Source organism: Trichoplusia ni, chromosome 2 (genome assembly GCF_003590095.1).
Source record: "Trichoplusia ni isolate ovarian cell line Hi5 chromosome 2, tn1, whole genome shotgun sequence".
Classification (NCBI taxonomy): domain Eukaryota; kingdom Metazoa; phylum Arthropoda; class Insecta; order Lepidoptera; family Noctuidae; genus Trichoplusia; species Trichoplusia ni.
The window spans coordinates 20,617,049-20,761,227 of record NC_039479.1 but is presented as its reverse complement, the minus strand read 5'-3'; the positions used below and the strand labels follow the sequence as shown (position 1 = coordinate 20,761,227).

The 144,179-nt window shown below is 34.7% G+C and overlaps 1 protein-coding gene across 1 annotated transcript; it reads left to right on the top strand.

Moving 5' to 3' along the window:
* The first annotated feature begins 41,110 nt into the window (after positions 1-41,110).
* Positions 41,111-102,497, top strand: LOC113508594. Its single transcript, XM_026891717.1, has 6 exons — positions 41,111-41,369; positions 81,506-81,868; positions 85,206-85,323; positions 98,311-98,480; positions 100,175-100,246; positions 100,630-102,497. The coding sequence occupies exons 1-6, from the start codon at positions 41,288-41,290 to the stop codon at positions 100,695-100,697; spliced, it is 873 nt and encodes a 290-aa protein (XP_026747518.1). The 5' UTR covers positions 41,111-41,287; the 3' UTR covers positions 100,698-102,497.
* The last annotated feature ends 41,682 nt before the right edge of the window (positions 102,498-144,179 follow it).

Here is a 144,179-nt window from a genome sequence, read left to right as displayed (position 1 = left end):
AAGGTATTACGGAACTAATATTTCATAGCCAGTCCATAGTCCATAGTCAGTAGCTGATAGTTCATTACCCTTTCAGTAAAATATGTATGGTAAAATCACAGCAAGCGTCAAATCCAGCTACCTCAATCAGAAACCTGTAACCGCCACGCAAGCATGACGCGGTACAAAAAGCTATCAGAACTAATTGTGTGCCAACGAAAAGAAAATTTCGATGGAAAGAACTGATTGCCCCATCGATAAGGAGCCATTATAGTAAACTTGGAGTGTTCCAAAAGAAACTTGGTGCATACGCCCATATATTTAACAAGTCTTAACGAGTTCGTTTTTTGTTATTTTATTTTCGCGTGATTGTATTTAGGAGCGTTTGTTTCGACAACTTTACACCAATTTCGTTGGAGTAATAACCGTAATTTTTGAAAGAACAACGGTTCTGGACTGTTAAATTAGTTTTATTAGGTTATACTTTGACTCGTCAGAAAATAAGTTCAGATTAGACGTAGTTGAGGCCCCTTTTATGATAATGTCTTATTTGTTGAGGAAAATGTTTTGGCTGAGAGTTTTAATGAAGGTCAAGGGGTGACCTTAAAAATGAAGTAGGTAATTGAATGTTTCAATACTTTGGTAATAAGTTTTGATTACATTAAGAGGCGGCACGTGGCGCCGGTGATCCGGTTCACTGGTTTATTTTATGTGCTAATTACGGACATCTTTGTGGTGTAAAGGCATATACAATTATAGAAGGCTAGGCTATAAAAATCTTAAGACGACATTTTAAAGTAAGTAAGTGGAATGCAATCTTCTTTAGACAGAGCTTTCAAGAATCAACTTAAAAAAAATAGTTACAGAACACTCAATCGAAAGCATTCCAAAAATACCAATATTTTTTGAGCTAAAAATAAATATATCGATAAACGGAATCAGTAATGATTGACATTTTAATAATTAAACGTATGTAATTATCTCAAAACGGTGGCGTGTCAAAGTGATGGATGACTCACTATCTGTTGTCATCGCTCCGATATTATTTTGAGTATACTCAACTTAGTTGGAGTGTCGTCATCGGGGTATTATTAGTTTCAAAACGTCGGGATTAATGTTGGCATTGCGTGATTGTTGAACCATTTATGTATTTCTGATTTTGTAAATTGGGATGGAATATAAATAAATTAGATGGGCATTGCCTTTAAAATGTCAAGTTGGTAAGTACTTTTGTGTTTTTTTTGAAGAAACTGAGTTCTAACTGGTTTCTCCAACAATCAAATCACATAAACAGAATCTTACACTCAGTACAAGATTCGTGGATCATACAAAACATTCTCTTACGCGAGGATCGAACCCGCAATGTCACGCCTCATAGTGGGTTCTGCGTGGTGACCCACTCGGCTACCCCAGCTTTCAGCTTTGACTGGTTATAACGATCTACTCCGTTTCACAGACCAGCATTTTATAGCCTTTTAATCTCAACGAGGTTCAACGAGTTGACAGTTTTACCTTTGGAAATTGGAAACATCTGTTCTGTCTTTTCAACCGAAAGGGAGTACCTAAAAGTTATTATCCATGCACCATCAAGGTACAGCAATACTGCAAAGATCTATAAAATCACTAAATTCTTAATGATATGAATTAAATCGTGTTCTTTTCATGTGTAACTTAGAAAAAAAAGCAATTGTAACAATAGCTAGTTCCTTATTAATGTTCAGTCACAAACAGTTATTCGGTTAGGAAAGCATCTAATATTGATCCAAAATGTTGATGACGTTAAAATGGTACCTCCACTTACCACTTACTCTATTCCTTGGCTGTCGTAGAAGGAGACTAATGGAAATACTATTATCATAATGGCACCTCACGAACTGAGCTCCATGGCGTCGACAAACTGACCCAGTCACGTGCATACTTCTTAATGCCCATTTGGTTACATTTGGGAATTCTCGCTTCGAGTATGAGAATGTATAACGATAGACCATCAAACTAACTTAAGTAAGAATTTGATGCATAATACAAAATAGAAAACTTTTTGGTCAGCTTGATGGTCTGTTGATCTACAGAAGGAGATGGCTCGGACTGGATGTGAAAGGCGGAGGACAAGACGTTATGGTGCAACTTGCAGAAGGCCTATGTTTAGCAGTGGAACGTGAACGTGGAACGTGGAATATAAGAAGCATACAAAAATATTCGTGTGGTTTAAAGTAACTACCCAAAAAGGGATAATACGGCAGTTCAAATGGTCCGAAATAATGAGTTTTCATTTAAAATGGTATTTTGATCGAAACTTGATAGTGCTGATATTTATCATATTATCAACTCCAACTTAACAGCTGCACGATTTCAGCAAACAGATCTCTGTGTTCCAGTAAATATTTCGTCTCCACTCCAAACAAGATTTGCGCGAATTCATGAAGCCCCCTACAAATGGAAGAAAGCAAACAACAATAACAAACGATATTTCCTCTGTAGTCGCGTGCAATGGCGGCGCGAATCTGTTTTCTCTCAATGATTTGTCTCCAAAACGTACCGAATCTCTGCTGGGCGCCAGCCAAATGTGCAATTTATACAAACGTACCCTCACAGTTAATTACAGCCTTATTACTAAAGCGGAGAGGTCGAAATTTGAATGTTTTAACTGCATTTATAAGTTTGTAAGTATGTAGCTTGAATTCCGTTGGGCTCCTAGTCTAGTGCCAGACGGGCCACTCGACTCTCGTGATCCTTCCATGAAAATAATATTTTATTATTGTCATAATATCCGGTTTGATAGTGTTTGTTGATGTTTACTTGTTTTTGAGTATGTGGAATTGATTGTGATATTGTTTTAGCACTCACATAGGTTTGACAATAACGAGATCGACCATTAATGAGAAATCTATATTAATGACTAATTAGCGTATATGTTTGAACTTAAAATAAAAAAAAAAATTTTAAACCATGTTATACACAAATAACTGCGGTCACTGCATCTGATTTCTGTTAATTAACCTTTGCATCGTCGGCAAGCATTAGCAGCTATGAATTCATTTCCATTTCCTCTCGCAAAATGAAATCCATAACGATCCTTTCATTAAAACAGATAATAAGATTATCTTCATTCATTTGTACTTAATCATGTCTTTTTGTGCACTCAGGCTTTCATAGCATTGGAAGTTCTAATTTAGAAAGCGGAACTCTTGAGTGGGGATGTCCGCATAAAATTAAACTTGTGACCCGTCCACCGCAGCGGCTTTTTGCTCTTCGATCCCTCTGTTGGACGATACAAATGAATTAAAGAAAGTTTACCCATCTTTCACAACTTTGAATAAAAACCGATCAATTGCGAGTCAGATTTGCTACAAAATTTGACAAAATTGTTCTTCTGTCAAATTTATGACGCCACCAACCGTGTTAGCTGTTGCAGTGCTTGTTTCAACTATCCTACTATCACGGTTTTTAATACAGCCTGGTAAGAGACGGTCACACTTTTAGAGAGCGGTACTTTCAGTTATTAGTCTATGGGTAGGAAACTCTAAAAATCATAAATTGTTACTCTTTTCATGCCGAATGGGAAAATCACAATAAACCTGTCATGCGACGTGCCTGGCATGCCTGAAGGTTTGTAAGTTATTTTCAGTAAGCCCAATTGGTTGGATGTAGTATTTAAATGGTATTTCACCAAATATAGAAGTTTGTATACAGGCTGTTTTACATTCCTACAGATAGTATAATATTGGTATTTTTATATTAGTTGAATAATCTGGGAAAACGCTACGCTGTCTTTGTCATGATGCGGATTTATCCGTTTAGCAACACAAATTGTGCAAAAATTATAAGTCTTAACAATATGAGCTAGCTATTTTTTTTGGTAGGTATCCTTCTGGACACTAGCCCCCTCGGGACGGGAACGGATAGTATCAGACTCTTACTGACTAAAACTGCATCACCGTGATACGTTATCCAGACACACAGACACAACACGCGGGTGGTTTTGTGACACAAAACCACCCGCGTGTTGTGTCTGTGTAAGGCAGAGTGCGTTGCAATCCCTCATAAAAGTAACGATGAAACAGTTGGTACACCATTATATAAAATGAAAGCTTAAGGGGAACAGAATGTTAGTATCCATTATTATTACAACTTCATCAACAACTCGGTCTATTCCAAACAGAACATAAACCACCACAGACTGTATTTCACACGTCATTAACAAAGTTGTTGTTTCTAAAGTTATTTACCGTGTTCGACATGCAACTCGAAAAAAAACTAATGAGCCCATTCGAATTCTTTCGTCGCATTACGTGGAAAAATGAAGTCATTTCATAAGGAGGCGAAGGGGGAAACCGAACCACCCTGCATTTTTGCACGACCACAAAACGCCTAATATTTCAGAACACCAGGTCTAATATAAAGTTGGGCATCATTTGACTGTACGAAGTTGCCTCTAAATGTTTGAAAGGGGAACCCATTTCAGTCGAAATGCAGCTTAATTAAAGTTTAGCCGTGCTGTTGAGAGGGAATGGCCCGCCTTCATAATTTATTCCTGCGGGATATAATTCGGCCGGATTTAGTAACAAACGTGCCAACAAAAACGTTTAGAGTTTATCCTGATTTCTATATAAACATGTTTTGATGGCCGCCTTTCAATTGTAGGCAATTGAAATTAACCCCAATGTTCGAGGCCTAGAGTTTAAATTTCAATTCCCTTACTGAGGCAGCCTTTATTTTTGCTTAGAAAGGATCCACATTTTTCACAATTACTTGGACGTTTTCACGTAAATCTATCTTCTTTGTCTCGCGGTTGGATTTCATTTAAGGAACAAATCGCGGCATTGACTCCTTTTGTATTAAATTAAGAGGTATAGCTGACGATTCTTCCTGAATCATTACACCTTTTTAATTCTATTTAGTTAAAGATGATCATGTAAACCAAATTATGTTGTGTCTTTTGTAAATAAAAAGTCATTTTCATTACTATAAATATAATGATACTTTTTAGATCGATGTCTCGAATAATTATTTACATAACTACAATAAATAGGACGGATTTCTAGAAATATTATAGCTACGTACATAAAAATAGGATAAAAAAACAAACGAAGCGTGAAAGCAACTGATTTGGAACAACATAAATATTTATTTACTTATGTTTATGTAATAACCATTGTATTGTTCCATAGAACAATAATCGTCAAGATTTAATAAGGGGAAATGGTGACTTCTTTTATAATAATCAGACAATTTGGAGCCAAATTGTCTTTTGTCTTAGAACTCAGGATCCAGAATCAGTAAAATGGACTATCTAATTTTATATAATACGACAAAAGTTTTCAAATAACGATTAAGATAGAGAGAACTATCGCTGGGACCAACAAAGATAATGGAGATCTTGTTAAAACTTTCTGAAAATGTAATTTGTTCACTCATGAATGAATATTTTACTGTCTGATATAAGAATGATCAGATGAATTGCTCAAGACATTGATGTTAAATTTGGGATCAGAGAAAAATAAAATGACCTTATTTACTTATGAGGCAGAATCACGAATCGACTGACTCGCGACACCGCCCCCAACATGAAACTAGTGGGGCGACCCCAACAAATATGTATGCGTGAGTAAACCTTCTTAAGCATTTATGTTTTTAATTTAACATTAAACAATCCTGCACATTTAAAATTTCTTAAAGTTCAGTGAATAATAGTTGTCTGGGTCACTCAGATTCCGAAGGGAAGGCTTTTAAAAGCTTCAGATTTGGTTTAAGCCGATATAAAATACATCTAACCACTGATAATGTAAATAACTAAACGGGGCGCGTAATACTCAAATTTTACTGAGGAAAACTGAGTGATAGTCACTAAGGTTTGCTTTATAAAAGAAGAAATTATGTATTATGCACTTAACTTTCGAACACTAGATACCACTACTAAAATTCTTAAATAAATTAACTACCAAATATCATAAGCGATCACACCCAAGAGCTTAAACACGTTAAATTATGATACGGAACTCAAAAAAACTATCGTCGACAAGGGACCGCACTAAATTTGGCGAGTGAAATTAAATTAGCCGCATATGTTGTTTATCATATTAGGGGCCCGTCCGGAGCGCCCCTAATTTAACTGTTTATATTCATAGCACCAACTCCATGTTGTATCGCTGTTGGCTTTGTTTATCTCGCGAACGACAAATTTGCGGGTGAAAAGTTGGACCGACATGGGACTTTCATAGACATTGCTTTCGGCCTCCAGTGTGTTTATTTTTTTTTTTGTTTTCAGTGACTGTTTTATTTCTGTTTCGGTGTATTTACTGGAATTCGTATGGAAAGTTTATGTGAGGTAAGTTTGGGGCTGTTAGTTCATGAGGTACGAACTACGTTGATAGGTTATATGGCTGTTATTCTGAAAAGTAATTAACGCAATATGTCAGTTACTTTCGTATTTATTTGTGTAGTTCCTGATGTTGGTCGATTTAATATAATTTTAAGTTAATTTTGACTGTCATAACTCGCCTTCAATATTTATAAGTAAAAAGTCAAAGCTCTTTCATTGTTACTCGTAACGCTTTTGTAAAAAAATATCTACAGAAATAAATAAAAGCATTTAAATGGTAAACTGAATAAGACTATTTGTTACCTAATATCGTCACAATTACAGCACTGAATCACCGATTTCCTTGAACGTCTACGAGTGTAAATTGAAACCAGTCCAAAAGACGAATGGTCCTTTTCATTATAGAAAATAAATGTTTTACGCAGCTGTAGGCACATCCAGTCGAGAATGAAATAATTTAAGTTCGTTCCTCAGATTGACTACTTAACGCTTTGCACTTTGTTAAAACACAATTTTGACTTAAATTAAACAACTTTCTCATGAATTGACGGTGTAAATCCTTTCATTAAAATTGTTCGGCCACAACGTTTTATAAGATCCGAAAGTCGGATTCGCGAAATAAAACTAATTAAAACAGAGGGAAACCGAAATCCTTTTGCGAATTTGCTCGAATTTTCGAAGTAGGACAGGATATTGTTGACGTCATGTTATGGTGAAAGGAAAAGTAGGTTATTCATAAAGTACTGAGTTCTATTTCAGAAGCCTTCCCGAATGCCTTTATTATGGAGATGGATTAAGACGGTACTTGTCAGGAAGCTGACAGAATAATAACCTCAAACGTGAGAAATAAATCTAAGTGTTACGACAACACTTAGACAAGACAACCGATATTTAAATTAAATCAGACTAATATTACAAAATAAGAACACCTTCGATTATGTTTGTATATAATAATATATATGTTTGTTACCTCTTCACATAAGAACCGCTAGATCGATTTTGCAACACATAAGCTTCATTTATCCGATTTTGTAATAGTCGGACCATTTTTTTTATAGTACTTTTTTACGAATAATATTGGACAGCTAAGTATTTTTTACTTTATCACCGCTAACATAAATTTAACAAAGTATAGTAAATGGAACTAACACTTCAGGCTTCCTCCTTATCCAACATTCTTCTCGCTTGTATTATCCGAATGCAACAGGATATGTGTAATTTTTATCGTATCTTTCTCACGGACTTATTTATACTTTTAATACCCAGTCGCCTGACCCTATTGTCTACAAATTTGCATTGACTCTCTGGCTAAAAAAGTATCCAATGTGCGACGGATTTTTACAGCTGCTGCTCAAGGTATGATCGAAAATAACGTCTTACTTAAAACCTCTGTTAAAAAAGTTTTAATTAAATTAACATTGTATCGCAAAACTTTCGACTTCGAACGTGTATATTTGGTACTTTAATTAAAATATAATTGTAAAGTTTTAAACGTTATTATTCAAAAACTATGGAAACCACTTCACAGCATTCCTACGTAAAGTTTCCGTGGTTACAGTGTGGATTAAGGGAAACCATTTTAGCGGAAAAGTGATTTCAGTTCTATATAACTTGTTGAAAATAAAGCTTAAATATATGTTAATAAAAAAGGGATACTACAGTGTTGAAGAATTTTTAGATGATGTGGATATATAACCATCTTAATTATGTTTGTTTAAGTGCCTACTTTATTACTATATTATCAATTAGTGTAAAATTCAATTTTCAGTGTTAAACTTAAAATATTCGTATGGCCGGTCCCGGCTAGACATAGCGGTCATTCCATTGATGTAACACCTATGTTCTACCAATGAAGACTTTGTATTTGTATTTAGAAATGAGACATTGAAAGTCTTTCAATTAAAAATACTATTAACGTTTGTGTGTATTTTAAGTGAAGTTTCTAGTCATTGAGATAGTGTTTCTTTTTGTTACTATCATTTGTGTATTCAATAGATTACACCATATTACGTCTTAGACCGACGATTTTTAGTTACCATTTTTAGTTTTCCGTACCTACCGAAGAATGAAAATGGAACCCTATTGCGAAAACTGATAGCTGGAGACTATTGAAATATCCACAGATGATGTATTTCTGTTTCTGATAACAGAAGTAATTAAAAATATCATCGAAATTAAGCAACGGTTGTTAAGGTTATAATTGGCAACCAATTTTTGCTGTTTTCTTAAGCATATTTGCACATACCACTCAGATCAGTTTTTACATAATCTAATTCTACATTTGGGTTATGCAAATATCTTTGGCCTATGAAACTAAACATAAATGTACCTGTAACCTATTTCACTTGTACTCCACAACGTAAAACGTTCAGAACCGGTTCAAACCGGCTTTCAACTATTTGGGAAGCCACCCCTTTGATCGGGTTTTCGACTGCAGCATTCCATTGGCTATAACTGTTAGCGATTCCGTGATAATAAGAAGAACTTCTATTATAAGCTTCGACAACAGTTGCTCGGAATTTTGTTATCCTATTTATTTGTTCGATGAAAATTTTGCTATTGTTTATTAAGAGCTGACTGGAAGTATGGATATTTAGTAGCTATTTTCAGTATTTTTCTTTTTTGTCCAATCGCTTTATGATAAACCGCAATGTTACTTTTTATTTTAAATTTACTGAAATAAACATATTTCATTTTATATGACGTTTATAAAAATAAATATTTTTATATTACGTTACGTTGTATATACCTTATTATATTGTAAATACATAACACTAAAAGAACATTTACAAGAAAAACATTACAGTACAGGTTATACCTAACACTTAAAGACAATAACAAACAACAACGGATCGATTACAATAACACGTAAAAGTAATTATTTAGTCCTAGTAAAAATACCAACAATTATTGGTTTAATTGAACCATCACGCTGGCAACACGTCAACCTCTACGATAATTGGCTAAGTGGGCCAGTGTATTAGTGTAGACTAAATAGGGAACAGAGGCAAATATTCGTACATCGGTGAAAACACCGAAACTAAAAGTAGACACGCACACATGTAATAGTGCGTGACGCGACGTACGTTATAGAAACAAATAAGAATCTCCAAATATGAACACCTACTTGCTCATCAACTATAAATACATGATATTGACGCAAAGATAATAAATAGCTATCTCGGCAACCATTGAGTGGAATGTGTTTTGTGGTTTGAGAAAAAATATTCGGTGTGCTGCTTCATGTAAAAGTAGGTACTCAGCTAAAGCTGATTTATTTTAGCTTCTTAATATATGGGACCTAATGACAGCTATTGAATGTTAAATGATAAGATAATCAACAAAATGAAGTAGCAACAAATGTAGTGGTATCAACACAATGTTCCCCGTTCGTAGTTCTGAGAAAAACGACGACTTCAAAAAGTGGGAAGTCCTTTTTGAAGTCGTTTTAATAACCAACTCTGTTACTTAACAACTTACTGCGAGATATCATACTTATGTACATTTACAACGGTGTACCTACCTATTATTCCTCAGTTATGTGTAGTGCCTCTGTGACGTGTTTACTCTATGACACAAGATCCCAGGTCTGTGGTCACGCGATCGTGCCCTCATGCCTCCTGTCAATGCGGTTTGCTGACTTATGAGCTTTGTTTGGGGAGAGCTTGGATTATTTAGAAGTTATTAACTATTTTAAGGTGTTATATGACCCGATTAGTAACAGTTCTGCGGTGAAAGGTGAAGTCTAGAGGTGATTATAATTTGGATGGTGTGAATGATTTATTTTTGACACCCTTTTGTGTTCGATATAAGTAATAAGTAGATAATTTAAATTTTGAAAAGCTAAAAACAAAGAAATCATATTTGTAAAGGAAGTTCTATTGTAGAGCTTTGCGAATCAAACTGCAAGTATGTGAGTTAAAGCATAAAATCTCATATTGTGTCCATTATTAATATCGCTTGAAACCTCACCTATCATTTTTTTTAACCTTTAGGCTAAAAAGCAAACTAAAAAAGTTTCATAAACATTCAAAACATTCAGTCATAATCATAAACCTATTTATCTGCTTGTATTCCAATCACTACTTCGCTTCTCGCACAATGAAACCAAATCAACTAGTTCAACCGAAACAAAAATGTATAAAAAGAGAAATTGATGTTGTTCATTCGCGTGCTATGGTCCTATGAATAAATTGTAAGTTCAATGTTTGAAGAAATTTCTTACATAAAGCGTGTATTATGTAAGAGTAATAAAGTATTTAGGGTTAAAGCTTTGGAGACCTTCATGTTCAAGTTTTGTAAGGTTGACATGTATCGCAATGGACTGAACTGATTTATGTTTTAATAATAGTGGCTGGAGATCTGCGATTCATGATAAGTTGTAATATACCTATATTATTGTACATTATTGTATGGCTGTTATTCCTACATCTTTGATAGTCGTTACAGGTAGTCAGAAGCTTGAAAAAGTCTGACAACCAGTCTAACCAAGGGGTATCGTGTTGCCCAGGTAACTGGGTTGAGGAGGTCAGATAGGCAGTCGCTCCTTGTAAAACACTGGTACTTAGCTGAAAACGGTTAGACTGGTAGCCGACCCCAACATAGTTGGGAAAAGGCTAGGCCAATGATATTGTACATTTGCATAAAGGGAGAGAGGCTTCAATCTTGGATCAAGAAAAGCCGTTAGCTTCAAATGCAAGCACACATGGAGGAAGAGCTTGGGGGTGGACCATTCTATATTGTGGTAAAACTGACAATAGAGAGGAAGAATTTTTTTTGGAAAAGGGTCATAAATTTTTGAAACAGATAAGACTTTCTTTGGCCTACTTACAAGGAATCTTAGCTTCGAGTCGCGAGTCAGACTTGTCGGGTTCTTGTCGGATGATGAAAATAAATTTACTGTCTTAATTACTTGATTTTTTTCAGGTTTAGACTAAATTATAAAAATGAGTTTAATTAAATTCTACTAAAACGTTAAAATTTATGAAAAGCTGATTGTAATTTGTATCTTATTCTTAATATTTAATATTTAATTAAGTTATATTGTGATCTTTGTTAATAATAATATCTACATTTTGTGAGGCGGATAACATAATATTTACTTATTGTATAATATTTACAATTGTTTACTCACGTGTATTTATCGGCATGGCCCGACTAGATTCGGACCGAAACTGAATTCTTTAATTATGAACTCATCGAGGTCGCGAACACAAAAATGTTTGTTCTGAGTCTACCTGTTTTAAGCATGTGACTTGACAAGGATTAAAATAATTAATGAGGGAGTCGTTTTAAAAATAAAATAAATCTACAATATTTTTCAGCACTTATTACTACCTACATACACAATTAATTTGAAGGCTATATTTACCTAACTTTATATTACAAAAGCTTACATATTTAACAACGACGACATGTTTACTAGGTATTACTTCAAATAAAATAAATATCAAAAGTCCTTGAAATACAAAAATATTTTTCCACGAACAGTCACGAACCCAGGACTGCGTCAATACACCTTACCACTCAATTATAACCAAGTGAGAAGGTAACGAAACGTAATTTATTTAGTACTCAACGGTTGGCGATTCTGAATATGTAAATTTATTGTGGCACGAATAATTTATTGTGAAATAATCGTTGAGCCGAAGAAGCGGTTGCTTGCGTGACGGTTGAAACGTGGGTAGTTTGTTATAAGCTTAGGCGGTAGTGGGAGGGTGTAACAACATACATAGAGAGTGTCACTGTGAGTATGGACCCAACATTTATTTTAATTTTATTTCCTTGATAGATATATTATCACCTCTTTACCCCTTTTTTATGTCGCTGGGAAAAAATGCTGTTACGCATCCCCTTCCCGCCGGGGACCGAGAGAGGGGTATGTGGGACTCCCCGGTGAACGGCGTTCCCGGTATACCCACTAAAAAGACCCAGCGGCACTCCGACCTCGCCTGAGTGGAGGGGGCCTGGGAGTCTATGTCGTCCAGTCTCCCACTGGCGACTGCCTGCCTTGCGGCAAGCCCCTCACTCTCCCCCCTAGAGGGGGCTCCCTTTACCCCTGACGCAATCTCTGTAGCGTCTGTAAGCAGAAATCGTACCTAAAATAATGTTTCGTCTCCACAGAGAGCCTCCAAGCTTAAGAGTGCTGGCGCTAAAGAAAGCGTTCACGAAAGAAGAATATTCTAACCGGAGCTTCACGCACTCAAGTGGTATCGTTTGACAAATTTAAAAAATATCTATAACAACTAAGTAAATAATCAAAATACTATACTATATAATATAAGTGCTTTGACAGTTTAATATTAAAAGACAGGTGCAAAAAGTCTACACTCAGTAAGTCTTTTTAATTAATAAATTGTTTTAAATTCAGTGTGTAAATTCAAGTGACCGCTCACAATCCATCACTTAGTCCAATCATTGGCCATTGTAACCTTAAATGTACGCCAATTAACAAATAATTACTGCTGTAGATAACAAACTGTAACTTTTATGGCTTGCTTCCCGAAATATGCCTTTTAAATTACGTTTATATATTAAATCGCTTCGTTATTGGCATGTTTTAATAAATAGCTATTTATTATCTTAAATAAACTTAATGAAAACACTCTCTTTTATGGATTTTGAAACAGTTTTAGCCTAAGTATAAAATATCACGTTGTTGTTGTTTAATGTTATTTTGATCTGAAGTAAACCATATTTCTGCAATTTTGTTCAATTATGACAATGCCTTCAGTATTTTCCAGCTGTCTTTTTAAAAAATACATTATAATGTCATAAATAATTTATATTTCTAAAATTACCTTAAACAGTACACACAAAATAATCCTAACAGAATTTAAAATTCTACTTCGTAATCCTAATGGCTGAAAACTGACCTCCAACGAAATCTAAAGCCTTAAAGCTCTAACCCGAATATAAAAACAAAATATTCACCCACACATTAAATCAAAAGCATAATTAGTACAAAACAGGCTCTCGTAAAAATAATAGCACCCTTATAAATTTCAAACGCTCATACTGGTTAATATAGGATTAGGTAACGAGGTAACAAGTTAATGGTGAACTTCCACCGCAAATAAAACTATTACTCGCTTAGCTTCGTTCTGCGTTAAAGCTGTTAAAAGTGGGTTTAATGCAGACTGATAAATATTGATATTTTATTAGTTAGAGGAGCATGTGGCTAAGGTAATAACTTCATAAGTTGGTTGGTCACAGGTTAAGCTAATCTTGATCTGGTTGGCCCGTAGATGGTGAGCATCTACATACATTTTGGATCCTGGCTGTTACTTATACGTCTCTGACAGATCCTTTGGACAGGAGCTTGAGAGTGAGATATCTGATAACCAGTCTTTTTTAGGGCTGGGGTATGGTGTTGCCACGGTAAGTAGAATGAGGAGGTCAGGCATTCGCTCTTTGTAACACTGGTACACAGCTGCATTCGGTAAGACTGGAAGAAGACCCTTACATAATTCCAAAAAGGCTAGGCAAAAAATATAAGAGGTGAATATTATTTCACCTTCTAAAGTACCTAAACTTTCTGGCCGTCTAATCCACCGTAGTCGCCAAATTGAAGGGGCGCGCGCCCCTTTGTGTAACAAACACTTGTTTTTATTATAACTCGGCCGCCATTTAATTTTCTCCAGCCGTGTTCAGATGTTTTAAGTGTCATACGACTCGATTTTTTCGCACGGAATAAAGCGGACATCAGCGTTAACCTCTATTCCAGGGGTTTGTTTTGGTGATTCTGTTGGACTTTTGCTTTCAGCTACTTTTTTTGTGGTACCAATTATCCACTTTTTTATTTTGTGTTTTAATAAAACAGTGTGATTAAAATTCGGAACTTGATGCTTTAGGCGGATTTTAATTAAACTTGATATTCGTTTACGTTTACTGTATGTAATATTTGAAATTTGTTTTAATTTTGCTGTATTTTCCTTTTTTCATAATTGTTTATGGGTACTCTTTAAATAGTCAAGGTTTCAGAATTTATAAAGAGGGTTTTTTTTAACAAACTTTGCTTACCACAAAAGACCCTTATCATTAAGCCTTAAAGACATGAAAACGTTGGCATCAAAGCATTACTTAATAGATTTTCGAGCCTTATTCAAACCCCAATCCCACAACAAATAAAATGTATTATGATCCCCAATCAGTTCGGTATAAGATTCTCCAGATTAATCGAAGCCAGTGCTCAAGAGGCCGTCAAACTGAGTGCACTAAGTGTCTCGGACATTCGGACGTGGAGCACAAACGACGGACAGTTGGGTAAGTAGGGCGGCACCACAATAGACCCACACGATGACGTCACAGACAATGAACGAGACGCGTTTGACCCTGTTGATCCTCCTCGAAAAATGAGGAAGGCAATAAATTCGAAATACAATAGACGCTTTTACTATGTAGGGAATTATTTCCTAAGTATTATTGCGTTAAATGTTGAAAATTGAGAAGTTAAGGCGATTTGTGTTTGTATAGAAGGAAAAATGGATACGGCTTCCTTGGACAATGATACGATTTTTGTTTCTGTTACTAGAAATGTTTTAAGCTGGCACACGGAGCTGTAGTGTCGACGACATGCCAACTCACGGAGAGGCACCACTAGTCGAAATAAATTTTATTTTTCTAGCGAAACAGTCAGACAATTAATGTACCAACCAACATCTATACACTATGTGTGTCACATACAATATATCAACAAAATGTCGATAGATTTTGAACATAAAATTTTGGTAAATATTTCAACTTATATCTCAAATCTCATCAAAAACAAAACATAAAAAGCGGAATAGAAGCCATCCATAAATTTTGATACCAAACCACATATTTCTGCGTCCAACACTATCACCTAGTGATTCCACGAATTCATTGTACGCTCCAGAAACTTTGTTTCCAAGCACATTTTCGCTGATGTAACACAAACCCTATTACCCTAATGTATCACCCATATGTAATCCTCGGATAGGACCAGAAGACATTACATGACCAAAGAAAACAGACTAATAAACATAATATTTTATTAGAAGGTCTGTCAGCTGTCTTTCCCTAACATTCTTTATTGCATAAAGGATATTCCCTTCATTTATTTCCTCTTTTTTGAAAGCATCAGCAGACGCAATATCAATGAGAAGTTACGTTATCATAGTGACCGGTTTTTCATAGAATTTTGATTTCTTACAAAAGTTGGGCATGCGCCAGGATACTTCTAGAGACATTGTTATGAATATTATCCATATTTCATTGGTTATACTGATTCTTTACCAGTTTTCTGATAGTCCCACTCCGAAGTATTATTTTTCCTGTTTTTTAGGCCACTTACTTTTTTTTGTTAGTATTTTCATTTATTTTTGCAGTTTATTAAAAAAATACGTAAACAAAACACGAATGATGGAAAACTAACAATCCCACGTCCAAAAATTGACCCATTTCACTTTCCCACGCATTACCCATACAGAACGAAAACTATTCGAAAATAGCTAAAATTACCGTATAAAAATATTCATTTCACCCAACTGTCCTCAAGCCCTAATCCCCAATATTCGTGTGAAAGCAGAGGTTAGCGAAGGTGTCATCGTAACGGGATAATCCTATTGATTCACACCGGCCCCTTCCACTCTAAGGTTTCCGTATCAATTTCTATACAACCTAATCTATCCTCTAGTATTTTCGGTATTATGTTGATTAATTCGTTTTATTGTTTAGTAGTCTAGGATCGGACAGACAGAGTGTTTGTTGGATTCGAAGAAGGACGTAAGGGATTAATGATAAAAGGTAGAATTGTGGGTAGATGAGTCTTAATTGAATCGGTTTTAGGATTGCGCGCTCAAAGGGTAAAACGAAACTTAAGGCTCCGTCTGTCAATCGTTCGTCCATCAAAGGCTTGTAACTCAAGAACCGTGATAGCTAAACAGTTGATTTTTTACAGATGATGTTGTTCTCTTGCCGTGATAATAAAAAATGAAAACTGAAGCTAATAATGGGTGATTGTTACGGTCATAAAATTGTTGTTATTATTTGACGGTTTCTACAAATTAACCGATTTGTTTATCTTTAGCCTGTTTGTATGGAACCTCAGTGTCGCGAATCCTATTCACACTCGACCGGTTTATTTATAAGGTATAATAGACTACAGTCACTCTATTAAATACCTAAACTCTGTTAATAAATCACATATTTGGTTTGATTAACTTTGCTGTAGATTGTAGAATTTATTTCACATAAAATAATTTACCCATTTAACTCTAATTACAGCTGTATTCCGATTTTTTTTTCCCTTTTAAAATCTATTCAACAAAAAAATCGAAAAAACAAAATCATTCAAACAAAAACAACACAAACACATTAATAAACATTTAGTCCCAACAAATTTACTATTGTACGGAGCCACGAAGGCGGCTGTCATGAGAAAGTTCATTAAAGTTGGATGTGCGAGAAGCAACGTCTCTGCAATTCCACTTGAACCACTGTAACCAGGATATTTTCTTTGACTTTGAGAAGTTGTTTCAAAGATTTGACTTACAATATGTGAGTAACGAAACTGCTTGAAAGTGGATAAGAATAAAACTTGAAGAAAGGTATTATACGTGGGTATAGGATTCTAAGAGTGCCGGAGTCATTGATAAACTTGGCTTTTAGATGAATGAGTTCTACGGTTTTATTCTTGTTTTATGCTGAATTGGTGTTCTTTGTTTGATTTAGTAAAAACATATATTTATCTTTTGTAAAACAAAAGTTGGGCGTCGTCTCTTTGCCTAATTTACTTCTTCTTCTACAACTAAGCGCAATTATGTTAGGAATGTAATGTTTACTCGTGGTTAAATATTCGTGAGTTTGTAACGTGATGATAAAGCAGGACTGTCGCAATTGTTGAAGTGAGACAGCGCTATACACAGCCCATATCTGCATCCCGCATTGGCGGCAACAGTAGAGAAAACTGCTTTATAGACACTTAGTGCAAGAACATGTATCATTAATTGACCAAAAAGTTCAAACACAATAATTTTTGACGCTACATACATACCTACACATGTCCAAATTATATTATGACATTATCACGAACTTCAAAGCATTCAAATCCTACGCCCAAAAGTCATTTGAAATTTCCCGTTCAGTACTTCGCTTTTCTCATGGCCGCACGTGTTCAAGTTATAAATGATCACCGGTTGTCCAAACATTATGCGACGTCACGCTCCGGTCAAGCCGTGTAATTAATGCTTACGTAGACGCCCAGCCTCCGCAAAAATCGACTTTCGCGCTCACGACTGTTTGATATCATATTTTTTTCTATATTATTTTGTTTTTAGAAGTGTTTTAGCGTATAGAATTTTATTAGTACTCTTCTTTCGCGATTGTATTCCTTAGGTCAATTCCAACTGTTTTAATTTAATATATTCAAATCAAAATTTGTTCACGATGTCTTGAGCACATTGCCAGAAATTGTAAAAAATAGAGGTTTGGAGAGAGTAAGGCATTTGTCCTAATGTGGAGTTTTACACAAAATTGCTGACGGTATTATTCTATGGGTTAAGTCATATAGCAAAGCAAATACAAACATGATAAGTAAGGAAACAGCAATCCAAGCTAGGAATATGATATTCGTAAATCTAAATCTTAGTGAAGTTCCGTAGTGCGTTACCATTGTTTGACCGTACCTCAGTACGGTCGTTACACCAAAATGTGAGGTTGAACTTGCAGTGAACATTTACTAGCCCATAACCATGGCTTTACGTTTAGAGTTATCGTTTCAAACTTGGGTACTCTCTATGTTCCTCCAAAGCAAACAAATTAATGTGGTTTAGTACCACAATAGGTTGTAAGGAAACTTGCGTTAAGATTCTGTGTTATGCATATTCGACTTTATGTGGAGTTTGGAGTATCGAGGCATGAATTTAATGTTTTACATGATGGGAATCTATAGAGGTATATAGGTAGGAACAAAAATATTTTGAAAATCGGTATTAGCGTAAAACTTATCGACTAATCTAAAAAATATAAATTTGGCTAAACAAGATTCTTACTAATGGAAGACTAACGACTAGAATATGGAACAGGAAGCCATAAATATAATTGAGAGTGAAAAGAGTGAAGGGAGAGATGGAAAGCTAATTTCACACTAACACGCGTATCATTACAGTAACTTAAAACAGATTAACTTAATATTTTCCAGCTGATATGATAGGCATATGATGACAACTGAACTCACAAAATGACATTTCGGTCATCGACTTACAGCCATACGATAAAAATAAAACAATTAATATTCATTGTTCAAATTTGTATACAAAGGAGCATGACGATACCTTTCTTCCAAATTCTGACGCAATAGAAAAGTAACTAAAAACTATAAATAAAAACATAACTAAATCACTGACCTATCATGCAAATGCCACAGACCAAGTTTGTTAGGAGTAACAAAATACTTTGACACACTCGAAAATAGCGGTACTTGATAAATAATTCAAGTATCAACATACATTAACAGAACGTGTGAACAGTGTTAGTTATTCAAAAGCACATTTATAATTCGAGGATATAACAATACCCCTTAATTGGTTGTCTGTCCGTTGTCGAAACTGTCTTCAATATTACATATTAATCGTCGTTAATACTAACGACTTAAATCTATTGTTTTTAATATGGACTAGTGAATAAATTAAAGGTTAATTAGAGTGCTAATTTAGGATTAAATAAAATAGGACCGTTCAGGATATCAACGTGACATGGCGGCCCGAGTGTCCGACGGTTGAATCCAATTTAGAGCACACGAAAATAGAATAACTATAGTCGAATCAAAATAGACTGATATTTGAATTCAATATATTTTGCATAGAACTTAACAAAAATAAAAGAATATATTCATACATTAGTATGTACACACCTACATTTATAGACATGTTTATATTGTAATAGAATATTGTACCCGACGCAGCTAAGTACCAGTGCTTTACAAGAAGCGACTGCCTATCTGACCGCCTGAACCCAGTTACCAGAGCAACAGATTTTCTGACTACCCGTAACGACTGTCAGAGATGTCTAAATAACAGCCAGGTCCCAAAATTTTTCTTGTCTTCCGAAATCGGAAAAACTCGTTATGACATAAATGATCACCGATCCACGGACCGAGTGTATTAAGTACGAACTCCTCTTCTATAAACTCTGAATCTTCAAAAACAACAGGCAACAATGATAACTGCTTAGCAAATTTGGCCCCATAAAGATACTCAAATAGTTAGCTACATTGGTAATAATCCATAGCAATGAAATATCATCTTGTATCCGTTTCGACAATCAGGCTAAAATGTGCGGGCCAATTACGAGCTCAGGTGTTGGCTGTTGTGCGTTGGCTCAACGCCAGAATTTGGCATCGGATAAACAATTCTGTTTTCCAAAATGTACTATTACAGTTAGTGACGTTAACTAAGCAGGAATACTTATGTAATGTTCGAATGAAGATTTACTTTGACATGCATTGCGTGTTTTGTGCAGTGATTTAGTTTTGGACGCTTGTATTGTATCAGCATTGGAACAACACATTCTTGGTAGAGCCACTTTAGGTTGTGTTGCTACTGCTATACATTTTAGAGCCGTTAGTGTTTCACTGCATGGTGAAGGCTATTTGGGGCCACTTCAGTGCAAATGAGTAGAGGTCGTCTCGACGTCGCCTGTCTGCTTCGTTGTTTACGTCTCATTACACACAGCTTGAAGATAGGCATTGTGATGAGCAGGGATCGTTCGTTCCTTATAATATACATTCAGTTTCTCAACTCAGAACAAGCATACCTGGAACACAAAAATGCTTGTTTACGCGGGGATCGAACCCGCTGAATGACGCGCACAGTGCACCTCTTGGCGTGGTGACCTACACTACACTAGTCTAAAACCAAAGTAGCTAATACACGCACAGCACAGCGAATACAAATTCATAGCGAGTTTTTCTAATTAGTTCAAGGGCTCTTACTGTAGGCTTAGTTTGTTGAACTAATGTGAAAAGTAAATCAATCATGGTAAACAGCTGGACTGGAGTTAACTTTTCAAGGGTTTTTATTATGAATCTTGATAATATGTAAGTTTAAATGAAATATTGTTTACGATATTGACTGTAAAGAAAGGGGTTGGTTCAAACATACACAGCCATGTTTCTAGTTAGTTAACCACTAATAAACAGAGATATCAGAATGTCCCAAGTTCTCTTATCCCCACATTACGTAGAACAAGGACGTTATTATAACATCGAGTCCTAAACATCGTAATCAGAGCTTGTCTTTATACAGTTGTTAACCATTAAGTCGAACGGTCAAGATAACCAAACGCAAACAATTTTCAATAATCACCAACATCAAGATCCTAATGGCAAGAGCAATGAGATTATGTTTTTGTAAACATACTATTGGAAAGTATTGGGCGGGCACTCGATGTCTTTTTTGATCGTTTTTAAAGTTTTTTTTTAAATATGAAGTTTCGCTTAGGGTTACGTATGAGCTTTGATATTACTTGTCTGATATTATGTAGAACAATACTATGATTATATCGGTGTTACCTACGTAGTTAGTAAATGGTAAATTATTTTGGTTTGACGGCAAATATAGCTTTGATAAAACTTTTAAATTATTTATTGTATTCAATTTAATTTTGTATAATGCACAGTCGACAATTTCAAACATATAATCGGTCCTTAAAATTCATTTTAAGTACCGAAACTTACACGTATGCAGGTAGAATATCTTAAAACCAGGTGACTACTATTACCTGTTTAAGACATGTAGAAGAGCGAAAATAAATATGATATCTTTTTTAGGATCGCTGGAGTCAAACTTCTTGACTACCCTGAGAAGAAATGGCGAAACAAAGCCAGGGGTTGAGAATGAGACAGCAGTTAGTCTTTTTCCCAAGTAGTAAACTACACGTCGCTTAACAGTCCAGAGCATGTGGTAGGCCCCTAGTCTTTATAATAGGTGTCTACATTTTAAGTGTACCTGTAACATCGTAATGACGTCACCCGACCTACATTTGAACGTGTCGCGGCGTGTTTGTTCACAAAACGGAAACGTACGTATCCTACGAAGGTGCGGATGTTTGGCGTAGCGCCAGCCGCTCCGATTCCGGACCGTCAGATTATTGCGTTTTAAATGCTCCGTTTTGTATTAGGTCTGCACTTGTCTCAGATTTTTGGGAATGGATAAATGATTTTTTAGGGCTGCGTTTTGATGTTGATGGCTAAAATTTAATGTCTAAGTTACTGGGTACATATTTATAGTACTAAATCTAAATAAACCAAAAACTAAAAACGTGAAAAAAGTCTAAAAACCCAAATTAAAGCGTCCTTATTTAAATAAATACCCAAATAAACGTTAGGTGCTCAAATGTTTAAATTAACACACATACTGAATAATGAATTGAAAATAATGTAATTTTAATAGGCATAAAAAATATTAGGGTTGTTAATAATATACGTATTTATCTCAACCTTCTTCCCTATGATTATTTTATTGTCATACTACCCTTTTAACGTAACCCGTAATTACCTCCCAAAAATCAACATCTTTATAACAAAAAAAATTTTTTTTCCTAATAAATGGTTTTAAATTTAACCCCACTACAACATCCAGGTAACAAAGAAGTATTTTACGTTCAACTAGCAATATTTCTGTCAGCCAAACTTAAACTGCCGGCTAAAATCGTACCGTTGTTAGCGCCTGCAACTACAAATTAATTGCCTATAACGGAGAAAATATAGTTATTGTTGACACTACTTTCTATACAACAAAATACCGGTAAAGTACGAATCGGAGTCGTGACACTAAGAGTTCCGTACAAATAAGATAAAGAAACACAAATTTTATAAAAATGACATCTATGAAATTAATCTATCAACCGATGTTCAAACTCAATTTTAATTTTACGCTATGCTTTCAAATAAAAACAAATGTTCCTCATTTGTTGAAACTATCTTTTTTGCTACAGCGGTTTATGAGTCAGGTGACAGACGAACGATTAGACGACCAAAATTAAAAACAAATAGCGAAGTATAAATAGAAGTGGAGGGTTCCCATTATTACAATTCAGATTTTTCGGTACGCAACCCTAAAAAAATCTAAATTACCTCTAACAGAACAACAAAAAGCCCAAATTGGGGTGCAATGCGGCGTTTGGTTTCATATATTTTGGGTGTCATTATTTTTTGTGGGGTTAAGAACCAAAGCCTTGGTATAAAGGGTGAAGTATTGTTAAAGCCAGTTGTTACATTCAGGAAATGGGAAGCAGTTACCGTTCTATGGATACGGTACTAATTGCGCATTATTTGCTTGTTTATTTGTTTGTTCTGTGTATTGTTAGTGTACTTGTAGTGTAACAATGGGATTGTCTTTATTGTAACAATAATTGGTTTGATTATATGAAATGATAGAGGGCGAAAAAAAATCTTTCATATCCCCTTCTTTTTGAAAATCTTTAAATGTAAACACTCGTACTTGCTAAGTCTATTTTCCAAATGAGTGGTTATTTGGAAAGTTGTCATTGATTAAAAATGGTGTAAGCAGTAGATATGCGTGCTAAATGGGTGCTAATAAAAAGAAATAATACCACTCTGGTTTGATGCGACTCTAGTTTAATCCAAAACTAGTCGGAAAATCTATAAATACGCGTATGTAAACCGTTTTTAGACTTTTGATAACCCGACTGTCGCAAGTTATTAAACTAAAACTGTATAAATAGCCGATTTTTGAGATTACCACGCCAAACCCACGGATCGTGACGTGTCGCGAATTCGATCCCGCATAGGGCAAACATTTGTATGATTCACGAATGCTAGTACTTCATTGTTTGTGAAACCCCCACGACACAAGGACTAAATTCTGAATGCGAGGGACAAAAATAAAACACATAGTGGTTACAAAAATATAATGAATCTTTTATTCTCCATAGTATCTTATCTAACAACACTTAAAATTGAAGTTGAAACATTGAATAACTTCACGAAGTTTTAGTAGCAACAAGTTCTACGAGCTCCATAATAATTCAGTTCCTTTGGCTATCTTTTACATCAACTTGTTAACTTCTTGGTACTGCTGAGTATGATATATTTTTTTCCTTTTTTGTACCTAATGAGTAAAAATAGAACTAATACAGAGGTATTGCGGTCTGTTTGAAATTTTCACAGATGATGTGTGCCTGTTGCTATCACAAAAAGCACTTAAAATTAAGATCGAGGTTAAACAACGGTTTATGGATTCAATTTTTGTTGGTATATCTACAATCTGAAAATGATGTCTTCAAAGGATTTTCTTCGTTTTAGGCTGTTTAAATGTATACTCAAGAGTACTTGCATTAACCTACGTAGCCGATAGTAACCATCATTCCCAAAATGAACTCTTTTAATAGGACACCCTGTACGTTTACTAATAATTTAATTTATATTGAAGTCTCTTAATAATGACAGACACATAATCAAACTAAACAAATACCTATTGTCATGTTGCCTCTCTATAAGCACTTAAATTCTATGCGTAGGAATAAACATTCAATATTAATACACGAACAGTCTAATTATCTCGATATCGTAATAGTTTTATAACTTTAATTATTGACGCGACATGTCACAATATTATCATATAGAACAAATAATATATAGATGCAGATTGAACTAAATTGCGTATTGGTTTTGTAATATTTGATTTTGACTAATTCAAAGACAAATTATGCGTAATTAAAATAGTCATGGCTTATTTATAAATTTTAATTTTCCAAAACTTAGGTAAAGATTTTTCCTATACGTACAGATGATATTACAATTTTGTTCGATTCCAGTTTTATAAAAAGTAGTCATAATTGGTGAATCGTCTAAACAATTCGTGCGTATCTAAGCATACATGGAGTATAATTATGTGAAATATTCTCGTAGTAGTATTGTTTCTTAAGAAATTATTTTAGTTATTTTATATAATTAGGTACGCGTTACTTATTACAATTTCGTTATAATAATTTACAATTAAGTTTCTCTCTTTGTATGTCTGACGTTTAATTGAAACGATAATATTATTACGACCCTTTAATGTTTATTCTTGTTACATCTGCATCACTCTAGGGGAACTTAATACATCCGGTCCGCCAGTATACTTTGTTAATATATAAAAGTATAGTAAAAAAAGGGATCTGTGAGACACAATTCACCTAAACATTACACATAAGGCTACACACAAGAGCATGTACCAAACTCGTCAAAACATCACAAAATCCCATCTTCAATCTCCAAACATAATTTTCTCCGCTAAAACCTTGGCCTAACTTCAAGCGCTTAAAATTTAACTTGTCTCTCACGATTAAGGCCACCGAGTCTCTTAGTTTGAGATGTCGAATACGTTAAGGTGCTAAGTATTCTTAAGATGTAGAGCAGGTGATTCGCGAAATTCCGCTACTAATAATGAACTTTGGAAAACGGCCAAGTTATCGCCTTGAGGTTCAGATAAGTTTGACAAAGGAATTGGGGATTTTTAAAATAAAAGAGACCACGACCTTTAGGCAAAAACACCCGGCTATATTTTTCTATTTACATCCATAGTTAACAATAATTTGACTGAATAATGTTGATGAAATCTCAAAAACAGGTAGTCACTGTCTTTATTTCAGTTAACCTCCCGAAATCCCTGAAACTTAAAAAAAGATTTCAGTTTGTTGCTCTAAACGGAAACACAATATTAAAACAATTTGGCGCTAGTTTTGAAATTGCATGACTCTAAGGAGGCTTACCTCCAACTGGGATACAACTACCCAGCATAAGATCATTTAAAAACTAAGCCATTTTTCATCACTCTATTCGAGTACGAGTACACTTCATTACAAACTCTGCATAATCTGCACCAATAACCAAACTAACTCCCAGTATTCCGAAATACATATATTGCGTGGCTCATTAAAACTTTAATTAAGTTTCGCGCGCGGGATTCGAACGTATAATCCTCGGTAGCGAACGGCTCAAGATATAACTGAGGGTGCCAAATATGGCACTCCATTAAGCGCGTGTAACCCTTAGTAGCCATTAAAAGTTACGTTAATGGTCTATTTGTATGAGATTTTTCCAAGTTCTCTTAGTGTTTTGCCGTTTAATGAGTTTTTCGACACATAGTGTTTGCGAATGTCGTACTTACTGATAAATATGTGTTTATTAAGGTTGTGTGGACTTTGGGATGGCAGGGTACAGTTTGGGGTTTTAATGGGTTAATATCAGATTGAGTTGTTTTTTTAATGTTTTTTTTTTCGTTCGGTTGGATTTTATTCGTAGTTGTGGCTGAATTAAAAGTACGTTTTTGACAGTTTGTTAATTTTAAAAACTTACATAAATGCATCCAAAAACGTGACTAAAGTAACTTTTAGCTCAATCTGGAGAGATCTAAATCATTAGATTCAACCAATTAAACTTAAATAAATATTTTTATGTCAATTAGCCTTTCAGTACCAGAAATCGGCAAACAAGCATGACGTATCACAAACGTTGTAACTAAAAATGAAATCAAAGAAGTCTCAAAACTATAAAAAGCAAAAATCTAAGATTTACACTGACAGAAAGAACACACCAATTACGTTACGTCCCTGATTGCCCCCACCCAACACCTCATCATTAAGACAACCGGCCTGACGTTAATAAGCCCACATTTTCGCAAGCCTCACACCTGAATACTTGGATATTATCAACCTATGTGTTGTACAGTAGATTGAAAACACAAATACAAACAAACGCACCACTGTTGAGCAAACTGTGTTACTTTGAATTAGGGGCTGGACAAACAGTCGACCGAGGCAAATTGCCGGTGGCCTTATTTATTACGGAACCCTAAAATAATACGGTGCGAATGCCTTCTATTGTCTTGTTCCCTAAGATGGCAGTGAATTTTAATTTGGGTTCCCTTTAATGTCAATAGTGTTTATGTTTAATTGTTTATGTGAATACAAGTCGCCAGAATTGACGGCCTGATGTAAATAATTCGATTTTATATTACTGTCTCCTGATGGTTTCGTAGAACTGTGTCGGTAGAGGAATTTTAACTGCCGCAGAGGTTTTTTCAGAATTGAATTTTATCCAAAATCGAATGGTCATTTTGTAATTATTCGTATTTAAATAAAATATCATGACTCGTCAATATCGATACCTTTCATCTGTTTTTTTAATCATGCTGTTATGTAAATACAAACTATATTTAAGTATCACCCTAGTAAAGAAAGAAAATATCAAATTATCCTATCGAGGATGCTGCATTATGTCTCGTGACGATCAAATTTCTTATACCGTAATTTTACATGGACATTACAACACAGGTACATCGATTCTGAAAATAAAGATTATACTCTCAAAGTACAAAATTGCCGTTCTCTAATTACAATTTGTAAAGACCCAATAACTCTACCAAAAAAATACGTTAAAGCACAAAGCCTAAGAAAGAGATCATATATGTAAGACTTACCATTCAATCGCCTCACACAAGTAATAAGAAGTGTTATGCTACTCACTCAATCATCCTTACCATTATGGTTCATATCATCTTTTGTTGTACCATATATGTCCCCATAACTATACCTCAAAATACTTGGCAAAACAAGAAAAAAAAATATAAGATATTATTTTTTTATTATACAAAAGCTACTGTTATTCTATTCCGCTGTCGTCGACTTCGTTTATGCTTCATAAAAATTTAGTAGAGCACTTATATTTGTGCTTACTTGTTATAACAGAATTGTATTACTGATTATGTAACTTTATTTTTGTGGACAAACCTTTTCTATTGCTTGACAACGGGTTTTATAGAAGTTATTAATAGAATTAGTGGTATCAACTGCCTAGTGTGTGTTTTCTTTAGTATTTGAAAGGGAAATGGGAAAATAACTCGCTATTTTCTGTGGATGTAAGATTGCTTCAAGACATTGCTTTCATCGAAACTTGAAATATTATTATTAACTGCTCTCCTTTTCTTGGCAACTAGTAGATCTCATCAAAACAATAAGACTATAAGTAGTTGCAATAACGATTTTAATATATTTACAGTTATTCTAAATTTTTGTCTTACACTCAAAATATGTGATCATACTCTGACACCAGATTGTTCATCATCCTCACAAAGCGACAAAAGAATAATCCCGGCTTCGCTTTCTTTTAAGTCCATTTTGGGCAACATCATGAAGGGTAAGTAAACAAGTAGCATATTTGAACGTCGCTCCCGATTTTTCTTCTTGCCAATAATTTGTGTATTTTACCCTCAGTTGTGTTGACCCAACTCACCCCATTTCATCACCATCAATCAGCTTCGTTGAAAAACCTATTGTTGGTTCAAACAAAATGAAGCATTCCTAGCGGTGGCGAGTTAAAAGCAACATTATATTGTAACATTTTATGCAAATGAATGTTCGCTTAGCTTTCAGCCTTTCTAGCCACTTTGCAGGGAAATGTACAATAAAATGGAGCTGCCACAGCTTTGCAAGGATTATAGAGCCGGCCTACTACAGGGTGTTTTTATCCGTCGCGTCGCTTTTATGCACTGCGTCCGAGTCGTTAGCGGGTTAATGGCTCTGAGGGTATTGTAATGGCTTATTAATAATCCGAATGACTTCCGCGCCACGATCTTAAATTGAATGTCAAAGAAATGGTGAAAGGAAGTTTGTGTTTCTTGAGTAATTGGTAGTCATTGATACGATTCTCGTCAATTTGATAGGAATCCTCGTAAAATGATTAACGTAACGTAATTATTCCTAACAATACATTATATAAGCACGTCTTCAAAAGTTTTGTATCTCACGTAAACATTATTTGATAATCCCAACATTACATTCAATATGATTATCCTTCCCCCACAATTAATTAATCCAAAAATATATACGCATAAACTCAATTCAGCTTCTGAATCCAAATTTCGCCGCAGCCTAAGTAAGCACGCACTTCACATTCATATCGTGTGCGAACATCAAGTAATCTTAATATAGAATGTTTGTTACGATGTTCACGTCGAACCGGGAATATAATAGAGAACCGCATACTACAGTTGCGGATGTTTCTGGCAATTTCGAGGGATGCGCCCTTAATACGCCGGAACACATCAGCGCTATACCACAAGTCTCGACGCTTGCAACGCGGAAGCACCCAAGGATCCGGGTTTCAGCGCCTCACGAACACTCCACGCAAATAAAACTCGAACTTTTCGAAACAGATTCTCTTTGTCCTAAAAACAAAGTATTCGCACTCAAAGTCATTCGTATTATGATATCAAAATACACTAGCGAACTGAAATAAAAACATCCGCAATCGGAAACTTCAACTCTTCAAACTCGACGAAAAGAACAAAAGATATCCAGTAATTGACACCCGTCATAAAATAAAAAGGCGTAGGACGGAAAAGTTTGGTTCCGAATCACGCAAAGTCCAAGTCGAATCGTTTCAAGTGGAGGGGAACTTTTGACTCGGAGTGACAAACTGGCCCGCAAACTTGGAGTGTTCCGAACACCCGTTAGGTAGACGGCCAGCGTGATTGTGTTGTGGACTTTGTTCTCAGTGTAGAAAACCTACAACATTATGTTTTAGAAACTAATACTGAATCATTGGGGGCAAAATAAATCAATAGAATTATGTCCATATTAATCATTCCTGGAAAGTGTGATCAGGTGAGCTACTAAACCAATTTGACAAAGCATTTGGCAATGCTGGTTATTTGTTACACTGATACGCATTGTATGTGTAAGAATTTGCACAGGGTTAAAACAAATAACGCGTAATTTAATTACAAGCATCAATATTATTCGACACAAGCTAACATTATTGACAAAATATAGGGTGCATACATCTGGTTAACCCTTTGGGAATCGAGTGATCCCATGTCCAATATGTTATGTAAATTATGAAACTCAAACAAGCATAGCGACTGTTTCAATAATGTAATTGGTTTAAATTTTAGGTCGGTATCACTGTGTGTCGCAGGACCAACACCTAGGAATCATTCTTGACGTTTGATACTATTAAATAATAAAGGTTATTTCCTCCAATTGATTCGTAAGGAGTGCAGGATGGTAGCCATTACTTTATTTATGTCAAACATTTTTCACATTACGTTTCACGCATAGCATCAATCTTGATTACATTTATATCTGGTCTGCTTTGTAGTAGCACATCTAAGCAAGATCAATTCAGAAGTGAGGTTGATAAGTTTGTAAGTAGAACATAAAAAAATGAGCCCGAAATTGGAACACAAAAACCATCCTGATACTCTGCTTTCATTGACCAACATAATAAGTGATATTGCCAACATCTGCGAAAGGAAAAGGGCCTTTTATAAGCAAACAGTAAAAAAACCCAAAAGCACACGCATCAGATACTCGTACCCCAAACTATTTGATTCGATTAGACCAACATACGGACATCAACGGGTTGGATTCCACAAAATGGCATCAGACCTCAAAGTTTGAATCCTCCGCATTTCATTTGATCAGATTTCACTACCGTCCGTGGCCTCTGCATACATCCGCGGGATTTACTAAGGCCGTGACCCCACATACGACATTCGAGTTTGTGGTCGCTTTGTCAGTACGAAAAAACTGTTTGGTCGTGAATTGAGGTCGCGAACTAACTCGTGAATATGTTCCGTAATGTCTTTTCATCTGGAATTGAGGACATTTGGCATCGTTCGGCGTTGAGTTTTCAATTTGTATAACAGCTACAACACTTTGTGCATTATGTCAAGCATTGGTACTAAAATATGCATATCACTTCGTTTCATCGCCTTACGTAACCTACATTAACGTCGCATAAACCTTAATTTGAAATGTAGTAAGAATTACGAAATAGAATGTACGTAGGTAATTTTGTGAAGTTCTAACAGAATTATATGCATACTTGAGTCGTTACTGGATCTAGGTACTTTTATGTAACGATTATTCTCGGGAAACTGTTACTCGCCTGCAGTATTTGCTTTAACACGCATATAACAATGTACATTCCTAGCACAGTTGCTAGTACAGTTGCATAGTTTCAGTGAATTCTATTAATCTAGAACTTCTCAGACCGCTTGAAAATACGGTTTACGAGAAACAAAATAGAGAAAATAATGTAAGCCGTGATTTTAATCTGTCGAGACATCGCCAGCACAGCAAATATTCAAAAACGAAAAACGAACAGCATTTTATCGTCTGATTTTTTAATAAATTCACAAAATTTTAGTTGGAGCGTGACTTGGCATGCAAAATTTTTTGTACAGCTAAATATATTATTTTACCGCTGAACACTCAAGTTTTAACAGACCTAAGAGTTATAGAAAATGATCGTTATGGCATATTTTTACATAACTTTTTCGGTCAAAATGGAAAACTATAAAAGGCTTTTAACAAACACGATTTGGTTCGGCCAACTTCATTAGTTACGTCAGAAAAAAGGGCTTAACGAATTTCAGCATTCAACAGTTTTGTTCACTTATAAAAGTACACTTAAAAGCATTTATACTCATGCAACTTCCCTTTTGAGAAGCAATTTCAAATAAAACTTCTAAAATATTCCAACAACTCTTTTAAAGTCATCACGGAACCATTAACTTATTTTACTGTAACTACCGTTAAAGTAACTTTAATACCACTGTCTTCACCCCGCGACTGACAGCTCTAAATACCGCTTAAGTCGCACTCTAGAAAAAATATTATGTTATCGATCGATTGCTGGTATTGTAGAGTCATGTCAGCTTATGTTTGTGTTGAAGCAGCCTTGTATACCGTTATTGTAGACGGAGCATAATATTATTAATTTACTGGAGCGGTTGTATTACAGGGTGAGCAATGGTCTGATATTCGTCGGTATGTTGGTACAACTTAACACGTATGTACGTGAAGCTTAAAGTTTGTTATGCGGAACTATCTTGGCCGTCCGGTGGCAAATTATGTGGACAAATAGCAAGCGGGCCTTCGGCGCCGTTAAGGCTTATCCAAAATGCTACTAACCTGGCCCGTTTCCAATGGTTTTTTGGTAATGTCGCCGGCCCGAGATAAATTTGTATATATTTTCGAGAGCTTCGCAACGCGTAAATTCTACTATAGGTAATTTGCTCCCGGAATTTCTGGGGTAAAGTTTCGAAAACCCTTGAAAGCTATTACGTTTATTAAAATATTTCGACGGACATTGAATTTGAGGCTCTCGATTATTCTGGTAATAAAGCGCTCTCGTAAATCAGGCGCTTTCGCGATGCATAAAGCGGTCCCATATTCTCTTGCGTTTTCTCAGTTAATATTTCTTTTAAACGACTTTCTTTGCTGGCCGACGCGGCGTGGGTATAAATCGCATACTACTTTTTACATCGTCCCGGCGCTAGATTTAAAAGACTCTATTAACAGTAAAAGGGTCTTAAAATATTACATATTTTTTTACGACAACGTAATTTTTAAGATGGGATGTGTATTTGCCTTATTTTAAAGTAACGCGGTAATGTTAAACAATTTATCATCTCCAGGATACGTTGTGGTCTGACGGTAAGTACGTAATTATGATAACTGTGAAATATGGAAGGCTTTTTGCTATTTAGTGTTCCTAATTCTATACAGCTGAAAAATCGTAAAGTTTACAAGACAAATCAAAATTATTGAAAATGTATTTCTACCGTGCAATTATAAAACAAATATCACAATAATCAAATTCAAGTTCATTTTTTGAAATGTCAAAAACATTCCATTGATTGCCCTTTAGACTTTATACCCTAGACCCTATTCTTGTAAAAATAATGATCCCAAGTACTTAATATTAAGTAAAATTCATGCAATATAATTTTATGTTACACTTTAATAACCACCTTTGCTGAAGCCCATTTATTCACATGACTAGCGAAATGTGTCAACGTGCCTGCTATAATTTTCATGATATTGATTTTCTTTTCTTTTCTGTATTTTTTAACTGAAATGTCAAAGTGGGTGTAAATTGGATCATAATAGAGTACAAATAGGTTGTTATCTAGTTTATTATTGGTTTATAGAAACTACTTCTTGGAAAGAAACCTTTGTGTAAATTGGGCTACAATTGAAGAAATTTTGATTTATGATGTTAAAGAAGTGAGCGACTTTATTGTGTTGGTAGATTATTGTGTAAATGACCGAACAGGTTTTAGATTTTATAGGGAGTTGGGATCGTTTATTTTGGTTTCATATAAAATAACTTGTTGTATTTTAAGTATTACAAGTGAGCTTTTTCTTCCTATGTATATCTCATTAAAAACAATCTTAAATAAAAAATCAGGACTTTGGTATCAGGAATCGGTTGCATAGACAAGCTAGGTACTCACCGCTTTCCATCGATTACATCAAAAACATACATTCAACTTGAAAAAATAAATGAAAAAATACTAAACTAACATTGATGAAATTGAAATTGTTATGAGTCCAAATCAGCTATCTTAAGTAAAATACGTTCAACGAAAAAAAAAACAAAATTTAAAAATAATTATGTCAAATTGAGAATAACCCCTGTGTTTGAAGTTGGTTAAAAAATAATCAGAAACGGGTCGGTAGCATCATAAAAAGACACGAAAAACATAAAAACTATCAAAATGACATACGACTGGAAGTAGGTCAGTGATGAAATAAAAAAAATATGTATCCGTGGTCACTTTCAGTGGATAGTGGTTTTGATTCCTCTGTGTATCAAATATTTCAATGACCTGAGGCCAACCGCCATTTTTGTGATCGTTAACGTTGGCAGCAGGATAGTTAAAAAAAAATAACTAGAGTAAAAAGTAATTTGTGCAGGTACAGGGATACAATTTTTGGAGTCACAGTAGTTGCAGCCTAAATTTGTTTCAGTTTTTCGGTTTAAAAAAGTTTTAATTTTAACATTAAAAAAAGGTTTTCGTGAAGTAAAACATTAGTACCTAAGTACGTTACTTACATTTAAACGACAAAAAGGTATGTATTTACATAATATATAATGTAAGTCTTCTTGAATCGCCTCCTAAAAGAAGAGGTTACTCATTTCGAGCGTATATTATTTAAAGCCTTTCCTTTTCAATCATCTATTTTCTGAATCGACCGATAGACTGTTGTCGATGAATGATAATTCTTTCTATCAAAGAGGAAGATTAAAAAAAAACACTACGTTTTAAATGGGTTTTAAACATTATGCCCTTCCTCTCACCCAAAGGCAAAAAAATATACGACAAACAGACGCGACTCTATAAAAGCTAACGTAAGCTAAGCAAACAAATATTACCAAAATATCATGAATACAAATCGACTCACTTGTAATCAAATTGTTTATATTCTCAATCGAGATTAATCAACGTTTGTTTTAAATTAAATACACCCAGTTAATGATGTCAGATTTAATTACCGTTTACTAAACGTTAGTCGTGAACAAAGCAATATCGTTTACTGATGTATAAACATTGATTACAATTGGGGCTCGTACAATGGATGCGGACCGTTAGGGAAAATAATCAGTTTATTTCACAATGAGTGTATTTTCCTGCATGAAACCCACTTTGGGGTAACATTGGTTAATGTCAGACGGTTAGAAAGCTAGGCTAGTTATGTAGTAATGGAGGAAATTGGAAAAAAAAAACGTTTTTAAAGTAGAACCTTTTTTGGAAGTATGTTTTTGAATGAGTCCCACAAGAAAACCTTAATTTTAAAAAGAAACCTAAATATGCGATCAAAACTAGCAATAATTGTGGATCGTATTAGGGTTATATCGTACATAATACTCGGTTTACGTGCAGATCAATTAATGTTTATTAAATTAGTTACAGAGAGAGTAAACGCAATGTATGATTCTTTACAGAGATCTAGCGTTACGATCAATAACCAGACCTTCTTTATATGAAAAGAGGCCTAAGCCCAGCCACGGCTTAGGGAATATAAAATTGGCTGGTATTATTATTGTTATATTATTGAACAGCGTCGTATTTTCAACTGCAACAGTTCTTGTACCACGGTCAAAGTCGTACATATAAAATAAAACAAAAGTGTCCATATCGGTCGTGTGCCCACAATTTTCTTGGACATTACGAATAGTCTATTAAGGTCGAGACATTATCCTAGTAAATCTCTGGACTGCTCTGGACCAATATCATCAAATTGGTCATAAAAATGAGTAGGTATGTTACACTATCTACTCTCTTGATAACTGATATTTATAGAAGCGATGTCACAGCAAATTTAAAAAAAATATACACACTAACTATGTTTTTTTTTGGAATTTTACACGTAACACTTTTTGAACGTCGCAAAAAAAATAACAAGGGAAATTGACTTATGTGTAATATTATCACATTACTGTTAAATTATGAACCGGTTGCGCTGGAGAACATATGGAGAGGCTTATGCCCAGCAGTGGACAGCTATAGGCTGAGATGATGATGATGACTTAAAGAGGTGATAGTTTGTGAGTGCACTTGACCAGTTTTGACTGTGTCACCAGTGTGACCAGTTTTGAGTGATTATCCAGGATAATCGCTTAGTTAGCTTTTGGGACAGAAGGATTGTGATTTGGAACTAAAACAAATATAACAAAATTCCTAAATATTCACCACATAAATGAATGATCAATTTATGTTCTGTTTAATTACATAACAAACCATTTGGCGGTTATTTTTTATTACTAAACATTAAATATTTATTTAAAACATTTTGCATATCACGTTGCGGTAGAAATGTTAGTTTTGACAAAACCACTAAAATAGCGTAACTAAATTTATTGCGGTTTTAGATGGACCATCATCAGTTGTGACAAAATAACTGAAATTCTGTAATCATTGTTATAAATTTATTCATATGTAAATGGAAACATACAATAATATAATGACATAGTCAGTGCAAAAGTAATCTATTATCAGCTTTTCCCGTTGCTGAACAAAACCCTCTTTTCTCATACATTGCATACATATCTGTTTGATTTTCAATTCTGCTTGATTGCCTTGGCTTGGATTGTGCATTTGTGCATAGTTATAAAATGTTTTATCTTGACTGCAGGCGTAGCTGAGTGGTTTAGGCTACCACGCCAAAATCACGGAGCATGATGTGTCGCGGGTCCAATCCCCGTATAGGAAAAACTTCTGTACTATTCTCGAATGCTTGTTGTTATTCAAAGTCTTGTGCATAGGACTTGAATGTTTGCTACACCACCGCGGCACAAGGATGAAAAAGATACGCACGATAGAAAAGAAGTAAGAAGGAGATTCTCAAAATTATATGTTTATATACATATTTTAATCAATGAATAACAGTTTCGTGTCATATTTTTAATATTTACAAAAAAAAATATCGACGAAGACATAACTTTCAACAAAAAATATTGGTTGCTATGTAGTAGTAGTGGTGTTTCATAAATCAATAATGAAACTAATTAAATAAAATATAATAGAGGTTTACAGACTTTTGCTTTTGTAATCCAATATATTCATATTAAATTTATATGAAAGCATTGAACCATTATGATTACAAAAAATATATGTTACAGTATTTTAATATTTATTACATAAAATACTTATATTATCGGTACATTAAATTTTAATGAACAAAGCAAAAACGACATTATCGACTTGGGATGAAATAAAAATCGTTAAATAATTTCTCGATAAAATGGTGTTTGGTACCACATCATTTTATTTAGACCCTCCCATAAACTGCTAGATAAAAATCCAAACATTAAGATAACTAATCTTCATAAAAGCTTAGTAATAGCTTGTTAATGTTTGGTGTTAACAGCCATAATACGTTAGGCCAAGAAATATCGCCTATTTTTGGAAGAGAATTGCCTCTGGTCGCAGATGGCATTTACAACGTCCCCGGGTCTGTGCCTGTACTATGAGATCTTAACACATTACTGTTGCCATTGTGGAGGGGAGAGAGCGCAATGCATTGCACGTAGTGGCATCTCCTTTCAAACATTGGTAAGTTTTTTGAAGGGCTCTTAGTAAGCGCGTTTTCTTACGTTTTTTAGCTAAGTCATGCTGCAGTTATACGAGTTCCTATTTATGTGAGAGAAATATTGTTATAGTTATCACCTTGCTATTGAAAGTCATTGGCTTCTATAGTTTTAGGTGTGTGAAAAAGATTAAGCTTTGGACGACTGACAGGTGCAATACGTTGAAGGTATTGACATTTTATGTATGCTATTATGAAATATTTTTCCTAACTTTCTGAGTGACAGAACTTTGTGTTTTAATATTGTTTTTTTTAGTTCAAATTTGTCATGTTGTACCTTCACAAAATGCTCTATCACATACAATATATAAGAATGAATTTCAAAATAATCTGCTTAGTTGAATTGGCGACTTCACATTCCAAATTTTCATAATCCATTATTAAAATAACAATCCAAGCAAAAATACACCATTACACAGCTCTCTCCAACCTGTTATTCAAAGAGTCGGTCTTTATAAGAATTCTATTTGTTATTGACAGGGCACATGTGACATTATTGAACTCCCTTCAATAAGGGTGGATGCTAGCCAAGCGGAATGCAAGACGAGTGCTGCAGATATAAGTGGACTCTGTATTTAGATGGGTGCACACATCATACGAGTATGTGCAGTTGACATTTGGGAGTCTGATAGTATTTGTAGATGCAGGGGTCATTGTACTGAAATTGCGATAGTGCAAAAAGGTACGAATAAAAGGAACTCTATTTTATTGTTATCTATTTTATGCAAGGCTGTGTGCCTGTCTGTATCTCATAAATTCAGCTGTACAGTTGAAACTCTAGCAGGCAATATACAAAAATAAATAGCACGGTTAAGCAACGACACGGTTATAAATTTGATGCGGTTTTATCCTCTTTGTATGCAACTTTCAAAGTCGCGAGTCCAGTTAGGACTTGACAAGCTTTTTTCAAGTTGTAGTAGGTAAATAGCGATCATTTTGCAAAAATAGATCTCAGATAAAAAGACGTAGGGGCGCAGGCTGTCACAAAGCGCGATTAAATAAGGAGGTTTAGAAAAACGGGAAACAAACCTTTGATCATTCAATAACGAATATAATGCACAAAAAAAAAAAAATAAGCAAAAAATTACTCATTCCTACTCACCAATGTAGACCTAAATACTTTATTGAGCTTCAGCTATTACGAATATAATTGTTGCGATACAGAAACAACCACTTAAACGCATGAAATAACATTTCGAGAAAATTCAATTTAAAGCATTGCATGTCAATATTATTCACATGCAAACCTTTTAATTCAGCTTCTGTTTTTCATGTAAGCGTTGATAAAGTCGTTGTTATTAATTTTACTGTTTTTGGGTTCCGTGGCCAAAATTTAAAAATGGAGCCTTTGTAAAAGTCTGTCACCATTGTGTTTCATGAACAGTAGCAACTGTTGACAACAAAATCTGTTTTCGCATTAACACCGAAAATAAAAATCTAGGATAAGCAACGGTTGGCACGATCATTAATTTGAAGGTAAGCTATTTTATTTTGCATTTGTTTCTCTCAAGCGTATTTAGGTATACGGATCCCTGAATGTCGTGATTCTGACTAGCACTTAACCGACTTTTTCACAATCAACTTCATTTCTCTTTTGATAATCTCCAAATATAACAAAAACATTTAATGCTGCAACGTCGACCGCAAACATGTAAACACTTGAACAACCAAAAAGCGCGTTCAGGTTATTTACAAACAAACAGTACTCGTTTTTACAGCACTATTCGAAATATATCTTTTCGGATAATATATCAGTGATATTACGCGGAAACATTTTATGGAGGCATTACGTAATGGGGTCCGGCGATATTTTATTCTAATACATTAATGTCGAGCTGCCCTGTGCCCAGTTAGTAATGGTTGCGGTGGTGTTCATATTTTGAGGTGACGAGGTGACGTCACTCTAGTCAGGTTTTATGACGTCACTAAATTTTCGACACCTCGAAATAAAGACGAATGGCAGACGTGTCAACGAGAATGACAACATAAAGTTTATGGTGCGAAAAATCTAGGAGAAAATATATTGAGATTGAGCATCGGCTAACGTGACAGGAGGTATGATAGAGCCTGTTAATCGTTAGCTGGCAACGATAGAATATTTATTGTTACAAAAATTTGGAGCAGAAGTGGCCAATTTTTAAGTTAAAATCTAAAGATTAACTTATAAAGAAAAAGGACAGGTACTGAAACATAATATATATTATAAACAAAGAAAAAAAAATATCCTGTCTGAATTCTAATATTAACGTCTTCAATTCATCAGCAAACAGATCCAAACATTGTTTGATCTCCACGAGCGCGTTGAGCATCTTCAACATACGCCGCATGAGAGAAGTGGATCTCGCTGATATTGCGTACAGTTATATTACAGAGATTATTTTAAAGCCTGAAAGTATCGATGAGTAAACGGCAGATGTCATCGACACTGCCAAGAATTGTCGAACAGCTAGATAGAAATGGCATGATTCCCCTCGGGACATAACTCACCGAAATACAGAAGGGGCACGGTGCAAGGTCTCAAAGCCCTTTGGTACGTGCTCTTACCACCTGTACGTAACATCAATTACGAGGCCAATACCTTTTCGGATCCAAGGACCACACACCAAAAGCTTTCACCAAAATACTCTAAAGACCAAACGAATTTTGGTCCTGTAAAACTTTCATCGTTTGTAAACAACAAAGTACATTCAGTATTGCTGTTCATACTTTTAGGCGCACTTAATCACTTGGAGTTTTTCTCTCTACTGATTGCGTTTTGAAGTGATCTCGTGCGTAAACGCGCTTGACGATCAATCGGCACTTTATTCCGTTTTAGCGCATAAAACGTTTTTTATCTTTGAAATGTTCGTAACCTATGTATGGCGGTTTGCACGCGCGAATGCATTTTATAAATTTTTCGCACATTGAAGTAAAACATGGGCTGCTGATCCTGTTTTTTAGATACAATCTATCATTTTTTAACAAACGTTTCTTTTTTCATTGTGAAGTAACGTCTCTTGGTATACACTAGAAGTTCTAATATAACGTTTAAAATGTGCATAAAAACGGTCTACTTGAATTAAAATTTTATTTTGATTTAGGAAGTAAAATAAAGTAAAAAAACATTCGAATTACTAAACCAAAAAGTTAATTATTGCTTATTAACTAGAATATTGTATATAACAAATGTATATTTGCTTATCGCGTGCCGGAATCAACTCTATTTAGAAACCTTTACATTTATCATCCAATTCAAATCATACGATATAACGAACGAGTGTATAAAGAAGTTGAAAAACACAAAAAATACCGGACGGAGTGACGACCCAATAATACTCGATATCCATATAAAAACAAATGTCAGCCATCAGGAAAAATGCGATGAGCTCATAAAACGATGCGTCGATAACACAAATGACAGGTTACACGACATGTAATACCAGACACACGTACAGAGGCAAGGCATTAGTAGAGGAAGTAAGGGCTTTTATACATGAACGGGGAAATGTCAAAACACTAATAAACAACAGCCACATTGAAAAAAAAAACCTTACGGAACAAAGTCGGTTAGAAGAACGACAAGCTTCTGAATTTAAAAATGACTTTTTTAGTCAAGTAAACGAACGTGTGGAAAAGGCTTTATTTATACAGTACATACAGTAACAAGGTACAAGCATGCATTTGAATTCGGAACGAGGTCTGCGATTGCACGACGCTATACTTATAGATCGTTCGTTGAAATCGAGAAAATTGAACGGGACCGTAAGGTGTGAATTGGTGACATTTTTATTTTAATTTTGCGGAAGGAGTGCAGAAATTTACAAGTCACACGAGAAGTAAAATACATTCAAATGGGTCGAACAATTTAGTTATGGCTTCCCAATCTTGGCATGGAGCCCAAAAGCTGAAAGGATTCAAATTAAAAAGCTTGATCAATGCAGTTACTTGTATTAAAGGTTGCAAACAATCAAAAAACTGTTTGTCTATTAGAATAAGGTACGTTTTTGCTTATTCGAGATCAAACGCCGCTGAGACCAATTTTCTTAGAAAGGTTTGTTCGATTCTTAGTGATGCAGATGGATAAGGGTTAAGTATTATTAGTCTAGACAACTGTCTGGTGATGCACTTTCAATAGCAGGTGATCTTTATTTGACAAGTTTTAACATTACCAATAGCTATAAAGAATTCAAGAGTTCTTTTTTAACTCCTATTTTATTTTACTCTGAATATCTTTCATTTTTAACCTAAAGTTCTAAACGTACCAAATAAAAGACAGTAATAGTTTTGAACCCGAACAATTATTCAGTTAACTTCCAAACAAATATCTTCACACTTATACGCTGTTCATAAAAGTTCTCGAATCGAGTATCAACCCCCGAAGTCGTGTATAAGTCTTCACCCGGCTTGAAGTTAAAACTCCTTGTATCAAGACGGCCTAGCATGAAACCGACGAAACTTTGCCCATCGCCGGCGACTTTAATACGAGTTTCGTATTTCGGACGTTATCATTATAAAATCGAAGACGTGTTCTCTTTTCCTATCCCCTTTCGTAGATGTACACGGAAATAGAACCCACCTATCCAGCTATCTACTCGTCTCATGACTGTCACAAAAAAAAAGTGCACCGATACCATTTTTATCCCAAAAAAAAAAGTCAGCAATCTATAATTAACAAGCACAAAACTGTTCAATTAAACTCGTTTGAACAGTGGCAGCCAATCAAAAAATACGAGCTACACTAATTATGTTACATTTAATGACAACAATAAAAATACAAATAGCCCTTGGGTCATTCAGACGAAAATTGTCTAAACACGGCACGTGGTGCCCGCTCTTGGAGGGAAATAGCTGTGAGGATACAAAACATTTGATATCGTCCCTCCCCTCACCCTCGGAGCTTTAACGGCGGGTACGGTTCAGTCGAACGGGACGCTCCGACGAGAGCGGTCGCCTCGTCCGAACATAGGGACGTCACGAACTTTCTATTACGTCACACGTACAGCTCGAGGGTGAAATTCTGATCGTAGATAATAGTGTCCCGCTAAGGGTGGTATATGAAGAATTGGTTCTGTGGGATGGTGATTCGATAAAAGTGCGATGGTGCGTTGTCGAGGTGTAAAACGAGTGACCATCATGCATGCCTGCACCACACTGCTGTGGTTAGTCACCTGTTTCAACGGTAAGTTTTGGTACTCAGGGTCAAACTGTACAAAAAGGGGTTGTGGGGTAATTCGATGCGGTTCGGTGGTTTCGACCGTTACAAAGTTTTAACCTTATTATTCCATTTTAGAACAAAGTTTTTGAAGTCCGCATTCGTATTATCGTTTAAAACGTATGTTTGTAATTTAATTATTTTTTCTGTATTTCGCTGGGAGTTTGAAAGTCGGTCAGTGGTTAACTCGATAAATAACGTTGGGCCTTCTGAACAATCGTTGAATCGGTTGTTTTCAGAGTAACGCGAATGCGATGATCGTCCAAAGCATGGAAAATTAAATTCTGTTTGCAGTGAACCGTTTAAATAAAAGGTTTATGTTCGTTTATTTTGTAATTGAAAACTTGTTTATTGAGCATTTAATTTTATGTCTTTTATCGGTCGTGTCGTTCAGAATACTGTCATTTTATGTACGTTGGCACTAATTATATGTTAATAATGAGACAGTTAGTTATTGTAGCAGCTGTAACTGAATGGTATTATCCGACACTCGTAATTAAAACCTCTTTAAAGCTCGCTGCACTATTGATATTTTTAATCATAAATTAAAGGCGCTTTTTTGCTATACAATGGCCGTTTTAAAACAATTGAACGGTTTGTAAACAAGACTATATCAACAAATTAGAAAAAAGACATTGTTTATTATGAGAGTCACTACACCTGTAACAGTTTTAATTACGCCAGTGCCTTGGAAGTATCTGTTGATGGTTACATGAATAATGAAGATGGTTTGGCCTTTATTACCTGACACTTGAATTAAGAATTTATAGTTGTAGTATAGGAAAATAGTGTTAATTAGTGTCTTAACGGTGACTAGAAACAAATTTTATATTGAATAAGGCGTTAAGCTTTAACTGTTAGTAGTTAAATAAACAGAATAGATGTTTGTTTGTTAATTAAACGAGAAAATGTTTGATACTAAAAATGGTTTTAAGAGAGCTAGCATTCGCAGAATTTTGTGCTAGGATTTTGATACATTTTTCTAATAAAAGAAATGTTGATTTAGTTATTTTTGAAGTATTTTTTAGAAGGATTATTGAAAGCTTTCGTTATAATGTAACGTCTACTGAATAGATTTTTTTTAATTATAATAAATGTTGGCTTTCAGAATTGTGTATATTCTAAGAAACGTTGTGTTTTTAACTGAAATGACATGGGGCCTTGACAATTTTTTTTGTTTTACTGGCTTAATATGATCTTGTCGTGTAGGTAATAAATATTTTTTGGTTTTCTGCTCCATTTAATTATTAGTCTCAAAATAAAACGTATTTAACGTATAATGGGTTTTAATAAACATAGTTTTCCATCCTAAGTACAAAATACTAATACTTTAATTGTGTAAAAGTATGTATTTAAGTGATTAATAAATCAATGTAATCTAGTCGCCGTAGTCTAAAATAGAAAAAGCACTTTCATGAAATTGGTCAAGTAAATTAAATAAAAATATGATTGTGATGGATCCCGGTACGTAATTAAATTACGCTTTAGTAAAATGGGCTTGTGTGATACACGCTGTATACTCTATAGTTGTAATTAAATACATGCTGTAGTAACGATGTTTTGAGGTTCAATTCATTGTTTTTTTTTCTTGTCATATTTTTTGCACCTCGGCACCTATTAGTAAGCACTATACTGTAAAGTATCTGTAAATTACCGAAGCAATAAATATGTAAACGGGTGCTGCTTATTTCATAAGAAATTTGTATTATCAAATCGATATTCTAGACCTATCAGTCATCATCATCTAGTCCATTTAAATAACATACTTAAACCAAACTTCAAAGACGAAGTCCATACATAGTCATTTTAATATAAAAGTATTCAGACAAACTTTTCTATGTTCCAAATACTTATTAACTAAAACTACACCGACACAATAACCTAAAACTTTAATAAAGAACAAAACTAACAAAGATATTTAAATCAAACGAATAATAAAGGAACTATATTAAACATTGTCAAAGTTAGCAGGCTTTCATTTAATATCAAATTCATGTTTTCGACAGTAAATATTCTTGATATTGAAATTGAGAGCTCCGAAACTCTAAGGAGCTTGCCCATTACCTTTCTCCCGTTGTTCTCTTTGAAATTAGTTGCCAAGTTTTTTCTGCAAAATTGATACGATCTTAAGGAAAAAAATTCAATATGAATTTCTAAAAGAACAGTATTATATTTTTAATATTGATAAAGATGCCCAGGTATTGTGTTGCCATCAATTTTATTGACACCTTTTTGTACTTTTCTCAAATATTTTATTTTTTTCTTCGGTATTGTTGCCAGTCTGTTCGTAATTGATTTTAGTGGAACCTCAATGTTATTTACGAATTTCGTTTATCGTGACAACTGGTGAGTGACCTTTGTCAGTACATTGTGTGTACTGGCAAACCTTCTTCAATACATCTTTGATCATGTCAGGCTCGAAGCCTTACTTTTGATCCATTATAGAATATAGTAGCTGATGCGCGCGACTTTGTCCGAATGGTTATGAATATAAGTAAGGCATTTTTCAAATAGTTTTTATTTGAAAAGATTTTACTAACGGTTAATCATAACTTGATAATCTCCCTAATCTCCCTCCATTAATCTAGCACTATAATAATTTTCTAAATCAGACCAGCAATTCCTTCAGCATTATAATATAAGTATAGATGAACATTCCAACAAACGAGATAAATTAAATTTAAAACTTTATAACGTTATCAGGGTTCATAATTCCCACCCTATCAGGGAAACGTAACATACCCGCAAAACAAAAGGTACAATAAATCCTTAAATTTTAACTTCGCCGTTTAGCAAGTGATTTATAGGATCGCGTAGCGGACGTTCTTCCGTTGCCGTCCCTAACCCAAAAACATGCATATCAGCTTCATTTAATACTTGGTTTATGCGAAGACGATCAGCTGGTCCCTCAAGCCATAAAGATTAGGCGACCCCGGATTAAGTCCGTTTCATTGACTTCTTACTTAATTGATACAAGTGTCGCCTTTATTCTTTTCTGGTCCATCAGAACTTTCGAAGTATTTGCTATCTGGTTTTACTAGCACGTTACGTGTTTTTATAGGTTTGAATTTTCTATTTCTATAACTGCTGCTCGTACTTTTGTTTGAAGTTTTTGAGATTTTTTTTGTTATTTCAGATTATTTATTTTAGGTAATTGGCCTGTGTCTCTTAGTTGTCCCTTTTCGTTAATAAATTAGCTGTTTCACGAAGCCAGAAATTGTTGTATTTATAAGTAAAAAGATAATAGAGGGAACTTATACACAATTAATGTTTCACCAAAGCATATCATACCTCAAATTAATCCTGCTTGCTTCATATAGCCTTCATCCCAAGCTTACTTGATCGAGATGAAAACTACTGTAACAACTTCATTAAAATGTATAATTAAGCGAATTAATTCTAAAATATTTTCTTGTCTAATTCAGTTCAAGAAAAACTTAATCAAAATAATTTTCAGCTAATCGTAATTTAACAATTTAAACAAATTGAGAACCAACCAAATGTCTAGTACACAAATCATAAATTACCATACTAAATTCTCCTAATTTGGAAAAACTTAAATTACTCAACATCATTTTCTGGAAAATTTATTAAGAGAATTTAATTTCCAGATTCTTGAGATCGTTTTATCAACCGGCACCGTTTCAGATTAAGATAAATCAAACGACATCTTGTTGGCCTGAAGTAATTTAGTATTTATATTTAATTAGCAAGAATAATTGAAAACACTTAATTCGCTTTTATACTTATTGTAATAGAGGTTAATTTGGAATGTACAGAAAACCTCATTCTAGAATTAGATACCTACTTAATTGTTTGCTGTATATTTTTGTTATTTCTGGAACTATTAAAACTTTTGACCTTTTACTGGTCAAAAGTTTAATAAAAAGGGATCTAGGTATGTGTGCAATAAATGGATCTTTAGTATACTATGAACCTTGGCTTGTGTGTTGGTAGAACTTAATAAAAATATCCAATAATTCGTCTTCTACGTATCTGATCTCGTAAATCACTTCGGTGGGGTTGTAAAAAGAATCTACACTTAATTCCTTACGTACCCACAACGTATCTGCCTCAGAGATTTACGGCTAATAAAATAACTTCGCTACTCCTTGATATAACTTTTTATTATATTAATGTTTGAAGTTTTATTTGCTATCGGCACTCTTTTCCTTGAAATATCTCAGCCTCGTAATCGGAAAAATCTTTGTGAAATTGATTTCATGATTGAATTCTTTCAAATTCATGATTTTGGTTGGCAGTCATTATTTTCTGTATCTTGTCAGTTTCTGTAAAGGTTTGATTGAAAATCCATCATAAGAGTGGGATTTTAAAAGCTACTTCCCTAGTAGACACATATTCCAAACTCTTGTAATGAAAATTATAAACAGTTTTCTCCTATGGTGATGACGGAAAAATAATTTTGAAATATTTGCAACTAAGATCAAAATTAATGCCATACTGATAATCACAACCTATAAACTATCAAATTACATGTTCGTAATTGAGTCCATACAGAATTAATAATTGAAAATATATTTACATGTTACGAGAATATTCATATCTTAAATGTTTCAAAAGATTAGAGACCCCACGTGTATACGATATTAAGTATGGCAAACACATTATTAACTTCAATTTGAAACTGTATACCTTAGGTAGGTATACAGTAATTTCCTTCAATGAATTTTGTTATCTCCAAAACTGTAGGTAAACGGATGAAGTGAATAATATTATGTAGTGTGTGGGACGATGGGTTCAGGAACACCCACATGCTAATATGAGGGTTGATTAAAAACCTTACTAATAATAGTTCGATGGATATTTAGTCAAGTGGTTTCCAATTTCGATCTTTGGAATAGAAAATTTTCAAAGGTCAGTTTAGTAGGTAATTGGATTAGATATTAAACGTAATATATTGCTGGAATTTGTTACATGAGGAATTAAGATCAAAGGCTCGAAATTTGACCTTACCTTGAGGTTAAATTTCTTATATTTTGTGAAACTATGTATATGTCATCTGTCTGTTTTACCGAGTCATTTTGAATACCGCTTTTTAAGAATAGGTATTTTATCTACATGCAATTTAGCTGTACTTCATGCCTCTAATGTTAACCCTTTACATAATATGCAAGTCTTTACATAATTAATCAAAATTATATTGCATGAGTGCATGCAGAAACTTTATTAATTACCACAGCACATTCATAACCATCGTTAGTGAAAAGTATATCAGATAAACTAAGTAATAATTAGAATTACCTATTTATAACTAAACGAAGAAAAAGTATGTGAAATAATTGTTGGAGACGGTTTCCCTTGTAGTGTTGTAGTGACTTATTTATGACCTATTTATTGCCAAAGTTAAAAGAAAAAAAACATAAATGTATGGACATCAAAAGAGGGAGAAGACAGATCAAAATCGCGTAACTTGTGAAAAAAAGTAATTTCAATACATTCGATCAAGAAAATTTTGATCCAAAAAAGCACAGTAGCAGAAATAATACTATTTCACCTAGCGTAGAAATTACGCATTTAATAAACCATGCCATCACTATATTTTGATAGTAAGCAGTTCGACTCGCGATCCCGCCGTGTCTGCTCATGATTAAGGACTCCGGTTGGGTCCGAAACTAGTCGGGTTACCCCGATAAATACGCGAGAGTAAACCGTTACAACATTTAATAACATTTAGTAACCCATGCCATCACTGCATAGAAGAGTATTTCCCTTAAGAATTCCGACTCGCATTCATGCTTTTTTTTGCATATAAAATAACTCATTGACATCATTATGGGTGAATTTCCCGGACCCAAAAATTGCGTGGCATCGATGAAATCGGTACTAAAAAGCATTGTTATAATGTTCAAACATTTTTTTTTAGGTAGATGACATAAAAATCTATCTGTAGCACTAAATATTTTATTAATGGAATTAACAGGTTTTCCAAAAAAAAAAGTTAAACCACATAATCTTTCATCGCCGTGTTTGTCCACACGTCACCTTGATGTATTAAATACATCATTGATCAGAAATGTATCGTTATTTGTATTAAAACTTAGTTTTATTTGATTCGTGAATAGTTAAAGTATTGTCTCGGAATGCATTTATTCAAATATTTAAACAATACAACTTATGGTTAATAAAAAACCGTTTGTCCCAGAACTACCTTTCATCGCCATGTCCTAAACATATTTGAGAATATTGCATATTCTAACGTTTTGCGTCCCTCCCGTTGTGGGTTAAACGTTGCATATAAGTAACGTCGAAAGGCTCGACAAAGAACGACGTGTGTACGTGCCTGCGTTTTCGAGCTATAATTAAAAGTATTCGATTTTTTTGGTACTGGACATTTTTTCTTTCATCGCCGTGGATAGGTCTAACTTCTATTTCAATAAGTTTTTAATCTCGATTGAGCATTCAATACAATGCCATTTATATTTAGTTTATTTGTAAAGTGTTCATAACTGTGAATTATTACCAGTTTTTTAGTAAATTGAATTATATCCCTTGATTTTCATCGCCGTGCTCTCATTACCGTGGTTTCCGTGGACAAAATTTGCTATGGTAATGAAAAAAAATACACGGGAATGAAAAAAACATCATCGCCGTGCCCTGTAAAACAGTTTCCTTTCATTGCCGTGGCCACGTGTTTCATTTCCATGACTTATGTTATCATCGCCAATGGACAGGGATGTATCTATTTATAGTTATATTATAAAAATAATATCATGTGTTACTGGATTTTTACATATTATATTACATTATTATTGCGTATAAATTAATAGTATTTATTTTTGTTTCAATTATTAACTTTATCATTTAAATATTCTTGTACACTATAATAACATTTCATTGCCATGGACGCCTGTTTCATTGCCGTGCATGCATGTTTCATCGCCGTGGCACGTAATTTTCAATCTTGTATATCTCGTTAGTTTTTTAAGCTATCTGCTAGATATTAAGCGAAACTGCATATCTGATCAAAAACTTGAGAAAACACTATTTTTTCTTGTTCTAAAGTTGAAGAATAAAAAATCCACGGAAATAAAGATTTTATTGGACCTGTTGAAATTCACCCTTATATCTCTTTAATAAGCCTTTTAAGCTAATACAATGTGCACAAAGCTTTCATCTATAAAGAATATAAACAATTTTTCACTATAACCACTACTGCATATCTATACTCTATACTAATATATAAAGCTGAAGAGTTTGTTTGTTTGTTTGTTTGTTTGTTTGAACGCGCTAATCTCAGGAACTACTGGTCCAAATTGAAAAATTCTTTTTGTGTTGGATAGACCATTCATCGAGGAAGGCTTTAAGCTATAAACCATCACGCTGCGACTAACAGGAGCGAAGATACAATGAAAAATGTGAAAAAAACAATGCAGGTATAAATCATAACTTATATCTTCTACCCACGCGGACGAAGTCGCGGGCAACAGCTAGTTTGCTATACAATCTTTAAGAGTTTATTAGATTGAAAAGAATAATAGAGCCATAATGTTCATAAAACTCGCGATTCATTTCCTTTAGTTTGCTGAACTGAATAAAAAGGATGTTAGTTTTTGAATTACGACCTTAAGTTTATGGAATTGTGGTACATATTAAATTAACTGGTTCCTTAATGCTTTTTATAGTATCTAGTGATTTTTTTTTCGCCGAACTTTTTATGTAATTTTTTTTTACTTAAACGTTCTAATGGTAAATTAAACTAAATTTATGACTGAACTGACTGAATACCTAAACTTTTGGATGCGACAGGAAAATTAGTTTTTATAGCAAATTGGGTTATGACCTAAATTACTATAAAATATACTATTTATATTATATAACAATAGCGTAAGCTCTGAGCTGTTTTACTTCCAACAGTTTTATCCAGCATGTCAATAACTAATACAACTATTTAAAAAATTAGTGGCATTTTTACGTAGATCCTACCTACCTCACCAAGAAGACGAATAAGTCAACTTTGATAATCCATCTCATCTCAAACAAAACCTATAAATGAATAATACGAAATCCTATAAAATTTGAAGGTTAAGCACCTATCTGTCTGTAGTATACGACGCCATTTTGCGAATAAAATATTATTCGGGCAGGATCCTAAACGAGCGTAGTCCAAATCGGGTCCCATCGATCAAAGAAATCACATCTCATCTATAATGTACCGCAGACTACCGCGTAACAGTTAAATCATTGTGGAAACATACAGAACGGTGCGGTTTGTACCGTAACGTCGGTATTTTCTTGTCAGATTAATAAAGCAAGCAGTGTAAGGTGGAGGGTTGAAAGAATAATAAGAAGAAATGTGAAATTTTTTGAGGTACATCGATGCCGTATTGTTATGGTTAAACAAAGAGAATTTTAAGCTAATATCTAGCTAGCAGTTATAAACTAATTTTGCTTGCAAAACAAAACTGTTAATCAGAGTAAGAAATTTAAAAAATATACAAGCAATGTACTCTATGAAATCAATACTCGCGGACTCTAAGATCAAACATGTTTAATGGTTTTTCTTAATTTAATGTGAATTTGTTGAAAGTTGTTAAAGTTCGATCCCCGCGTAGGTAAAGAGATTGTGTAATCCACTACGAATGTTTGTCCTGAGTTTTTGTGTTTTTGTGCATGTGACTTGAATGTCTGCGAATCCCTCGCGACTCAGGAATTAAATTAATCTACGGGAGTCGCTTAAAAAACCTGTGCTACATTTCGTTTCCATATGACGGTACGATATCAACAAATAAATTATACATATACAAACACAAAAAAAATATTTTTTAACCCAAAGTTAGCCTTTTCAAAAAACATACGGAATATAACATCTGGTACTTGATGAACATTAAATTGATGTTACATCTACAACCAGAAACTCATAAAAGTGCAACAAAAAAGTCCAACAGATGCAAAACGCGTACGTTTCCCTCTTCCCTGATCTGTCGCCATCCTTACACATAATGATACGTTGTTTATAATAATAAATTCAATACCACAATACATTATAATTTTATGTGTACTACACACGCTATGAAGCAGTCTCGTCACGAATGTTACAACTTCATAATCAGTTTAATGGCTGCGTTAAATAGCCATGTAAGTAGATTTACATAATCATGTAATTTGCACATTAAGAGTGCTTTTTGATAAGTCGTAATCTCGTGGCCTGTTATATTTAGTTAATATATGTTACATATTCTTGTTTAGGCTTTTTATTGTTGCTAATGCAGAATAAAATGTAGTCATTTTGTTACGCCGAACAATGAATGTTATTTGAAAGTCCCCGATGTTATTTATTAGGTTAAGTGTTATATTTTGACGTCCTTCATAAACTTGAATCCTTCTATTTACGTAGTTAATTAAGCTGCTACTCCTCCTGTTTTTCTACATCTAATGTTATCATACTGATATTATAATCTAGAGAGTATGTCCGTATGTTTGTTGTCTTAACGCTCAAGCTGGACCGGTTTTGATGGAATTTGATATGGAAGCATCTGGCACCTTGGACTACATGGACACGTTGCCAACATTTTATGCGACTGCGTAAAGGGAGCCTAATATTTTCGCGTTTTTAACCGACGTTCAAGTTTGCAAAGCTCTGAGCTACATTCTTTGTAACTATAATTTCAATAACTACCCACTATAATTATAGGCATAATTTAAATTCACACTTAATCCATCATTGCCCTCGAACAAACTTTCAACTTTTCATTCTCAGTATACTTCATTTCATATATTAACAGAACGTTTCTCGAATCTATCCTTTTCTACAATGACTAGTCTAGATTTTCCACATTATTGAGCCAAAGCTTTGATGCCAAACCTTTCCACTTTACCGGTATTGACCAGACGCAATTACTTCGATAGAAGGAATGCCATGACGTAGCAATAGCGAGTAACTGATGTTCTTTGATTATGGAGAGAGGGTTAACAAGAAAACCGAATAGTTTCTGATGAAATTTGGTTTCTTTTATCGAACGTTACTGTTGTGTACTATTTTCAGTATAGCTTAACATCGTGATTTTTTTTTCTAAACCCAAAACGCCAAACTCATTAGTGAATTTAATCCTTTTGTCACGTGGTTTTTATAAACATTCGAGTCATATCTACAAAAACACCCAGACTACGCGAGGTTCGAACCCGCAACACAGAACGCTTAGTGGGTTTGGCGCGATGACCTCAACCACTCGGTCATGTATTATGTAATGTGCAGACAGTATTTAGAATATTTAAAATGTTGTCAAATGTAGAGTTATATCTATGGAGACTGTTAACCAAATTCGGGATCCAGCCTTTGATTTAGTTCTTTTTTTTTTCATTAACAACCTAGCATTTTTTACATCAAGAAATAAAACTTCAAGTCCTCATTCTAACAAAGGAAGCTCTACTACCAAAAAAATATTTCTCAAAACGAGTCAAGTAACTACATATTTATCGCGTCAATCACATACGTAAACCCATCAATTTATGTGGGAACCCATTCATTTTCAACGATACAGCTTCTGATAACTGTTATTTTACTCGTTAAAGTTTATTATTAGATATATTTTGCGGTAAAATACGAAAACCCGTTCCTCTTACCCCATTGCCTTTAGCCCGTACCCCTTACCCCCTTTCCCTTTATACCTTACCCCATACGCCACGTATAAATAACCGTAGCGACTAACTAGCTCTATATTTCATTTTACCTATTATATTATAATGCTGAATAAATGAAACCCTAATTGTAGGTTTCATAGTTCCAGTAAGGGTTGGACTCTCCTTGAGTTAAGTATATTTAATTATCAAATAATAGATGTGTTATTGTAAAATTATTTTATGTCGACGTATTTGTAATAGAAATAGTATACAACATTGTGTCTGTTGTACGATTATATTTTGCATGTACTTTTCATACATCAATTAATCAGCTTAGCATATAGTTACTGATAGACCTTGGTCGCTTTACAATAGATGCCCAACCTATTTTATACCTAGACTATTATGAATAAATATTTTTCCTTAGCTTGAGTAGAAGGTAAAGTGCACAACTATAAGAAACAATGTTCATAAAAAGATATTACCTCAGCAATTACAACTTTTATCAAATGTAACTGCACATAATGAACTGTTATAACTTACCCCGTGAATTGAAACAGCTGCCTAGTTTAGGTTTATTTCATTTTCAGGCCATTAAAAAGAAAAACACACCGGCAATAAATTGCCCTAATCCATTTTTAATTTAAGCCAATTTCTAGCTCGTCTAGACAAAAGCAATTATGGAAGAAATGTTATAATAATATTACGTGTTTGAGTTGAGTAATAAATAGGTAATTGTTTTTAAATTTGGGTTTAAGTATCTTTGGTGTTAAAGGTGGGGTAGGTCTTTTATACAGTTAGTGAGCATATCATCTTCTTTCCATATCTAAAAATAATGGGGCAAGGTTAGGTTAGGAGGTATCAAGGATTTTTTATCTAGACTAATATATAAAGCTGAATAGTTTGTTTGTTTGTTTGAACGCGCTAATCTCAGGAACTACTGGTCCAAATTGAAAAAATCTTTTTGTGTTGAATAGACCATTCATCGAGGAAGGCTTTAGGCTATAAACCATCACGCCGCGACTAATAGGAGCGGAGATACAATGGAAAATGTAAAAAAAAACAGGGCAGGTATAAATCATAACTTATATCTACTACCCACGGGGACGAAGTCGCGGGCAACAGCTAGTGTCATATATACGACCTCTTTAAAACTACGGGCACTGGTTAGTGTGCTTATATCCACAGGGTTAACGTAAGCATTCTAACCCCTACGTACCCGCAAGGTCGTTTGAAATTTACACAATTTATTAACAAGGCATTCTATACCCTTAAAAGGGTTTCATGTTTTCGATTTTTTTTCAAAATTGTCTTAACTAATAATCTAATAATCCTACTTATCTAGATACAAATTTAATAAAGCTGAAGAGTTTGCTTTTTTAAACAAGCTCATTTCAGGAATTATTGGATCGACAAAATAGGGGCAGAACAGCAAAAACGTTTAGAAGTTGCGTTAAAGATAATCACGCGGACGAAGACGCGGGCAACAGCTGGTACCTTATATTACATAACGTACCATTGTCAACTCCTAGAAAATACCAGGTAAAACGATTCGAACCAATTGTGTTCGCTTAAATGGAAATTCTGTGTGAAGCTTTTCAGCTGCAAATGATATTAGAGGAAAGTTCTGTTAGTTTGCGAAAACGGCTGTGTATTTATTAAATTCTCCCCTTTGTCGCATTTGGCCGTGAACTTGGTTACGTCCCGACGCAAATGACCTTGGATATCCGTACAATGGAAAATAACGTGTATAAATGATTTTTGTAACTCTTATTTTTAGACAATTCTTTGATGGTTTAGGTTGGTTCGGATTGAGTTGTATAAGTGAAAATTATTTTTGTTGTTACGTACCTGAAAGAAAGAAACAAAATGAACGAAGAATAGCAGCTAGACAATTTTGGTTAGAAAGGTAATCACTTTTGATAGATATCTATTTAGATTATAATATTCTGCTGCTGGGGAGCTTGTTGCACCGTTTCTTCTCTCACAGCAAAAGCACTTAGGAAGCGGAGATGGGTGGGCGAAACTGGGTGTTGTCCAATGTAACCTGACCTTCAAAAAGTGCTACATAGTAGCCTAATTTGAATAAATTAATTTTGATTTTAATTCAACAACAGCTTTATCTAAACTTAACGTTTATTTCATTTTACTACGACCTTACAACTATTATCTTGAACTTAATCCTACAAATGTTAAAACCTCGTAAAGATTGTGACAACATGCAAACTAATGTCAATTATACCCGAGCTAAAGGTTTAAAGCCAGCTTATCTTATAATTTGGCATCCACATCAACTAATTTGCATGCAATCTCTTTAAAATATTGCACTCTAAATTACCCGTCCAAAAATTCTGTGTCAGAATTGAAAAGCCTCATATTTTAAGGGAACAGTCATTAACGTCAGTGGCAAGATGGCCGCTTCATAAAATATGTTATTATAATGCCGTACAGGGCCTACTTATTCAGAGTACGGTCACTTTACATATCGCTGGGTATTTTAACTTCAGTTCCAGCAAATGAGACGGTAATGTTTTAGGTATTATGTGGATGGTAAGCCATTACCTTTTTATATTTAAGATCTTGTTATAGACGAGCAAAAAGTAGAAGTAAAAGATCGATTCTGGAAGCTTGGTAGCAAAATTCTTGAAGTTTTTCTCAGGTATGTACAGTTACAAGTAAGTCAAGTACCCAAACGAAGATATCTTTCTTCGGGTGAATGTTTTGGAAATTTTAACAAGCATCGAAAAACTAGTTCAATTTGTTTGTCCAATACCCATGAATAAATAAAAACAAGCGCAGGATAGAGAATTGGTTTGACTTTGTCCAGCAGTGGGATAGAAAAGGCTAGATAAACAGGATAATATATATGGCAAAGAAACTTCTGGTTATTTAGTTCAGTAGTTTGTTAATGTAATGTTAAGTAACAATGATAGTGAAAAGATCCAAACATTCAAAAAAGCAGGTCAGGTTAGTTGTAAAGCTGTCTATGAAACTGAACTTCATTTTGTAAATAAAAGTACAGTGCAGGAGTAGTTAGACAAAGGCAGGCAGCAGTATGAACTTTATTTTGAAAATTAAATCATGTGAAATTAAAAACTACGAGTTTTTCAAAAGTTAATGAAACATTAAACATACTAAATGAAAATCTCCCATTTACATTGTGTATTAATAAATACAGCATTGTTTTAATACGTGTGTTGGTAAAAATCATAAAAATGCCTTCGTTTTTATGTATATTCAACCAGAATTCAGCTCCAATGCATTAGAATAGATATTCGGTCAATACCAACATAATGGACACTCCAATAAGGTCCATCCAGTCAATTGGCTAGACTGCATTCACGAAAGACATTCCAAAAAACCTATAAAGTTCGTTTCGGAATAACGAATCAGAGGTTTCCGTACAAAAAAGTAAATAATCATCATTAAACTTATTTGTCACATGCCATCAAATGTATGATTGTAACTAGAGTTGCTTAACTTCTAATTATCTTCATTTGTAGTATTCGTTCTTATAGTGGAAAAATAAAATAATCTGCGAAAATTTCAACAGTCTAGTAATAACGGTTCACGAGTTATGGTCTGGTGACTAATGGAAAGACGAACGGACAGCTTAGCTTCAGAAATAGAGTTCAGTTTTAACACTTTACTTACGGAACCCAAAAAACCTATTCACAAATACCAGTACCAAATAACTCCGAGTGTCCAGTTGCATTCTTTACTTAGAATAACGATCGCGAGAGATGTCGTATTCGAATTCAGCACATGCTGCAATGATATGCGAATTTTTATGTGTCGGCCCCATCTGTGACGTGCTACCTCCGTTGAATAATAAAACATTCTTCTGATATACGATGGGCCATATGTTGATGATGCAATGATATTCATTTATGACTTTATTCTATTGTTTTAGTTAAGATATTATAAGACCTTTGGGTTACTTCATCAGATATCGTGCTTGTACTTTGAACCTACTCCCTGTCACCTTTTCAACAGGCACCAGTGACCTCTATTCATGCTTGATAGAAAATAAAAGAAAACAAAGCCGCCATTATACATTGTCCATGTATAAGGAGAGTAAAAACTAAGGATGAAAGTAGTTCCATCTTTTTTGATAAATACACTGCCCCTTTTTAAGGCTCTTAGACCGTTCTGGGCTGGGCTGGAGTGGCACTATAACATGGTAACAAACAAATAATATTGTTTTTAGAAGCAATAATGTGTCTAAAAACTGCCTTAATGATATAGAAAGGCATTCCTGCTTTACAGCCAGGCGAGTTTGCAATCGTAAGGAACCTCTTGGCATTCAACACGTTCTATTGGGGTTTGCCAATGTAAAGCATTCGGCCATACATTTCACACTCGCATTCGATTGCATAGCCACAAGCCAAAATTGTCTGCTTGAGATGCGAGGTCTCGGTCTAAACATACACGAGTTATATCCATATATTACTAACGATAAGTAGTTTTGGTTTTGAAGTTCAAAACGAAGGTTAATAACTGAATTTTAGCTACCGATTAAAAGAAAAAAAATGATATCAACGGTAAGCAACGATAGGCACTGTCATAAATGTTACGGAAGCAAAATTGTATTTTCATCCTTTTTGTATAGAATACTCAGTGTCCTGAACCTGAACCGTGCTTGACCGGTTTCTTTGAGTAATATATTTAAACAATTAGATAGTTGCTATGGAAATTATAAGGCTGTCTAGATAATTTGGCGCGTTTCCAAGAAAAGTCTTCTGTTTGGATGCTTAAGTTTAGGAATTCTGTGAAGCTTTGAGGTAAGGATTCTCGTAATAATATATTGTAAAGATGTTATATAAAAATAGATACATGTAAACGGATATTATTTTAATTTGAATGTTGTTCAATATAATACCTATTCATATGAAACAAAAATTACAACACCTGCCATAGTAAGAGCTTGCAACCGTAAAAAATAGAATGAGCAACGAAAGCCTTTGCTACACAGTGAAACGATCACGACACAAAAATATTCGCCGAAATTCATAAGACAAGTCAACCATAGAAAGAACCGAACTAAAATATAACACATGTCGTAAAGCCAACTCAACCCTTTAAAACAGAAACCGATAACAAACGTAAAAAGGGGTAACTGTATCTGTCCAAAAAAATCGTTAGAGATAACGTGACCGCCGTTTTTAATGTCGTACCGGACGCCGGGCATCCGGCATGTTGTGCCGGCGTTAACGCCTCGATGAACCCGGACCGACTCTGTTCCGGCCGTTGCCCGGTAAAAGTTTTATGTGCTCGCTTTGTTTCTTTTTTCATTTTATTCCGCGCCAAAAGTACTTTTTTATTATAGAGTGGTTTCGATTGTGTGATCGGATGTCTGTGAGAGCTTCGTTCAAATTTGAGTTCTCTTACCGAATGAGTTTTATATTACGACGATTTGTTCTGCTGTTGTATTGGAAAGTGCACTTTGATTTTATTAAGATTGCATGCTTTTAACTTCTTAACGTAACCGGAATAACGTTGAAAGTACTCAGCTTATTTATCTGAAAATCTTAAGTAATTAGTAAGTTCGGTACTACCTACTGAAAATTTCCAATTGATATTAAAAATCCAGACTAAAAAAAAGTATTTTTTTCGGTACTTTAAAGGGTATGAACCTATTTCGAAAGTCTATCATTAACCTGAAAACAAGAAAAATGATGTTGGCCTAACTGCTTTTTAATTTCGTTTTACGTTACACGAGTTTCAAATAAATAAATAATTAAATCACATAGTTCACTGAACACGGTACAAGCGCGTGTAACGTAAGCTTCTCATAATAACATTACTGAGTAAATATTATTTTTATGTTCATTCGTATATTATTCACTGCAGTGTGTAAAAAAAACGTCTTTCAACAAATTGTCTGATGTCAGTTTTAAAGGAGCATCGGAGCCTAAAAATGGCGTTGTAAACGTCTAAAAATGTAGGGTGAAAAATGAGTCAAGTGAAAGACAGTCTTGCGACTCTTGACTTTCATTTTGAAAAAATTGGTCACTTACCAAACTTAAAACCCTAGCAATTATAGCTTATTTTGATATATTATTATGTATGTTTAAATTCGTTGTATAAGAACATCTTTATATATTTTCTAACATTTTAACATTCTAGCTATCACGGTTCATGCGATACGGCCTGAGAGAGACACAAACGCTTTTCTCAGCAGAGGCTTAGATCCATTTTTACCCTTTCGACAAAACCCTAAAACCAGTATTACAAAAGCCCATCATTTATCTACAACAAACCTAAGACAAATTACAAATGTACCACAAATTGACAGCCCTGATAACATAGAACAATGACTATAAAAAAGTACACATCAATGAACAATAAAGTACACACACATATTTTGTGCCATTAGGGGTGCTAATCACCAAACAGGCTCAACACGTCACCGTATGATAAATTACACAAAATGTTACTGCTATTTATCGATTATCGATTAGAAAGTGACACGTTTATTGCGACTGTCGCTTTGTCAATGTATTTAAATGTTTATTGAAACGATGAGTTATTATGTTTAGTCGATTTTCGATAAATACTTCTTATTTGTAAATATTTTGTGTGTTAGATTAGGAGTTTATTCGGAAAGAGTTTCTGTGCTCTTTTTGTACAGTTTCAAAAAATATATTGATGTATTCAGATTGTAAAAATGCAAGGATAGCCAAGTGTCATAGATGACCCAGCCGAACCCTCGTCTCCTACATGGCGTGGGGTTGATCCCAGCGCTGGACAAATATTTCTTGTGACCCATGAAGGCTTGTTCTCAGTCTGGGTGTCGTGTGTATGTGACGAAACCCCTTGCAGCTCAATAATTAAGGTCCTTAAAGCAGGAGTCGTGTTTAAATAAAACATAAAACGAAATATAACTCGGGTATAGTGTTATGGAAACAGAAACACCCTCTAATAATATTCATATAACAAAATTTGCTAAGTGTAGTCGAAACTACATGCTATAAAGTTTAACAGGAAATTTTCAAACAAGTTACATATTAATAGTTCGATTTATCATAAAATGCTTTCATAGATAGTTCCCGTGCGAAAATCTAACTCGCAACCGCTCACCGCAAGCGGACGCGTACAGTCAGTTACAGAAGTCGGTCAACACAATACGATTTTTTGTCGAAACATTTAGTTTTATCTTCCACGCCCCAGTAGGAAGTTTTTGTTTCATCATCATCATCATCATGAGGCTTGAATTACCCGCTGCTGGACTTAGGCCATTTTCCTTTGTCTCTATCCTCTCCACATTCATCCTATTCCTGATTTTTTTGCATATGGCCTGCTCATCTCATCCTCTTGGCTCTTGGCCACCATTCAGTAACACATACCATCACGCCTAGAAAAGATTCCTGTCTATATCCAGTTAACGTTTGAGCCCTGGTTTTAAGTATGTTACAACCACACTAGGTATCGAGATTATTTTGTTACTTAATAACACAAAAGCAATTCATTAAATACTATGTACAATTATTTTAAACTAGCTGTTGCCCGCGACTTCGTCCGCGTGGTTAGAAGATATAAGTTATAATTTATACCTGCCTTCTATCTATCTATCTGCCTTCTATCTATCTTGTAGGATTCAGTCAGCGTTTGCAATGTAAGCGCAAAAAATGTGTTTTTTTACGACCTCACATTAGAAACCTCACAAATTGTAGCCTATGTGTTATTCTGATGTATAAGCTATATTCTGGTAAAGTTTCATTCAAATCCATTCAGTAGATTTTACGTGAAAGAGTAACAAACATCCATACTTACAAACTTTCGCCTTTATAATAGTAATAGGATATCTCTCTCTCTCTATTATGTTGACTGACTTTTGTTACTGACGGTACTACAACGCCATTATTACGTCAAGACATTCGACTCAAATATTAAATTGGTTCAAATAGTGACAAATTGCTGAGACACATTTCTCACAGTTGCCTCCGACGTTGTGTGGGATTTTAAACATCCGTTCCATGACACATTTAATATTTATACCATTAAATGAGGCTGTAAATAATATTAAGCGACACCTACGTAGACTTAATCGAATAAGTGCTTTGTCAGAAGAATTGTGATAAATAGATATTTATATTTTTTCCTTTTTTGCACAGTTGTTATTAGGCACAGAGGTTTCGTACAGCTTGTTATAGCGGCACTATAAACAGCAAATGTACCTATATTACCTGTGAGAATTTCCACTGCCTAGCTATCATCATCAGCGACGGACAGACGGATATACAAAAGTTCAATTTTTACCCTTTGGTCAACGCGATAATAATCGACGGTAAAAAAAAAAGTTCGCTGCGGTTTTTACAAATGAGTCCTATATATAGGTACTTAAAAAAAACTGAATTTTATTATTAGAAGTCAATAATGTTTATATAACTATTATTCTTCTACATCGTAGTTATTCATGTCTTGTATTCATATTACGTTATTTTTTTGTTCTAACTGAAATATATTATTTACCTAGTGATCTATCAAAAAATAAAGTATGTGTGAGTGACGATGTTGGGTACCCGATTACCCTAGAGATATCAGTCAGAACCTTATTCGCCTTTTTGCTGAAGTAAAAACCTAGTCGCAGACAGCACGTCTGCCAATATACTTTTATAGAAAAATAACTCTTATGGCTTTGACTTACATGTGAAAATTGCTTTCAGCAAACTATCTTTCAAAATAATTGCATTGTTTTAAAGATATACCGCGCGATAAAATAAAACCATTCTCGTAAACCTAAGAAACCACGATAGATATATTATTATGTCGATTATAAATTTACAAAAATCGGCAGTTAAACAAACAGAAACATTTATAAAAAAAGTTATGTTAAACGAACATTTATTTAATAAATAACGGAAACAATCATCGCTTAAAACAATCACGCCATTAAATATGAAAGAAACAATGAAAAAAAAAGTGTTACGAAACTCGAAAACGTGGCTCCGGAAAATGTCAGCAGCACAAAATACGATTCGTTTGTCATTTACTGGGCCAACACTACAACGTTTTGCCCTGGCACCTGTGTCTGTATGTGCTATAACTATATGACACAGTTACAGGTAGCTTTGCAGTTTTTCACAGCTGACGATGACAGTTGCTTTATAAAAATACTACAATTGTGAATATACTTTGAGTAGGTATTTTGGTAGGTGTTATTTGGTTTTGCCTTTATTGTAGGGAGGCAGTTTTCAGGGGACTTGTAATGAAGTGACGCTAGATTTTGATTTGTTTTCAGTATTGGTTTTGATGTCTAACACCTGGCCAAGTAATACGTTTATAAGCACCGATGGAATTGCTGCAATTGATTTGAAAATTATAATAAATTCGAGCGATTCAATTGCTTTGATGGTTGGAAAACTAAGCATCCATGGAATGCAGTCCATGGATGCTTAGTTTTCCAACCATCAAAGCAATTGAATCGCTCGAATTTATTATAAGCATTATACCATAAGTATTATATTTGGATAATGATATGGCAATGATAAACTACAAAGACCCTGTAGTCAATTTTCCACGTAATTCATATGTCCTCAAACTGGAAAAAAACTTCAATTTCATCCCCGAGCATTTCACACACAAATAAGCCTCAAATTGAGTATCAACAGCCATTAGAGTTAATACACAGTGGTCCGAAGTTATTGATGTTTGTTTTCCATTGTTTTGTGTTATCATTTGTTTTTTTAGCCCAGTTTGCGGGTAGACGTGAATGAATGACGTCACACGGTACAATGATTTGTAACTCCTGTTCGCCCCAATTTGTTAAAATTTTTGCAATAGTACGGAGATGGATTGGGTTTCGTTGTGAGTTAGGTAATTTTGTTGTTGAAGGACAATTTTTTTATACTAAATCTTGATTTCGAGAGTTCTGGATTGATATTATATTTTATTTAGATTTTTGTAAATTTCCTATATTATAATTTTTGAATTTTATTCTCAGTAATTGAATATTAATGTAACAGTTTTTTTGCGTTACAGACTTTGTCATTACCATAAACCATCAACATCGTCTATTTCATCACAGTCATCCTTGAAAATCACCTCAAACAATAAAATAGTCGAAAATTCATATCTAATACACTATAATGTCTGCCAAACGCTTAAATACAATAGATTTCAAATATTCGACCGAACAAAACAGTTGAAACACAATAGCTCACTAAAGATTTAGAATCCCGAATACCGCTTCAAATTTTGGGATAGTAGAATTCTCGTGGTCTGCCAATTTGCTCGACAAACGTTTAGTTTTAGAAAGGCTGATATTAATAATGTATCAGTTTGCCAGTATGAAAGGAGTCTTTTCCCCAGTGAAAACAGTGCCGTATGAACAGTGGTTTCGAGAATGTAGAGCTAAATAGATCTTGTTAGTTCACAAGATTGTTGCAGGTTTGTGATTTATTCTTCGGTTTATTTTATCAATAACCTGGATTTGTTGGTTTTCTTTTGGAATGTTGTGTTTTGGTCTTTCTTTTCTTCTAGGATTTGTTGTAGTAGTTTAGTTTCCATTAATAGTTTTTAGGTCAATCGATCAAATCATGGATGCATATGCTATCTTATCTCTGTTTCTAGAATTTCTCAAACAGTTTTTTTTTGCTCACATTGGTTTTGGCGTCATTTTTTATGGTCACATTTTGATTTTCCCTTATTTAATCAAATAACTTCACTTCGCTAATAGCTTTCAAATCGACATTTCGAATCTAACTTACTAATGAGGTTATAATATAATTCGTATTGTTAAATAGTCTATCCAGTACCAAGCACACCTTAGGTAACCGTTTATATTTGCCTTGTTAATACAAATTTACACTCGCGGTACTGAATGTCAAACACTCTACTTTGTTTTGCAAATAAGAACTGGTTCACGTCGCTTTTACATTGTGCAGTTTAAGTCGACACGATGTTTTCCCGGCCTACCATCCAACATAAAGTAAATAAGTTGCAGTTGTCAGAGCGAGATGGCGCTCTACGTCGTGTAGCGCGTTGTCTCTTTTCCACCTTTACAACTGTCTTAGTTTTGAAAATGGTAGGTCCCGTAAAAGACACGAAGCTAAGGAGTTCGTTCATTCCTTTACATGCTTCCTTCTGTCGCTAAGACGTATCTACATAATTCAAACGACAACAAAGAAAGTTCGCATTTGTTTTTCTATTTTTTTATTTCAATGGCAGAATAGAGAGTCGTGGAAGGATTTGGGGGAGGCCTTTACCCAGCAGTGGGACACAGTGAGCTAGAGAAAAAAAAGTGGCTTTAACTGTGTCTCTTTTTGTATTGCAACTCATTTAGTGTGGTAATATTCGGTAATGGTATATCCATTTGACTTGGGAGTTCTAAAGCCGTTTTTTCATTATAATTATAAATGTCAAACTCGAACAAATAAAAATAATAAGTGAAAATTATTTTCAATTTTAAGGCTATTAGCTGGCCTATTAGGTTTGCATGAACTACTAGATGAATATTTAAACTTTTAGTCTACAAAGTCAATTACGAATAACAAACGGCTATTCCCATAAGGTTATCTTATATAAACTGTTTTAAATGCACGACTTCTGTCTAACATCGTTATGTAAGAACCCAAAGAGGTAGTATTCTACGAACGAAGTCGGATTCATTTGGAAATTTGCAACTTGCCTGAAATAAATTACACACCAAGGAATTGGAAAAATGCAGTGGATTTTTTGTACGGACAGCTGAAGTTACGTTGGAAATATTTTAATTAAAATGTAACACTTACTTTTAGTGAAAATATTTTTAATGTTTTTCCACTGTTATAATTTATTTATAAGGCATTTGCTTGAATTAGGTCATAATTGGGAAAATGTAAAAAAAAAGTATCAGGTCAGGTAGATTTCTAAAAATATTGGATTTTTTGTATAAGTTTATACTTGTGTATATATTTGACGGACCAATTATATATTTCCTATTTAAGAACCTAAATATAGCATTCCCGTCGATATGATCATCAACATTAATTGATTGCTTCGTTTTAATATAATACTTAATTGCTTTAACCATTTTGTCAACATAGCCCACCATAAAACCATAACCTTATATCCATACTTCATAAATAAAATAACTCATCACCTTAATACACAAAGTTCGCGTATAACTTTATTTAGGCAAAGCAGAAAATTGTGTAAAAATTCGCGACTCAGTAGAATCAAATTACTTGATTATTTAATATGGTTGTTACGAAGTGAACGCTTTTCATTACATAATTTATTTACGAGTCAGCATCTTGCTTTCACAAGCTATGAATAATGTGTAAAATGAAACGGGTGACCATGAGTTAGGAAAACGGGGAATAACAAATTTCTGTCACATGTAAATAATGTATTATTTCTTGCATTTCTCATCGACTTAATTTTTCTATACCTTATCTTCTTCTTAGTCGTTGCACTCTTGGCAGAGTGGTCGTGGTCGTCATTTCAGCTGTTAGTGGCTCGCCTAACTATACGCCGCCATTCCTGTCTGATGGCCGCCTTTCTGATACCTTATACAGAACACATTTTATAATAGCTTATCAATCAAATAACGTAAATAGGTCGGGGTAATTATGTGACCGATTGCAATAAGTTCTAATGGGACATATAAAAAAAGATTTCAGGGAAAATGATTTGAATCATATCCCTTTAAGACTAATTTATTATATTTATATAGTCACAAATACAGAAAAAAATGACCAAAAATATACCCCCGCTTGGAATGTCGCTTTCCCCAAATGTCAATAATCATCAAAATCGGTATCGCATTTTACCGTCTTACGTACAAAATCGGTTACTGAAACAGTTACACATTCATATTCTAAGTTAGAAATTTTCAGAATCACAAAACACTTAATCGTAGCTACTCTACCGAAACTCTGAATATGTTCAGCCGTAATGTATGACGTGTATGTAATTACTTAGTGAGTGGAGAGTCATGCCTTGTCATTTTAGCTCGGCCCGCTTCACCGGGTAAAAGTGGAGTTTGTGCCATGAGTGTTGAATACTGATATGCTAAAGTGGTTTTTGTGCTATTTAATTGTGTGTCCTTAAATATGAGAAATTGTTGTCACAGTAATGTGTGGGTGAAGGATTTTTAATGTCTCTCAGTTTCTCGGTATTCAATGAGTGTGGTGTTATTTTGTTTGACGTGAATTGTTTAGAATAACATTTCTCATGAAAAAATTTATTCGTGTTTCGTGTTTTTTCTGTACGTTGTAATCTCTCGTTGTTTTCCGTGTCCTTAGAAGCAAATAAAAATTGATACAACACAGCTGCGAACTTTTACTTCAGTGCAAATTCCATTTACCCTGGCAAACACTAAAAGTTAAAAATGTTAACTAGAGTATTATAAATGCATCGTGTTCAGACTGTTTTTGGAAAAACTCAATTTCATTTTGTACTTAATTTAAAAGTCATTTCATTTATGGCGTACTCCCTTGCTTATTAATAAAATATGGAAGTAAATATTCCTGTTTCACACAAAAGTCATAAGTTCTATTTGAATTAAAAACAGTTTTGTGTTTAGTTTTCCATGATACAAATTTTAATTTTATTTCTGACTGCCCATAGATTTATGTGACATATCTTTTAGGATTCTGACGTAAACGTGTGACAAACACAGAGTTTTTACTATGCTCTTATCCACCCTGAGTGATCAAAATTATGAAATAGTCGGACATATAAGTATTTCTTACATATAAAAGCCACTTATGAAAACTGTAGAAACCATAGTTGGTACTATTTGTTACCAGAGGGGTAACAAATTAATTTGCGGTAAATTTTCGTAGGCGTTGCTCCCCATAAATCTTCTTATCCCAATAACTATAAAATTAAATAAAAAACAGTCTACAAAAATAGAACGTTCCCCAAAGCTCCTAAGAAAAATCTACTCCAAACTCAATATCATAACAAAACACCGACTAAAGGAAACGAACACAGCCATTCCATTTACTTAAAAACATAAACCATGTTGTATGACAAAAATCTAAAACAAAATCCACACACTGGTATACGGGTATGTTTTCATAAATTTTACCTTTGAGAGGTTTACCAGCAACCGGTACAAGCCCCGGTCATCCGATAGTATAAAACGCTCAGCTTTTTAGCCTTTGAGCAAGGAATGGCTCAGCTTAAGTTAAACTGGCCGGAGGCAAGCTAGCAAGACGTCTTTTATACCAGTTGACGGGACTATTGCTGGGTTGTGCTCTATCGGACGTCTGACATCGCTTAAATATTAATTCTGAAGCTCTCGTGGGATTGTTATAGGTGTGTTGAAAATAGTGTGCTGTTTTTAAAGATGATGTATGATTGTAACTATTTCCACGAGATTTTTCTCTTGCATCTGATTTGGTACTTAACTAATTTAGACAAAAGCAAAATGAATAATGTTGTCATGATCACAATGTGTGGTTTTGTGCCTATTCTATGAAAAAAGTGAAACTACTCGAAGGAGTTTCTAATTAAAAAAAAAGACTTTTTGACGTCATGTTGTCTGATAGTGTGAATACGTCCATGTTCTTTTCATTTGCCGATGTTTTTTGCCAACTCTCTTTTGTTATGGACGATACAAAAACGACCAAACGAAACCTATACATGCTTTATCTACAAAAAAAATAAAAAGGGGTTTCCAGTACTCAATTCTTATCAAACGATCCTTTATTCTATTTTCGTATTCGATTCGTATACAGAGAATATAAAAAGGAAAGAGGTCAATCAAAGAGCTAAATCTAAAATTGAAACAAGTTACATTTTATTTCGACTCGCCTTTTATAATTTGAATTTCGAAGAATCAAAACAAAAGACTTAATTACAAGAGTTTCGGTCACTTCGTCGCATTTTAACGTCCGAAGCCAAAAAAATGAAAATCGTTTTAATTGAGTACAATTTAAACCCCGTCATTTGATTTACCTTTGAAAAGTTTTTAAGGATCTCAAAGTATAAATGATGTAAATTTGAAGATACTTTTTTAAGCTTCACTCGCCAGTCACAGACAGTTTCTACCGTTTTTGTTGAAAAAAAAACCGATTCTAAGAAATCTTAACCGTATACAAAATATAGACTGTCTGCTAGTCTACTAGTACTATTAGTCTGCTGCGCCACTTCACCCACCAGGTCCAAACACCAGGTTGTTTAATTGTGGCTACTCTACAATTCTATTCGCCCCAGTATATTTCTCTGTGATACCAAAAAATGGATTAATATCGATAAAGGGGATAGCCTTGCCACCTAATTCGAAGAAAAAAAAACAAGCCATTAACAAAACCATCACTTTATTAAACAATATGTCAATACTAGAGACAGATCTGGTACAAGATGCCTAACTAAAAACTTTCATCTTCAATGAAAAACAAAGGGCTGCCAACGTTTAACCACCGAGGTGGAATGACACGCTGTGGCAAGCTGTCAGAAGGCTCCCACGACGGAGACTTCTAGGACATAAACTCGAAAAAATATGGAAAGAACATTCTGGAAAATGCGCTGTCTATTTGCAGTTTTATGAACACCGTTTTGCGGAACTTTAGTGGAAGCAAAATAAGCAAGTTGTATTCGTATTTTAAGCTTTTGCAAACGTTTCTAGGAGCCTTTTATTTACATGGCTGATGTAAGAGACATGTAGAAGTATACTGCTGTTTCTAAGTTTTCAGACATTTTGAGCTCCAATAATCAATTACAATTTATCTTTATAACCGGCCTTATCCCTAGTTATGTCAAGATCGACTTCCAGTATTATTAAATTAAGCTAAATTTTTCACCTTATGATTTTGGTTCATCGTCTAAATGTTATCGAAACTATACCATCGCCCTAAAAGAAACGAGGTCAGTAGTAAACGTAAACTTAAAATCTAATAACACTCAAAAGTACTTGTGTTCAAAAACAATCTAGATACGTCCAGCGTTTACGTCGCAAAACCCATTAAAACTTTGAAATAGAGACATGAAAAATGAATTTACTCCTCATTTCCTGTGGGATCCTTAGTTTCCTAATGTTGGCTATCTGATGTTAATAATTTAGCCACTACTCGCCTCGGTAAGGGATTGAGGTCGCTTCTAACTGAGATTCCCCGCAGTTATTTTCGTTAATCCCAGCGAGTGTATACATTATTTGCTTCCTTACTATGCATGAAGAAGCTAACTTTAGCATACTTGAATAAATGGATTCTTATAAAGTACGAGGAAATTACGTCATGTTTTGTCATTTTTAGATAACGATGATAAAAATACTCTTGGTTATATATAAAAAAAAAGATTTTTATGAGTGAATAACACACACACTAAAATTTTTACAAAGTCCCTATAAATATTCTCTGTTGTGTTGACCTTTTTAACTAAGTTGACTTATCTTTTTTCTTTGATCCTAGTTTAGATACATTTCGTGAATAAAATATAATAAGAGCTTAACGCTATTTCAGTCTTATAACCATACATTTAAAATGTCAGAGAGCCACATAATTTACAGTTAAAATATTGCTTTTTGCCTTATCAGTAATATACAGTTACCGCATACCCAAAAAGGTCTCCGGATCGATTGTCGGACTGGTCCATCAACCAGTCGGGCAATTCAAAACCTGCACGTGAGTTCCAGCGGCATTTTCATTCCCCTTTGTTATTAAAGAAATAAAGACTTCATTATAATTATTTCCTTTAAAGGAAGGTAGAATTCCGAGCACGTCATTTCCCAACGTGGCCACTTCAGCACCGAGTCTGCGACTTAAAATCGATTTTCAACTTCATGCACTATAATGACCCATTTCGCTAAGTTCAATCTTAAAGAAGAGTCAACGACCGGGTAGTGTTTGATTGCGTTAATTATGTAAGCTTCTTTGCAGAATTTAAATTATTATTTTCGAAGTTTTATAAATGACGTATGTTTTTAAAAACCCTGTCTCGTAAGTCATTGAACATGGCTATTGTTAAATGAACTTAACTATTGTCTCTATAGGCGGGACAGCGGAGTATTCTAGGACTACACTTTTTTTGTGGTTTTCGGATTAATGGTTTAGCTTACACTCTTATCTTCAATGAGTTCAAATATCTAAGTGTCAAGTCGAGACATCCGTGAGACGTTCCTGCTGATAACTTTTGTGACTGTCTGTCATTCTATGTACAAACAATTGTTTATAATGAAGTAACTGATACTATAAAAGTAATTGAATGTAAAGTTATCAATGAAGATTATCTGTGTTCGGTTTAAGTGTATGATTTGACGAACCTATTTTCTTTTTTATTTAATGTAAAATGTATGGTAAATGTGTAGGTATGTAATATACTAGGTCCCAAAAACAATTAATCAAGTTTGTCGCAGCAGATGTCCATTTGAATTATAACTTGATTCAATAGATTTCCTGTATCCATATAATACATTTTGATCACATAACCCTAAAAGAACAAAACAACTATTAAACCAGATCGATACACATCAAAGTGTAGTGATGTGACCCCGTTCGTATCGAATGTCAAGCGAGATACGTCGTGCTTTCAAGAAAATTGGCGGCCATACGTTTGCTTGGACGATAAAGCTATTTTTATATGGCTGACTCGAATGTAATGCGAATGATGTGTGTTTTGTTGATAACCGATACAATATGTATGGAGTGTCAGGGTCTGTTGATGTTTGGTTACGTAATATTGATGTGGTGTACTTGGAGTAATAATATTCTTTAGTTTGAGGTTGCAAACATTGTAAGGGTGATGTTAGTAAAGGTATGTATGTAGGCGGAGAAAGCGCTTATCTCATTAGATACGCACATTATATTACGCGCTGTATAGGAAAGAAGAATAATAAAAATATCGACATCTACAGCCATAATTCATTCAGAAATATTAAAACTGGGATAAGAAATTACTTATTAAAAATGATACCAAGCACCATGAGTATCAAACGAACAAAAATCGATCAGTATAATAAATTACTTGAAAATGATAAGAAACAACTTATTGAAAAACTGGTCAAGTGCGAGTTGGACTACCGACTCAGGGGGTTCTGTATATAATTTGCGGTAAACCTGAACCCACTCTGGGATACATCAACCGTGAAAATTTCATCTGTAAAGCTACCATAGTTCATAAGGTATAGGCTGGTGACGGACGAACAGGCAGTGGAGCCTCACTAATAGGCTTCCGTTTTTACAGAATGGCTACTGAACCCTAAAAACACAAAACGTACTATCAGTATCATATTAAATAACTTAAGTCACCAAAACATTGATAAGAAATCATTATTTGATAACTTTCATGAACTTTCTATTATCAAATACTTTGTTACTTCCTTGCTGTTATCGATTCGTTTCTAAATATAATGAATGTCAATCAAATATTTTTGTCGAGAACGTCTCTCAGATATCTCGAGTTGAGTTTTTGATCTGTGACCTTATCGATAAATGTCATTCTCAGTTGCAATGTTTATGATGACAGATGTCGCCTAACGTATGAATGGTGATGACATCTTTGAGATAAAATGTTTAATCAGGCCTCAAACATTAAACACTACATCCTGTAAGATAATGGCTGTCTCTTAGACTGTAATAGTTAACTTGGTCCTTTTTAATCAGATGATGACTGTCAATACGTGGCAGCCGAGTGGTTTAAACGTAGGAGTGCTAAGTCATAAGGTCGCATGTTCGAATCTCGGCCCGCATACATTTTCTTTATAAATTCATAATGTGTACTACAATTTTCACTTGCTGAACACTGTGAAGAAATACACATGAGAAACCTGAGGATTGTCTAATACTATGAAAGTCACGTCTGAAATCAAGTCAGCTTGAAATGTGACACTTGGTTCTAAGTCAACCCAATAATGATAAGTGTTTAAATAGGTAATAATCACTTTTTGTTCATCTGTTGCCTGTCTTTTTTTAATTGATATTTATTACGCCATACGAATTCGATAAAAGGTCGTTCATCTCAAGACGCCATCTTTTTAAAGTAATAAAAGATAAACGTTAAGAAAACTATCATGTTTACACAGACGGAAAGTTTTGAACGCGAGTTTAAAACTACGGACACCTGAGAAAATTTAAAATTCCATTAAACCTTCTAAATTAAGTTTTCTACAAGTTTTTGTACTTATAAATATTATGACGTAAAAGTGGGAGTTGATTAATATTGGCCACACTTTAAAAGCTGTTGAGTAGATTTGGATAATATTTGACACACACATAGGAAAAATTATTTAATATAACTCATTTGTGCATTGAAATCAGTGAATTTCGTGACGAAGGCAATAGTCTATCCATAATAATATAAATAATTTCGATCCTCCGTTACTTATTTGAGCTAGACGTTGACAAATGTATGGAATGTCTAATTCTAATTTTAGGAATTGCCTTTTTTCTTCTAACAAAATATAATTAACTTTAGGTGTATTTATGATTACACTAGCTGTTGCCGCGTGGTTAAAAGATATAAGTTATAATTTATACCTGCCTTCTATCTATCTATCTGCCCTCTATCTATCTTGTAGGATTCAGTCAGCGTTTGCAATGTAAGCGCAAAAAATGTGTTTTTTTACGACCTCAGATTAGAAACCTCAAAAATTGTAGCCTATGTGTTATTCTGATGTATAAGCTATATTGTGCAAAAGTTTCATTCAAATCTATTCAGTAGTTTTTACGTGAAAGAGTAACAAACATCCACACATCCATACTTACAAACTTTCGCCTTTATAATAGTAGTAGGATAATCAGTTTTTATTTACGAGTATATATGTACGTAAAGCAGATAAAGCTTTGATCTTGATAAATCAACAAAAACGAGACCTCCATAAAAAACAAACTGCTATGCTTGCCAATGTCAAAATAAGTTCATATACAATATTTTATCTTTATCATGTATTTTAACACCTTTATAAGTACTAACGAACTATAAAACATTTGATGTCACCTCTAAAGTGAAGCTATAAACGTTCTATAAAAACTCACCTTTGACATGTAGGAGACACGTAAACAGGGTCATAAAGGTGAGTATTTTGACCCCGTGGTTAGACCTCGCTTGATACTCGCTTTAGAAAACCTCTTTATAGAAGTACAAAATTGAATTTTATTCGATAGGAAGCTTCTAGAAAGTTCTAGATATAAATACAAAGAGATCGTGATGCGGCAAATTTTGTTCTATATTTTAGCTGGTTTTAATGTGTGTGAGCTTTAGAGTTCCGTATCCAAAGAGATAATTATAATATATGGTTCCTGGTATAAACTTGTTTACTTATGAAACTAATTAATTCTAGGTACTCTTGTCCTGTGAGAACTATACAGCATGTTTAGAACTTAAGATCATTCAACAGAACGTAATGTGATTGGTTTCAGTCGTAATAGACACGATCAATACAGTCCATGGATCCCATATACACTGAACAGTTTACTAAAATAACGTGATGCTATAAGTATGTTATATCTAGCTCTTGCTTGCGGCTCCGCCCGTTTGGACGTAGGTACTAGGTGCAGAAAAGTTACCTTCCTGTAAAGAAATCTGATTAAGGAAGCCTGTTTGTTAACACAAAGTGCCAGCTGTCACCACACCAAAATCTCATCGAAATCGGTTGAGCCATTTACGCGTGCAACGGTAACAAATATACATATACTGACATACTTTAACAATCATTTTATTCATGTGACTATCATTATGAGAAATTACCCTAAATCATAAGTTTTTATGAAATCTGTCATTAAGTCTTTTCACTAACTCCAATAAAGAAAGAACGATGTCTTCTCTTTTATTAAAGAAGAGGGATGTAAATTTGCAACATGCATTGTTAGTAATTTTCTTTTCAAGAATGAGTCATGAAAATGTTCACATTTCCCCTTCGGTCTCGTATGCATGAACAGCGTAAACACACAATATTAACAAAATAGGAGACAAACGGAATGGCGCGCGGACCGCCCCACGTTTTGAGATCACGAGAAATTACGCGCCTTGCAGCTTTTAAAATATGGCGCAAGTGGGGTGAAAAATCATAAAAAAATCTTTTTAACATTTTTTTTTACCAATTTGTAGGTTAACAGCTTTCGGTTCACTATTTTTTAGTTTAATGATGGTAGATTTCAAAAATAGTTCTTTAAAAAAAACACATTTTACACATTTTAGTCCTTGAAAGCAGCAAGCGTGGTAAGTTGTTACTTTCATACATCTCGTACATACGAAAAATATGAAAGCACTTTTCAACACTTTTATAATTATTAAGCGCTGAGCTACCTTGTAAAACTCTACACATTATTGCATAGCAACGAAACGTGTGAAAACTCCGCCGCTTACAACTTAGAGCACAGTTTTTACATCTTTGTAAGTAACTTCACGACGGTCCGACCTACATTTTGTGCTCGTTTCCATCTCGCAGAAACAACGATATTTTTGTGTGGCAAAAGCTACTTTGTTCTGCATCCGCCGTTTGGGCTTTAATTAATTAAAACCGTAGCCTTCCATCTTTCTGTGTACAATTTTAGAGGCGGTGATGTTAGATGATATTTTTTTCTTTTTTTTGGAAATAAAGCATAAATTGAGCCGGTTTTCTTTCAAGTGGGAACAATGACAAAACAGATTTTCTTTCGTATTTTCGGGAAATGTTTCAATTTTAAATATAAACTTTATCTATCTCTAGATCTAATTCTTTTATACGAATAGTTTTTTTTTCACACGTTAACCAAATAACTAAGCGCGTTTTCCCTGGTATTTGTCACCACCGTGGAAAACAGTGACAACGTCAAATCCTGTACATGATAATAGGGACTGTTCTGTTTGTTTCATCTGCTTGTTCACTTTATTTTACTGAAGTTAGTTCTTACCAATTTTTACTATATTATTCTGATATTATGAAAAATATATTTCTTTTCGTTTGTTTCGGTATATTTATATTTTACTTCAACTTTTATGACTTTTATCCTATAATATCAACTATCACCTCCAAAACTGGGTCAAGAATTTACAAATCTAAGACAAACACAAACGCATACACACGAACAGTCATAGAATACCATCTCCATTCTACTCTAACAGCATGACTCACTTCAACAATAATCGAAGCTGAATGGCTGAGCGTATTGTAGTTAATGGCGTTTGAAAGAGACCCATTCATGTAATATATTTGATTACCCAATGTGCTCATGGCTTCTGTACTTGATGTTCAGTTCTGGCCGTACTGGAGTTATGAACTTGGCGTTTTGTTCATTTCTGCTGAGTTTTTGAATAAATACTTAGAATGTTGTTGGTCATTCGTTTTTGTTCAATGCATGTGTTTTTTGTGTTATTTTGTTTTGTCAGTTTGGGTAATTTATTAAAGAAGAAAATTCTGATAGAACAATACACAATTAGGTCTCAAAACTGCACTGTCTTAGGCGAGTGTATCATTGATTGATTTCTTTCTGTACGGTTTATCGAGTGGCAAAGTTCACCATGCCAAATCCGCTTTTTTTGTGACACTCGAATATTGGTTCCGAGTTCGGGTGTCTTTGTGTTTATTTTAATAAGAATATAGTTCAATCCTTCGTTATATGCACAAAGGTACTTGCCTAGGAATAGTGTATTTGCTTAATAAGGCTGTTATTAATTTTAACTAACAACTTTATAATGAACAAGAGTCAATTTAAATTTCTTCAAACAACAAGACTGCTCAGAACCCAGTTAACTATCTTCTGATTAGCATTTACATCTCTAAAGGCTAGCCATTAACATGCAAATGATCGACTCAATATCGACAAGACTATTACACTACACTATATCTATAGATGTAAATCTTAGTTATACATTTAACAGGGCTATTCTGAAAAGAAAAGTCTTTTAAAATACACGTATTAATCGATTTTGGTTTGAATAAAAATGATCTAAAAGTTTAGAGTTAAAGTATGTTGGTTCTCCTTTACAATTTTAGTAAGGTAGTTAAACTTCTTTCTGGGATTCCGTACCCTAGTAAAAACGTAACCCGTCTGCTGTAAGTCGGTCTGTCTGTTTTTCTCATGAACCGTAATAGCAAGACGATTTCAATTTTTCATCTAGGTTAAGCTACCGGTGACCATTTTGTGTTGCAAACAATGTTTTTTTGTAACCTTTTTACAATTTATACAGCGCCCAAGTGTTGCGAGTCCAACTTGGCCGGCACTTTTAGATGTGTAGTTTACTTTGTGATAAAACTATTTTCCGTTCTCTTAAAAACTGATTTTTTTTTATATGAACAGGAAACAATAAAGCTACATTCTATATTCTTACAAGTAGGCTAAACGTTTAACCTAGATTGAGCTTTTAGTTACATAAGTGCCAGTATCAATTAGGTGCATTTACTACGATATCGCTTCGATAAAACACTCTTAATGGAGAAATAATGAAATAGTAGACTTAATAAAGTAGAGCAAAACGTAAATACGTTTCACACCTTTTAAGAGACATGCAATAAGAAATTAGTATCGTTTTGTAAAACTGATCGTTTTGTTGCTCTCCTTTACGCTGATTACACTTGTAAAACGTTACCCTGCTTAAACGAAGTCGGATAAAACGAGCTAATAATAATATGTCAATCCAATGTATCGCCTACCTTCACACTAAAATTGGTCTAGATGTTTAGGCGTGAGGGGGTAACAGACTCACATACTGACAATCATATAAGCGTGATATATAAATGCTGTTATGTATGAAAAATTATTTTTTTAGAGATCTTAATTACTCAGTATTTAGATTTCTTGCTTAAGTCTCTTTTAGGCGTTGGTTAAGGAAATGATAACCAAACATATTCTTTTTTGAAACGTGCAAACTAATTCTAACTTATTGCAATACAAAAATTCAACATTGGATACTATCAATGGGTTACCTGCATGCTATATCTAGGGTAGAAATTTCATTTACTTATTTTCTAATACGCCTATTAGATCTTATAACGAATTATTCTAAACAATCAAGTTTGAAGCTTAATGCTCTCGTAAGTATAAACTTTGTTTACAAAACAATAAAAGGCAAAGTGCCCATTACAAACAGGAAAAAAAGAAAAAGAATTTAAATAAAGAACTCAACACGATAAATGACCAGTAAAAGCATTGTCGTTAATGTCACACACATGTACGGTAGGCAAAGGAAACCCATTATTAATAGCGACGAAGGTACGGACTAGGCGACGGTATTATGTATCATGTAAATGCGAAGATGTAGCAATTCGATAGCAAAAATTGTGCAACCGAGTTCAAATATTTATTTTGTAAAACATTATACATAATAATATATTTGGTTGAATAGTTAATGTTGTTCTGATAATAAGGGACTGCCAATATTGGTATTAGTATTTTTGATGTACCTTCCACAAGCAAAGCATCAATAGTTTTCGCAATGATTTCAGACCAATAGCATAAATAATATCCATAGTTAGATTTAGTACTTTAATTGTTTCGTATTGTACTGTTTAACCTGTACCACCAGCTTCTCCTTTTGACCCAAATCTTGACTGGTAGATAACGGCGGCATTAAGTCTGCCTTATATACCACGAAGTTTAAATGAATAAATAAATTAATCAATTTGACGATGAGAAATCATGTACAAACTATTGTCTATAAACTGCTGCCAAATTGCTTTTGCGCGACGAGTAATAAGTCCACTGAGTTTGCTATAAAGGCATTGGCTAGCTCGGGGCTGCCACTGGGATATAATATATTATCGCGACCTTCTGATGTCGGTTGGGACTCGAAAATATTGTCCTAATGTTGCTCTGTTTCGCTCATTTTGCTTCTAAATGTATTAAGGACACATTACGGTGTATTACTTGTAATTTTGGTTAGTTTCTGTTTCGTCGTCGTTCCATTTTAGGTTAGACAAATGGCTTTAAGTGTATACATTTTCGTACTATGTTTTGTAGAGATGTTGTGTTTACATTTTATTTTTAAATAGAACGAATATAGATGTTTACATGTAATAAGTAGAGTATAATTAATGAGTAGATAAAAAAATATATGATAACGAAAATTAAAACACAAAATATTAATGAAATAACACTGCAACACTGAATATCACTTATTTCCCAAGTTACGTCACAATCCGATCAAAAATACAAATAATACCAAAACGGATTATTGAAATCCAATCCAAATTGTGCTACAAACGACCAATACTAAATATATCTACAGCCAACAGCCGAGTAATAAACGTCTTAAAATGTAAATTAAAAGGTGAATCTTATTGAACCGTCAGCAAATTGAATTCCAATTAATTTTGGGCTATAGTGTTGGAAATTGATAAAGTTCAGCGTTCTTAACGCCATTCGAAGCTTCAATTCGATTTCTGGGTGCTTACTATGAGCTTTCATATTAGAACCATTCCCAATGACAGAGTGAGACAACACTACGGATTGTAGAGCGCTGTCTCGTTTCCGCAATAGCCCTAGCCCTTTTTTATAGGCTCATGGTACACGCACTGTTACAAATACGATGAATACTGTGTACATCGGACGAAATTAAATATAAATAAGATCAGAGGGTCGGCTAGGGATTCGGAATCGAATTAAAAAATAATAACGCCCTTACTACAAATGTTATTGTACCGGTATTACTTACTTAGAAAGCTGTAAAGGAAATATTTGATGTATCTCAGTCCATTCCAATTAATTACAGAAGCTATTATAACATTACATCGGCCTTATGTACCACAATTGTACATTAAAGTTTACATAAATAAATAAATAACAAATTATTCCTGAGTTTGTAAGATGGTGTAATGATTTCATCATATGTATATTATAGGTACGAACTTTTTCAATTTAATTTTTTTTTTTTTCAAACAAGAAACCAAAGAATTCAAATAGTATAAAACCACATAAAGACATACCACTCTCACAATGAACATGACATGTGTTGTTAAATTCGATGAATAAAAATAGCCGTTTGAAGTGTCTATAATGGTTCTAAAACTTTGAAGAAGTTGTGAATTCATAATAATAAAAATATACGAGCATGTTTTCAAATGTACGTTAAAACTTATGACTATAAAACTATGGAGCTTTGAACTAATAAAATTAAATGCTTCAGTTGAACTGAAAACTGTTCACATTGTCTACGAATATTAAAAACCAAAGTATGACTTCAGATTATGATGTTCTCTTTTAAAATAAAACGAGAAAATATTCAACTGATAGTCATTATAATAATTCTGAACAAAACTTCATCTATTATTACAAATTATAATTAAAACATATAAATTCCATTATTCATCAATATCAAAATTCAAATTATATAATTTACATGAGTTTATATTGTTCAAAGTTTTCCAATATTAATTAAAGTCATCTTCAACAGTAAACATGAAATTTGCGAATGTGTTTTGCTTGAACAAAACATTGGCAAATGAGTTAGCAAAGTTTAATTAGACAATCTATGTTACGAGGTACAAGTAAGCTAGTTCCGCGTTGTCCCAGTTGTTGAAGATTTCTAGTTGTGTGCCTCAAGTTTTGTTTGAAGTTGTACTTACCAATAAATAGCAATGAAAACGCTTGGTTGTATAGTGTTGTGAAGATTTTAGACTCGTCGTTAAATTGGTTCCAGAATTCTGTAAAAGTTTACATTCAAGTCATATGGTTAGAACCAGATCAAAGTTTCAATCAAAATTACCGCTACGTCTTAAAATAATAAATATCCACCATGTTTAGATGCCGCTCTTTGCCATATATTGCTCTGTCACCCTTCTAAAACCATAATTATAATATTCCTTTAAGACGTGTTCTTAGAACCTCTGAAAATCTGAAAAACGAGAATGCAAGCACAAACACAAACAAAGCTCACACAAAAACGCCGTCAACCAAGCAAATAGAAATAAAACAAAAGAAACAACAATTTCTAGAATGAAACACATTTTTTATCTTGTAACGTAGTTGGCTGAATAAAATACAACTTTATATTATTCTTATACACTTATTATGTTTTATGAATACAAGGAAAAACCTGCCGGCTGTTGTCACAAGATAGCGTTCGGGCTTCACGTCGTGACCGCGGGAAGTTTCACACAAAAACGTTAAAAGTTGAAGACAGGACTAGCCGTATAATAAGGTTGACCCGAACTTGTTTCCGGCAGTTCTTAAATCAAGCGAAAAAATAAAACGTGTACTTTGATAAGAATAAAAACAGATGGATGTTTTAAATAGATGATGTTAAATTTTAACTTCGTTTAAATGGATTTTTCAGTATGGAAGGTTAATATGACTGCAAGGATAGCTGATTGGTTGAGGTCACCACGCCTACTCACTGAGCGCGAAATTTCTTTTGTCGATTCCCGCGTAGGACAAGCATTTGTGTGATTCTCGAATGCTTGTCTGTATGCTTGTCTTTAATGCTTATCCGTAATGCTTGTCAGTTGTCAAATGTAGTTTTGATGTCTTTGTGCATGTGACTTACATGTTAGTGAAACCCTCGCGACGCAAGGATTAAGCTTTTCCAGCTTTTTTCTACCTTTTCTTTTTTGAACCGAAATAAAGGCCTTCGATATTAAATTTTCAATTACCACTACATCAAGATAACAAACCGAACATTTTTATAATGAAACCAAAATGGCCGAAAAATATTTATTCTATATTTGTTTCGTTAAATCGTGTGGCTTTCGTGCCGAGTTGCTGACGTTATCGTTCGCAACAATGGTCACCGGGAGTTGACCGCAATGCCGCTACCCAAACTACGTCCAACCTCACGTCGCCTTCATTCAAATGTGACAACTAGATAGTCACCTCGTTAGTGCAAATTTTGAAGTTCTGAGACCGCAAGTGCTCTTGGACAAGACGGAAGCGTAACGACGACACATTTTTGAAGACCCGTGTTTTGAATTTTTCCAGGAAAGAATTTTCATATATTTTAATGAGCTTCTAAGTTCCAGCTGTTGTGGATAAGTGAGATTTATATAACAATTGACGTACAAGCATTGAAGGTAATAAAACCACCAATGACGTGTCATTTCCTACACTTAAGAATTGAATCAACTCTTTCGTTACGCCAAAGTACAAGTAACCGATATAAATTGGACTAAAAATCTCATTTTAGTTCAACAAATAGAAATCACAGAAGCATGCCGCGTCAAAGTCAATTTATTTAAATTTCCACTCTAATATTAATGTTTGTCCCTTATAAATATCCTACTAAAACATAAATAGTGTTCAAAGGAACTGTGGTTTAATTAGAAGGCCGAGATATTACCCACCTTTAGAGACAGATTCAGAAATAACAGGCCTATTTTGTGCGAGATACGATACTGTTGACAGTTAACTTGTCGGCAGTCAAGTGCCCGTTTTGTTATCCTACCCGTCACCCCCTTACACAAACTTGTAGACTTGACTTCGCACTTCACTGACCTATATGGCATTACAAATATTAAACTTCCTCTTGATTAAAATAGCTAGTTTTTGGATGACTACTAAAATGTCAATCAGTTTGCAAGATTCCGTTCTCGAAGGGTAAAAATGGAAATCTGTTCCATTTCTATCCGTCCGTCTGTCTCCGTCAACCATAGAAGCTAAAAAGAAGAAATTTCCACCGATGTTTTTTTTTCGCCGGTATAACAACAATACATAGTTAAGTAACGTTTAAATCATAAATGTGATAGATAACCCTTATTTTTTATCTTGTTCAGCAAGTTCGTTTTTGTCTGGTATATTTTTACGGAACTCTCAGCATCGCGAGTCTGACTCGGTTTTCTTTTTCTTTCAGGTCTTATACCGTCCCTAGCACTAAGGTAAAAAGCAGTGACAGCTAGACTTTTAAGAACGTCTCTAAGCTAAGTTCCGATTTCGTATTCGGGGTTTATGAATTAGTTATCATTCTCAACATTATTTACTTCGAAAGCATCCACTAATAAAATTTTAAGTGCTACCGAATCAAATTTTTAGGTCGTGCCTACTCTCGCTTTTAAGTAGGACCAAGGATGAATTTAAATGAGCTTTCAACAGCGTTGACTTGGGAGTTGCATAAATATTAATGGTCCGCGGACTACAAGACTGATGGATATGGATTAGCTAGAGGGAGTTTTCTTCAAGCAACTTGAGGGGACAACGTGTCTTCAGCAAATTGTTTGTTGCTGTCCAATGAATATTAATCATTTACATTACCAAGAAAACGCCTCAATGCCTTCTTTCCGTCAATATTGCGTACCGATTTGTTATTGTTCCTGTCTGCTAAAGTGACGTTGTCAATCACTGAATTTACTGTTTAACTTAAGTTTATTATCTTTTCGGGAGCCTTCGCTTTGACTGTTTTACTAATAAATCGGTGAACGTTATTTCTAATGCCAAATCTATTATTTATGTGGAGTTGTTTGTGTTTGGCTTTATTTACATAAAATGTGGGATTAGCGTGAGAATGGTGTCAGTTGTAACAGATTTTTAAACCTTAAAAATTTGCGAATTATTTTTAATGAAGCTTGCTAACGTAACTTAAGACGCGTTCTATGTATTTAGGTGATTCATGACTAGATTTTAAGGGTTTGTTATGCCTGTTTATATTGTAAGAAGTCAAAGATTTTTAATGTATTAAATTTGAAAACGAGTTATGTATATTAATTGCCTTTTGAATAAAATATCTAACAATTTTCTCTTTTGTTTCAGGTCTACATGCAATAAAAATAGTGAAGTTCGTAGTGCCAGAAATAATACAATATGGTGTTCAAGACTCGGTAATATTAGACTGTGATTACACATACGGGAACCGAACTCCTGGCCTTATGGTAAAATGGTTCTTCAGGAGCAAAACAAAACCAGTGTATCAGTGGATAGTGACACAAAAACCTCAGGACATTGGTATTTTGAGGGGTCGGGTAGACTTAAATTATAGGGCATCGGACGATCCCTTGAAAATGTATAGAGCTCTGCGTATAGTGAAATTAGATACAGACATTTCTGGTGAATATATTTGTGTAGTATCGACGTTCCTTGATGAAGATGTCAAGAGCAAACACATGACTGTTTTTGGTGAGTATTTATTTTAAATCGATACTAAATGAGGAACCGCTTTATGATACTTTGTTTAATAGTTTATTCATACACAACAGAAAACAATACAGTATACATATAAGACACATACACTTACATACGTTTCCTTACGTTACTTAGTTTATGCTTGTTGCCTCTTTACCCGCTGTACCGATTTCGATAAATTTAGTATGGAGATAGTAGGACATCTTTGATTAACCTAAGGAGGGTAATATTTTTGAAGCTATAATCGACATCGAAAATAAGTCTCGCACTAGAATTGTTGCAGTTCTTTCTTTTTTCAAATATTAAATATGTTTTATTCGAATTTTATCATGAATTAAATAGTAATTCAAGAATTATAAAGTCTAATTCTGCTCAGCAACTAAACCTCTAAACATTATACCGTTGGAATGCTACTAACTACACATTATACATGAAAGTCTATTGATGTTATCTTAACCTCGTGGCCTCTGTTCAACCATTTGTTTTCATTCCCATACATTCAACTCTATTCTAACATACACACGTGCCCCGACTGTATACTCGGAAATTCGTGTTAAAGTTACATAAAGCTTGAACGCAAGACGTCCAATCCATACTAAGAAAACATTGAATTTCATATTTCTGTGTCCTCGTAAACCGTTTAGTTTCTCGCATAATACATAGCGCGGTCCTGACACAGTTTTAAGTCGTGGTACAAGGTGAAAAATGTTTGACAGCTCAATTACTGGGTCAGATTTAATGGGATGTTTATGTTAACGGTTGACGGAAGTTTTTGAGGTGAAGTTTCGTGTGATGCAGATGTTTTGGGTTATATAATGCCTTGTAAAATTTAGTTTTCTTGAAAGTTTAAAAAATACTATTAATACTTGGGAGTATTTCAATCATTTGTCTTTAAAAGGAATAAAAATAATAGTATTGTCAATTATAAAGTAAATATTATTTGGGTTTCATATTCAAAAGATAAAAACAAAATCCTAGTTCTAAGTGTTCATTGTCTGTCCTTCTGCCAACGGCTGTATCTTATAAAGCGTTAAAGCAAGACAATTGAAATCGAAATTTATTTAATCGATGTCAATCTATTGGTATTGAACCATTTTTTTAAATTGATTTAAACATCAATCTCCGATGTTTTACATTATTCTAACAGTTCTATGCAAAAAAAGTACCCAATATTAAATATATTTGTATTTACAAAATGTACGAATTAAAAATAAGCTCTCTATAAAATAACCACCCAAATACCAGGCGTCAATCCAACTATTAATACTAATAATAAAAAGTATTCAAACCAATTTACCGACAATAGTAAAACATATAAAGCAATGACTTGCGATCGGATCGTTCATTATCCACCCTTACCCCATTGTGGCGAGCCCAAGTATGTGTATTAGCTTCGTTTGACAAAGATAAGTTGATTAACCTTACAAAAGGGGTGTGAAAGGTTATAAATCACGTGTCTTGAGGTCAGTTTCAAGAATAATGATTGTTATTTATTTGGATTTTATTTTAAAGCTGTTGAATAGGAACCGCTTTCTTAAAGAGCAAGTTAAAGTAGTAGAGGCAGTATACTCTAAAATTATCTAATTGTTGGGCAAAGTTGTCATCATTATTTCAATTTTGATTAAATCTGTTGATATTGAAGTTATGCATTTTAGGAATATGCAAATAATAAGAAATGTATTTACTTTAAAGGATGAATAGGACGCCAAATATTCATCAAAGAATTGATTGACAAAAACAGTTTCTTCACATAAATTCTATAAAAAAAAATTAAGTCACAATATTTTTGTTTATTTTAGTAACATTTACCTAATATAGTCTTCCGTCTCCCTCTATTTGTGTCTTTGATCATTCAATATATTTAACCAAACCAGGCGCTTATGGTACCCACAAAGATTCTCGAAAAAAAAAAACATCGCTGACTCTACAACAATGTAAGAGTACATTTAAGTAGGCTGTGCGTATATCCTTTCTGATTCGCTACCGCCTCTTCCTTGCATCGGATATCCTTTTTGTTCGACTAAGCTAGTTTTGTACGTTCAACATCTGCTGTGCGCACCCCTTTTTATATCGATGACACTTGTAAGCCCTCTGGCAAAATAAGACTATACTGAATTGCTTTACACCATTCCTATTTTATGCGTTTTATTCGAGTATTTACTTCTGTGGTTTGAGACATTAGGGTGTGTAGTAATAAGTCGGTAAAAGATTTCAATGTTTTGAAGTTCAGTTTTCTAAATAAACTTTTTTTATAATTAGTATTGACACAAGGCACTAGTCGAAACAAATTGTGCAATAAACACCAAAAGGAAACTTTGTTTTTGTTAGGTATTTGTTTCGAACTTGTCTCGATCCAGACAAAACACTTTTTTTAACCGTAATGGTTTGTTAGTTTACAATTTTATCTGAAAAAAAAATGTTTTAATGAAAATTGTTTTATTGAAGTTCTTTAAATTAAAAATGTAGTTACAATTACAAACTCATTGAATATTCCAATTCAGGTTTCAAGCACAAGGAAAAAATACAAACTGAGGACATACACTTAAATGGATCTTTATCATTAACTGCAATTATAATTGTATTGTAAGTGGCAACATACTCGACCCCCATTACTCGGGGCTTACTCTGTCATTCAGGAAACGAGGGTGAGTTACTTCAGGGAATACAGACAGAATGATACATGTATCCAGAATCGTTTGTAATTAACGTCAACTTGTCCAGGAAATATACGAACACGTTAAGGCTAATTTTATCCTTGAACATATATTATAGTGGAGCGTTGATCCAGGGTGTTTGGTTCTGTCCTGTTCTTGATAGTTCCATTCAAATATGGATTAGCAAGTTTATTTTTGGGGATGACTTTCATTCAATCGATTTGTTCTCTACGCATTATACCTGTTTTTAATAAATTTCCATGAATTCTGACAGCTATCTTGTTTCAAGATATTAAGATTTTCAGAGCTTGTTCAAATCCTCTAAGCAAAAAATTATTTAGTGGGTGTTATAGATATTAGTCTACTATATCTTGCTACAGCAAAAATCTCACTCTATTCGTTTCTAAGCATGCCACGCCTGGAGTCTTTTGTCGAAACTGGTATTGTTTCATATAAAAGTAGCCAATAATAACGTGATACAAATTTAACGAAACAAACCACATTAAAAAAGCATAAACTTTTTCCTAATATACCAGATCTGACAGCCATCACAATGTCCATAGCTGACACAAAGACTAATCCAAAGACAAACACCAAACACACAAACACACCACCCATTTGTTCCTTTACAGAGTCACACAAACAAAGGTATATTCTACAAAGCTATCAAATTTCAGTGCCGGAGACGAGTTTCCGACTGATTCAGAACAAGACGGATGACGACACGGTGAACGTCATCTGCGCTGCGGATGGGGCATTCCCGTCGCCGAACCTCACGATAGCTACGCCCGAGAAGTAAGTATTTATTGTTGTTTAAATTGTAAGTTGATTTCAGCCAATCTTTTTAATGTTATAGTCCGCATAAATATAATGTATGTGTACTGTAAAATTCATGACAGCCAAAGAACATCTCGAACATCTAGGATAAATAGTAAAGGTTGTTAATTGCTTGCTCATCAGTATAAGTTAAGATTTTTTGAGAATTCTAAATACACATGGTATTTGCAGTAGAAGTTGTACGTCGATAGTGAAAGATATCGGATTAAAATGACATAAGTAACTTCATGGGAAAAAGGTACAAATTATTAATAAAGGAAAAAAAAACTAGAAGTGCTGATCTTTCAAATCATTTGAGATCATGGCAATACGTGTAAAATAAACCCAAATGCGATGGCATTTCGTTTCAAAATCCTATGACTATTTTCTCGCTGACCATGGATCCCGCGTTCTTATCGCTATTCTATGCATTACCAACAAACTTACGAGGTTCGCTTGTTATGTCTTCTGCGCTAATGTACTGTGGGTCATGAATTTTTCCAGGGCTATAATTGGCCATCTAGACAGATGTTCCGTTTTATATTACAGCCAGTCGTAAACATAAATGTACTTTTTGTGGTCTGATTCGTGTGGGGAATCTAAAAATAGGTTTTATTGGTGAAACCTTACTGTTCGGCATTTTTTATATATAGTGCCTTAGTTTTTATTGTGTGTACCTACAAATTAAATAGAGGGCACACATTTAATTTAATTTTATGAAATAATGTGGCTTTATAAAATAGCAAACTGTTTCTGTTTTGTTTTAATATGATATTCCTTTTCGTTATAATTTATGTTTGTAGGAAATCATAAAGCCGTTTGAGGTAATTGTGCTTGTAGTAATATATATAGAACCTCTAATTATATGTTCTCCGCTGACCACAACTCGAGGTGGACGTGTGCGGCCTAGTTAGCACAAAGCGTACTAATAATTCAAGTGTTTTTAATTGTAATTGGTTGTTTCTGTTAGTTTTGAATTCCTTGTTGCTCTTGTGGTGTATATATGGCCTGGACCCTCCCAGTGGGCGCGGCTAGAGTGAGATAGTTGACGTCCCAGTGTTCATAGTTTGAAAAAGTGAAATAATTGGTGGTCCCCACACCCGGGCTCGAACTGGCGCCGCGCTGATTGGAGGTCCGGTGGCGCGCGCACTGAGCCACAGCAGCGTGTACTACGCGCGACGAAATTGAGCAGTGTGTTTCACTGCGTGACGTCATCGAGAAGCTGCGCCTGCGACTTGCTTTTGGGCAACATATCACTACGTGCCTACACAAAACACAGGCGTATAAAAATAAAAAATAATAAAACTGCAACTTTGCTAAGTTAAAAATTAAAGGAGGCGATAACAAGCATTGCAAGATGCCTAATGTCAGACGCTCGCCCCCACAGGCTGTGAAAGGTAAACTTAAGCCTGCTCAGTCAAAGTCGGATCCAGATTTACCAACCACTGTAGAGGAAGACACTAGGGTAATACATAACGTCACGTCTCGGCATAAACGCCCCCGCATATTCGGTTCTCCATCAGATGAGCAGGACCCTTCGAAGGCTTTCCTAACTAAATTTAAAAATGAGCTGCTAGAAATGCTTGAAGACTGGAAACTGGAGCAAAAACAAACACTCTCTCAACTAGTTACTGATGTTGCCCAACTGAAAACACAATGCCTAAAAATACAACAGACAAACTGTGATATTGAAAAGTCTATGGGGTCATTAAACCAAGACTACGAAGACATCACAACTAAGGTCTCAGAATTAGAAAGTGCCCAAGGTGATAACCAAAAAATTATCAACCAGTTAGAAAAACAGGTCCAAGAACTACAACTAAAGTGCCGTCCTTCGGCAATAGAAATTAGAAATTTACCAGCTATGCCAAATGAGAAAGTAACCGATCTTCTGCAGATTCTTACGCGCTTGGGACGAATAACTCAAATGGATATCTGTAACTCCAATATCAGGGATATTTACCGACTGCCTGGAAAACCGGGGGTCACGAGATCGATTTTTGTTGAGTTTACTAGTGTTTATCTCAAAAATAATTTCTTGGCGGCGGTGCGGAACTACAACAAAGAACGTCAAATAGAACAGAAGTTAAATACAGAAAGTATTGGTATCACAGGAAATCGCCAGGCGATCTATGTCGACGAATATCTTCCTCCAACATCAAAAAGGCTTTACTATCTTGCCAGGGATTTCGCTAAACGCAACAACTACAACTTCTGCTGGATATCAAATGGGAAGATACTTCTACGTAAGGACACTAATACTAAGGTATCCCATTTCATAAAAACAGAACAATGCCTACTAGACTTGGAATCCAAAAAGTGACTACTTTATTTTGATCGCAGACAGTGCTTTTTCATATACTCAAAATTATTTCTTTTCTTTTTGTATAATTCATTACCTTTTCTTAGTTTATTACTGATGTATCGGGAAATCTACCTTATCTTTTTATGTAAACTCTATTGTTATAAAACGGAATCATTTATATCCAAACAGCAAATAGACTTTGACCAACTAAGCTTGAAAGTTGATGTTGCAATAATTATAGTGAGATTGATATTGATGTTGAGACTGGCGTTTCGCTGTTGGGGCGTCACTGTGTTAGCGGTCGTTAATAAATATTTATATATTAATATAAGTAAAAATGATTGATAACATAAGTAACATTTCTGATGAAATTGACAACCTTACATTAGCAAGCTCCCATGTCTGCACACCAGATCAGTGTACTGAGATCGTTAACAATTCAGGTAGCAATTTTAAAGTAATACACGTAAATATTAGAAGTATTAATAAAAATCTTGACCAGTTTATATCCATGCTTTCTATGACAAAACTAGAGTATGATATAATCATTCTTTCAGAATGCTGGCTAAAAAGGCTAGGCCCACCACCTTCTCTTAGCAACTACTCTTCTCATGCTACGATAAAGAATCATACACAAAATGAAGGAGTTGTGATGTATATTAGATATGGACTTGGATGTACTATAAATGAACCACCATTTGTAGATGCGAATTGTTTAGTAGCTACTGTGGGGAACACGGCTGTTGTAGGACTTTACCGACCTCCGTCCCATCTCGACCCAACGCAATTTTATTCCAGTCTAGATACGCTAATGACTACTTTAAAATCTTACAAAAACATAGTTATGATGGGTGATCTTAATATTGATATAAAATCGAACAATACGGATCGAAATGCTAGTGACTACCTGCTATGTACGGCCTCCTTGGGATTACTACCGGCACATATTTACCCTACTAGACTTGGTAACTGCCTTGATCATATTTTTCTTAAAACCCGATTAACGGCAACAGCAATAATATTAGACACACATATCACGGACCATTTACCCATAATATTATGTCTAAAACTAAATGAAAAGCTGTACGTAAATAAAAATAAAAAAGTTATAACTCAATTAGACTTTGGTTCTATAAAAAAGGATATAGACAAACTTAATTTTAGCTCGGTAACGGAAGAAACAGATGCAAATATTGCCGCGGATAACCTGATCGCGATTATTAGAGATGTGGTTATAAAACACACCACCAAAAAAAAGGTTACCAGACGAACACGCATTTTAAAACCGTGGATCAGTGCCGGGCTGCTCCGTTGTATTCAAAACCGAGATAGAATGCACCTTAAACTAAGAGAACATCCCAATGACACCATACTCCTGATCACGTACAAAAGATATCGCAACTTTTGCAATTCCCTTCTTAAAAAGTTAAAGTGTGAGTACGAGAAAGAGCAATACTCTAAAGCTCAGAACAGCCCAAAGGCAATGTGGGAAGTCATCAACTCTATTTCTGGCAGGAAGCGTCAGTCACAACCCGCAACAGAGCTCATGAACCTGACAGCTGATGCTAAAGTTTCAACAAATAGTGTTAATAAATATTTCGTAAATATTGGCAAAGACCTGGCCTCTAAGTTGATCCCACCAGGTACTGTGCCCTCTATTCAGTGCACGCTTGATATGGCCCCACAATGCAACTCTCTTGGCATAATACCGGTCACTCAAGAACAAGTGGCAGCCATAATCGCTTCATTACGTAGTAACTGTGCAACTGGCTGGGACAATATTCCCGCCCTAGTAATTAAGCAGTCACAGAATGTCTTGGTAGCAGCCATTACACACGTATGTAATATTTCAATCACGACTGGGGTGTTTCCTAATAGCTTTAAAAAAGCTATAGTTACTCCAGTCTTCAAGGGTGGGAATAGAAACCATGTCACGAACTATCGGCCAATTTCAGTATTAAGTGCCCTATCTAAGATTCTGGAAAGAATCCTCAGCGACTGTCTGACAAAATACCTTACCAAATATAACATCATATCAAAAAACCAGTATGGATTTCGATCTGGAATGTCAACTGAAGACGCCGTTATAAACTTCAGCAAATCGGTAGTTCATAAATTGGATAACAGCTTTAAGTGTTACGGTATATTCCTGGATCTTTCCAAGGCCTTCGACACGGTATCTGTTCCCATTCTCATTTCAAAATTAGAAAGCATTGGGATTCGTGGTCTGCCTTTGGATATCTTTAAGGATTACCTGTTTAATCGCTCTCAAGCAGTAAAAATTGATACGGTGGTGAGCGAGGAGGAGCAGATTGGGCATGGAGTCCCACAGGGAAGTATTCTTGGCCCGACGCTCTTTTTAATATATGTCAATGACCTATGCAATATGAAACTCCAAACTTGTGACATCTTTACATATGCTGATGACACAGCATTATTAGTATATGGCAGGGACTGGTTGGAGACAAGGACTCGGGCAGAGAATTACCTGAGAGAAGTAATGCTGTGGTTATCCTCTAATTTGCTCACGCTTAATATAGAGAAAACTAAATATATACGTTTTTATCTCCCTCATTCTCCCAAGCCACCTGTGGAAACTCTGTCGCTCACAGCTCACAGTTGTGTGACCTCACTATCTAGTAAGTGCTCCTGCCTACCCCTGACTAACGTAGGCAACATAAGATATCTCGGGGTTCTGCTTGATGAGCGAATGGACTGGCGTCCGCAAGTAGAGGCCCTTACTGGGCGAGTTAGACGACTCATATATGTCTTTAAAAGTCTTCGGTATTCTGCCGACAAATCGGTAATGTGTGCTGTTTATAAGGCACTTTGCCAATCAATTCTTGGGTACTGTATTACTGCATGGGGAGGGACATACAAGACCTTGCTTCTGCAATTGGAGAGAGCGCAAAGGTATCTCCTCAAGGTAATGCACTGCAAACCTCGTGACTACCCAACCGCAAAACTATACAGTGATAGTGAAGTCTTGACTGTTAGACAGTTATTTATTCTTCGTGCTATGCTCCGACGACATTCCGAAATTCCCCTTAGTGCAAGAATATTACAGAAAAGACATGGCACGTTAGTCTGCCCTACTGTCCAATGTAAAACAGCATTGGCATCGCGCAATTACAACGCTTTGAGTTCAAGGCTTTACAACAGCATCAATAAACAAATCTCCTTTTACAAACTAAGTAAGCACAATGCTAAAGACAAGCTAGAAAATTGGTTAAAGTCATTATGTTATGAAGAAACAGAAAAACTGTTGGTTATTGTTAAATAAGATTGATACATTCAGTGAAATTAAAGTTAAATTAAAATTATTGTACGCATAGATTACTTGAAAATTAAGAAGCAAGATATAAAAACTAGATGATTATATAAGACATTTCAAGCGGAGTGCCGCCGACCCTCAAAATACGAGCATGGCTCAGTTTGAGAGTCAGTGTGTTAATTTATATAATGCAGCTGTACAATCGTCTTAAAACCAAAATATTTTTTGTCACCTATGTATGTTGTTTGTACTTTTAAGAAGAAATAAATTATTATTATTATTTCCTTTATTTCATTAAAATACATATAAATTACATTTTTAAATATATATAAAAAAAAACATACATTTAAAAATATAAAAAATAGTGTCCAACCGGCAACGGGAACAGGGCCCAAGCTGCCGGTGGTCAGGGCTCCAGAGAGAGGAACCTCCTCACGATGCGCGCCGTGTCCAGAAGTACCGCTTTCTGAATCAAACCCTTGACCCAGACGCCCAACGAGAGCCTCCGAAGATGTTGATCGAGGCTCTTGGCTATTAAGCCATTGGCACTTACGACTATCGGGACAATGATTGCCGAGTCCACCTCCCACAAGTCGACAACCTCGTGAGCTAAATCCAAATATTTCAATTGTTTTTCTTTTTCTGCTTTCACGAGGTTCTCGTCATGGGGGATAGTGATATCAACAATCATTGTCCGACGCTCTGATCGATCGATCACCACTATATCAGGCTTATTGGCAACAATAGTCCTGTCAGTGATGATAGATCGATTATTATTATTATTATTATTATTTCCTTTATTTCATTAAAATACATATAAATTACATTTTTAAATATATATAAAAACAACATACATTTAAAAATATAAAAAATAGTGTCCAACCGGCAACGGGAACAGGGCCCAAGCTGCCGGTGGTCAGGGCTCCAGAGAGAGGAACCTCCTCACGATGCGCGCCGTGTCCAGAAGTACCGCTTTCTGAATCAAACCCTTGACCCAGACGCCCAACGAGAGCCTCCGAAGATGTTGATCGAGGCTCTTGGCTATTAAGCCATTGGCACTTACGACTATCGGGACAATGATTGCCGAGTCCACCTCCCACAAGTCGACAACCTCGTGAGCTAAATCCAAATATTTCAATTGTTTTTCTTTTTCTGCTTTCACGAGGTTCTCGTCATGGGGGATAGTGATATCAACAATCATTGTCCGACGCTCTGATCGATCGATCACCACTATATCAGGCTTATTGGCAACAATAGTCCTGTCAGTGATGATAGATCGATCCCAGTACAGTGTGATATGACCACTTTCGAGAACTGGGTCGGGCACATACTTATAGTACGGCACCTCAGATTCCACAAGTTTGTATTTCAGAGCAAGCTGCTGATGGATAATCCTGGCCACTTGGTTATGTCTGTGCAAGTATTCACCGTTAGCAAGACGAGAACATCCCGAAACTATATGTCTCAAGGATTCACCGGGACAGTGACATGCCCGACAGATGTCAACTGTACCATCCTTAATTATATATTTTCGGTAGTTATTCGTCATGATAACTTCATCCATAATTGCACATACAAACCCTTCGGTTTCTCCAAAGAGATCTCCGAAGCGTAGCCAGGCCACGGACGCTAAGAAATCTACATCGGCCCCGTGAAGGGTCCGATAATAGCGTCCGTGTAGCTCCTTGCTTTGCCATACATCTTTGCGGTCTTTGACGCTTAGTACGACAGGTTTGTGCCAGTTCTCTTTACCTAGAGAGAGCGGAGTGAAGCCCTTATCCACTGCCACCACATCTCGGTGCATCCCCACGTCCACTCGGAGGAAATACTCCCTGAGGTTACATACCTCGCGATTATGGAGGGTCTTGGCATTTAGGAAGCCACGACCCCCACACTTTCGCGGGATATATAACCTCATTACCAATGATCGCGGGTGGTGCATTCGATTTGCGGTGAGCAGTGTGCGGACTCTTCTATCCAAGGCGTCCAGTTCGGTCTGTGTCCACTTGAGTATGCCAAAGGAGTACATTATCACTGGCATGACCCAACCATTAAAGGCACGCACCTTGTTACCGCCCGATAAGGAACTTTTTAGTACCTTATTCAGGCGGCCAAAGAAACGTGTCTGTAACGATTGTTTCATGTCAGCGACATTAATGCCTAACGCCTCTGACATACCCAAGTATTTGTAGGTTTCCGTTGAGGAGAGGGACCTAAGGTTTATAGAATCCGAGAGCTGTATGCCCTGGGATTCTACAATCCCACCTCGTTTTACATGCATGACTGCACATTTGTCAACACCAAATTCCATTCTGATGGAATTACTGAAGCTTTCAGTAATCTTCAGTAACTTCATCAGTTGCAACTTGTTAGAAGCAAACAATTTCAGGTCATCCATGTACAACAAGTGGGAGATTACCTGGCTTCCTCTCCGCAACGAGTAGCCCAGCCTTGAATTCTCAAGCAGAGTGCTAAGAGGATTCAAGGCTAAACAGAACCACAGGGGACTCAAACTGTCACCTTGAAATATTCCCCGCTCAATCCTAATAAGTTGACCGCTCTTTTGGATATCCCGACATCCTGGATAGTGAAGCACCGTAGTCCATTGCCCCATACATGACTTCAAAAAAGTGCGTAGAGTTGTATTGATTTTATACAACTCTAGCACCCTCATGAGCCATGCATGTGGCACCGAATCATAGGCCTTCTTATAATCTATCCAACATGTCGACACACCCTTTTTGGAGCGGCGAACTTGTTGGCAAATAGTCATATCAATAAGGAGTAGCTCCTTAGTACCACGTGACCCATTCCTACATCCATTCTGAGAGGCAGACATGATAGAAAACCGTTCAATATGGTCATTAATCTTTTCTCTCAGAATGGATGTAAGCAGTTTGTAGATGGTGGGTAAACATGTAATGGGTCTATAATTTTTGGGGTCCGTGGTACTACCTGTTTTGTGGAGCAGATGGGTGGAACCAGTAGTGAAGAACTGTGGGAGCACGCCCGAGTCTACGGCAGATTGGAATTGGGATGCTAAGCAACCATGTGAACTTGGTAGCCATTTCAACCAGAAGTTATGCAGTCCATCCGGGCCCGGGGCTTTCCAATTGGCCAACGGACGGACTGCATTGGCTACGTCTTGGGGACTAATATCAATAGCCCCCATTTCTTCTATTCGTTCACACGATTGCTCAACATCACGTATCCAATCCCCCTCAGAGTGGGTTACAGGCGCCGACCAGATGCTGCGCCAAAACAAATTTGTAGCGACATCATCTGGCAGGCGTCCGGCACCCTCCTCCGACGCAAGTTGCTCCCAAGATCTGTACACCCATCTTTGGTCTCTTTGGAACATACGGTTCTGGTGAAATCGGTCCACCCGAGTCTTGTACCGTCGAATACGGCTTGCCCAGGCACACACCTTTTGCTTAAAAAAGTCAATGCGTTCTGTAACTCGGGCGGTGTATTCGCTGGGGCTAATATTAGTCCCAGCAAACGCCCGCTTTACAAAACGCATGACCCTAGGGCGAGTGTTTCCGCCCCGAAACGCAACAAGTTTGGCTATGAGTGTCCTGGCCTCAGCAACACGCTTCTCAATCCTGCACTGCCAGGCTGGTGCCGCTTGCTTAGGCCGTGCAGCTGTGTTATCTCGAAAGGTAACACCAGCTACACGACACGCCGCAACAGCCGCACAGTACAGAAGCGAGTGCGTGTCACCGAGGTCTTCGCTGTTCCCAAAATAACTGGATAGCAGCGAATCCAGGACACCCATTAGCGCCTTGTTTCGGTTGTGCATGGGCAAGCGAGGTAGTCGCGGTCTCTGGTCCCGGGGTGTTGACCGATACTCCAGAACCGCCTGTTCCAATGTACTCCTTATATGATCACTGCACTGGGTACTTACAGTTATAGCACCGTCATCATCTCCCCCGTCAGCAGGGTTGGCAGGCAGCGCGCTTGCAGCTGGCGCTTCCGCTATTGACGGGGTAACGACGACAGGGCTAGTCTGCACTTCAGAGCGCAATCGATCAAGCGTCGCGTCATCCAACCTGTGATTACGTTGGATAACTCGCACTTGATCCGACAAACGTTGTGCCGATACGTCGACGTCCGGTTCAAGGGTCCGAAACAGAGAGAGCATTCTGGCACGGTACGCAGTGAGGTTAGTTCCTCCCCCTGTCGCCCCATAGTAGGCGCGCATGACATTCTCGTTCATGGGTCGAGTCCACTTCATGCGCTGCACTACACCACCGGGAGCGGGAGCCCTGTTCGAGGCCGGTTGGCCTGAGGGCGCCAAGCTGCTCGGCGGCCGGCGCCTCCCCGGCCGACGTACAGGTGTTGGCGACGTCGGCGGGGAGTAGTACTCGTCGCTGGAGCTCGACGCGACTGCAACTGCCGGCGCTGGACCTCGGCCCGGCGGCAGCTGCGAGGCGGAGCTCGGCGACGAGCCCGGGGATGGAAGGCGTGCTGCTCTTATTATTATTATTATTATATCAACGAAATGAGCTCATATCCGAGTATTTAACCATGAGACCTGTTTGATAAAGATGCTTCATAGCAACAACATTAATTAAATTAATTATATATTAATTGTTCCGTTTTCTCAAAGGTGCGTTGCCAACCTCACCAGAACGTACCATCCCTCTGATTTCCCTCTAATTTTCACCGAATATCTTGATGAGGAACCGACAATTACATTTAGGTCTCCCGCGTTTCCCTTTGTCGTTCAATTACTGACGTGACAGCGAAAGGTGTAGGTGAGACCTAGTGTCAAAATAAATTGGCCAGACCCTGATGTATGGAGGTTCCCGTTGAACATAGAAACCGCATTGCGGGAAGTGTACGTGTTATGTACTGAACGCAATTTGATATGGAATGTCCCGAACTGTTGTACAAGATTCGAGATGTTTCACAGTTCATGGTACTTAGTTTCGTATTGTTTTCAAGCTCCTTTGTTCGGACGTTCACAATTTTCTATGAGTAACGGGAGATGTTAGCTATCTACGTTCAGTAGATAGCATCGCATGTGGAATGTTACAACTTTCTATAAAAGGAAGAGAAGCAATATATTTCACATTATCTTTTAGAGTTAAAACATAAATTCTTAACATATTGTTTTGAGTAAACATTTATTTAACCTTTTATTTGATTTTAGTACTATTTTTTTAGTAGACAAAATTGAGTGGCCTTTGTTTCGATATACCGTAGTTACACATTCTATCCATGGCTCTGAAAATTTAATACTTTTTCTGTTTAATATCAGAGAGAGACCAACAAAAGAAAGCTGTACAATCTGTGAGCACAATATCCCGCTAGGTATTTGCCTTTTCAAAAATAAATACGAGATATAGTTTAAAATAATATCACATTTCGAACAATTGATTATAGAAGAATAAAGGAACTTGGCAACGTTAGAGGCTAAGATTAAACTTGGTCGGCCTGAATGCCACCACCTGGCTCACCTGCCAAGTACCTCACTATAAAATATGCTTTTACCTACTAGAAAATTTTCATTTTGGGCACCGAGTATTTTTATAAGAATTTCATTAAGTTCAATTTTGTATGAGTTTTCGGATGATTTAACTCCTTAGTTATCAGATCAGCAGGTTTGATTTATTTTAATCAAAACAAAATGAAAATAAAGTAAAGATAAAAGATACTATTATTTACTCCATGGATAGCCCATTGGTATAGGTCATCACGCCAAACCCACTGTTCACGTGTCACTATTGCGACCTTCGCGTAGGACAAGTATTAAGTGTGATCCACAAACGGTAGTTCCCAGACTAGGTTTTAATGATGCTTGTGAAAGCCCCTGTGAGACAAGTATTTAATTGGTTAGTACGGAATTCTTGTGAGAAAAAGAAAAGAAAGAATAATTTTTTTTACAGTTTTAACATGCCACGGATATAATTATGTATATACAACATTTATATACTCGTATATAAGATATCAAAGCAAAGACTGAAGTCTTAGAAAACAAATGTCAAGATGAAGTTGTATCTCAACCCACACAACCACAAGAGACGCCAAACCACGAACATACAACATACAAATATTTTTATAATGAATGTACAAACTAAAACGATCCCAACTTTCTAATTTAACTTTGTGTAACCAACATTACAAGCGGCGACCACATATTTGCAGGGAACAATGAAGTTTCGCCTCCTCAGGGAAATATGTCTTGAAACTAACAACAAAATTTAATCAAAAGAGAATGTTTTTAAAACTACAAACATAGACCGGCGAGGGTTTGAATTATTTGCGGTGATTTTTTATTGCGCCACCCCTTATCTCTTAAGCAAAACATCGCATTCTTCAAGTAAAAAGTCAGAAAATGCATTTGCCTCTTTGTTATTCCTCGAGAAATGAATAGGGAACAGGGAAAAATATTTGTGCAAGGAAATTTAATTAAAGCTATCTGCATTAAGAGCCTTAAGCGATGTTCATTTCGGAGATGAAATTTAATGAAACGTCAGCCGTTGTTCGTTTCTTTTCTTGTATTTTATCTGAGGATCCCAGTGGCCTTTCGAGATATGATTATATTTTACGCGAATATCAGAACACATAAGTCCGTGGCGATAAAAACTGTGTGTTTATTTTCAAACGAGATTGGCTGGAATTCGAGTTACATTTGTTATAAATTGGATTTCCAATGTGGTTCTGACAAAACTACATATGTTCCCGAACTACTTTTGTTCTTTGGAAATACGATTGGCGCTAAAGTGGCACATTCCTATTCATGCACATGGCACGGTTGTTGTAAACTCAATTGTATTATTTCACAGTTAATCCGGTGATAAAGAGAATGCGAGTATTGGAAACAATACTAGCTCAGTGTAATATTAATATTAGCTGGTATATAACAACTGTCATTTGTCATCCTCGTAAAACAATACGTTTATAGGATTAGAGTTCGGGAAACCAGAACAATATTATTGAAATCGAAACGACATCAGTGCCATAATAAAAACGAACCTTTATGGTACCATAAAAATAATAGCTCCCTAACACACAATAGTTATGTTTAATGTAAGATCTAATGGTTGTGAATGGTGCTGATACACTTAAATATTAGTCCCAGTTGAGTAAGGCGGCATTAACCCGAAATTTATAGTCGCTGCCGGGGTAAAGTATGGATAATAATATATCAGGATTAAATATAAAAGGCCTGTAATATTATTCTAATAGGTCTCTTGAATTACCGAATTCGGTTGGGTTATGGGTTTTATTGAAAAAGTCCGAACCACTCTGAATGATGTGGATTTGTCCCTTCCTTAACTCGGTCCCTTACTAACGAGGCTGCAGACTCTGACCGATCATCTTAAGTTGAGCTACCTTCGAAAACTTTCATAAACTAATTTGCATTTTCTTTGTTCAGGCATCTACAAGGAGTTGATCATAGAGTGAAGCTAGTTAACGGGAGGTACTCGGCTGTCGCATCTGTTACCTTAAATGATGCTGACCTTCCATCTCCGGCTGAATTCATCTGCACGCTAAGGATACCACAAGCGAAATACGCTGTCAGAAAAGAAGCTATTTATTATCCAGGTAACTATAAAATTCTAAAGTAAAAACTAGAATGTGATGTAGTTTTTGTTCTCTCAAGTCGACAGTATTGGTTTCTAGAGACGAATGCCGTTGAATGAATAGGAAAACATCTCCCTGTTATTATGTTTCAACTGCGATTCAAGTCATATATGACAGGCACATGATAAGTAAACAATATTGAAATATCATTTCTTTCAACTCTGGTACCATTCAAAAGTAGCAGCTTAGCAGCTCAAAATATAGTGAAGTAAAATGTAATTATCACCAAACATGTTTTTGTACACACTCAAAAAGGTCTTCATCCAAGATCGGAATAAACGTACAAAATATTTTAGCACTCAACGGTAAGCGAGTGAATTCTAAATGTTTTTAATTTGCATAATAGTGCCTCAATGGAATAATCAAGATTCGAATAAAATTTCCAGTGGAAAATTCTTTTGAATAGCACTTTTCTCTTTGATTCGATGTTACGTTGGCAATAGTTTCGTTTGACTATAAATAAGCTTGTTTAAGAACAGACAAATTAAATTTAAATTTACGACACTTTTTCATAACAGAACCTTGAGCTCATGCGACTAATAAGTTCATCATTTAATCAACTTTAAAAGTTAGTTTTAAAGTTTATTAAATGTTAAGTTTAGTTTACTTTTTGTGGCATAATTTATTTATTTAGTGCTGGAGTACTTCAAGGTACCGTTTTATGTCCTTTACTTTTAACAGTATTTGTAGATCTAAACCTTTCTTGTGTATAAATCATACGAGTGCTCGCAAATATTTATCTCGAAGTATCAATTCAAAACCTTTTAGTTTACGTTAACAATAAACGACTCGTATACAAAACTGATAGTCTTATAGCTAAACTTTTATATAATATTTGAAATATTGTATCAGACTTTTGACAGATATTATAAAAATAAATCACTCACTTTTATAATCCATATTAGAATATGAAAACCTTACAACACACATTATGAAGCAACAAAAGTTGACGTCCAGGCTTAAAACATGTTTATTTATTTAAAAAGGCAACTTAACCGCTTTATAAGTCGACGAATGTCATTATAACGTCCTCTAGAAGCGAAAAGAATAAGGAATGGAACCTATATTTTTTAACGGGAGGCATGAAAATAACAATTTTGCGGAATAATTTTCGAGAGGGGCCATTTAAGCTTTTTATCAGTGGAAGTTTGTGTACACAGCTATCTCAAGTACATGAGACGAACGTTTCCTACAGTCCTCGTGAATAATTTTATGCTTCGTTAAGTCCATTGTGGAGGGTAAATGCGCTTAATAGAATATCGGTGGGCGCTTAAACATTTTTTCCGAGCGTTTGTTCCTCATGATCCTAATGAAAAGTCAACAAGTCTTAGTTCCGGAATTTTATTTCGGAAATCTTTTTGGATTGGACATTGAAAGATGGATTATTATGATGGATAGAGTTTTTTTAGTCACGTCAATGGTGACGTCTCGAGAGTAAACGACAAATTCGCTGCTGACAAAATACAGGATATCGGTTCGACCGAATTTTCTGTCTATATTTAATTGAACTCAGTTAATATAAACTGTAAGTTTAAATGCAAATAATACAACCAGTATCCATTAAACAATCATTTGTAATTTATAACAAATGCTATCTTTCTACGAAATTAATTCTGCTTGGCAAATTAATTAACCTAATTCGCTTCTGTGTTCAGGTCCCATAAGCACCACTCCGGAGATGCCGACCGCGGCGGACATGCAACTTGCGGCTGCAGTTGGTTCTAGAGGTAATTCGAAATACATTTAACACTGATTCCAATTCCGATGCTTTAATTACTGTGTATTCATATTCACACGACGGTAAACCGAAATTAAAACTTACAATTTCACAAAATAATTTGTAAAATATCCGTAATCAGCTCATTGCTAGAATCCCCAATAAATATTGATCATGAAAGTCAAACAACAAATTTGTTCACATTAAACATTGATATTCTGAAAATTTCATAAAGCAATCGAGCGCTTTTGTTAATTATTGTGCGTTTCATTAACCAAACACGTTATTATTACCTCTTGCATCTCAATTAAAAAGCAAAATCAAAAAGTTGAATTCCACAACAATTTTAGTAAATTATTTGTTGTTACTAACACATATTGTATTTTGTTTCAGAGGCTAACTGCTACACTGCATTCACTATGGCATCTTTAGCAGCTCTATCTTGGATTCTCGTTTCATAAACGACTGGATTACTTTCTGACGCAAATATCAAATACAATATTCTCTTTTCTATCTTTTCATTTGAATGTTTCTCGTGAAGAGACAAAGCCATTCTACTTGACAGTGCTAATGTGACGTTTGATTGTCATACACATATTTTTCGGTATCAATGGAAACTGTCTGTTCACAGTAATTTCCAAAATAGAGTAAGGCTTAATATTACTGACACATTCCGTATAGTTCTAGTCAAACCCAAAGTAACCAATACCAAACCAAATAGGTTAAACAAGAAACAAGTTTAGATACACGATTACGTAATAGTCATGCAGAAAAAAAATTGCTTTACGTGTAATACACTAAGTAACGTGTGTGTTGAGAAACTAAAATGATTTGAATACCTTAAATGTAAAGATCTGGTTTATCATAAATCAAATATTGTTCTTGGTGTTAAAGCATAATTTTAAACGTGTATATAAATATTTCTTTGAAAGAAAATGTACAGACAATGATGGTAGTTAGCTGTGTGGTCATGGGCCTACAATTGGAAATTTCTAGAGAATCGTCAACGGCTAGAACCGTTGAGGGGTTGCGTCTGTAGGCTTAATTTCATTTACCGTAAAGGTTAAATTCACTTAAACAATTATTTAGGAACTGAAATTGAAATAATCGAACATGTTCTATTGAATGAAAAGCTATGCAGTTACAAATGAACGTTGAATGAAAACATTGTCTTGAAGCAGATGACAAAAGAATTTGATAAAACTGGTAATCAAACAAAGCTGACCTCAGACCAATTTCAGTGAAAACTTATCAACAAAACCATCATCTACGCGATAAAAATTTATAATTTTAAACGTATGACAATGATGTGATTAAGAGCATGGTCTTAAGAATTTCAAATCGATCACCAATTCCAAAATTTGTCATTTGCTTCCATGATACGTGAATATGTCACAAATAAAAAAATAAGCTAACTTTAGCTCATTTGTTTAATATAAATATTAAAATTAATTTTGTCAAATTTCAATATTTATTTAGAAAGAAATATTTCCAAAGACGATATACGTATTACCTGTACAAAGTCAAAAATTGTTTATTCATAAGTTTTGAAAAGTAAGATACGACACTCGGATTACGAAGAATTTTATTTGAACAAACTTTTTAGACAAGGTAGAAGAAAATAGAATTGTAAATAAATCCATTTTCAATAAGGAGAAAGACCAATTCATTTGCAAAGAGTAGAAAATACATAAAAGGTAAAGAAGCAACGAAATAGATTTGAAGTTTTCTGGACAACTTATTTCACTCCATTGTAATTTAATAAAACTCGGGTGTCATATCAAAAAACTTTTTTGAATCTTATGCTTACTTCGTGTTTCAAGGAGGGATGCAAAGGTCCCTTCGTAAACAGGGTATCGAATTTAGTTCATTTTAATTTTCAATTTTAGCCTCGTTCGGTATGAATTTTGGACAATATTGTAAAAAAGTTTCGCCCTTATTCGTAAACTTATTTTTTTGGCTTCAATAACAATCTGTTCGATCTTAAACTGACAAAGCACAAAATTTAAGATTTTTTAATAACGTTGTATTACATAGTTACCGCATTAAGTACCCAGTAGGTTAAGTTTAAGCTTCAACGAAAATTCGTTCATGAATAAGGGCATTGTAAATATATGTATGGATTAAAAATCATAAGTTTCTTTGATTTAATTAGAGTAAGGTTCTAGTATAATATTTGCTGTGCATATTGCCGTTTATGGATAAGATCCAATCAAGACTTTTATTGTGAAATTTCCTAAAATAAAAAGGATCGTTGTGTACTCGTTGTTTTAATTCTTTTTTCACGACAAATATTTTTTCGTGTTTTGACTTAATTTGCAAGTTATCACACAGAACCATCACGAAACCAAGACCGAATATTAAATATCAAGAAGGCCTTGTTTTAACGACCAAATCGCTTATTCCTTTTAGTTTAACCCAAAACTGAGCCCAACCTCATTACCATGAATACCTTTGTCTTTGTGAAATTTGAACTTAAAAGGGTTTAGTATGCGTCTAGTGGGGACTACCGTTTCGGACATATTTTTTGTCAAAGTCATTACGGAGAATTTTCGGTCTGTTAAAAATGAATTTTAAGAAGTAAAACTGTTTGCGCGAAAGTGACAAAGTTTGAACTTTAGTGGTGAGGTTTCAGACAATTTACATTTTAATATTTAAAGAGAAGATAATGGAGGTACCTAAACTTGTAGACGATGTGAAAGTCGGGGAACCGGGTATCTGCGGCGATACGTGGAGGGCTGTACGCGAAGCGGTGTAATGGCGCGATGGGAGTTCGTAGATTATGTTTGCGATGGATGGATCGTTCTTGTAAGTATAAATATGTAATAATAAATTGAAATAACAAACATAAAACGGTTTGCTTATTCAATAAGTAAACGTACTTGATACAGTGATCTGTACATAATCAACTTAAGCCTCTCATTTTATCGTCGTCTGTTATGTGTACTAAAATAATATTGCTGAGTTATTAACAGTTTTTTACGTATTTACGATTTTTGGAAAGGACAAAAAAATTGATTGAACGTGCATAAAAAAGAAGTAATGATAGAAAAGTGGTTAAGATTAAAAAAAATGTTTTGCGTCACTTCTTATACATAGCTGACTAAGAATAGTCATAGAGCAGAGCTATAGTTACAATAGAAGCTAGATATCGATACGCGCACTGTATACCTAGCGCCGTATCGCTTCCTCAACGAGCTCATAGTACAAACTCAGCCGCACATGACTGAAAAACTTTTACCAAAACTTTTAATCCAGTTAGTACAATAATAAATCGTTGTTCTATATACTCCTGACATAGGCATGTATCCCAAAATTTATTCCCGCCCTAATAAAACTTTTCATGAAGATTTATTCGCAATCTTTTCCCCGTAGAAATCAAACGACACATCAATCTTTTAACACGACCAAACAACGATTGAATCCGAGATTTTTCCGAACAAAATTAAATCATAACAGAATTCGTGTGTGATCCATCAAACGGTAACTGGGTCAGGAATAGAAAACATTTTCGGATGCATTAGAACATTCCCACGAGTTTCGGACTTTTCATTGAATAATAGATACGTTCGCCTCCCATCTCGAACGAATTATCCGACTAAATTATTGAGCACGCCACCTCTGACCTTAGCTGTACGTATAAATCGACTTTGTTACTTACGTGGTGTATAGCTCATGTAAAGTCAAAATGAAAGTTTCCTTGGCGGTTCGACGCCTAGAAGTAATTTGGGCTTGAATGATTGATTGTATAGTCAACGTTAACAGATACTCTTTTATGCTCCACTGAATTAAAGATTTTTGGTTTATGTTTGTTTTCTGTGTTTTCGTGTTCAACATTACAATAAACTTCCCATTTGGACCTTACACACGATATGCCTTTTGCGGTGACATCTTTCTTCGATAGTTATGACTTCATTTAACTATCTCCCTCTCTCTATTTCTATTTGTGTCTTTAAAAATGTGGTGACGAAAGGAATACGTAATTTACAAAGAATGAATACTTCTCTAGCTGTAAATAATTGATTACTTAAATTATTTTAGTAATACATAATTATATATACCTAAACTTGCTAATACTAAACTGATTCATTATTACAATACAATACACTCGCCAATATGAATTGTTATACCATTTTCAAATATTTACAATGAAATGAACGAGGTAACAAAGGCTATAATCCTATAGAAACAACAGTTTATAATACTTCATACAGAACCGTGTTAGGTTTCGCCAATAGTTGGTTCATGAATTCCTACATTGGCCAATTCCAAATGTGGAAGTTAACTACTATTCGCTAAACTAATTCGATGCCTATTGCGTGATAATATAGTGCGTTAATAAAACTTTCGTATATAAATGCAGCAACGGATGTATTGCATCCGCCAACAGCCAACGTGTGTAGGCATAATAATGAATCATTTGTGTGTGATGTATGAGGATCAACCAAAATACATTAGGTTCATAAATCGTTCGAATGCGTTGCAAACTGTGATTAAAGTCACGTCAGCATAATAATGCGATTTTGTTCTGTGGTATATGTGGGTAAATTGAATATGGATGTTATTGGTTGAATTACAAAAGGACATTATGGAAAATATGTGTTTTACTTAACAACACTGACTTCATTATTACCGGTTCAATCGATTATCAATTTAATGTCCTCGAATATAAGGTACGTAAGTGCCGATATGGAAAATATTCTTAATAATTACGAAGGAAATTAGGTAAGTGATGGTCAATCAAAGATGCACAAGTTAGCTAATCCCTCAAAATTTGTCCAAACTGTTATCGAACCCTCATTAATCATTCCATAGATTGACTCATCAATCATAATTACTATGGGTTGTTTATGTCTTCGAGTAAATAGCAAATCACCAACATAATCTTCCCAACAAGAATATGACAATCCATAGTCCCGTAAATAAACGTATATCCCATTTTACGACACCTCATTCGTATTCTAATACCATGCAAAATAAAGCAACCGACGCTCCCATACGTCTCCATCAAATTCTCTATATCCGATAACAGAGTAGTTTATGAATGAAAAATATTTTATATCTAAGTGTGATACGTCCCAGAATTGTGATTCAGAGCGAGGCAGTCAGCCCTACGTGAGCCGAGCCTACTCACCTGTGCCACAGATCTAAAGAACATCAAATGGTTTGGAATTTTAGTTTTTAACGGTTTTTTCACGACTCATGTATTTAAGTGGTATAAAATTTGTTTTGTGATTTGAGTGGAGGTCGTGAATCGATAAAGGCAGTGTAGGATGCCTTCCAGCCCGATGACCTAAAAAGGTAACTAGTTCAGACTGTACGAAAGGCGGAGGAACGGTTGCTGTGGGCAACTGGGGAGAGGCCTGTGTCTATTAATGGACCGCGATAGTCTGAGTTGATGGATGATTGATTTGGATAAAGTAAATTTGATAAAGGATCTTTTAACGTAGGGCGCAGACAATTGATTAACATCTGGAATATAATGCTAGTTTCAATGCTCATCACAAAAATTCTAGGCATGGTTGAATTAAATTATACATTGCTTGATTAAATTAAAAGCATATTTTGGCTTCGAATGATGAAATAACTTTAAAAAACTCTGAAGCACATCTAGTCTAATAACAAAATCTTTGTGAGCCGTCTCATTTGTTTTGCACGACGCACGTAATAACGCGATCAAAACGTATGAGAATTTTGACAGCCACGCGTGATGCGAAAGCTTAAATTGTAAGGGAGAATTTATTTACTGGAGTGAATTGTCAGTGTTCGAACATTTCTTTGAATGTTTGAAGTGTCCGACCTTGATGTAAGTGTCGTGAGAGTGTTTGACTTGTTTAAGACGCTTGATGCTTTTCTAGATGAAGTGTTTGAAGTACAAGTTTCTTTACAAGTAGTTTGAAATTTCACTGCAGCCAGTGTTCTTGTCTCACTTCCAACTATCCAATTTAGTTTTTCCATTTTGTTTTTAAATATGCTAGATTCTGATGTTTGATTAATGTTTTCTCATTAATGTTTTTTACGTCTACATATTATAATATCTTCTGAACTGCATCCATGGCAACAGAGTACTCATAACAGAATGACCTACATTTGCCAGTTATCAGGTACTAATATTAGCCAAGACTAATTCTATTAAGTTCTGCAATATATCAGCCTAGCTAAATAATAATGGGTTCGGCCCTAGTTTCGGTCAAGAATTTTAGACTGTAACTTTATTTAATTAGGTTCTCTTCGTAGAAATATTTGATTACCAAATTCCACAGTAATAGCCGTGCCTATGGAGACGGTCTGTTTAGGTGAAGTATTTCTAAATTAAAGTTTCTGAACATTTGATCAATCGTTGCTTTAATTACTTTGGCATTAATTATAAATTACAAAACGAGACTATTAACTCTTATGACCTTGTTCGTGTATTTTGGTCTTTTTGTCCATAATTTTGTTGAAGACAAATTAATTAGTTATCCGTTCGTTTAGCTTTCAGCAGCAACGCTAATAGAAGGTAGTTTCATTGGCATTTTCAGTGACACAGTTGGATTAGCACCTCGTGACATCAACCCCTTTCTAAAGGTCACGGTGAATAGGGAGCGAATTCATAAAGCTGGTCCTTATTTATGACAAGTATTAGGCGGATTATTGAGTCACGCAAATAGATGAGCTTATATTTTCATGGATTACGTAATATCGCTGAAATTTATACCGAAATATAGGAGAAGTTTTGTCGTTCTGTCATGTTTTGTTGTCAGGCATACGTTTTGCTTTGTAATAGTCGTTTGGATCAGTCAAAGCCTGTTCAGGCTTGCTGCAAAAATCTGTAAGAAGTGTGCTTTGCTCTTTATGAGTACAAAGGTTTTGTTTAAGGTTTTACTATCTTACTGAATTATTCATGATTTCATTGCAAATTCTTATTATAAATATTATGTAATTACCAAGAAGTCCCACTAAATTGAACCAAATTTTATTACTAAAAACACTGGAAATGGCAAAAAATTAAAACCTTGATAACTTCAAATGCAAACTGTAAGGAATTTCCACTTCACTTTAAAACTCCGAACGTGAAAGCGAAGACATTGCAAAAGGATACAAAACAAAAAAAAAACATCACGCTTGCATTACCGACTTACTCAAACAAAAAGTAAAGGAACAATCGATGGGATGGTCTCCATACGTTCAAAGGTACGTAATGCTCGCAGTCAACGAACTGTGTAAACTTCTTTGATGTGCCGCTAGTTCGCAACTTCAGTGTTCTTTAATATTTGTTCTTACTTTTACTTTTTGTGTATGGAAACGATTTGAGGATTCATATGGGTAAGTGGAAGCGGGTGATTTTATTGAAGAAATGTTTTGGGTTTGTCTTTATTTAACTGTATCAGTATTTTCTTGTAATATATATTATAAAGGGGGAAGACACTAGCTCCTGTAACACAGGCTTAAGCCAAGCATAGGCGTCATGGTTACTTGTATGCTGAACTGTATTTTTATGTCAATCAAACGGATATTATCGAATTGAGGTTTTTTGTTAAACATAGAACATCTTCAAGTGAAGCCCAAGTTTCGGTCTTTCTTGCACAAATATGCTGATATATACCCGCGGCCCGAAGACAAGTTAAAGCTCTGGCCCCTAGCGCTATTGTATCCTTATAATGCATGGAACTGAAAAGTCAAGTCACGTCACTTGACGAAGAGGAATGTCATTCCCATAGCTTTGAAGTTTTATATTCGTTTGCTATGCGATTCAACTTTCTTAGAACCCTCAATACTGAGAAATAAATAGATTTTAGAGGACAAATAGTTTTTTTCTTTAAACCAGCAAAATAATGTCCCTTAAGAAAATATTGGCCGAAATAAAAAAAAATTATTCTCAAACCTTACCTACACGGGAAGAGACCTGCGCCCAACAGTAGGACGCTTACGCACTGATATTAATTTTTTTAAACTTAATAAGATCTTCACAATACAATAGTACTCGTACTAATTTACATCACTAAGTTAGGCACTAATTTACATCATTAAGTAAACATAGCTTAGTTTGGCCCGTGAGATATTTGTGTCATTACATCTCTTGGGACTGGAAAGTTTCGGGCCGACCAGAAGTCAACTTGTACGTCCTAATATAGAAGTCGGTACCTAAAGTGTTTTTGTGGGACTTCCTACTGACTTAATAATGAAACAGACGTTATTTACTAAGTAGTAAGTTTAAGGAAAGTGAATGTAGTATCGGTTGCCGAATATAGATCGTTGATTGTTATTGGACACAAAACGAATGGTTCTTTACAAATAAGCGTTTTATTTCTAGGACATTGTTTTACATAGGTATTATATATAAAAACATTATGTTACAGAGATAAATATATCTTTGATATTATTATAGATATTAGATTTAAACAGTTGGGTTTAGGTACAGGCTACATTCGTAGATTCTTTAAAACAAATGTATTTTTTTTAGGATAATTTAATAGAATGTTTATGAGGAACATACCCAGTTTTGCTTTCAAATATTACATAGTTATTATTAGTAGGAAAATTTCATTGACCCAAATAGCAAGTTGGAAAATGTTAAGCGAACGGAAACTTAATGATGAAAAAAAAAACATTAAAAATACAATTCATCTCTTGTTATTTGACGAAAAATAATTTGCCGCTCCAAACTAAACGAAAAACAGATCACCCATGTACGTAACCCTAATATCGTGTTATTAGAAAAGGATGTTCCTGAATAATGTATGAAATACCTTGGCTATACCGGAAAATAACTTGAAGCGATGAATGTCGTTGAATTATGATAGGGAGTAAACAAAAACGAAGCGATATTAACCCCAGGGGAACATTCGATGGCTTTCGAAAAGTCGTAAAGATAAGGTCCTGATTTAATTAGCTTTGGTACCGAGTTTATCGATCGAGGTGATTTGTGTGGGCATGGTTGTCAAAAATGATTTTTTTTTTCGTGGTAAAGGACACGTGTAGTGACATATAGATTAAATAACCCAAAATCTGAGTTTCATTGACCACATACAACTAGTACTCCAGGACACCAATATACTATACACTACTACAGGACTACTATTGCTTCATATAATAATATATCTGTTGAATAAAATAATAACTTCAATATTGTATTTTTACAAGATTCAGTATGTAGTATTAAGCTTGCTGAATATAATAAAATACAATCATGCGTTGGCTCCAATTAGCTTGAATATAAATATCATACTGTTGTCACTGATCTTAAATACAACTTATAAGTACTTGGAATTTATTCCAGCTTAATTCGACGTCAAGTAGTCATTCTAATTTCAGGTCCACGATGCAACGTCAACATAGAAGTTAAGTGAACATACTTTTTTCAAATAAGCAGTCCATTACCACCCAACCCAAAATAAAACACAAAAAAATAAACAACAAAGTTTTACATTACCATAAATCTCACAAAATTATTAAATTATGCTCTAAAAATGTAATTTACTTGGCACAGGTGACAGGCTACGCAACGAAACCCCATCAACAAAACACTCGTACACAAAATTATTCACTCCGCTCACTTCATTCGTTCATTCGTTCACTCGTTCCCCTTGACGTACAAATTGTATTCGTAAGCTTAAATTATTGCGTAACAACGTCTCGAATACGAAATTATAATTGTGTGCTTACTTGTACCTCAGCCTGTTTAGTTTTAAGCACTACATCGTCTTAATGTATTGTTATGAGTGTCTTTGCGGCCGCTGAGAGGGTTGTGCATGTTAAGGTTGGTACTAGCCGTCGTTGTTTGGTGCTTTTATGGAATGCTGTTTGGAAATATGTTGGTCAGATACCAACATTTAATTTGGACGGATAAGTGTGACGGGTTAGCAGTTGTCGTTTAAGGTGGTTGTTGACAGTCACTTGTTGTAACTCAAATATTAAAAATGTAATCATTTTTAACATTAACAATTTCAGAACTCGTTGTGGTTATAGACAGAAACACAAATTATTTAAAACTAGCTTTTGCTTGAATAGCTTACCCCGGAAAACATGCCAATTTCTTTTTTGGTCAACTCCAAGTACAAATTAGAATAGCGGTTACTTACTACATAACCTCGCTTCATGTTTCTTTATACAAATAATATCTTTAACATTAATTGAAATTTACATTTTAAATAAAATTACATGAAGGCTAAATTAAATTTCTCGCCACATAATGTTTGCTACAAACACAATCACCGCGTGTGTTAGACAACCGTGTTCCGTGGCGTATTTGTGTGAGGGGAAATTGTCGACTATTTAAGTCCCTATTTCTGTTTCTTAGTGCAGAAGGAAACACTCAATTCGGTGGTTGAAACTGAAAAATTGTCTTGTCAAGTCTTGTCTTGGAAGAAAACGATTGTAAAAATATCGTCATCAATTTTTACGTTTCCACAATTTTTCTATTCTGCAGATGTTGTACTTAGTATTAGCTCGTCTTAACGTGTTGCCAATAATTAAGTTCCTTCACCGCAGTTTATTTTATGTTTATTTATATTTTATATGTTTATTTTAAGAAAATGGGTGACCATTATGTAAACACATCGTGTTTTCTTCATGATTTATTCTTATAAGAATTTTTATAGTCGTTGTGATATAAAATTAAATATTCCAATAAATGATAATAATAAGGACTGTTTTTGTTCAGTAAAAATAACTGTCAAGAAGAGTCAAACGGAGTAACATAGTATTTAGCAGTACCAGCACCAGTATTCTGTTGAATCCAGTAAGACTGAAGCTTGTCTCAATAAAATATATTACATAACATAGCTTTACGAAAAACTTGGATACCAGATCCGAGACAAAAATAACACAATAAAATAAATAGCATTAATACCACCATCTACAAGAATACTTGGATTCTCACATTCCCTTTCTAAAATCCAAAATTTCCATCACACATTCGCCCAATCATGTGCTTTTATTACGTCACCAAGCGGTTGCGGTCCGTCGTCCGTTTGTCGCGGTCGCTTGGTCTTAACAGCTTAGCTGGCGGTTAAGATGGGCACGGCTTGTGCTGCGCCGACTTTACAAACTTGCAACGTGTGAAGATTCTGGATGATATTTAGTGATACTGTTTTAGGTTGTGTCTGTTAGCTATTTAAATCGCGAATATAAGGGTAGTAGTAGATTATGGCATCGTTGAATAATAAAGAAATTTACAAAGACCGGTTGTAAAAGAAGAATGGTTGTGAAAGATCAATCAGCCAATTTTTCTTTAAGTCCATAAATAAGAATTATTTTCGTTAAATGCCATGAATATACTTTAGCTCTTATTTAAGTTGAACACCCTTCACTTATCTTGCATATTTGTACACCCCAGTAAGAACCTAGCAACTAAAACAAAATTCAAGCGAAATAAACCCCGAATTCCTTTAAAGACTACGACAATCTTAAGCTCGGATCACACGGGCAGCTCTTACAAGTGTTTCAAATAATATAAAAGCGGTGTGAGTGTTGAGTACACGAGCGTAAATCGTTTCAAATGAGAGCTTCATGAGTGCAGATAAATTACATTAAATCTGAGAGTTACGTGCCGGAAAATTCACCAATGTTTTACTCGAGTAAGGGTGACAATGAATTAGAAAGGACGAATTGATTTGAATGTGTTCGTTTTCTTGGGTCGTATTGTATCCATGACTTAGAATGAATAAAGGATATTATTCGTGGGTTTTGGTTAAAATTTACGATGTGAAGGGTTACTACTACTTTATAAGTATTGCGGATGTAAAAGTGAGAAGTTTTAAAAAAAGTTTTATTTTAAAGTGTTCCTTCTCACTGAAATAGCTGATTATTTTCGTCTTTCAAGGGTCATGGACGAAGCCTATTGTGGGTTATGCTTGCAGAAAGAATGGACCATGAAGTAGATCATATTATTCTAAGGCATAGTTGCCATTAAAGTGAACTAAATGAAAGAACAGAATTCCTTGAAAGACACATGTTCTGGTTTTACTTATCTAACTATAAATATTTTTATAGAGTACGAAAAAAAGATTACACCAATAAAAATATTCACAGCTTACAGAAAGCTCGCTATCTTTAACGAGAACAAAAAACCGAAGTTTCTGGAAAGTCTGAGTTCGCAATAAAAGTAAGGACACCGTACATAACAAGTACTTGCTTTCTGAAGTTACTTTAAGTATCTACTCAACGGGAATTATGAGGGGGTACGTGTTTCCCAGACTTTTTAATAAATTAATTTTTGCGTGTAATGATTGCACGGTTATCCGAATTGTATAGGTGACTACCAGTTTTAAAAGCCTCCGTGACTATCAAGCTTATTCTTTTTACATATTTTTGCATTTGCTATAAACCCAAATAATGTTTGATTCTTTGAGCATCTATTTTGGCAGTCTGCTTTTTTTAAAATTTTCTTTCTTAGATGTGTGAGATTAACATGATTGATAAAAAGGTTTAAGTCACAAAAAGCGATGTGACTTAAAACCTTTAAGTCACATCGCTTTTTATTTAATTTGAGTGATTTTATCATCCTTAGCTTTTTTAAACCTGTCGTCATTCCGCAGCAGATCGTACTCGAGGAAAAGTTTACAAACTCGCTCGTTCCTAGGAGAATGCCCCGCGACACAAGGATGAAATTTTTAGGTGTAGCTTAGATAGATAAGATAAGAAGTAGCTTAGTTGATAAAACGATTGGCTCTTATAACCAGGAGTCGCAGGTTCAGAGCCTGTCTGAGGTTTGTTTTTTCCTTTCATACCCATTCGCAGCGCTTTCTGCATGATAAGTTTCCAATTTTGGACAAACAATACAAAAACAATTAATACCGTAGACTCCGTAGGTAGGTTAATCTGCAAAAGCCTATATCGAAACTCGAATAAACCGTTTCCTCTCGAAATCTTCATTACGCTGTTTCTATATATTTGAAGGTGTATCGTATCAGAACGGGAAAGCGTCGATAGACCGACTAATTCAATCAGATTATATCTATTCACAGATCCAATTTACGAAAGAGACTCCAGTGGATATCGATAACAGTTACTCTAATATTTCCTGCAGGTACAATACATTGTTAGTGGAAGAACCAATATAGAAAGGACTATTTTAAATACTGATTTTAATAAAGCAACTTTGTTTTATTCGTAATTAACTCTAATTGCTTTTCAAATTATTAAAGGCAAGCTAGAAAACCTGTCAAATTCAAGTTGGACTCGCGAAGCTCATTCTAAAGATAGAAAATCCCTATATTTTTAATCTTTGCTGTTATCGCGCTGAAAATTTCTACTATCAAGCTATCGCTTTCCGTGAGATACAGCCTCTGCGGACAGACATCGGAGCTCAAGTAAGTAGGTATTCCGTTTTTACCCTCTCTGTACGATAAAATATTAGAAAAACTATAAAAAAGTAAATAAGGAAGGAAAGGAAATTCAATAACAAATCTAGAATTCTATCAAGACGATTCTATTACAAAAGAAACTTTCATACAAAATGAACATCTCAAATTCTCGAAACCCATTGGTGGAAGCACCCATATTACCATACACCGTTAACCCTCTAATGGTAAGCGAGTGCGAAGCGACTGCCGACTGCCGAACTATTGCATATTTGCGCCGCTCGGTCGATCTAAACTGGAGCTCTTAAAGCAAGGCTGCTTTCCCTGAGGAAGCGAGACGGCGCTACTGAGTGTAGCTCGCTGTCTCGCTCAGACAATGGGAACAGTCTTTACGTAAGAGCTCATGGTATGGTCCCAGGTCGATGTGCACAACTAAACGAATCCGGGTTTGAGCTGATGCGATTGTCCACACAATTGCACTTCAATTTTACACAGCAGCCGTTCGAATGTCTTTTGTGATCATATTTGGTTCGTGTTATCTGAAGCTTGGGTTCAGTATTAATTATTCGGTTTAGCTTTTTGGACGCAGGGTTTTAAGTGGCTTTTGAGGCTTAATTCTTTACTATTTGCACTCATGTCATGAGCTTACGTATAAATGGCATCAAATTATAATCTTGGTTTATAGTAAGATATTATATTATGTAACTTCAAACGTACTTTTTAAATAGGATAAAATCCACAATTTTCGAAAACCACTTATGCTTATTTTCCACTGGGGGTACGATATCATCCATACTCACAAAAAAACAACAACGGAAGTATAAAAAAAATCAGGCGTTCGTAAAAAAGTACCCAAAAAGGGTTTCTTTTATTCATATTCATATTGATATTCTTCATTGCAAATCCAAAAGTTATTCCACAAGTTCTCATGCCACTTAATTGATAAATTTTAATTTTTAAAATGACTGAGTTAAAAATATATCGAATATATTTAAATATTATTTCAAATGTATTTCGTATCTCGGCAGGCTGTTACAATAGCAAGGCAATAGGCGATACGATGTGGGTTTAATGACACACACATTTCACCACAATCCCACGCAATAAGGATTTAAGCGTGTAAGCATATTCTATTTATCGAGCCAATTTCATATTAGTAAGCTTAGATTAAACACAAAATATTGAACTATTAGACAAGTGGCAATTGAAGTCAAATGTATAAAAGCAATTTTCCGGTGAGTCGATAGTTGACTAAGGATTAATATACTATCATATGGACTATGGATGTTATTTTACTGTCCTGAGGATTTTTAATCATAAAGCCTTTTTTCAGTATTGATGTCCGATGTTTTAGGGTCGTGACGGTGCGAAGTAGTTTTGTAAACCAGAGCTATCCATGCTCCTGCCGTTTGATATTTGAAAGCTCCATCTACAGACCTCCCTACACCACGTCGGTACAATAACAAAAGTACAATTCTCTAAATTGAATATGAATATACTATAGAATAGATCAATCAATGTTTCAAGGTAAAATTGAACTCAAACGGTACAATCAACATCCTTACTCAACTATAAATTCTTCAGCACTCTACTGCAACGGTTCACATTAAATGCTTCGTAACCTATAAGTTTCTCAATATAACCGTATCTACAGTCAAACACATTAAACGGTAAAGCCTATACCTGTCGCATGGAACACGGACCACTATCGTGCATTCAACGTATCAAGTGCCAAACACTCGCCACAGACGCTCCCTGCGACATAACCTCACTTTAAATTGACTGACGACATTTTATTGACAGGTTTCAAACAAAACTGACTGTTTGTTTTGTTTGGAAAAATGTTTTTGTATGTTTGAAGAAGGAAAGTGGAAGAATCAAAACACGAAGATTGTTGTCGATAAAGTTGATGAAACGATCTAATTATCCAAATAGGTACGTGACTAATAAAATCAAAGTAGTCTGTCAGATAGGTTTCTCAAAAATATTGAATTATCTTTTCATAAATATCATAAAAAGTTAAGAGCATAAAAAGCACTTTAGATGATCAATAGTATAATAGTGGGGGCTAGTAGCATCCCTTGCTAGTAAAGAACGTACTTGTAAGTGACGTCAAAAGAGATTTGATTTCCCCGTAACCTGATCATTTTTTACGAGATAAAAGAAAAAGTCCGTATCTAATATTTTTGTCAAATACACTATTCTGCAGATTGGAACTCATAGACAAATACCACAGATTATACAATAGTTAAAATGGAACTATTACAAACATTCGGGTTACCCAAAACTCCTCGAAACTCAATAACTGCAAACCGTTTATTCGAATTCGGAATAAATTTACAAACATATTCAGAGCTAAGTCGCTAGCGATAGCCGGTGAATAAATTATACCGGTACACCGAATGGTAGGTAATAGCGATTCAGATCCTGCTAGAGATACGGATATTCTCTGCCTATGGGAAATCGATAGCCATTAACCCATAGGATGCAGTGCAACCCCACCTGACGGGCTAACTCGAACATATTGGATTTTATGATATTGGAACTATTATTGTTGGAAAATTCGAAGTTGTAGTGTGGTAGAACAAGGTTGAAATACAAATATGTATTTGATTCATAGCCGTTGCATTCTAGGGTTTCTGAGCAGGTAAGGCGTTAACGTATTCCTGAAGTTGATTTTCGACTGACTTGTTGGTGTAGTATTTAGTGGACCTGACTGAAGTATAATTGAAGTCGTGAGTTTGATTCTCACCCAAGACAAATGTTTATGTAATTAACACAATCGTTTCCACTTCCACTTTTCGTAAAAATATAAACTATCCAATTTAGATGAAGTCGGTGGTGAGACGACCTAAACGCTTACCGCGCAGGCTGGTTCCATGCGGCCCAGAATAGAGAATCGTGAAGAATTTGGGGGAGGCTTTTCCCCAGCAGCGGGACTCAGTGGGCTAGAGAAAAAAATTCTGGATAGTATCTGAAGAAGTATTTTCTAAATAAACAAACCATGTTGACTGCAAAGCTTTGACAAGTTCGAAGCGGATAATCTTTATTGCTAAATTATAACTATGAAGCCTGCATATAAATATCTATAATAATAAAAGTGATGGAACAATAAAAATACACTAAGTACTCATACAGGTCATAAATTAATAAAATGACATATTCGATCAAAGTAATAAAAATAAATCTGAAATGCGACTCGTACATTTCATCCACCAAATAAACTATAGTACACTTGAACCCACATCAATGATCGCACTTCCATACTGTCAACGGAATCCATCCGTTACAAAAAGGTTGGTTTTTCGGATTTGTTGTTGCGAAAACCGTGCGTTCGACTGTACAAGGGCAAACGACAAATGTGATATTTTATTTCCACATCATTAAATCATGATATATTGAGTACGGGTATAACTGCAGACAGAGTTAGACAAAATGTTTGTGCTATTGTTTTAATAATATTTTGTTTTATGTGTTTTCTACTGGTTTTTATTTTTATATTTTCTGTTCAATGCTGCATAGTAACAGAGAGAATAATGCTGGTTTAGAAACATCCCTTAATGGGTACAGAAATGAATTCCGTATTATGAAGGAAAATGTAACGATTTCTGCGTTGTACTTTTACTATAATTTTCTTTTCATTCTAAATAATGACGTTTATACAATCGCTATTGTTATAGCAATTACTTAATTATATAGAAGCGACATAATTTCGTTTCAATTCGTCGGGAAATTTGTTTTAGAGCTTTCATCAACGCCAACGATTTTCAAATAGTAACATGATTAGGAAGGTTGAACCCATATGAATAAACTTGTTAAGTCAACAAAATATGCTTGAATACCAACAAGGATATAGGCGATTGTTTGAAGCGTCAACAAACACCCACGAAAGCAGAAGCTAGTGTTTAAAAGTAAAAACCTAGTAACTTTCGCATTCTAAGGCATGGAACTAAAAACGAGATTAAAAGATACGAAATATTTTCAAATAAATTAATACAAATGATTGTACACGTGTGTTTCTGGCTATGACCTTCCTCATTTAAAAGTTAACTCCGAAATTGTAACTAAACCTTTCAGGACAATATAGTCTGGTAATGTTTCGGCTCTTTACATCAGTAAGGAAAATATAACACGTATTTATAGAGTAAATTAATTTTCCTCAACTCATTCAATGCTACTTTTTTCTGTTTTTATTCTGCTCTCACGAGGATGTAACGAACTTTCCAAAACAATAAAGAACAGCGAATCGAAAGGATTTTTCAAATATTTAACAAACGAAATTAAAAGAAAGTCAAACGTAGAATAGAAACAAAAAATGCGCCCTAAAATTAAACAAAAAGGATTTTCTCCAAATAACCGAAACGAAACTAAAATAATGAGAACTCAACGTTTGAAAAATGGAAGTTAAAGCCAGGAAAAATTTGCCATTAATTTTCTGCGAATGGCGTTTGGTACCAACTTCCCAACTGTAAGAAAAGAGTTAACGAAGTTTTTGGAAACTTTTGAAATGTTACCAAAGAAAAACAATTATCGAATTGGATTTTAACAAATTTCCGGATAACCGTTGTTTATCGGAACCCAAAAATAGGATCTACTTAAGTTTTCGGTGTGGTCCAATTTATTTACCACGAAACAGGAAAGTTTCCAACTGGGTGACAAGATATTTCGATTAAACTAATTCCGATCTTTTAGATTCCGATTAATTCTATTCGTTTGGTTTTTATCTTTACATTAATACACATAAAGTGGCGCTTAGGCACGTTTATTTCTATATCTGTACAAATATGAGAATAGCTTAGCACACCATCTTTATATTTAACCGAAACGTCTAAAAATACCAACGAGAAAAAATGCATAACCAAAACAGCGTACCTCTTAAAAGTCCGACATCAATTTCCTTACAAAAAGCGCCTTTAAAAATATTACAATATTCAATCGGATGCTGCAGATAATTTCCCAGTCAAACAAAAAGAGCTAGTACAAAAGAGCACTTTAGAGCCCGCAATCTGACTCAATTACTTAAATACCCAGCTCAATTCAACTAACGAACCGATTGGAATGTACGCAGTAAAGCATAAAGTTTTTTGGCACGGATAAAAATTCCGTACGATCCTACTTGGGTATTGTTCAGGCCAGGAATGCCGCATTTCCTTTCAACTCCGTTTGAAAATATTAAAACTATTCTCAACTGAAGTGGCAGTGGGCCAGTCATCTATTACGTAGCCGGGACAATAGCGGCAGACGAGCAACTAATGACTGTGTTTGGCTACGTCATACTGACTTACGTGTTTTGTTTTACTCTGTTGAGGTTATAAATCACGAGATTATTTTGTGGAGGTTTTGCAATGGTAGATGTTTCTGCTGTTCATAAGGCTCTTTTTTATATTTTTGTATACAAGCGCTTGAAAATATTGGTCGTAGTTTATTTAAAAAATCTTAAAACGTTAACTCATGAATGTTCGGCCAGTATCAGGCATCTTTTGTTTTAGGAATGGTTACAGCTAGTCAGACACCGGCCGGTCGGGCAATATTCAAAAAATACTTTGGCAAAGCTAGAAGAGGACTAAAGTAATTGTTCCAAGTATTAGTACCCTCGGTTTTAATTCAAGCCAACCTTCAACTCTTGCAAAAAAAATAGAAAAAATAAAACTATATAAATTTTACCCAAGAACAAAATAGTCCAAAAAAGTAGCTCCAAAAAATTGCCAGAAAAAGCTGCTTCCAGAAAATATAACTAACTAAATATAAAGTCATAAAAGTAATGTCCCCATTTCTTTACAAATAACGCTCAAAGAAGAACAACAATACACAAGTAAGACAGCAAATAGTTTCTGGCTTGTAACACAGTAACCCTTATTTATTATCTCTGCTGTGGAAAAACTATTGCAATAAAACGCCATGAACATAACGCCAGCTAAAACCAGAACGTAAATTAATTCAAATTTAGCTAAATAGCATGATAATTGCGAAACAGTTGCTTAATTAATGTGCTCAAAGTATTGCACGGATAATGTTCAACATTATTAACTTTTAGAATATTTGGTATAGTTTTAGTTAGTGTTATTGAATTGTGCGGGTTGAGTTACGGTTCGTTTAGTACTAGTTTTATTTAGGTTATTATGAACTGTTTTGCGAACTAAAACATGACACATCGATATCTGAATGAGTGCAACTTATGGATATGATTAGCTTTTATGTTTTAAACTTTAGCGACGACAGAAGAGGGACGAATTCAACAAACCATACTTTTAGTTAGATCGCAAAAAGATTTTTTTTTAACCGGAAAAAAAAAACTATGATGGTGGTTTCTTAGGTTTACGCCAATGCTAGACATTTAAATGAAACTACTTTTTATTTTTACTTTATCGCGGTTTAATTTAGAAATAAAATCTAAAATTAAACCGCGATAAAATCCTTAAAATTAGTTTCATTTCAATAAACTATGATGCTTATTTACCTACGATAATGCAGTACTCACAAAAAAAACCTTCATTAAACCCTTTCAAATTAATAGAAAGCCTTCTAACAATTGTGAAAAAATACATCGCATATCATAAACTCAAATTACAACATTTATGGCTAAACACCAAATTAATAAATAAGTCATATTAATCAGCTTTGTAATGTCATCATCACACACGGCGCGGCGGCGCAGCGCACAAACCGCGCCGTTTCTAAAACCATAAATATTCAACAGGGTGGCCAACCTACCACCATTCTCCAAAGTAGATTACATAAATATGATTGTAACTGTGGAAGAGTGACAGAGCGCTACATAATGTAGAGCGGCATCTCTTTCCAACACTCTTAGTAATTTTCATTGAGAAGTTCGTGGTAGAACCAGGTTGGAGTAACAGTTTCAGTGGTTGTACACCAGAAGGTCATATTTTATTCCCGTTTCCCAGTACTTGTTAGGAATGGCTGACGTTTTGTATTGTATTCATATTTTGTATGTATTTCCACGTATTGATGTTTGCACCTGTTTTTTTGTTTGTTTTGAAGAGTGGTACAGTTTTGAAATTTGAAAGATTTTTTGTAACATTTTGAGCAAGAATTGTACGGATCGAGGTTAAGTTTTCCTGTACAAAAATATGTTACATTTATCATAAAATTGACTGTTGACGATTTTTCGCAATAACCCAAATAGCAAATCTAATTCTAGAATGCTAGGTCATAATAGTACGAGTAGGTTTCAGTCGGTATTAATTAGTTTTACAGAGTCAACCTTGTAAGGACTCCGTAATAGCGCATGTAGGAGTAAATCAGATTGGATTACTAGTCTAGATCTAGATTTAGACTTGATACTGCCAGATATAAGATTTATTTATGAATTCAAATAGAAAGTTATTTTTAGTAATCAAGCAAGTAATATTACCCTTATTTACCCTTCAGTGGGTCAGTGAACAAAATAAATAAAAAGGGCAAGTACTAAAAAAAAAACGTTTTTCTTTTACAAACTAAAAAGTAAATTAGAATTATTATTCTATCTATCATTTCTAAACTTATTTAATATAAGATTATCAAAAACAACCCTTTTGCTAGCACGCAGTCGGGTAAAAGTTATCCCGACAGATGTTTGTCTACCAGGTGCTCATGAAAACGAAGATGTCCGTGTTGAAACATTTTTGATTTCTGAATTTAAAATCGTCACCGCCCGGCCAGCGGCTCAGTCGCTACAATAATATGAATATAAGATCCCCTATACCGCATTGCGACGGCTCAGTTATTCGCCCGCACCTGTTCACGTTATGCTAATGTTGTGATGCATGTGGGGAACTGCAGCGGTGAAAGACAAGAAAGTATTCGATTCAGGCCCATGAGTTCCTGCATGTAAGGGACTGTGGTGGATGGCTTTAATTCCTTTGCCTGGCTGTATGCCAGTTGCTTGTGCTACAACTTCTATGGATGTGTTTCTATGCATTCCATCTTCAACTGTTAAGTATTTGGCTGGGTTCAACAATAACAAAACACGCGTTCCATTTTTTTAATGTATTTTTTTAAACATGCTTATGCAGCTTATGATTTAACTTTGCATAAAAAAGTTAATTTTATATTTTGTTTATTTTATCATCATTTAATCAATTATTTTTCAAATGTGAATTTTGCTTTGCACTATGGTAATCGGCCTCTTCTAACTTATGGCACATCACAGATGCAACGTTGAGGCGACGTAAGAAAATATTCTTATTCAAAAGTCGACGTCAGCCCGTGACCAGTATATAATAAGATTCAATTTTCACTTTGGGCATTTTATAAGCAAAAATTGAATTATGACAGCAGTCACTGCTGAATTTTATTTTAGTTGTTTGTTTAAGGTATTCTGTTTTGTTGCGAATGAATTTAAATTATAGGTGATTCGGCTATTGTTTAATCAAAATGTGACAATATAATGACGTGTTTTTAAGCGCCCTAGTAAATTTTTAATACCTTGTCGATGGTAATGATACATAATTTACTTTAAAATTATAAAAACATGCTTTGGATCTTGAAGTTTATATACGAAATATCAAACACTCTATTACAGAACATTTTATAGGGAAAGTGTCTACGCGTTTGATAAATGTCCACGATAGAATACGAGTTTATTAAACAGATCTATCTAAGATACTTCATACACGTGGCAACCTTCTACCACTGAAGCTCGATCACTTTAGCGCGTGCGTATAAATACTCATAAGTAGATACGAAAGTCGTCGGGTGTAACAGACTAACGTTTCCCCATATACACCTACTGCCTCACTTAAATTGTACTATTTGTGCCAAACTGAACTAGATAACATCTTAATGTTAGAGCAAAAACAGCTCAAGACATAGAGTGCGATTTTATCACTCTAATTTATCCCTGCTTTTAAACATTTCTAGAACCCTCCTTTGGCAGTCGACTAAAATTCTTCTTTATAAAAAATCTAAGCTTCAAGAAATAATCATCGATCACAATATCTTTATTTACTCCACAAAATCTGTCGTTCTCTTATTCATCAATTCTACCTGTCAAATGCATAAAAATAGAATGGATATTCCATCCATATTGTAACGCAAAAGGACGAAACAAAGGGTCCCCTGGAGACAAATTACTGTCACAAAGAGATAGGATTTGCGTAAACCTCAGAATCTATAAGGCGACGGTCTGCAAATATCCTATATTCTGGATTCATAAGAAAATGGGTGAGTCTGGAGCGTGGAAAATTTATGCCCTTTTCTTATATAGCAGTACGTAGTATGTCGGAGGCATACCTGACTCAGTGGGGCTGCGTAGATTGTGTCAGTACTTTATATGTGTTTTGGGATGCGAGCGGAAATATTTATAGAGAAAAATGTTTTAGGGAAATATAACCCAACGAATGTCGCGGTGGCCCAATTTTGTTTTGTAGAGGAAAATTTATGAAAGAGGTTGCATATTTTAAACTGGGGAAGTGGGAAAGTAAGTCTTGTTTTTGCATTATTATGTCACTGGAAATAAGTTTAGAAACCTACGCAAGTATCTGAAGGTCTCGTAATATATTGTTCGACTCCTTTTTAGTGTTCGGTATAAAAAGGGTACTATATCCCTGCCATACCACCATCATTATATCCAGCATCTGCTACTAGGCTGTATCTCGTAAGCCGTTGTAGCCAGACAGTTTAGTGATGTGTCTGTATGGCAAAAAAGTCTAAAAATAAAAACGAAATTAAGCAACGAATTCTGTACGTGTTGTATTTCTGCGGAACACTCAGTTTTGCGAGTAAAAGTCGTACTTCCCCGGGTTTGATAAATAAGTAATTGTCCATTACCCGTAATTAAAAACGACGTCACTATATAAAACAAACAACGATAGGTGTTTATTTGTATAGTCTCAAGAATACATTATAACAGTGTTTACATGTTAATTAACGTCAAAATAACGAACTGTTACTCTGACAGTAATTAACACACAATTTCTTGACAAGTATTTAATAATAACAATGTTAGTTTTTAACACAAGTCCTTTAAGATATAATTGTACTGCTTGGTTAATTATACTTTTGTTATATTAGGTAACGCTTACGTATAGGTAAGGACTAGATGTTGACGAGGAATTTATCATGAGTGAATCGCACTCTTTATTCTGGGGACGATGTTTAAATAAGCAAAAAAGATATGCACCTATCATGTTGATAACCTTAGCAACTTTGCTTAGCCTCAATTTTTATTTTTATAATGTTTTGTTATGGCGGCAATATTGTCAATTTCAACTTGAGCATGGTTTGTTAAATACTGCCTGGCAACAGATGGAGAATTATTGAAGCCTTAGGTTGCGTTTTTTACCTCTGAATACGAAACCTTAAGAAGCGAAAAATAAAAATTAAATGTTACCCAAAAAGTTTTGGGGCAAAAAAGCAAGCTCAAAGATTCCATTCATCATTAACATCATCATCAACCACAGGCCTCCCCTTACTCATGCCAATTTCTACAGTCCTGTGCCAGCTTCATCGAGACTCGACCACCTTTAGTACGTCATCGACCCATCTTGCTCAAAGATTACATTAGTAAGGATTGTCATAAACATATTTTCAAGGGATAATTTATTTTTCAACACCCCAGCAGAGAAGAGTGGGCGTATCAGACTGCTCCCTAACTATTTAGCTCTCTGTTTATATTAGTTGACCTTCATTACCGTTTCTTGGTAGACTATTTTTGTTTTTCTAAATGAGTTTCGAAGAACAGGTAAAAGTAAATCATACGTTTTGGTCGATCTACAGTTAAATCCATATTTCACACAAAACTGTTTACTAGAACCAAAAAATAAATATTTCTTGGTACGAAATATGAAAAATATCTAATTTGATTGGAGTGGTACTTAAATCCCTACTTCCCTAAAATTATTAATGCGAAAGTTAATCTGTCTGTCTGTCTGTTACGCTTTCACGTCTAAACCACTGATTTTAATAAAATTTGGTACAGAGATAGAGTTGACCTTAAGAAAGAACATAAGATAGTTTTTATCCTGGACTTTTGAAGAGTTCTCTTGGAAACGCGATATAACCGACATCGACGCGGGCGAAGCCGTGGGCGAAAAGCTAGTATAATAAATATATAAAGTATTTGAAGGGTATCATTGGGTGGGAAACGAACTACATTACTAAGACACCGCCGTCTTTCCGTCTATCCAAACGCCAATCACCAGGTTTTATCTCAAGAACTATGATACAACTTCACAAATGATTAGATTAGATTAGAATATTTTTTATTTTACACCATGGAATTACAGCAGTCTGATGAGGTTTTTCTTACAGCAAATATTCATATTAAAATTCAAAGGAGATGGAACGGTAAAAAACTTTACGGCTGACCAATTTATTTTGGTTTTATTTTACATTCGCTTTTATGTAAATAATAATTAATTAATTGAAATATTTTATTATTAAATTACAATAAAGTTAATAACTCGCAATTAATTCACTATTTATGAAATTTTAAATCCCTATAATATAATAATAAACAGTTCTCTTGAGATAACGTTAATATGCCTTGAATCTTCAGGTTTATAGCGGGGAGTTAGAATCCCCGGGGTAATCTGCTAGTAGAAGGTTAATTTTAATCTTAGCTTCTTGTTCACTCAATTTGCAGGAAAAAGGCTTAACTATTTTGTAAATAAGATTTATTTTTCTATTGTGTTGAGGTTTGGAATATTTTTTCCTTTTTTGATATGGTATATTTTTGTTGGATCATTAAATTAGGCCAGTATGATTTGTGTAGAGATACAAGGGCTAACTACATATTGTTGCTAAAAATAATTTTGTTGAAGGAAATTCTGTTGTGTCCGGCCTCGTTTGACAATATAATCTTATATTAAGAAGTTGTGACTAGTGGTAGCCATTTTGTAAAAAAGTGTACTTAATGTTGTGTTGAGTTTTTTCCTCAAAAAGACAAAAATTTAATACTTTACTTACTGTGAACAGTAATATCTAAAGGTCTCTACATAAAACTATATAAGATCATAGTCCCCAAATATTACCAATTGAAAAGGTTGGCCGCTAGTCGCCGCAATTTCCGCCTAGATTAATTTCCAGTCCATATAGCACATAACTTTTCTACTTACTTTTAATAGCTGTAGCTTCCTTTCTATGCAACAGACTGGACCAAGTTTGCTGGTTTTTCTTCAAAAGAAAAGTCTCATATAGTTCTTTCCGCTGAAATCGATTGACAGATGGAATCCCGATCAAGTTCTCGGAAACCGTAAAGGATCTGGGGATTATATTGGACACAAATCTCTCGTGGCGTCCTCAAGTTGCCGAAGTTAGCCGTAAAGCCCATTTTTCCTTTCATTCCCTCAAATCCCTTCAACACTTTCTACCTCTTCAAACTAAAATCTCACTAGCCCTATCTTTAATCCAACCCATCATCGATTATGCTGATGTTTGCTATCTGGATGCTAACGAGGAGCTCCTTAATAAACTTGAGCGCTTGCAAAATCTATGCGTACGTTTTGTATTCGGCCTGCGCAAATATGACCATGTGTCTCACCTCCGTAAGCAGCTTAAGTGGCTCCCAATCCGCCTTCACCGGAACACTCGCATTTTATGCTTACTGTACAATGTCCTGCACAATCCTTCGTATCCCTCTTACTTGCGTGAACGCTTTTCCTTTACCCGACCTCCTGATGTCCCTTGCAGATCGCATATAAAATCCTTGTTGCATTGCCCATCCCACTCCACTGACTTCTATTCCTACTCCTTTACCATTCACGCAGTAAGACTTTGGAACTCGCTTCCGCCTAACATCCGTGATTCCAAATCTCTTCATATCTTTAAAAAACGCGTCAAAGAGCATTATCTCTCTCATGACTGACTTATTTTGGATATACATATATATATATTATAGTATTTATACCTATGTATGTATGCATATATATTTATATATTATAATATATTGTTAGTTATATGTAGTATGTATTAGTGTCAATTGATTTATTAGTTTAATTTTTATTAGTTTAATTGAGCCACACACCATGACTGCCAATATTGACGACTTCTCCTTTCGCGGGTCTGCTGGCAGAGATTTCTTAAGAAATAAGCAGTACCCTTGTACATCATTTATGTTTATAATGTTATGTTACTTTTAAGATCTCTTGTGTGTGTACATAAATTATTAAATAAATAAATAAATAGACATTATAACTATGTATGTATACACCTTAATATAATGATTTAAGTGTAAACTAAGATGTATCCAAAAACAACAAAGCAATTCGAAATTTTAATTAAATACTTTTTGGACGAAAACTGAAGTTAACAATGTGTTACTTTGTATGGCACAAAATGTTATTATGTCCATTCCTTTTTTTATGTAATTTAAATGACGCACGAAAGAAAAAACATGAACAACACTGGCTGGAAACAACTAAAAGTTGCAATACAATCAACATAAACCACTACCTGCTAGTAAGTTATTCTATATTTTACTCATAAAGCAAAAAGCAGGAGATTAAAACTCTTGTCTCGTACCACGGTTCATTAAAATCCCTTCTCGTATAGAAAATTAAACCGCCGCGTTAAAATTTTAATGAAGCATTATTTCCTTGCGGAAAACTTAATAGCTGGCTGTGATTAAAGTTGCTACTGATGTTGTTTATATTCTTAGAATAAATAGATACCTAGCGGGTTTGTGAAACCTACTTTGTGGGTAATGTATCGTGCAGTTTCAAAACTCACAAGTGTTTGCGACTCATATTTTCTTAAGTGCAATTTCTTTTAGTTCGCTCCAGCCAGAGCACTTTGGAAGAAATTTAAAAAGGTGTTGGCTTTAAGCTTAGTGTGAATTGTGAGTTAACAAAAGAAAGCGTACTACTCTTAGGTTGGACTTAAATCAGTGTTTTACGTGAAATTACATAATTTTGAGGGAAGATGCTGATTATTAATTTTAAGTCTTTTTCTGACCTATTGCATTGTAATGACTTGACACCGAAAAAATTTTTTCTCTTTTACCCAATTCTTCAAGAGTTTTTAATCGATTAGATAAAATACAATGACATAAATGTTAATTACAAGTTCAGGCACCAATATTCACATTTAGATTAACAAAGTCAAGAATTAAGACAGTTTGTGGCACAGCGTTCACGGAAATCCGATTATGAAACCACTATACCACCACGACTGCTATGAACGCTAAAATTAACGCTAAATGGACGCTATAAATTGTATCAAAAATAATTGCAGCAAATTGTATCCGTTACATATAACTACATATAGTTCAATATCTATAGGTGTTCGGCCATATCTCCGTTGATTTATTCGAGCGGCCCATTAAACGCGATTTAACTGAAAAAGCCTGCTTTTAAAGTGAACTGATACGGATTGCAATCAATTGGGCCAATGAAAATATTTTGCTGGCAGTCTGTCTATAAAACGCATGGCAACCTACCTAGTTAAGTATGTACCTGTACTGTCACCAAAAGAACGGTTGACACGAACAGCTTTTAGAAACAATTGTATAAAATCAAATTGATTTTTAAGTCTCTCGACGTAAAGTTGATGACACTACTTGGTGTCAGAATTAAATCAGTACGGAAAAACGAGCTAAAATTTAAAATGAAAAAACCCTCAGTTTTGAAACTTTCACGATCACAATTTTTGTATGAATCAAAAGCTGGTCTAAAAACACTCACACATTATTTAAGTTTAATACAAACAGACTAAATTAAAATATTAATATCATATTTTAATTTTAAACAGACATACTGGCACGTCAAACTTATTTACACTTCCTTTTTGCGTCGGGCGTTTAAAATAGAATCACCACGTAGTAATCTCGTAGTTCAAGTCGCGGAACTACGGGCACTATGTGAATGAGATTCTTTACTGTACCGTGCGAAAAGAAATCAGAAGATTATGTCTAGTCTACTGACTTGTGTTACTGACTGTACCATGTATCCGCGTATTATAAGTCTACCCTGAAACCAAAGTCAAAAAAACCTGGTTTGGCCAAACATTTGTTATTTTGCTATCAGCTTCTAGTCCTACTTGATTCAAAATATCTGACCTGAAAGGCTCTACAAAATTTGGGCAAAAAATTAAAACAATAGCTACTCACTTGCCTTTGTAAAATACTTAAACATATTTTAGTTTTTTACTAAGTGTGTAGGAATAAACCAAATAGTTTGAACAAAAAAGTTTTAACTTGCAAGGCTAAGTTTAAGTGAAATCATAGCACGACTCACTAAAATTAATTTAATATTTTGTTAACTTCCCTGTTGAGTTAAACGCTATGAGACTGAAAGCCCGCAGTAAGAAGGGGTTAGTCGAAAGATTAACTTTTCTGTTAATAAAATACAATTACGATTGCACGCTGGTTTTGGATGTTGCTAAAATAATTGAATACTAGGATGGAGAAGGTTGAAATTGCGTATTTATGCATTGGCATCGATTCGTGGATAATATTTTTCGAAATCAGTAGAATCGGTATATTAATGAGACTCCGTTAAAAGCATGTAGTAATAGAAATGATTTTATGGATCTTGAAAATATATCTTTCGCTATGTCTATATATTACGCCTTCAGGGTAACTTAAGGTAAATAGCAACTTTAAGGACTGTAATTCTTTGAAGAAAATAAAGATTAAAAAAGAAAAAAATCTAAATTTGAGAAGAGAAACCTATTTATATAATATTTCTGTACCTTCTTGACCGTATACGTAAATTGCGTAAAGCGAGCCGTAAAGTTATACGAAAAAATAACGATGTAATTATTTTTTTAAATCAAATTAATTTCATATAACCGAACCAAACAGTCAAACGAATACACCGCCAATCCGCACACCTATTTCCTCCAATTTCACACTTCACTAAATAGAGGTCTGTACGGTTGAATGTATACCGATGTTAATTAAGCAGAGGCCTCATAATAAACTCTATTAGGCAACGCTTTTATGCGATCTGAGGGCGTCGTCGTAGATGCCTAAGACTTTGTAGTCTGTTTGTTTTGTTACCTAGAATAGATTTAAGGTATAGTTAATAGTTTTGTGTATTGCTTTAAATGAAATAAATCACTTATGGCACAATAATCATACAAGTAGAAAAAATGAACTGCACCGAATTTATCAGCTGACGATAACCTGAATGCTGATAAGTTTTACGCGAGAGAAAGTAAGACTAAAAAAAACGGTTAAGTTACCCGATTTTATGGGGTTAGCCGACTACTTTCGGACCTAAAAGAGGTTCTTAATTATGAGCTTACCAAGAGAAGTCATGAATTTAATTTGGTTCAACATCATCAGCCTTTGTCGTCTCATATTGTCTAATCTATCATCTTATTCTATAGGCATACCGGAATGATATCTCGCTTTACTTAAAAATATATTATTTTGTTTTACAGACAATACAAATAGATTTTCACTTTTTAAACCCAATCAACATTCCTTATTTTTTGTAAGAACTAACTACTGGAGGATACCTACTAAGTTCTGCAGTACTCAAAATTTACAACTATCAAAGCTTATAAGTAAATAAAACATTCTAATAAAGCAAAAGTTTTCTTTTTTTTTCACTCGCATAATTTTCTTCCAATGTCATAATCACTCAGCTTATGCCAGATACCCAAAGCATACACGCAAGGAACTTTCGCATTGTTTATGCATATCGTGAAGCCAGTCTGTCAAACTTATGTGGCCTTGTAACTCGTATGATAAACTGCAGGCTAATGTTCCCCAAACAATGATGAATTAATGTAATTTGATCAAATAGTTTTAAACTTATTACTTAAATGAATAAAAGTTGACAGATTAGTATACAATGTATATTATGTATTTATAAAGGAAAATGAGTACAGTATTTTACAGCATATTAAGCCCAAAATATCACATTCACAATATCGTATTATGTAGTTGATTGATTGATATAATATTGGCAAAATCCGTTTTGAATACAGTTTCGAGCACGAAAGTAAAAATCTTTCTAAAAACCGGTCAAGTTCAAGTTTTTCTTGCAACCATTTACGTTCCTTAAAAAATAGGCTTAATGAAAAATTAATTGTCAATTTATTGGCCAAGCATCTTTATGTAACGTATGTATATAATTTATGTACGTACCGACCATAACTTAACTCAATTTTTAATTAAAACGCTGCTGCGAAAAGTACGTCATATGTATTTTTTTGTGCAAACAGAGCATTTTTCTTGCCATTAATAAGAAAAGGTTTTGTTATCTTCCAACCACTAACTGTTTTATAAGAACTAAAACATTTGCAAGTGAAAAGCTAAAACTAACCCCTAATTAGGATGGGATTAAGCCACAATCTAAATGAGGTCCAGATCTAGATATTCAATTTTCCTAAATCCTGGTTTTAATTTGCATCTTAATTTCTATGAAACCTTTGGTTTGTTTCAGCACAAAACCCTTGCCTCACGGTCCAAGGCCAAGTGAGGTTTCCACAACCGTTGACAATTATATTATGTTGAAATGTATGAAAATTATGTTAGTTTAAATCTAACTTTACCTTGTTAATTCAATAGTTCCATAATGTATTTCATTTGTCTAAAGAGAAGACAGTATTTCATCTCAGCCATCCATATTGCGTGATTTGTTATTTAATTTAATCTGATATGCAAGGAATAACATAACATCCAGTAATTTATGTTAGCTCATTTTGGATGAAAAATAATACCCTAGGCAGTACTCAAACCGACAACTACGGGCCCAAAGCACTACATTGCTGGTGTGAATCGTAATATAACTTTTTTTTAATTTACTCTATATTCCAAACTATCTCATTATTCCCCTGCCCTTATCCCAATTATTTTATTTGGGGTCGGCGCAACATGTCATCTTCTTCCATGCCTTCCTATCGGCCGTCATCTCACAAGAAACACTCTTTACAGCCCTATCGTCTTTCACACAATCCATCCATCGTTTCTTTGGTCGTCCTCTTCCCCTATATCCATCCACATCCATGCTTAACGCCTTCCTTACCACATGGTTTTCTTTCCTCCGCATAACATGCCCATACCATGACAGCCGGTTACCACGTAGTTTCTCTGTAACCGGTGCCACTTTCATATTCCAAACTATCTATACAACTTAATTGGAATTAAACAAATTAATGTTACTTTAAAATAAAATTGTTCGCAGAATCAAAAAAGATTTTTTTATGGTTTTTGTTACATTAGTATTTTTCTTAAAAAAGGAGTCTAAATTACAGACTGCTTATTACATCAGCTACCTGCCAGTACAAGTCCCATAAAAACAGACCCAGCCATTTCAGAGATGTAACACCAACTAAACCTCCGTACAAACAGACCACTCTCGGATTATGTATTGGAAGTAGATTAGAGTAGATATCAAAGCTCGGTTCAAGGGTATTTGTAACAATTTTGCTGAAAACTTTGACAGCCAACGAGTCGGAAGCAAGATTATCCTTTGTACGCGTGAGCTCATGTCTTTTTTACGTATTTATATATGTAGATTCGAAATTGTAGATATAGGGAAACTTTTTTGTAGGGACTTCTTTCACGCGTGTGATTGTGGATTCGATATGTGTACTACGTATTGATACTTATACTAGCTGAACGGCGACCTAAATTACGTTCTCTTTGGTCTGATTTGTGCGCATCGCACTATCCAAATACAACCACAAAAATCTATGAGATCGGTCCAGCCATTTAGGAGTAGTTTAAATATATACAGTAGAGTTATGTGCATAAAGATATTAGTACCATGTTAAATTTCTCAGTAACTAGCACCGTTTGTCAAAGAATGGCAAACATTTTATGTATCGTAAAAAAGTTGTTATCACGAAATTAAGACTCAGCTCTATGATTGTAGTAAACCTCTCGCATTTACAACTAAAAAAGTCTATCAGGTCGTGGTATATTATGACAATTTGACACAATATTGTCATAATATAGGAGAGTACATTCAAGCTGTAAAAAGTCACTGGTCTGTGTTGGGCCGACGACCGGTTTATACTATTTCAGTCTTAAATTTAATTCAAATTCAGGCCATTATTAATAAAATCAAAACTCACATAAAAAGAAACAACATTATTTAAGCTATAAAGGTATCACTATTCTAATAAAAGAAAACGTTTAAGATGCTGTTTACCTTGCAAAGGTACGAAAATCTTTATTAGACACATAAAATAACTAAAAACACCTGTTGCTTCGAAATGGAATCGTTATGAATTCCATTATACTTATATTTAAATCTTTTGTTTTCAAATCGCATTATTCCATTATTCGTTACAGGCAGCTTTTCAAATGGAAGAACGACAAAAATCTATTCGAATTTTGCTCTTAAATGTAAAATGTTTTTTAGTGCAGACATTTTTAAATATGTTTATTTTATGCATGCAATAACTAGCTTAGTGTTTATCGTTCCATGAATTAAAAAAAGACATATATAGAGTTTCTGTTCAGGTTGTGAATCTTCTTTTGTTACTGAGTATTCACTTGATGTTTAAGATATCTTAATAAATGATCATCTTTTTCAGTATCAGTATTTCTATATAAGTTGGCCACCGAAAAAAAATTGGTTAAGGAATATCAGAGATTGGACCGGGATAACTAACGCAGAAGAACTGTTTCACTGATAAGGAGGACTACAAGAAGATGGTTGTTAACGTTCACTAGTTGGAGAGGCAGCGATAGAAGAAGATGAATTTAATATTTTCCTCTAAGATTTCTAATCAAATTATCAAAATGTGATAAAACATTGGCAAAATACCAACCAACTAGTTAGATTTTCACATAAAAACTCTTTCCTCCCAAATGATAAACTTATTCCTATTCCCAAAAGTTTGGTATTCCGAATGACATCGTACAACTTTAGTCCACTAACGTCACGTAACGTGCGTTTAAATAAATGACCCTTGGGAAATTCTTGGCTGTTGCCTTAGGTCGGATCGTTGTTCGATAAATACCGGTAGGCGCGTCCCCTGTCAATGGGCCCAATAAAACACAATCATCGGTAAATTAGGAATGAACGATAGAAACATCCAATTTGCATTACTCCAGTAACGAGTTTGATTTTAACAGACTAATAGCAATATTGAGTTGAGAATTTGTGCTGGTTGCTATGGCAACGGGCCGGTTTATGTAGAGCTGATCGAGTTTTATAGAAAGGGTTGTGTGTGTTTGGATGGATTTAAGAAAACTGTTTTCATATTTTTCGTAGTCTACCTTTAAGGATTTGCGTAGTTTATTTGTGACATCGCTAGAGGGTTTCTTGTAATAATATAATAACATTATTGTTTTGTAAACCGTACTCAAACTCCAAAAATATTAGATACAGAACCTTCTCAAGCACGACTTTTCTAAAAACACTTAAATAACGTAATCAGCACAAAAAAATAACAGATTCAATTTATTACTATTTATTAAGACCGATTTAACAAAAATATGTAAATTTTATGAAGGCACTCGAATACCTATTTCTGACTTTCTTTGCTCCGTCGTAAATTCACTTTTAGACGCAAATAGCACTCGAGCGGCTGAAGCGCCGGCGTTAATATAATCTTTGCTGAGTCCACAAGATTCAGGTCACTACCTTTACAAGTAAATAGAATCTAAAATGCATTTTAAATTGACTCACTGATTTTTAATTAAGTACAGTCGTATTTCAAGAGGTATTAATAATGAGTCTCATATCTTTTAAGTTTTTTAATTAACAACACTTTTGATAAGTTTGCTGAGCTGTTTTAACTTGTGATGTAGATTACGTTTTATTATTTAATCAGGTTTTGTTAATGGCGATTTTAGCATAACATAACTTGCATTGGACAAAGAGTTTTCTTTTTGCAAATGTACAATTATTATTGCGCCTAAAAAGAAAAAAAGACAGCAAACAAAAAAGAATGTCTGCACATTTCCTTTTCAAGGCAATGGCTGCAGCTATTGTTATAGGGCGCTTTTAATCGATAGTTTTCGTTATTTATTGATCTATTTCAATGATTTACTATTGAAGAAAGAACTACCTTTGTGAACAATGACTGAAAATGGGCACATCAGAAAGCCGCAAACCAAAGCCGAACGCTTCACGGTCAGTTCCTAAAGCAATAGGTCGGTAGTGTTGCCATTGTAAAAGAAAGACTTCTAAGGGGTACATACTGCGCCATCCCGTTTACACAAAGGTAAACACACTAACTAATATAATATCAATGGGAAAGTACGTGAGTATATACTTTTGTATGTTTGTTACTGCTACACACCTAATTAGGTTGACCGATTTTGATCGAATGTTGTATTTAGGGAGTTACCGCTTCCGATAAATACATACTGTACTTATATCAAACTTAGAAAGGTTATGTTTTGTAGCAATAATTGCAGTACTAGTAATCTATAAATAATTAGCATACGAAGTCGACAAGACAAAACATAAGCTGACCTCTATAAGAAGGCTGTGGAACTATTGATAACTTTTCTTTTTTTAAATACAGGTGCACGGTCATTAACTTAACACAAGCCACAGTACCAGTCAAAATTTTGGTGTGACGTCAATACAAAACAATGCATCGTATCCCCGAGTCTCGGTTTCTCGATATATCAAACGCGTAGTATATTTTCATGGGTCCTCGGATCGCATTTGTCACGTAAAACCAATATTTCTCTTGGGACTATCCGCCAAATAAAGCTACTAAATTTTTTATCAAAGGAAAGAGATACATGGACGGGTTTTTTATCGAGGACTTTTAAGATAGCAGATCGATGTTACAGATATACCTATTGCGGTTATAATTTTATTAAACTTCGTAGAAATTTATTTAGGTTTTTATGTATAGAGTAGGTATAAAGGCAGATTAACTTTCATCTAAAATTCTAAGTATTTTGTAAGTCTACATCTAAATTAGTATTATTTAATACGAGTTAGTTATTGGTTATGTGTACAATTGTCATTAGTTAGAAAACGCAAACTTACAGCACGAGACATGTTACGGGTTCAATTAACGAATAGGACAATTATCTGAGTGTCTTTTAGGTAGTCAAATGTTTGTGAAACCCCTCGCAACACAAAAAATAAAATATCTTGAGCTCCTCAAAAGAAATTGAATGGTTTTTTCTTATCGAAACATTTATTTTGAGAAAATTAAAAACTAATATCAAATGGTTGCTATTTATTCCAAAAATATTTTAAAAATTATATTAAAAGTAGTTTGTGGAACGGGAAAATCGAAGTTTATTCATATAGTCTCATTAACAGATTAAAAAAAAACAACGTCACACATATTATATTCTTTCACGCCTTTATCCGAACTGTATTGGAAACAGCTACAGCCCTCAATGGACTCAATTCAATACTTGTATTTTACACAAAAAGACTGTGTTATTGTTTAAAAAATATACGTTCCCAATACATTGAAAAGGCCTATTTTCCGAATGTTTTTGATCACATTTTTAATCACAAGTAATTTCGTGTAATCATCATCTGCGAATTCGATATTGATTCCAGTTATGATTTATTAAAATTCTGCATCGTAATGACTGTAATTTACGAAATGAGATTTTGCATATTTAATTACATGTGCAATGTTCACGCTTTTGCCTTTTGATGGGAAAATGAAAAATGTTCTTATGGATGATGCTTTAAAGTTTAAGGCCCGATTTTTCAATCGCCAGATAACTTTTATCTGAGGAATAAATATGGCCGTTTGACATATTTTCTATACAAAATCTGTCAAAACGTCAAACTTATTTATCAAATAAAAGTTATCTGGCGATTGAAAAATCGGGCCTTAGTTAAATGACACTTGTCCAAAAGAGGTACCATCAATTTGAAGTTGTCTATTCTTTTTTTTAGGGTGCCGTTAAAAAAGGCTATAAACGAAACCCCATACTGAGGCTCTGGTGTCTGTCTGCCAACAAAGCTCTACCTTGATAGCCAGATATTTGAAATTTCACAGATGATATATATCTGTTGCCACTAGAACACTAAAAAAGCTTTTTTAATTATTTATCATCTTAAAAGATCGAGGTTAGACGATGTTTCTTACAGTCCTTATACTGTTGTTGGCTGTGACACTCCGGTTGGGTCCGGAACTAGGCGAACGATCTGATAAATTTCAATATGAGGAGGAGCTCGTAGCTAAGCTATAACCGCATAAGTGATTCGATCACAGGTTACGCTATGCTTGACGCGGTTGGTCCGTCGATGGGTGACCATCTTTGTCATAACGAGTTCCTCCGTGTTTCGGAAGGCACGTTAAATTGTGGGTCCCTGCTGTTATTCCTACATCTTTGACAGTCGTTACAGGTAGTCAGAAGCTTGAAAAAGTCTGACAGCCAGTCTAACCAAAGGATATCGTGTTGCCCAGGTAACTGGGTTAAGGAGGTCAGATAGGCAGTCGCTCCTTGTAAAACACGGGTACTTAGCTGAAACCGGTTGGACTGGTAGCCGACCCCAACATAGTTGGGAAAAGGCTAGGCCAATGATGATGATGATGAGTAAGCCGTCATATTATTTAAGCACTAAGACCCAACTACAAATGTGAATGACCATCAAAGTGAGGTGATTGTACTTGATATAACAAGTTAGAAAGTTTCTTGAAACAGTAAAGTTTGAATTGATTCATCCACATCAACACCGCTTTATGGACTCTGGATTGTCACCGACAATTTTATGGCCGTTTAAATTGCTATCAAGACAAATGATTACAATTGTTAAATGTTATCTTAACGACTTCAAGTTTTAAGGTATTTAGTTTGGTGATGTTAACTTTGTAAGTGCTTGCATTTTGATCTCTAGTTTTATCTGGCTACGTTAGGAGCAAGGTTATGTTTAATAAAAAAAAGAGTGCTTATACAAAATGAAAGAGAGACCAAGTTTTATTTCTAAAGGTTTTGTATAGATAGGCTAAACAACAACAAATTGGTTGGATGACAAATGAAATAGTTCCAACCCTCAAGTTTATATGTTACGCAATTGTTGCTGAACCTTATTTATTTATTAAATGATGTAACGGTTCACTCACGCGTATTTATCGGGGTAGCCCGACTAGTTTCGGACCCAACCGGAGTCCTTAATCATGAGCAGACGCGGCGGGATCGCGAGTCGAACTCGCGCGACTAAATACGCGTGAGTAAACCGTTACATCATTTAATAATGAATCAGTTTCACGATAGTTATTATAAAAACTTATTTTTTTTTTTAATATTTGTTGTTATAGCGCCAGTAGAAATAATACATCCCCTGAGAAAATTGAAACTGAGATATAGCTTTCAGTCATAAGACATAGTCTAGTAAAAGGCGGATAGACAGCAAAGATTTTAGCCTTTGGGTATGGAGCCTTAAATACGAAACAAGAAAAATATTCCTTGTTACAATATTATTATTATTGTTAACAGCAAACTCAAACAATAACCTTACAACTAATCGCAAACAGCTTTAATAAACGTGACTAGAAATAAACTTTACAGCTTCATATTCAAACCCGAACGAGATGGAAAATAATTTATTACAAAATCAATACAAAGAAACAGAGAACAGGGATACTAAAATACTGTCTAGACACGTTCGAATATTACATTTTTAAACAATTCGATACGTAAAGTTCTCCTATAAATACACAATAAAAATTCTAGAAACGGTACGTTTAAGTATACGACCAAACAAATGTATACCTATATATGTACGTACTTTACGGCAATTATTCATGGTCGTCTGGGCTATTTTAGTTTAAACTTAAATGTACAGAATATAAATTCGGTGGAAAGCTTCAGTTTTTAAAATTAGATGTAAGTACCTAAGAAGGCACAATATGTATATTGTACGAAGATACAATTCAAAATATATGTAAACTTATCTGTACAATTGTTTCTGGCATTGAGACGGTTTACGACAACAGTTTTGCATAAAAAAAACAATGAAAATTTAAAAGTCTTTGTATAAAACCAGATGATATAGAAACAATAATACATTTAAGATAAGGAGTAAACGCTCAAAAAACTAACAAAATACTTTTCCTTAAAAGCCTGCTTCATAAAGGTGTAAAAATATAGGTATTAATAGGTACTAAAAAGCGTTATTTGTCGCAGAAAAGTTTACAATTGTTAGGTCATAACGCAAAGAACCATCCATTGCGCAAAACATTAAAACTAGGTCAAAAACTACACAACAAGCAAAACTATTGTTGTTTCATTCCATCCCAAATGGAGTAAAAACGAAAACACTTCAATAAATCTAAATGACTAACAGTGCTACTAAAACTTCAAGCGACAATATGTTTTTAATACGAGCATAATCTTAAACATTAAAGATAAAAATTCCTTACACTAGGTTACCCTGTCACACAGGTGTGACGTCACAAACCACGGCCGGGTTTGGCTTGCAGGGGGTAATGTATTACCCCCATTAACGCGTAATCTTCAAGCCTTTCTCAAATAAATTATAAGGACCGCTGGGGTATTTCAGAAGGTATATTTCAAATATAAACAGCGGGTGCTCTTTTAATAAATTCGGAACTACAGTGTTGCTTTAGTAATATCGTGATTATTTAGGAAATTTCATGGGGGTGAGTTTGGGTTTTCAGGATAAAATTAAATTGGGCTTGTGATGACAGCTGGTTATGGTTTAATTTTGAACTACGGCATAAGATCCGAAGATTTATCTTTAGTCAAATGAGCTTCTATTTAAATTATTGATTAGTAATATGATAGGCCTAATCTAACATAAATTGGTTACGGCTTCCTATAGTTATACAATTCAGTACCTCTGCTATCAAACTATATGCTTCTGATTTAAAGGAACTGAAGTTATGTTAATCCTATCCTGTGGCTGATGTGAAAACCGGTGCCAGAGTTTTACCACATTCAGGAAAAATCCTCTGGGGTAGGTACAAGTTTCCTCGCGATGTCTTCCTACACTATTCTTAACAAGTGATAATTATTCTGTAATCCTTTGACTGGCACGTCAATAGTCAAACCACTAAGCTACTATTTAGCAAACATTAAATTGAAAATCTTATTTGTTAAATAAGGAAGATCGGCTTCCTGACATCTCCGAGTGGTAGTCCCAATACACCACATCGCGTGTTGTACGATCACCGCATAGGAGAAGCATTTGTGTGATCCACAGATGCTTGTTCTGAGTCTAGGGGTTTTGTTCATGTCATCTGAACATTTGTGAAACGCCCGTGACACAAGAATTAAAGCATTTAATGCTTTATCAATGACGAGTTGTTAAGATTCCCAGATTTTCCATTCCTACGTCAGCAATATCTTCAAAGAATCAAAAGGCTATATATACGGTATGTTAAAGTAAATAAGGTTTTACGAGTGGCAGGTAATCACACATAAACACAGAAGTAAAATACGATCGTAAATATATTGGCTTCGATGTATCGTATATCGAAATTGTTTGCCATTGATCTAGAGTACTGGAAACGACACTATTTATAGTGAATTATATAATTTACAAATAACGTAGACTTTTCTATCAACAGATTATCTTTTTAATTATTTCAATTCGAGATTGTTTTGATTACCATCATTTTCTTACTAAATATAGGTACTAGTGCAGGATTTTCCTACAAAAATCCATTACACCGATTAGTATACGGAGCATGCCAAAAACGTACAATCATATAATCCAGAAACATTAAACTCATTCGGGCGCAGAGGTAATTTTTTTGATGGTGTTACCATGTTAACAACGATTAACGAAAGTAAAACGAAATAAGAGTTAAGGAAAATATTTTATTTAGTTTTTTTGCTCTGGAGTTGAATTACTCGTCAAGGCAAATCTAGACTGAATTAGGTTGTGTCGTTTTATGACGATGAGCTGCTATTACTATATTAAAGCCATAGCATCATCAGCTAGGTTCGTTCAACTCATCAGCTGAACTGAGAAAATGAAATGATTCGCAAGATTTTATTACAAAGAAGGAGATGAAAGTAAAAACAGAAAAACATGTTAATACAAAGAAACCTTTTCAGTTGAGTCGTTCATATTATTAACTCATTGAACGACATAAGTCCATAATATATGTGCATCTCAGTATACATTTAGTTCATAATGATATGTAAACAGCGGTATTATAGGTAGATTAGCTATTTACTTGTGATATATCAGACCAGCTTAATTTAGTTCAATAGACCTCGGTTAACATTGAACCTAATCAACCAAATACGATGGAACTGTATTCGTGTGGTATGTAGATGATTGCTAGATCTCTGATTGCGTGGCAATTCTGGGTAGGAAACTTGCGGTTATGATTAAAGCAATAATAGTGACGTCAGTTCTCCTTAATGCACATATTTCTTCACATCAGATAGTTGCATTTAGAATGATGACAAACTTCCAGAAGTGAAGGTAAAAGGAGTAAATAAAAGGGAGATTTAATTTTTTGAACACATTTTTCTTTTACAGTCGTATTAAACTATTTCGGGGTTAGTTATTAACAGCCTATCAAAGATATTTATGTCAATGATTGCAATTGTAAAAATCTTTTGAAGAAAAAGATCCAGTTTTTGGTATCAATCAACTCAACCTATCACTTTCCACTGCTGAACGTAGGCCTCCAGCAAAATGCACCAGAATACTCGATCCTCTACCATTTGCATGCAACATCTTCTGGCTGCTATATTAGACTATATATAACATTTCAGATACTCTTGTCAAGACGAAATCCTCAAACAGCTCCTTTAAAATGTCGATTCCATAATCTATAAGTCCAGCATTACTTACGACGCAGCATTCGTCACGTGGCGCGGTCATATCCGCTGGGAGTAACGCGACTGGAGATGTTCTTAAATGTTCATACTGTACATCTCCCATACATTCCCGTCACGACCCGAAGTGAAAATAACAAATTGGCAAATAGAATTTTATGAGCGGCCGTATATTTGCGTGGTGACGTCATCAGTCAACCGTGTGATACCAACTATGGTGTCACAAGTAATATTATGTGAGATGAGTGTGGAACGTTCAGTTTATTTTGCCTTAAATATATTTTTACAGCAAAAACATACAACCGGCTTCAAATTTGAAGTACTGAACCAAACTTGATTATTTTCTAAGGGTCAAACAAAAGCAAAAGCTACATATTTTACGTTAAATGAAAAAGAAATGAATGAATTCCAGTCCCAGGTTCTGAGGCAAAAACATAAAGAATACCGACGAATTGAGAACCTCCTCATATTTGATGGTGGTCCTTTTTTAAGCAACAAACGCGGGGTCTTACCGCAACAGCTTAAAATATTATTAGTCAGGTTGTGAAAGTGCGACGGCGCAATAAACAGCTTAAAATGGCATCTCTCTTTGACACTCGCAATGTTACTTTGAGATGTGACGTTCCCTTAAAACCGTCACACATATCCATATCATTGATATCAAACCACCTAATTTCAAACTTCAAAACGCAGTAGGTAAGTAAGCTACACTTCAGCTTAAACAGATTACAGAACTAAATAGATCTCTAGGCCAACGCTTCGAACGATTACAATATCCTATTTCGTCCAGTTGACTCCTGCAAATTGCATCGGCTAACTATCTGATGTATTTGACTTAAAGGGAACAGAAATACGATAGTTTGGCGTCGGCCATTCGATTCCTGAGTGTGTACTGTGTCTTCAACGAGCGTTATGTTGACATTTCAACGGAACTGGAATGACGTGATGTAAAAGGGTTGGATGGGGAAGTTCTTATTTATTTTCAACGTATATTCTTGTTATATTGGATATTATTAAGAGTGACTTGTGTTTACAATTTTAAAGACGTAGTTGCCACGACTGTTAATGTCATAAAGCTTAATGGATTAACAGTTATTTTTATGGATAAGTATTTTGGTCGACAAAAATATTAGTCTGGTGTCTTTGTGCATGTGATTAGAATGTTTGTAGCATCACCGCAACACAAGGATTAAATTCCTTATTGCAGGAATCTTCTTTTTTAATTTAAAACATATTTATATATTTTTTTATGTTTTGTTAAATATCGTCATTCATACGTATCGTAATATTTTCAACGACAAAAAAGTTTTGCAAATGTGTAAGTGTGCACGAAACATTTATCGACAATCACTTAACCAAACGATGTGCGAAAACATAAAACTGCTTGCCATCATGAAGTTAAAGTATCAAACCGTACTCTGTCCCCTATGCTTTTACCCCACTAATCTTATATCAGAAGTGAGTACATTCAATGCCTTTAGGGTCTTTCGCTTCGTCATGGTAGCAACCCTTACGTCATCGGGATACAGATCCTTTATAGAGCTTTTCTCGCTCATTAGCTTTCGAGAATAGCCACAGTTTCAGATAAACAGCGCCTGTACTTGTATGACGGTCGTAATTCTGTTGAAAAACAAAAGGTTTATGATTCGGAATGTGATTCATTGATGCAAGGTTGATTTGGTGAAATGGTCTCGTAGGGGACGGGGACTCTTTTAGTTAAATTAATGAAATCGATTTAGGACCATAAATGAGAACATCACTGGCCGAAAATAAATTCTAAGAATGAAAATTACTTATATAACAGGTTTGACATAATCAAATTAAGGATTATATCATTTTCATAAAATTTGAAACGAGACTAAATTGTCGAATTCAAATCAAAAGGATAAGTTTAAGATGGGTGCACGAACTTCAAACAATTCACTAAATTTGTTCTTAATGTATACTTAGTTGAAAATGTCGGCCAAATTTCTGGTTATAATTTTTCGAAAGACAACTTCAAAGGAATTGTCGAAGAGATTATTCCTTAATACCTTAACATAATTACTCAAATTTTATTAGAAGGACCGTGGCTTAATGTACTTTGAACGGTCCCTCATTGGCGTCTTTTGTCGTCATCATGGGGTCTAAATTGACGTAATTAAGATATTTAGCTTAAGAATATTAGATTTCTGCGGTGAAATGGAATGTCATCAAATTCCACATCAATTTAATTAGAAGTTATGATTACCTTCAGGGTGAAGAGGCAAAATAGCTCTGCAACAATTAACTCTACACCGTGTAACAGTTTCAGAATAAATAAACCTGCTTTGTTTATTTTTATCAACGTCATTTTCACAGGCAACATACCTTGAATTTGATTTGCACTGGATGTAAATACCCAAGTTTACATTACTAACACTAATATGGGTCAAATATGTTTTGATAAAATCAGCATGATCGGAAAAATATATTTAATCAACTTAATTACCGTACTCACTCATTTTATTGTTGTTGTGTTTTTTAAAGCTGCAACAGAAATACATGTTCTCTGGAAAATTCAATTATCAAACTATGACATGACACGAAATACAGCCTGACTAACCAACTGATAGGGATACTATTTATATGAAATGAAATGAAATGAAATTATTTATTCTGCAAATAGGATATTTTTTATCACTTTTACATGTCTTTTTTGAGAACGATGGAGCCGACATTTCCTAGCTGACTACCCTAAAAAGAAATGTCGAAACAAACTCAGGGGTCGCAGTCTCTTTTAAAGTCCAGACAATTTTCAAATATGGGTGTCGTTACATTCCATAAACCTAAAATAAGCATTACTAAAATGAAACGAATAGTATCTAGGTAATATATCACTTAAAAGAATCTTTACCTTCAAACTTCCCCAATGAAAAGTACGAGTATTCTCAAGTAATACAAAAGTTTACTTCAGACGTTTTCGTACTTTCACTTCCTAATATTTTGGCGATAAGAATTTGTTCAAGTTCAAAACCGTCACTTGTCTCAAGTACGTATTCAAACTTTTTGATGTGTTTTTGTGCTTTGTT

Excerpts from the sequence above, each read along its gene's own strand:
- LOC113508594 (XM_026891717.1), top strand. The coding sequence starts at position 41,288 with ATGGTGCGTTGTCGAGGTGTAAAACGAGTGACCATCATGCATGCCTGC. Across the intron at positions 41,370-81,505 it reads GTTAGTCACCTGTTTCAACG|GTCTACATGCAATAAAAATA; the intron begins GTAAGTTTTGGT and ends CTTTTGTTTCAG. Across the intron at positions 85,324-98,310 it reads ACGATAGCTACGCCCGAGAA|GCATCTACAAGGAGTTGATC; the intron begins GTAAGTATTTAT and ends TTCTTTGTTCAG.